The sequence below is a fragment of the Lonchura striata genome, chromosome 1A, assembly GCF_050655825.1.
Source record: "Lonchura striata isolate lonStrDom1 chromosome 1A, ASM5065582v1, whole genome shotgun sequence".
Classification (NCBI taxonomy): Eukaryota; Metazoa; Chordata; class Aves; order Passeriformes; family Estrildidae; genus Lonchura; species Lonchura striata.
In genome coordinates this window covers 60,235,692-60,377,071 of record NC_140741.1, presented here as the reverse complement: position 1 = coordinate 60,377,071, position 141,380 = coordinate 60,235,692, and the positions used below count along the sequence as shown (strand labels likewise).

Below are 141,380 nucleotides of genomic sequence, written 5' to 3'. Positions count from 1 at the left end.
AGAGCTAATGGAAGCACAGAAGTGTTCCTCTGCACCTCCAGAGGTGAGATGCAGAGCATTCTCACCCCTCAGAGCACTGGGTGGTCCCTCGGTGGTTAATTAGACGCCTGAGCTGCTGGCAGGAGTTCCAGCAAGATACTGAGATACAAGAGAAACATTTGTGGGAGGACTGACAGTCTCGGCGTTGATGTGTTGTGTGTGGGGCTGTGCATCTGCAGCTCTGTGTGGCTCCCTCTGTGAATGGGAGTGTGCATCTGTGGGTTCCCTGTGAACTCTGTGTGTGTGTGTGCACAGCTTCTTTATGGGTGCACGGATTATTTACCTGTGCCACACTGGCAGCGCCCACGTGGGAGAAACTATCTGACAGCTCTGACAGGAAAGCTCAGGTTACAGAGTGGTATGAGAAAAAGTACACAGATCACTTCTGGTGGGACTTCCTGCTTTTCCTCTTTGCAACAGCCTGTAGATAAAGGTTGAAGGACTGTGAAGCCCCTATCAGCTGTGCTTTTGGCTTCATTCTTGGATTTTAACTGCAGTCCTATGATTTGCACAGAGAGTTTTGTGTAGATTTTCATTTTTTTTCTGTTCCAAAGGAGGATAACTCTAAAAAAGAGGTTGTATTTTACAGTGTATCTGTCTCTCAAAACTGCAAAACCTCTGAACATGCAAGTACAGCATATTAGACACTGAGAAAGTGTGACTCAGGCATCTAAAGGGTCTGAGCTACAAAATGCTCAGAGCCTGGAGCTGGTCAGTGCTCTGTACAGGGTGGGATAAAGGTGGTCATGGTGTAAAATACCTCATCTGGCTTTCAGAGGGCTCTTTACACCTGTGATCAGTACGGTATAAGCTGGTTCATGTTACATGTGGCTTTGGAGACATCAAGAGCTCCCCTGCTGAGGGCACACCACGCCGCTGGAGGCCAGCTCACAGGCAGGCTGGCTCAGCTGCCTGAGCTGTCACAGCCAGTGGATGTGCCCAGCTCTCCTTCAGCAGTGGCCCACATTCCCGGAGCTGGTCTTCAGCAATTCTCTGACCAGCCTGCTCCAGGCTCTGAGTATTTTGTAGCTCTCCCCTCTTGCTCCCATGGCTCTCACTATCCTTCCCAGAGGCTTGCTGGAGCCAATACAGGGAAGATATCTCTCTGGAATGAGAAGAATGTGGACAATGGACCCAGTCGTGGAGGTTGCTTTCACAACTCCCCTTGTTCAGCAGACTCTGCCCTGCGAGGGCAAAAGGACAACAAAGGTCCTCACCCTTGGATTTCCTCAAATACAAAAATATATTGCCAGGTGGCCTCACATCACAAAAGCTAACTCTTCATCGTGAGTCACTGTTCACCTGTGTCAGCCACTCCAGTGCTCAGAGTTCAGTGCATTTCCTGCAGGACTGGGGATGACCCAGCCCAGATCTATCCCTGGGCTGTTGTCATGGATGTCTCCCCATGCCTCTTACAGACTTGTTTTCACAGGGTAAAGGGGATAGATCTCAATTAAGATCTTGGCAAACTTGTCACTCCCTTGGGCAATGTGGGTTTTGGAGCTGCGTTGTCCTAACCTGTCCCTCCCTTCTATGACAAGGCATAGGCTATATTTGGTCTTACCAAGAGCCCAGCTTCCATATACTCTCTGTCCTCCTGAAAACAGTTCAGGAGGAGCAGGATGCGTGAAGCTGCAAATCTGGCCAGAGTTTCCTTTGTTCACTGTCAAGCTGTTCTAGCTAAAGAGGTACTTTCCAAAACTCTCCCAGCAGGGTTTGAAGAAATTACACTCCAGATGGCAGCCCCAAGATGTGCTGCTTTGCTGCTCTCCCTGCAGTGTCATGGCAGAAAACAGCTTAAGAGACACTCCAGATTTCCCTCTGGGCAGTTTATAAGGGGAACTGCTGCTTCACCCTGTGTCATACTGTGGGATGATTGGGTGTGGACTGGTCCTGACAGAGGATCAATACAGGCATAATTGAGATGTGCTTCAGCACATTTGTTCACTGCCACTGTTACAGCACTGTAGCTATGAGTTATTTATCAATCCTGGCAGGGCCATGGAGAAGAGCCTCCTTTTCTGTGAATGCTGCTTTGCCTCAGCAGAAAAGACCAATGAAGTATTAAGCATCCATCTTCAGATGTGAAGATTGGAAATCCCATTCCTCGCCCTCCCTTTTAGAGGATTAGAAGAGCGGCTCCCTGCCTTGAAGGAAGGGTAAACAAATCTCGTTATTTAGTTTTATCTCATTAACTTTTTGTTGGAAAACAGAAGGAAGGAAAAAAATTAGGAGTGTCATGATGCGGTGGTGTGTTTTTCTTTCATTTGATATTTGTTTAATATCTGTTTCCCCCCCCCCCATCTCCAAGTGGTCAATCCTCCCTTTCCCTGCCCCTTTCCCTAGAACCTTCCCTGTCATTCATTCTAGCCCCCTCCTCAGCTTCCAGATGTTAGTTCTGCCCTAAACTCCTCCCCTGCTATTCCCTCATTGGTTGCTGTTCCTACACACCTCCTCCTGAGTTCTGTATAAAACCTTTGCCCCCCCGCCCGCCGGGGTCTTGGGGCTCATGGAATAAAACCATCCCGTTCACCCCCCAAGTCCCGTGTCGCCTTCGTCTGTCCCCGCGCGCCACGAACTGAACTGCAGAGCTTGCAGGGGGAAAGCGGCCGCCCGTTCTCTTCCCTCACCGCCCAGCCTGGCACGGCTCGGAGTGCCGCAGCGAGGAGCGCGTACCGCGCCACAACAGTGTCATGCCTTGCAGCCTGCCTTATGCTGTGCTGGGTGACAGTGCTGTCACTTCCCTATTGAAAGGTACAACAAGCACAGGAACTTGTTGAAATCGAAGGGGGCTAGTTGTGCTATTTCTTGCTTTACAGGGCACTTGAGCATCTGAGGGCAAATTCCAGCCCAGCATCAGGTGGGCTGGAACTTGGTCAGGTCTCCTCCTTTGCCATCCATGCAGCACTCAGTGAAGGGAGCACTAAGAGACCCGGGGGGTGAGCAAGGGGAAACACGCCATGGGAGGAGTAACCCAGCAGTCAGCTGGGATTATGGGGCCCGTGAATCCCCATGGGAGTGGGCAGGACTGTGGCAGCAGCTCTCTCCCGCTTTTGCTTGCTCTGTGGAAACAGAAGCATGCACAGGCTGAGTGCTCTGTATGAGCCTTGTGGCTGGGAGAGTGACGAAGAGAGAGAAGGATTAGTGCTTGCAGCAAATCTCCCCAATCTCATTATAAGCAAGGCCCTGAGGTGGCTTTTTTACCAAAAATATACTGGCTATTATCAGCAAATCTCCCAGAACTGTTTCAAAATACAACCTCTGCTCCACCCCAGAGCACCAAACAGTAATTCCTGAGTGCACTTGCATCGCTCCCACACTGCAAACCTGAAAGACCACCGCCTAGGCTAGAAGGGCCGGTTTTCCATGCCCAGGACTCTGTGTCCTCAGCAGGGTCTCTCTCACTGGGGGAGCACCAGCAGCCCTGCAGCTAAGGCACCCACTCCAAAACTTGGCGCTTCTCCGCAAGATCCCACGTCACTCCTGCATGAATGTGTCCTTGGGTGTGGCTCGACTCCCTAGCTGTCAGAGGTGTCCCTGGGGACGGCGTGTGCCCAGTGGAGATCCCCGCTCTCACGCGTAGCCGGGATGAATGGCTCAGACCGTGTGTCACATGTTTGGGCGGTTAGTCACAGCTGGGGGAGCTTCCACAGCCTACTGACAGGAATTCCTCAGTGTGGGCGGGTGTGCAGAGCATCCCACCAAGGTGCTGCATTTCAAGGGGCACTTCCAGGCACTACAGTGTTAGTAAGGTACCTCCATTTTGATCCTTTTCTGATACTAATCCCCACAGGAACAAATAGATATACGCTGCCTTCAAGCCCTCACTCTCTCAGTGATCACAGTCCCCAGGTGGACTGGGTGGAGGCACTCGGCTGGCTTAAACCCCTGTTATCACAGAAGAGTAGCTAATAGGCTCCAAGTTTTCATACTCTTCATGCCCACCTCCCTCGAGTGTTTGATCAGAAAAGAATCCCACTACGTCCAGAAATGTCAAGTGGGCAACTCCTGGGCAAATCTGCTCTCAGAGGTGCCTTGAGGAATTCAAAACTGCTAAGTGAAAGTTGTTCTGTGGCCACAGCTTTTTTTTTTTTTATTTATTTGTATCAATATTATTTAATTTTTAATTGTATGAAATGATAACTTCCAAAAATGCTTTCTTCCCATTCCAGTTTCTGATGCCCTGGAAACGCTGCCTCAGTCAGTTTCCCCACCACTCCAACACATTTATTTCTTAGTCAGGAGGCACCACTGCATGACTGAGCTACAAGCAGCACAGCCAAAGGGGAGTTAAAAATTCACAAATTTTATCCCTTTTCCAAAAAGTTACAGTCAGCTCAGCTTCTTGTTCATTCATATTGTAATTATCCATAGTCCCAGACTGAGCCCCACCCCTTCCTGGTCGTATTGGGCTAAATACTGTTCAGACTCTTTCAGACCCTTGGAACTGTGCAGGGGAGGGCCGAGTTCCTGCCACAGGAACCCGTTCGGTGCCAACAAACTGGCTTTGCTGCACTCCCTTTCACAGACCTCAGAAATAGTTCAGATTTGACCACAGGATGCAAACCACAGCAGACAGATGAAACAAGAGAAATGGTGAAGAAAAGGAGGGAAAGAAAGAGGGGGTGGTTGCATAGAAAAAGGCAGGTGAAGAGAGAGAATTGCCAGTCTCTGCAATCTTACACTTCCCATCAGTGAATCTAACTCCTTGACACACCCTACTAGCAGACCATTGTGCTCCTAGAAATTCCACCGCTCCCCCACTTTGCCTCGCAGCGCTCCCCACTCCAGTGTCTGTGCTGCCAAAGAAGGCGTAACACGGATTTCTGCCCTTCACGTGGCTTTGCTCAGAACTGGGGCTTGGCTTCAGCCTCAGAAGCCAGAACCCCTAAAAAACAGAGATTGTCTCCATTGTACCCCAGAGTCTGCACCTCTGGGGCCTCTCAGTCTTCACTTGGAATGATTGCTATTGTTTTAAATTAGAGCTTGGCAAACTAATTATGGAGGGGAGAGAGACAAGCAGAAGTATTTGAGCGCCAGAAAAACTGAGCCTGCAGCCCTAATTCCAAGCAGGCATTTTCCACATTTGTCAACAATGCTACTCCAAAAGCACACAGCAGCTCCTGAGCGTGAGTTGGCCCAGGTTGGGCACCCTGTGCCTGCACCTGGCTGCACATGTCCTGGAGGTGAAAATAACATTGTTGGTGCCAGCACTCTGAGGCTGCAACCAGGGAGTCTTGCAGTGCCCCTCTGCCTCGTAACGCAGCTGGATTTTAAAGCAAAAGATGAAAATTAAGGTGCCATAGCCAGCTCGAGTGCCAAGATGGAAAGAAGTGAAGGGGCAGAGGAGAAAGGCAGACTGGTGCTGTTCGGAGAGGGGAGCAGCCACTGAGGGAGAAGAGTTGGCGAGGATTTTCAAGAACAGCTCTTACCTTGTGGGCTGGGGCTGGTGCTGGCACCTGTGGAAGAAGGAGCGTGCTGGGCTGCAGTGCCGGTGTCTCGGAGAGCAGAGCTGGAGTGAAGGGGAGTGACCTGGTGGTGGTTTAAGTTTCCTCCGGTGGTGTGGGAGGGTGGTGTCTTTCCACTCTGTTTTAAAGGAGTTACTATGAATCAGACTGCCTTTAAAGAGAAGGAAAAAAAAAAATAAAATTAATGAGCTACGCCCTGTTTTGTTGGCAGGGTGTCAAGAGTCTCTGGGAGGAAACCAACGATTCAAAGAAATCTGTGCAGGGCTGGCTCTGACTCAGTGTGCAGCACACAGACCGCAGCCTGGAAAAACGGCTGACGCTGATCCAGCTGAGTAAGAGAGGCCCACAACAACATCTGTTTATAAAACTGAACTTCTGGTTGTCATAAAAAAAAAATATGTATAGTTACAAATGTGGCAACGGGGCTTCAACAATAAAATCACTCAAACAAACAGTGGGTTGGCAGGGGGGATCCCGAGGCTGGGTGAGTCACCACATCCCCTCCCATGCTGCATGGAGACAGGTTGTTGAGGCTGACAGCACGGGGGAATTCAAATCGAACCTGTGAGGTTGGCATGGACAAGAGATTTGGGAATATATTAAGGAGTAGAGATGCTCAAAATGCAGCTCTGGCCTGGTGGTGACTCTGGAGTGATTGGACCAGATAGTAGTAGTTTGCTTCCACAGAGAGAGCAGGCAGGGAAGAAGAAATAAGGAGCTTGTTATTCACAGTTTTCTGAAGTCAGCATTTCTTGCCATCTTAAAGACTTCTAAAAATAGATCCTTTACGTTTGCTGAGAATTGGCTGGTGGAGTTGTCTCGTAGATGCTACAGGCAAGATTGAATAGGGATGTGCTTGAGATGTGGGTGAAAGGGGAAGAAGTTTGTCAGAAAGCATCCGTGTTAAAATACGATCCTTACTGCGATAGATTTGGCAGTCTGCTACTTCAAGGAATCAATCCTACCTTTGCAAGGCCCAGCAAAAGATAAGCAGATATTGACAAAATACCTGACAAAGGCCTTTCCCACTTTAATGAGGATGACACTGGATTGCCTTTATTTGAAAAACAAAGCTGGTTCTCTTTGAAATCTACACAGATTAAAAAATTTTACTGGTTTTCAGATTATTCCTTCTGTCTGGTGTTATTGATATGTGTCTGGTCTAATTTTAGACTATAGCAACCTGATTAAAACAAGAGCTGTGGATAAAACAGCAGCAAAAATGATACATGGTTGGCAAAGACAATCCATGGGAATTTTTCCACTGATGGAAAGTAAAGACAGTCTTTTTTCCCCAAGGATAAAATAAGCCCAACTGTGTTTAATACCTGTGAATTAGGACGTGTTTCTTGATATATATGAATACAATATTCAGGGAAAGGAAAGTTTATTTGCTTTCCTTGCAGTAGAACCTGGCTTTTGTGTTGAGCTGCACCATCCATTTCTCCTGCTCTGTTCTCCTGGCAGAGTTTATTGGCGTGAGGGATGCCCAGCTCCATACAAAAATACTAGAGTACATGATCTCAAAACAAACTCTCTTGACCAGAATTCAGCTGTGGTGAAGTATCCTCTGCCCCAGATGTGTTCACAGGTGACTGCCCATCTGTCAGGGACCAGCTGCCTGCAATCACAGAACTGCTTACTGGCACCTAGCAGACAGAACACCTGCATCAAAAAGACACTCACATAGGGCAATAACAGTGGAGCCCCCTAAGAGGCTGGGTATGAAGTGAGCCTTGACTGGCAAAGCATTATTTGTCCTGAGAGAGTAAACTAGTTTTGTACAAACTGCTCTCTAACCTGGGAGGCCGTGACAGGCAATGGCCAACATCAGCGGCTTCATGGCTTCAGAGGGAGGTGGAGGTGTTCTGCAGCATCAGCATGAGCTTCCCCACAGGAGCATCGCTTCCTAGCTCTCCATCTGGAAGTGTTGGTGCCCAGCCAGCAGAGAGAGAAGAGTAACCAGACAGGCCACACAGGCTGTGACCGTGGCCCTGGAGGAGCACTGGTACACTGCCAACCATTGGCTTCATCCCTGCTGCTAGACCTGTCAAGGGCATGAGGGAGCGTAACAGCACGTGTCAAGTGAACAAGAGTGCAGATAGATGCTCCTGTTCGGGAGCGATGCTGCACGTCAGCAAGATGATGGTTTAACGAAGAGAGGGTATGCATCTCACACCAAGCTACAATGAGGTCAGGGGGAGTTCAGCTTCTATTGAGCAGATTGGTAGCTCGCTGCAATATTTCCACCTTTCATCTGGATACAGAGAAAGGGTAGAAGTGAGAGAACTCCTACCAGTAGCTTAAGGAAGGAGAAAGTTTCAAGTTGAGAAGATTGATCACATTTTATGTATCTGTTTCTGTGGATGAAGGGTTAGCCCAATAGGTCTTGTGTGTGTGTGATAGAGAACCAGCTCTATCTGCTCATCCAGAGAAGCTGGTCTTTCTGTGTGTCTGCAGCATTTTCTTCCTTTTTGGTGCATGGTTTCCGTAAGGCAGGTTGCAATAGAAAACCCATGACATGAGAAGCCTCAACATGAGATCAAAAGTCTTAGGTATTCTGCAGGTTTGACACACTAGGGTTGAATTGCCTAAGAACCCCATGCCATACTTCATAGTGTCCCTTGGCTTAAGCATCACTCATTTCACAGGCTTTTCTGAATGCCTCCAGTTTGTTAATTGGAGGTGGTCAGGTCAAAGCATGAGAATTTAAGATGTGAGAATCTGGATTAGCATTTCCACAGGCAATGAGAGGGTGAAGCTTTCCCACACATGCCATGCCTTTGCTGAAGTTCTTCCCAAGCAAGCAGCTTGCAGCTGCTGTAACTCTGCTTGTTTTGCCATGCCCCACACATTTGCAGGCATTACTACTGTCTGTGAGCAGTAACCCTTGGCATTAAAGGTGAGTGTCCACAGTGACAATAGATAAGCGCTAAGCCTCTGCAAGCCCAGATCAAAGGAGGATTGGAGGATATGACTGGGAAATGGGGCGTAGAGTTATGAGTGGGGGGGGCATGGTCAGACTTGGCTGGGAACATCCAGAACAGATTGTTTTTAGAGACTGGGGGCACCAGGAGAAACCATATGTGATGTCTCTGCGCATTTTGCAGATGCAACAATCTATGCTTGAAAAAGTTCTGTAACTGAATTCCCATGCTCTCTGGGATGCTCTCAACAGGAATTTCACTATATGGTATTTGGATGTGCCTTTCTGGCTAAGTATCTGCAACCACATATTGCATATTAAACCCCCCTCAGTCTAAATAGCATGTCTTTCCACCTAAAGAGTTTCTCTCTCTTATATGTGCTATTTACTCTGTATATTATCTTGCTGGCTGGTTGCAGGACAAATGGAAGTGATATGATATTCATTACTTCTACACTTGTCATGACATGGAGAAGGCGGGATTGAGCCTCTGCTGGTGTGTGGGTTTAAAGAAATAGAAACCAGCAAGTTTCATACTGCTCTGTAGTGGTGTAACTGATGTGTTTGTGTGTGTTGTGGGGTTATCCACGTGATACAGTAATTTGCAGAGATATAGGATAAATCTCAGAGCTGTATGATAAACTGCATTTGTCACGCCTGACTGTGCAGGGCTTCAAATGTGAGCAGTCACCCACTGGAGAGGAAAGGGCGGTGGTTCCCTTATTTATAGCTTCACTCAGTTTTGAGGAAGCAGATATTGGAAGTCCCACCTCTGTGGTTTTGGTAATTTCTCTAATGTGTCTGGTCATGTTCCTGTCCCTCCAAGGACTGCTAGATGTCCAGTACTTTGGGTGGCTGACTTTGCAAGCTCAATGGTACAAGAAAGGGTGGATTACAGCCAAGACTGAACAGATGTAGCTCTTCCTGTTCACAGTTTAGTTTTTGGGTTGGGTTGTTGTTTTGAGTTTTATGGGGTTTTATTTTTTTGTTTTGTTTTGTTTTTTGTTTTTGGTTTTTTTTTGTTTTTTTTTTTTTTTTTTTTTTTTTATGTCAGGGATTTTTTCTGTCCTAAGTACTCTGGTATGATGAACAAAACCCACAGAGACATCTACATATGATTTTTCCAAAATCACTGTGGGTTGCCAGACTGCTGAAAGTGCAAGATAGGTATTGAATAGAAAATGCACTGAGTTTATAGCATTTGTGTAGGCATGGTTTGTCACAAAGCTTTAACAGGTAAAAACTGGAATAGTTCCCTCCAGGACTTTAGCAATATGAGTGGGATCTGTGATAGAATACATTCCCCACACCTCACTTATCACATCTGGGAAGACCCAAAAGTTCCCTTGTTTCTTAACAGGAATAAAAAAATTGATATGGACATGAGATAAGGAGATCATTCCTACCATAGTTTCATAGTGATTGGAATTTAGTTTTGTCCTCCATTTGGAAAGGATCATAACTTTGTTCTTATGTCAGAGAGGGAGGTATGATTCTGCTGTGCAATAGGTAGACTTGCTTCTGAGACTGCCTGACAATCACACTGTGGTCACTGTAGAAGATTCTGTGGGCTTGGGTTCATGGCAAACCATTTGAAACTGGTGGAGGGGTTTGAACTTGTTTTCAGGGGATGGGTAGCCCAAAGGTGCCTTGGCTTCCTAGGTGCTGTTGGATGGGATGAAGATGATCCTCAGACTGAGCTTCTGAACACATGGAGGAAGCAGCATGAGCTGGCTGGAGCTAGGAACAGAGACCTAAACCTGAAAAAATTAACTTTTTTTTTTTTTTTTCTGTGCTCTGGTGTAAAAGAAGGCATGATGAGAGCCATCTGAAATGTGGTGGTCTTCCCCTGCTTTTATAAGCGCAGGAGAACTGCAGTCCCCATCTCATTTTCCCTTACTTTAATCTCCTTCTTAGTCTGTTCTTTTTTCCATTAGTAACAGCTCAGCTGAAGGTATTTGCTTATAATGTGCAAATGGTACCTCTGCTCTGAGCTGTCACTTTCCACAAGAACCTCTCCCGCTCCACATCAAAAGGTTAGTGGTTGGTGGTGTTCTCCACCTGCACATGAAGGTCTTTCTGATGCATTCTGGCAACCAAAGAGGTTTTCTTTATTGCTTTCTCCTGCTTCTGGGTAATTTCTAACTCTGTCTTCTGTGACTGTTGTAGTGTGCACTGCACAGTACTGATTGCTTCACCAACAGATTTTACCATCTTAGTAGAGGAAAAAAAATCCTAAAAGCATCAAGAAATGGCATAAGTTGACAGTGTCTTTCTGTTCTTCTTTCATTCAGTGACAACAAAGTGAATTAGCTGCTTGACTGTCCTACATCCTAGACTGCAACTGTGTTGTTTGTCCATAGAAATGGACCTTGGCTAAGAGGCCAAGGCAAGGGCAAGGTGCCATTTGCGCTGTAGTTAAGGTTTGATAATGGAATGTATATCTATTTATCTGCTGCTCCCATGTGCTGTATGCATGTGTTAGCTCTACCCAAGGTTTTCTGGACTTTCTTCTCAGAGCAGGTGTTGGTGTTCTGAGGAAGTTGTAGAATTTCCTTTTGCAGCCAGGGGTAAGATTTGGAAGGGACATAAAGGCTTCTGTACTTGCTTCTGACTCTCCATAGTATCTTGCTTTTTTGAATCTCAGCATGCATTTATTTAAATAATGTTATAGTGTCACAGGATCTACAGATATGCAGGAAGAGTGCTAGCCTGGGAATATAGATGGCAGAGACTGAAAGGGACCTGGCATATTAACAAACCAAGCATGAGGATCACTTTCACAGCTAAATGGAAAGAAAAGCCCAGGGAGGGCTTCCTAATGGTTACCTATATTGGTCTCCCATTGAGGAGAAGGGTTGATGGGAGAGGGGAAAGCACCAAGCTTGATGCATATTAAGAAGAAGAAGAAAAAAAAGCACAGTGTCTCTGGGATGGAAAGACAGCTAGACATTGACAAGGTCAGGGCAGGACAGAGAGGGCTGAACGCCTCTGAGCTCCAAATTCCTGAAGAAAGTGCAGACAGCTGGCAGGAGGCTGGGAAGTCCTCACCCTTCTGTTGCCATTGCATGGAAGAGGGAGGGGGAAGTCTCTAGGTTTGCTTTTTCATCCCCTGACAGAGAGGGAAATTATTCCTGTGACTGTGGAGCAATGGTTCCCTTATGAAAGAGGAAACATCTACTTGTGTCACACTACAGGCCAGCTTCTGAGGTCATTTCCAGCAGGACACAGCCAGAACAACTTGAACCGACTTCATGGCAGTTTTTCTGATTAGTGAATCAGGGATTGAAGCAGTGCCACCATGTCAAGAAACTGGTGGTAAAGAGAGAATTTGTGAGGGGGAAAACCTCTCACCACAGCACAAAGACTGAATATTTAACTAAGCTCTCTCTCTTTCCTTGCTCCCTTCCCTCTTCTTGACAGCTCTAGATTAGACTTTTGAGAAGAAATATAAATTATACTTTGCTTCCCTTCATGCATACCTACTCCTTCTCTGTGTCTTACACGTTCTCAAACATGAAAATTTTCATGACTCCGTTCCTTCTGCTTTTGTAATGTACAGTCACCGCTTGTGTGGCTCCCTTGTGCTTGAGGCAGGATATGGGCAGGAAATAATAGCACAAGATTCAAACTGGAAAAATGCAAACCTATTATCTGGGGAAAAATAAATTCAAAGTTAGTTATTCAGAGGGTGTGAGCCTTTGGAACTTGCAAGAGAAATAAAGCTGGAAGCAACTTAACAGGGACAGACAGAGAGCTGGAGAAAAGCTTGAAACATGATAGCACAGAAGAACATAAATCATGTCATTTAGAGCTCTTCAGATGTTGATGTCCCACTGACATTCACAGCTCTCACGGTCATATTTCACCCCCAGATATACCCTACCAGTGGTAATGACAGTGAAAGCTAAAAGTTTTCATTTCTGAGAGGATTTAACTTAAATCCTGCAACAAGGGATCTTTCTCTATTGTAATCACAAATGGTGCTGTGGGACTAAGGAATTGCCTGGATGGTCTGTGATACTTACATACCAGTCAGAGGCATCATGTCCCTGTGCAGCTGCGTACTGAGAATATGGGAGAGGAAATGAGCTGGCAAGAGGAGAGAGAAAGGGAGCACTCACCACATTGTCAGGCTCTGAGGGTGATTAGAAAGCACAAAGTATTAAAAGCCTGGGCTTTTGGATTTCAAGTGTACTTATTAAGGATGATGTTTCGTGAGTGTGAACAAAATTCAGCAAAACATCTCAAGGTCACAAAATGATTGTTTGGATTTGATAGATGTCACAAAGTGATTGCTTGGATTTGATAGGTGAGTCTGAACACCTCCATCTCTGTGAGATATATGACAAAAAGTGAGAATTAGTGAATTGAAGCCAAGGACATGATACAAGTAAAGAGTCCTCACAGGTGAAGAATAAAGACTTACAGTAGTGAACTGGAAAAATGCAGATTTTTCAACCTTGGACTGAAGCTTAAATGTTGCCCTAGAGCTGTAGGTATTGCCTTGATGAGAAAAAATGTTACATCTCCTGTGATATGCAAGAGAATGGGTCTACTTTATAGTAATCATCAAAACTGGATGAGAGAGTCAGATTGAGCAAATGAGGCACAGGCTGAAAAACCTGCAACAACAGTTTTGTGGTAGTCAGGTTTGGTATGAATGATGAGTTTTTTGGGTCAGGTGAAGCACAGAGGAACAAGAGACACCATCATCTTCATCAGTTCCAGAAGAACAGTGCAAAAGTCTTTTGAGTGCAGGGTCTGGTCCTCCTCACAGTGCTGCTGTGAGTGTGTTGGGGTGGGCAGTGTGCAGGCAGCTGATAGGGCACTCCAGTGTCCTATTTCTGTTATTGTAGCTAAAGAGGCAGAGAGACATGTGTTAGGACTTCTGTGTGGTACTTGTGTTACATCTCTTATAGCTGGTTATACTGCTTAAAATGACAGTGTTTTCTACAATGGTGGGGAAAGAGGGCCTTCTGTCTCATGGACCACTTGCAGGACAGCTATTCCTGCCAGATCACCACCAACTCCATCTAGCTGGCTGCTGAATCCTTTTGTCTATAGGAGAAGTGCTCAGGGCGGAGGAGAAGGAAGGTATTAATGGCCTTTGAAGTCTCCAAATGTTACAGCAAGGATGGACTCATTGTGTGTCAGGAGCAGTAGTGTGGCAGGGCAGACCAACTCTGATCAGGCAATGAACATTTATGGGCTGCACAGCTTATGGAGGTTCCTTGTGCTGCCTCCTATCCTTTTGTTCCAGTCCTATGCTGCACCTTCACGGCTCCATGCAGAGCTGATATCTGTGCCATGGGACAAAGAATGGTCATGGTGAAGTGTGGTATGGTAAGTTAAGAGAGATCTCTGCATGACACAGCCACCAAAATAAGTGATTGCAGAGTGAAAGCAGGATGGAAACAGCAATGACAAATGGAAGCTGCAAAGTCTTTGGTAGCTGATGTACATCTTAATTTCTCAGAGAGGTTTTATTTTTGTCTGTCCTGTCCCCGTTTGGGGGAACAGGATATGTGGCCATGATGGAGACATGAATTCCAGCCTTTCTCTTTGCTGGAAACTGCTGCCACCCAGTAGTCATACAAGTGGCCACTGATGGTTCTCCACTGCACTCTGTCCCAGCAGCAGCTGATGCTGCTTGCCAGTGTGGCTCACTGGTAAGCACTGTATCCCTCCCAAAATGCCTGGAGAGGGTTGCCAAGCTGAGAGGTTCTGAGTCAGAGATCTGTGGAGGTTTTTCTTCCCAGGAGAGCAGTCTCTGAAGGCAGACTGTTGCCCAGCCTGTGACTTGCTGGGTACCATGCAAGCTGAGTTCTTAATACAAGAAAGGCCAGATTGTCGCTGTAATTAAAAAATCCTTTTGCCATCTAGGGAAATGTCAGCAGGCAGAAACAAGTAATGGGAGGGCTTGACCCAGACACAAAGAAGCTTCTGTTTTTTGCTGTCCTGGCTGTCAGTGGTGTTAGGTTGCTCAGTGCTGCTCAGAAAGCAGCTCTGGAAATTCTCTGCCTTCCATGAAGGCTGAAGACATGTAAAGTGAAATACCTCTGCCTGAATAAACACCTGTCATGGGAAGAGCTGTGTGATTCTGAAGTACAGCAGGGTGAGAACTGGCAGTAGGCCCAATGTGGGAGCTGAGGAGAATCCTCTGGCAAAGCTGACACTTTGTTTTTGATTGCTTGTTTTCCACCTTCAGTTGTAATCGATACCCAGGTGCTGGGGTGACTGAACTTACCTGCTGTTGCTGCTGCTGGTTCAGCAACTGCACAAAGCAGTGCAGGAATAGAGGGAGGGGATGGGTGTGAAAGAAATTCCTGTCTTGAGAACCACAGAGCATTTTCATGCCTGGGATGCTTTCCTATTTGCTTTCCCCCAAGGTGGCCCCTCTCACCTTGGAGACAGTGTGGCACCTGAAACCATGGGGCACATGACCATGAGGTTTTTGGCAGCTGCAGAGTCAGGAGCAGAAGGCATATTCTGCATTTTGGAATCCTGACTGGGAGATTCTGAGGGGCTGAATGTTGAGAAGCTGAGGTATTTCAGAAGAGGATATCAGGGTGACATCCTGGCTGAGCCTGTGGTTTGGCAGAGAGTGGGGGGGGGTGCTGTGCTCGCACTTGGTCCACTGATCTGTTTCTAAGCCATCCTATCCTTGGTAGAAGGTGGCAAGGAGTTGCAGTGGAATGGTGCAGATCTGCACCCTATCTTCCACCTCTGTGAAAAGCCTCAACCTTCCTTGTGCAATAACCCTGGTTTTCCTATGCAGCCCTCAGATGCCCTGAAACTCAGTGTCACAGACACCAGCAAACATCTGCATTCAGTTTCTTGCATCCCTGGATTTTTTTGATTTAAGATCCATGCCATTAAAGCAACTAGGTCTACTTATCACCCAACATAGAGTGGCCTCACATACCTGTTGTCTGAGCACATTGCATCTGTAAGGGCTGGTGCCAGGCACTCGCTTGCACTGGACCAGTCTCAGAGGCAAGCCCTGGCTGTGGAGAGCTCTGTAAATGGGATCATAAGTAAGAAAATAAGCGTCAACCTGAGCACTTCAAATGGTCAGTCTCGACAAAGAGCTCATCAGAAGGATCTCACAGGGCTCTGTGGTAGCACTAGTGTTATTCAACACACTTGTAATAGTCTGGACAGGAACATGAGCAGCAAGTTTACTTGAATCCCACAGTTATTCCAGAGAGGCAACATAAAGCAGGCTGCAAAGAGTTGCAGAAAATCTCCTGGCAGTGAGTGCCTAGGCTCGCCTTGGTAGACAAAATTCAGTGGTGGCAAATGCAAGGGAATTCCACTAGGAAGAAAACAATCTGGCTGTACAGATATATTGAATGTCTCTAAGTCAGCTGCTACCAGCAGAGAAGGAAATTCTTGGATTCATTGCAGACAGGCTGCTGAAAACAGTCTCTCAGGGCTCTGTTGAGGTCAAAAAACCGAAAAGAAATGTTAGGAATGAGTACAGAAGAAACAAAGAATATGATTATGCTTCTGTGTACTTCAAGGTCTGCTGAAAGTCTGAAAGTTGCGAGTGCTTCTGGTTACTACACTGAAGAGCATAAAGAAACACTAGTAAGAGAAGAGAAGACATCAACAATGATCAGAAGTAAGAGAAGTTTCTGCGTAAACACAGATTGCTAATCTTGAAGAAGAGATGCCTGAAAGGGAATCTCAAATGGTATGGAGAATGTCAACAAAGAAGTAACATTCATGCAGTTCCATATCACAAAAACTAATGGCACCTGATAAACTGGTTAGGCAACAGGTTTAAAATAAACAAGCTATGGACTTTTCCATGTAGACACCAAGGAATAATGGAACTCTGCCACAGACCGTTGGTGGAAGACAACCCATGAAGGGGTTGGGCACATCTGTGCAGCGCATTTCCTTTGGAGACTGTGAAATGCATCAGCAGATGTGACCTCTGTACCAGAAGCGTCCTAAACAACAGGCTGTTGGGAGCTCAGAAGGCAGACTGGGATACACAGTTTGTATTTCCTCTGTTTCTTATACTTGTTTTATAAGTGAGGTGATTGTGAGAGAACAGATACTGCTTGTTCAGTCTGGGCTAGCACAGGTCATCTTACATTTCTAGTAAAGCTGTTTTTTGGGGTTTTTGTTCTACAGTAATTTCCATATTATTATCTGACCACTGGTGACATATTGCAGAAGTGGAAAGTGAACTGATGAGCTGGAAAAGAGAACAAACTTCCATATAAAGAGCTGACCTCTCTTAAGGACATTCCTAATGTTCTTTGCACTGGTGTGCTAGAACATGCCATAATCCAGAAATAGGAACTTTTGAGTGAAAGTAAGCAAAGATTGTGGTAATGATCTTAAAATGAGGAAAACGTTTTCCCTATAAGCTTACCTTCCTTAGATATCCTTAGACATTTAGAAGATACAAGAGACATAGTCTTCCCTTGCAGTAAATGTGCTCTGGCTGTCTGATCCAAACAGTTGCACCTGTCCAAGCAGGCAATACCAAATTTTGTATCAGCAATTAAATTTGGATTCTGTGTATTTGCAGTAGTGAGTAGTACATTTGCAGAAATAACTGAGAGTAAAATTTGTCTCCAGGGATGTTGGCCTTTCCGGCTTGCACATATTCATTGCTTGGAGACAAATTTCAATTAAGGAGAATAATTTTGCATGAATAAGCTGAGAGGAGGTATAAGCTGTCCATAGACAATCTTTGCAGAAGAAATTATAACTAGATACAAGTCCAGGACTGTGGGGTGCTGGTAAGAGAAGCATGTGGTTTGTGGCTTAGCACAGTTTCACCCAGAAGCCATCTTAGACACAGTCTCCCTGGAGGTGTTTCACAGTTTAAGATCCTGTCACAGCTCTGGGGAAGGAACGAATATTCTCTCTGCAAAGAAAGCTATGTTTTGGTTTATTTGGCCTTTTCCATTTCAAATGCCTCGATTGCTGATGCCTGCCATATTGTTTAATGACCCGTGCCTCCTCAGAGAATACAGCTTTTAGGATGATACACATCCTGAACTATTTCAGCTGTGGTCCTGCTTTATTTTCCTATTCTGTTCTGCCCAGTTTCTGACTCCACCTTCTCTGCTGCTCAGCCTCCTCAGTAGACAATGTTTTTCCATTTAATTTTATGAGACTGATGAAAGGCATTTTCATCCCCTCCCCCAGGACTGGAGAAGAAAAGCCCACATCTGGAGGCTATTCACAGCTGGAAGAGCTCTTCTGACCTTCCCTGCTTTGAAATCAAATCCATGTAACCTTCTGTCTAAATAGTCTGTTGCAGACATGGTAGAAGGAGGCTTTGTGAGAGGTTTCTGTGGAGAAACCAGTGATTCTGACATCCTTTTACAAGTGCATGCCTTCAAGACTTTCTTCGCTACAAGGGAATTTTTATTTGGGTTTGTGGGTTTCCTTCTTTCAAGGTCTCCAAATACACATTTTGGAAGCAATTAGAAAAGGGAGCCTTATTCTTCTGAGATGTTAAATGTACCCAGCAACAGTTAAAATGAGCTGTCTTAAACATTGCATAGGTTCCAACATCCACAATTGACTTTGTCCAAATGGTCCAGCCAGTGGCCTGTGGGCTGCATTTTGTCTGTAGGACAGCTCACTCAGGCTTCTAGTGACTTCCACCACTGAAGAGCAAAATTTCATATTTCTTGAATCCTCCTTGCCTCCTTAGAGTAAATTGCTGCAATCTGACCCCTGCCAGACAGGAAGTTGGATAATTTGTAACTCAATTTTAAATACCTCAGAACAGAAATGTACTTGTTATCACTGGCTTTGCTTAGCCTGTATAGACTTTCTTCTAGGACTACATCATGGAGTGCTTTAAAATGCTTACAACCACACTCATCATTGTCATAAATGCCACTGACATGACTAACAGGACAAAGATCATTGAAATGGTGGTCTGGAATTTAAGACCTGGCACAGAGGACACAGGTGTATCTTTTCCCTAAAGTAATTAAAAAAAAAAAGAAAACCGTGAGGGGGGTGTCCCGTTTGTTCCCCAGTGGGAGTATGTCTGTTTTTATGTCCTGAGAATGGCCAGCAGCTCCCTGTGCCTTTGCTGTGGGAGTTCACTGTTTTTCACCATTAGCCTCAGGTGTTTCACCCTGCACTGGATCTCTGGGACCTGAATAGGTCCAGTTACCTAACTTCTAATACCACTGCTTGCTTCCTTGCCTGGAAACATCTGCCTTGGTGTTCCTTCTTGTATTGCAAATCTGAACAGACTAGAGAGGCTGTATTCTTCTGTGTTAGTATAATTTGGGAACCATTTGTTGAATTTTTACTCTTGAAGTAAGTGAGCCCTATTCTGAAAAGAATAGATGTATTGTGTATGTACATGCACTCAAGAGCTGGAATAATATATTATAATAGATCTGTCTCAATTTTCTAGTGCTCAGTCTAGTGCTCAGAGACTAAAGGCATCCATTCACCTTTTGGTAAGTTAACTTTTGCAGGATGTGATTTATGCTGTTCTATTTCACGTCATATCACTATAGGCACTCCTCAGCTCATGTGTCATAGCTCAGAGGATAGCAATAAACCGCTGAACAAGAGTGGCTTAAACCATGACAGATTTTATATGTACTTGTCTGACTCAATTTAGCTTTCCAGGCCGCCCCACAAATGTAATTTAATGGTCTGCATATTTGGGCCATATTCAGCCTATGTGCTACCTCAGTTTGACTCACATATTGCAGCTGTATCCCTGGTAGGCCTGCTGAAGGAACAATGGGTTAATAGCTCTGGAGAATAAGTGACTACTTTTTTTCCTTTGTCAATCTTGAGTTATTCTTGTAGTGAGGCAGAACATCTGGAATAAATATGTATTTTGGGGAATATGGCTGCTTGTGCCTAGAGCTAGTGTCTCTATATCCTCATAGAGACAGTTGAATACCTTTGGAGCACTGGAATTAAATTTGCACTGACATGAAAGGCAAGCACAATGCTCACTACTCTTACTGACAACTTATTCTAACAGTCTGAGGAAACAAACTCAACCATGTTATTACTAATGATTATTACTGTTATCTGCTCTATGGCAATGCTGAGAAGCCAGGCCCCAGAGTGCCAGATGCTTGTCAGAAATACTGCCCTTGGAAATCCATGTGATGCTGAAAGGCAGTAGTCATCACCAGCATGGTTATCACAGAGATCTGTGTTCCTGTTTCAGAGTGCAATGATTGGCCTGAAAGAAAACAATTTTCTTTTCAAATTCTCTTTAGTTTTGATACTTTGAGGGGTATTTCTATACATGTGATGCTGACCTTTGCACCTCAGTTATTGTGTTTCTGGTGATCACAAGGCTGTCATCAGGAGCAGCAAGACCTGCTTCTGGATATAATCAGTCCTGTCCCACTGGGATTGTAGCCCCTTTGCCTATTGTGGCAGCTGGACATGGTCACTGCTACAGCTCCCACAGACTGCTCTGGGACTGTGGTTCCTTAATAATTCTAAAAATCTGAGTCTTGCTCCCAACATTGCAAGTGCTGTGCTTCCTTTGGACAGGATGGTGAACCAAAGCAGGGCAGGGCTGGACAGGCAGTTCTGCTGAAGAACTGGGTTTGCATACACAGTGATGAAACTTTGTCTTGGAAGGACAGAGGCAAGTGAAATATACTGCTTAAGGGAGAAGATCCAGAAGAAAATATCTGGTGTGATGGAAAGAAAGGAAATTTTTAGTTGAATATCAGGACTGACTTTTATTGGTGTGTGGAGTAGCTTCCCAAGGAAAACCCAGTAATGGAAGCCTATCAGTTCTGGTCCCCAATGCTGGACTGAACACAGCAGGACATACTGCAGGCCAGGAAATTAACTTGCTTTGTCTGGGATTAAGGCTATGGGTGTAATCCTGCACCACAAAAAACCAATGTGAGTGTTTCCAGTGACCTCAGAGAACACTGGTTTCTTCTAACCAGAAGGTGCCAGTGCTGATTTTCCATGTCTTCTCTGCACTCTAAAGTGTTTCTTTATCAGTTCGGCTGTGCCATGCCCTTCCATTCAATTCTGCTGCTTACTCCCTTCAGGCAACTGTTAGGGAATGGTCCTGAGAGTTTCAGATGCACAGAGCATTAGAAGAAGAGAGCCAGATATACTTCTCACCTGCAGGGATGGGAGGGAATACATCTCTGTTGTGCATGAGGCTTGCTAGACTGTGTTCATTTCACAGAATCACAAAATGGTTAAAGCTGGAGAAGACCTCTAAGATCACCAAGTCCAGCTGTCCAGCTAGCACCACCACCACGTTCACCACTAAACCATGTCCTCAAGTGCTGTTGATTAACTGAAATTCACCATGGCCTCTGATGTGGCAGAGACAGGGAAAGGCAAAAGCAAAGGAATTGATGCCTTTCTGCCAGGCTTGGTCTCACTTCCCTTCACTTGTGCCCCCTGCTGCCCTGGGGCTACTCTGCCCAGTAGCTCTTACAGCAGAGGTAGGTGGCTATTTTTGCTCTTTTGTGCTAATGACTGGTCCCAGTGGACATCTGTCTCTTGCCAGGTGCATCCCAGCAAAGCTGTACTCCTAGCTCTTCCCAGTGCTCCCAAATGCTAAGGTGTGTTAGTACTGGGGTACACAGGGCAGTGGTGAGAAGGGTGGAGGCAAATAACTGTGGTTTTAAAAGTAAATAATTTATGCAACAATAACCTCTCCACCCAGGTAATCACCTCGAACAAACATTCTGCATGTCAAAGGTGTTTCTGGAGATAAGAGTTAGCACAATGAGACTCCTGCTTTCTTGGCTTTATCTAGTTCTCAGCACTTAATGCCACCTTGCTCTCTGCTGAATGCCTCTGAGTGCCCCTGCAGAGGCTACCAGTCAGGGGCAAAACTTCAGGGGGAAGTCTTTGCACTGACAGTAAAGACACACTAAGCTTCCATATGCTATGTGTGCATTTTCCAAGAGGGCTGAACATAGCCCCTAAAACTTTGCCCATGATACGGAAAGTGAAGTAATTGCCTTGGGGAGAAAATGGACAGATATGGAGAAAAATACACTCCGATGGCTGGGAAATTAGGCTCACAGCTGCAAATTGTACTTGTGCTCACAAAACAAGTTGAGGCTTTTTTTTCCTTTTTTATTTTTTCTTTCTTTTCCTTTCTTTTCCTTTTTTATTACTTATACAAATATTGGTTGATGGAGATAATCTCTTTCTCCTGGACTACCTGACCATGGAGAGCTCAAAAAAAGAAATCCTGGAGTTTGCTTCTGAAGGTTCAAGACTCAGGCTTGTGACCTTCCTGTGGTATATTGACAGGCCATTACCATGTTGTGATGGTTGCCTAGCAAGGTAGTGACACTTGTGCTGAGGAGCAGTGACAGCTGTGTCACACCTGCGGGCTGGTGAGGCTGAAACTCCCTAGTATTTGTTTTGCAACAGCGCAAAGCTTGCACCACTGCATCCCTAAGTCAGTAGGAGCTGGTGTAGTGACAGGGTGACACTGTCTACGTGCTCACCTAACTTGTAGCACAGAGTGCCCTGCAGTGGCTCCCTGGCTTGGCATTGCCAGCAGCCCTGTGAACAGAAATGACAGAGCCTTGCTGTGGTCATAGAGGCACAGACTGTGCAGGAGGGTTTTTTTTGTTGTGATGGAGTGAGCAAGACCATGGTGTGTAAGAGTCCCTAGGCTGTGATGCAGAAACGTTCTTGTGAGTGGCAGGGTTAGAGGCAAATAACCAACACCAATGCTGCTGCACGGCTGGAAAGCGTGTCAATGGTTAGACCCCAGAAGTGCCTGCCAGGGGAGATCCTCTTACTAGCAAGTGCTTCTAGGGGGGTTCCTATGGATGTCAGCTTTTATCATCTCCTAAACTCATTTAGCAGGAAAATTTAATTTCTGCCATATTTGTGTATCACATAAATGACAGGGAGGAGGACAAGAACAGTAAGGTCAGCTCAAACTGCACAGATGGATCTCTTAAGTGCATTTGAACAACAAAATGCTATGGCTACCTTCTTGTAGCAAAGTGTGTATGGGGATGTGACAGGGAGATTGGAGACAGTATCCTGTCTCACAGTGCCACTATAGAGGATGTGGGAATCAAGAGTAAATAGTCCCCAGGCTAAAAACCTCAACAGATTAGGAAAGACATCACTCTGAAATGTATGAGGGGAATAGTGAGTGGAACAATTTTTTCATTGTTTCAGTCCCACTAACTTCTGTGTCCAGGTTGACCAGTGGAAGTATAACTTGGCACCTTCTAAAGTCTTGATCCCCTGAGAAGTCATATGAGGAACAAGATTAGTGTATTCTCCAGCTGGCACAAATCTGTAGGATCCCCGACCCTGGAAATGAGATACAGGAGGTGAGGACAGGAGGACTTGTGCCTTGTGCTATGTCCCTAAGAAGAAGGCAACCTGGGAAGACCCTGCAGTGCAGGCCTGGTGAGACCATGGAGTACTGTCTTCTATTTCCCTGTTTGAAGTTCTCAAAGGATACTAAAAACTGGAAAGGACTCAAAATGTAGTTTATGTAAAAGAAAGTTAGGAATTGACTTAATCAAAGTCCACAAATATTTCACTTGAGAGATAGATTTCTAGTAGTAAACAGTGCTGGAAGAAAAGGTCTTGTTGAAATCTAGGTTACACCTATACTGGTAAATAAAGTGATCCAGGGTTAGTTATCTGAACCTGAGGGCAAGTGGCCCAGCATTCATTTCAATAAAACTTCTTTTCCCGCAAAGAAGGTAGCCTTGCCCAAATAATCTATTAGGAATTATGGCCTGACCCATGTTGTCTCCTAGCTCTCTCTGCTGTTAGGAGAATACCCTCCTGCTGTTCAGACAACATTTGCTTCCACAAGCCAAAACTTGCCATGAAGCATCTGAACAACATGGAAAATTGCCTGTCAGGGCTTGTGCATGTTTTGAACTGCTTAGGTTGCTAATAGAGAAGTCACCTCACTGGTTGGCAGTGAAGACCATCTAGAAATAGGGTGTGCACTCTGAACTGTAAGGTTGGTTAGCTAGTGGGACGGTTTAAGAATAGTAAATTCCTTGCCATTTGAAGTTTTTCAGTCTAGCTTGGACATCACCCTAAAAAGATGGAGATTTAAGAGAAACCATGGCCACAATATGGGCAGGAGAAACCCCAAGGGTGAATGCTGTGCATGGGGTCAGAGCAGGTATCTGCTGTGTCCAGCTGTGTCCCTGAAAGGTGTGACCACTGCAGGGAAAGTGTGAGAACCTCCAAACAGTTGTAAAGAGACTAATTCTCCATCATCACTGCTAGGAGCCCTAAGCTCTGTGGAAAGCACTCGATTAAATCTGCCTCCGGGATAGGAGATTGAAGTGGCACTCCCTGCATTCCCTGCTGCTCTCTTCTGTGGGAAGTCTGAGCGCCTACACATAACCTAGTAGTTTAGAGAGGCTCTGGGCTCAGAAAGAGAAGATTTTTGGGGGTGGACATAGACATCCCAAGCCATGACTATTTTCCAAGCAGTGGTAGAATAAGCTGGCTAAGATCCTGCAGACATCAGGTCACTTTCCCTGCCTGTACATTTTGGTTATGGGCTAGTGAGCAGCGTGTCTGACTCAGGGCACCAGTGAACACCTGGGAAGGTGGAGAAGGAATAGTACAGGAATCTTCCCATTAGGAAATACAGTAAACAAAGCCAGATTGGATGTATGGCTCCTCCAACACCCCTGCCTACGCCTTCCTGAATACATCCCCAAGGCAGCAATTGGTGCTGTCTGGGACAACCTGTACCTTGCCATGTTTGATCTGCGACCCACAGGTTTTTTCTTTAGCAACAATGAGAAGACATCAGTAGCTCTTCTGTTCTAGAGAATCTTAAACCTTCTTGAGGACCTCAGAAGAGCTTTTGAAACAACAGTCTCTAGATATTCAGTGTAGAGTTTAAGGCAGCTGTAAAAATGGCTAAGAAGGTATGTGGGAAAGTTCACTATAGATTTTAATTTTCATTTAATAAGAAAAAAAATGCTTTTTAATCTATGAAGAGAGGGGAACAGCAGATCCGCTCCAACAAAGCCATGAAGCTTACGTTCAAGGTCTGTAATAGACTGGGTGGAAAGAAACACCAGTAAGCTCAGCAATGGTTTCATTTGGAATCTTAGCAATATTGTGCTTCCCACATCACCTTTGTACCAAACCTGGAGCATGATGATTGCAGAGGGAGCTGTTTTCCTGGTCTGCTGTGTTAGCCCTAGAGGTGTTTCAAGGCTGGAATAATAAATGTGGCACGGTAGGATTGACTGAACTCTCCTAGGGCCGATTGGGAAATGCTCAATAAGGTTGGACTTCAGGTGTCCCTTAGCAGAGCCCAAAGGCATCCTTGCAATTGCAACACAGACAAATTTACCAGACACGGTAAAGGGCCCCAGCACAGGCCAGTGGCCTGCTTTGAAAGGGGCGTGGCTGACCTGTGACTGCATCCAGTCATGAACTGAAATGCTAGGGATGTTGAAAGTCAGGATTATATTGGTAAAGCTGTGTGTGAAGCTTCACGACTGATGGGAGTAATTGACAATATTTATTTTCCAGCACTGGATTGGAGTGAAATATCAGCTCTTCAATCCCTTGCTTTAATCCAACCCTCTGAAATCTAAGTTCAAACCAAAGCAAAACAGAAAATTCTTGTTTTAAAGGTGAGAGTGGGAGAGAAGCCTCTAATCAAACTGTCCTGATAATTGAAGAATCTGCTGGTAAAAACTAATATTGGAGAGTCATGCAGAGAGCAGGAGCTGAACCTTCCCACTTCTTACCCAGAGCTGAAGACTGACCATGAGTGACGGCAGCATGCTTAGGCAGTATCACTGCTCTCTCAAAGCCATCCTCTTTACCACTGACCTAGCCCCTAAATCTTCACCATGGTGTCCTCAGTGTATTGCACCCATATTTCAGCCTGGTGGGAGCAGTCGCTCCGAGCTGTGTTCTCTCCTTTTCTCTCCAGCCAGTCTCCTAATTTCATAGCCTATTCAAGGCTGAAGACTTCTTTTTTTTTTCTCTTTTGTATCATCCAGGAAACACACCCACCTCTCTTGCTCCAGCCTCATATTCTGCCTCACTCAGAGATTCTGTAGCTCATGTGAAGGAATTTCAAGCAATGCTAACTGTGGCAATTTTTTAAACCATGGAAATTCGAGATTGGAAAATCTTGCTTGCTCATCCAGTCCATTATTTTACATTCTAGCCTAGCCCAATTCCTGTAAGATTCTTGCCTGCAATACATTTTCCAGTGCATTATCCAGCCTGCATCCTTTTCTTACCATGAGAAACTGTACCACAGAGGACTACTTTTCACTGTTTGGAAGAAGTTTCTAAAGTTTTCTTTCCATTCTTCCTGATCTAATTTCTTTAAGTTCTGCCTGTGTTAACATGCTAGCTGGGCTCTTCTGCCTTCATGCTTACCTTGTTCAGGTGATGGCAAATAATTCTTGTTCAGTCAAACTGTTTAACCACAATGCTTAATGCTTAGTTGTAAAGCTCAGCAATAATAGTCCTTGGCTACCTGGAAAAGACTAACATTGAGATTAGCATGTTAATGGGTACACAGAACACAGCAGACATTGCTGGTAGTGCTGCCTCTTTATTATAGCAGTCACTTGACACACTCCATCACAAGGTCTGGCTTTGGTTACTTTTGCCTTTGCCAAACTTGACACAAACATCATCTAGCTCATGTCTGCTTCAGTAGTTTTATAGGGTTCTTTTTGGTTTTGTTTTTAATTTCAGTCATGACCACTTTTCTATTTCTTGAGAACAAGGCTGGCAGGGGAATATTCTGTTTTATCGACATTTTAAAAATCACAATTACTTTTTCTTTAAAAAACCCAACAACCCACATTTTGAGCAATGTGTTGCATTAAAGTAAATCACACTTTTTCTGTCAGAATCAGATCTTTTGTCATCTATGACAAAGGCCCCTGCAAATTTGGCTAAATAATGAGCTTTTGAGATATTGCAGCTTGGGCCTGCTCAGAAAAAAGTAATGGGGAGTAGGAAGGACAGTTGTTTATCTTTCTTTTAAAACTGTGAGCCTGAGTTTAAGACCTAAGTTATAATGTATTTGTACAAAGACCCCTGGCAGTGGCTGCAGGGTCACCTCATTCTGGCCTCCCTTGGGCCAGGATGCTGTTGCTGTGCCTGGCCCCTTCTTTCTGTGGCTGGCTCACCCTTGGGAACTGATGTCCTTGGCCCATGCATGGAACTGGGGTTACCTGGGCATGCGGAAACCTGGCTATGAGGAAACAGGGAGGTGTGGATAGAGGAGGAGAGAGAAAACAAAACAAAACAAAACAAAAAACCCTAACTGAAAGAAAGCCAAACAACAACAACAAAAAAAAAAAAAAAAAAACAAACAAACAAAAAAAAAAAAAACAACAAGAAAAAGAAAAACAAAACAAAACACCAACACAAAAAAAAAAAACAAAAAACAAAAAAACCAGCAGAAGAGAGGCAGACGCCCAATTTCTCTGCTGGCTGTCTCCAAAATATTTTGTGTTTTTGTTTTCAACCACTGGGGCACGCCTTTCCCTCAGGACTTGTAGGGAAGCCTGGGTGCCCTGAAACTCCCCTGGCACAGCATACACGTGCTGTATCCACCCCATGCCCATGGCAGTGACACCATCTGGTTCTGGCATTCCTTGCTCCCACTGGGCCTCCAAGGCACAGGGCCAGGGCCCCAGATCGGCGTCACTGCTGCCCTGTCCTGACCTGTCTCCTCCCTGGTGCACAGGTGGCTTCAGTGTGCTGCCCACCACAGCACGGAGGCCATGGGACACGTGAGCCATGGAGACTGGATTTGACAGCAGGACTGTCTGTGAAGCCACGGCTCCAAAATGCCATAAAGGAATGGAAAGGAATCCCAAATCCTCATCAAATCTGAGGAAAAAAGGAGATGCCCTCAATCCTGGGTAACTATCAGGATATCCAGAAAGATTAAAGGTGCAATTGTAATATCTAGCATGATTGTTTTCAAAGCACCCACTGTAAAAAATCACCTCTACTCAGCACTGTAAGGAAAGCTGGTCTCATTTTTCTCTTCAGACACCATATTAGACCTTGACTCCTCTGACCTGTGCTTGCTAGCACCCTTGCTCTGTCAGGAAACCCAGCCTGAGAAACTCGCTCGTGCCTTCTAACCACCATGCTTACTGCATTACTTGCCATGCTGCCTCTTTATTCATTAATCCTTCCCCTCCCAGTTTTCTCTTCCTCCCATTTTTTTTTTTCTTGTCAAAGCAAGGAGTTTTTAATAGCTAAAGAACGAAAACACCTCCCACGCCTTGCCTTAAAAAAGCTAACTCTCTGTCTTACTCACTCTTTTAGATTTCCAAACCTTTCCTGCTAGCTTAGATGTTTCATTTGAGGCACTGGTTCCTCAAATACTAGCATGTGAGTAGAACTTTAATGAACTATGTAGCTCCAATGGCCTTGAGAGGATAATCCATGTAAATAAATAAATCAGATGTGGAATGGACACCATGGCCTTTTGCAGGGAGGGAAAAGTTTTCTGATTTACATTGTGATTTGATTGGAAAAATGAGATATTATGAAGGACTTTATTCCAGATGGAGAGTATCTCCCTTGCAAAAAATTTTAACAGTAGTCTTGAAGTTTTTCAGGGTGCTAAGGTCAATACAGATGGATTGATTAAATAATCTTTGGAGGCTTCCTCTAACTCTGCTTATTCTGATTCCCTATGGTGAAATGGAGCAAAAGATAAATTGAAGCAAGGAACAATTGCTTTTTCTTTCAAATTTCCATGAGTGAAACCAAAGTGCAATGTGGTTTAACTGTATTGTTTCAAATAATTTTGTTTTTTGCTTTAAAACATACTAAACGTATCTTTGACTCCAAGATCACCGGAATCTGTGTGAAGTACTCTTTGCACAGATTAATTTTAGGGCCTCTAATTTTTTCATTACCAAAACAGAATGTCTCCTGCTGTCTTTGTGCTGATTCCAGTAACAAGGATCCCCTGTGCTGTAGATTGGCATCTGTGACAATGACTCCAAAGACCCAACCTTACAGTGTGTGGAAACAAGGGCTATTTTGAACTATCAATCCAGCCATGGGTATGTGGAGCTTAGCACAGTTTACTCTGTTCCTGGACTTAGGTTTGTACACTGCATTGTGTTCCATTCTGCTGGAGTGAAATTCCTAGCAACACCCAATTAAAACAAGCACTGAATATTTACTCCCCATCACTGCCACTGCTTTGACTGCAGTGTAAACGCACCACTAATGACTTGGCTGATGGGAGGGGAAAATGATGTGTCAGAGCCAAGTACAGAACTAGGAATTTGGGCCACCAGCCAGCTGGTTAGATCACAGTGTGTGCCTCTAATGAAACACATTGATTTGTGACTCTTACAATAACATTTTTAGGAAATCACTTCACTGGGTATTTATTTGTGTGTTGGAACAGCCTGGTCAGGTTGGAAAACTAAAGCAGACAACACTGTTTACAGAACAAGAGTAAAATTTTAAGAATGAGATTAATTAATAATTGGAATAACTTTTCTAAGGATGTGATGGATTCTCCATCATATTCTACTGCACAGTCAATACCAGATTGTTGTATAAAATATGTGCTATAACTCTGGTAGGAGTTCTGTGTATCACTAGAAGTGATTATCCAAAGTTATTTGGGTTCTGTTACACCTGAGAGGAGATTATGTTGTTGCAATTGTTCCTCTTGATGATAAAAAACACCAGGAGCCTGTGGTAGTCATTGAGTCTGGGTGTTTGTGATTCTGAGTAGTAACAGACTGAGATCTTGTCAGTGGTAGATTTAAAAGTAGCAACAATTTTCATGGAGGGGACTACCAAATTACAAAGGCTCATTCTGCAGAAGTGGGTGCTCTGCCAATCTAGTGGCTGATATAATGTGCTGTGATGATTTAGCAAGCTCAGAAAGAATTAAACCATCAATAAAATTACAGACTTGGTACATTTCAAAGCATCTGCTCAGATCTCATGGAATTTCTTGGCTAGTACATGTTCAGTCAGACAGAAAGCCATGGGAGTGAATTCATGATCACCTTGTATCCCACTGGATGCCTCAGAAGCGCAGATGGGAATAGAGAGCAGTGGATAAGGTAAGCATTTATCTGCTTGGAGTTTTGTACAAACCTTTTCTGGACTGGCACCTCTTTAATATCCTTATAGATTTGTGCATAAATTTGTGGTTCTCTTGTCTGCTTGCAGTTTATGGTTAGCTAAATTACACAAATACTATTTTTTTTTTCTGTGTGCTCTTCTGAACACATCCTAGAGTTTAAGTCCTCTGTGAAAAGCAACGCCCTTACCTTATATATAATATATAGTCTTATATTTCCTATCCAGAAATTAAGACACCTAGAATCTCCAGTGAGTCCTCAAAGTCTTTGTTGCTGCATCTGATTTTTCCCTTTTCATGTCTGCTTTCTGTGTGGATTTTGAGAGTCTGATAACCATAAAGATTAGGAAAAAAATCCAGCCAACTAAGACTTGTTTCAAGAAAAACAAAAAAAATAGTTAGGTCCAAACTGACTGGTTTGTCCATCTTTAAGATGCATTTACTTATCCAGTTCAATCTTTATTTATGCCACAGTCTCAGTGTCTAGCAATGTAAGCTGATCATCTTAAAAACAGAATTCACCTTTAAATGTGCTTAGATTAGAAAAAAATATGCCTGGTGAGGTCATTTTCAGAGCAAGAGTTAATGCATCATGCAAACAGCTAAATAAAGGTTACAATCTGAGTGGAATTATTCAGAGCTCAGGGAGAAATCTGGCATTTGCAGTCTGTCACTGGGTTTGAGAAGTCTGGCTCTCTCCATGTCACTGTCACTCGGGAGACATCCTGCTTTCTGTGCAGCAGTGAGGGAGGGGACTGCGGCTCCGAGTGATCTCCCTGTAAAAACAGCAAAAACAGGAGCGGTGGGAAGTGTCATGTGCAAGGAATGTGTGGAATGAGGGGTGAGTATGAGCCTGTCTTTGTCCAGTTTTCACAGAGCAACTCTAAGGGTGTAAATAGCAACCCTTCCTCCTCTCCTTTCCTCTTCGGGTCAGCTGAAGAGCCAGTGTCAGGACTGCAAATGGTCCCTGATATCCCTGGAGCATTGCTGCATGGGGGGCTATGGGGAGTCATGTGCCTCTTGAGACCCACCAGATAAATATTGCAAGTCTTGGGGCCTATCTGGCAAGGTCTCCTTGATCTTCTTTTCCACCAACATCTCTGGGAGTTGAATTTGTCACTTTGGGGCAGGATACACCCAAGCCAGGATATAGATGGTGATAGAGCCATGATAAAAATGCATCACTTGTCAACGCCCAGGATATTTTAGAGTTGGCAATCTCCACAGTGGTGCTGTGCGACAATTTTGGGGGGGTTTGCATTTTGTTTCCTTGTTTTGTTTCTATAAGTCAAGCATTTGGCTGATTGCACAGGAAATCAACTGCTCTGGGCATTCACTTCAATGGACGAATTTTAAACGAGACACCAGGGACTGGCTGCTGCTGAGTTCAAAGAAAAAGAGACATCCAAAAACTCTAGCCAGAGCCAAATTATGGTGGGAAATATCAGATACAAAGAGCAGAAAACTGAAGGCACAGCAGGGTGAAAGACTGATACAGCTTGATTTTCCTGTCTATAATAGGTCAGACTGAGGTGAGGTTAACATGGAAAATTAAAAAAAAAAAAAAAACAAAAAACAACCAACCAACCAACCAAGATCTAAACCAAAACCAGATAAAATCCCCATAATTTTGCAAAAGGGAGTTTGTTGAACATCAGGAAAGATTCTCAGGAAACAGGATGTTGGTGTTCTATGAGTTGTATGCAATAATCTGGGGAAATTTAATGTGATACTTGACAAAATATTGTGAAAAGTGTTAGAAAGAATAGTTTCATGCAGGGCAGAAGGTGAGCAAAAGCTCAGCTTCTGCAATTATCCCTCTTTTTTTTCTTTTTCCAGTGATTTCAAGTGTTCCCAGGCTCAGATAATTCCAAGAGACGGACCTACACCCCATTTAAGAATAAAGGTAAAGAGTTTGTGCTCACAAAAATGTTAAAAAAAAAAAAAAAAAAAAGAAGGCTATGGGGGGGGAAGGATTTTCAAGGGAAGGAATAGAAGTCTAAACTTCAGTGTCGCTTCCCCCAGCATACACGTGAGCAGCAGAGACTCCTGAGAAGACTAGACAAAGATTGCCATCTTCTGGAAGGATAAATATCTGCCATTATTCAGAATACTAAATCTGCTATAAGCATGTTTTTTAAACCATAGCATATTTCTGATAACTTTATTTTCCAACATGAATTATTATCCATATTAAACTAATTCAGTTTAATTTCATTGATATATATGACCAGCTTTAGAAACTGATAGAGAATCTTGAGTTTTAATGATAGTCTAACCAAACTTAAAATTAGGAAGGTGTTAAGGATTATCAGTAGAGCTGGACTTTATCTATTCTTGAGTTTGTAAACCAGACTTTTATTTATTTATTTATTTTAACTGAGCATTTAGAAGTTAAATTTAAGGTGTCCAGATGCGGAAAGACTAAAAAAAAAAAAAGAAAGAAAAAATCAATCACTCTCTTTTTAAATGGCATCAGCTGTTGTTCTACCTACTTGAGTAAATTAAGTACATCTGTTTCAAACAGAACCTTTTTATTAATCAAAATCCTTCAGGAAGTCCATGGAGTACAAGGACATTTAGCATTGCTTTCAGTTAGTCCGTCTTAGAAACGCTTATATATATTAGAGGAGTTTATGCAGTGATGGGGATTAAAATAACCACAGAGCTACTGCCCATTCTGCTCAGGGCAGGAAGGGTCAGGAGCCCAGGATAGCACAGCCCATGTGCTGGACCGTGAATTTCTCCTTCTGCTGTCGTGCTGTGTGGGGCTGTCACAGGCTGTACCGTCACCCAGAGCTATTCCAGCAACTGCCTCCAGCCTCTTGGCTCTGCTGTTGGACACGGGGGATAAGGATGGATGTACCACTCGTTTCCTCTGTCTTGGCAGAGCAGCATGCAGGGAATCTGCCTTGTTCCCTCCCAGTGGTGGTGCAAGCTTCACCCACTTGGCACTGGGCAAAGTGCTTGTGGGGAAGACAGGATGTGTCTTCCTTTGGGATGTTCCCCTGCCATGCAGTTTGATTCAGTGAAGCACTGCTCCATGGCATCTAGTACATTCTCATGAGAGGTAATGTTGTTCTTACTTTTCATACGTTTGATACCACACAGGTATTTTGAGAACCTTTAAACTTTCAGGACAGGAGCTCAGAGGTGACTCTGTGTGAATGTGAATCTCTGTCTCTTCTTACTAGGTTCGCAAATTCACCAATGTGAACCAGCTGGGATTCCCAGTGACCTTCACATTTTGGTAAAAGCTGCCACTACAAGTGACACTGACAATCTATTTTATTCTTCTATGCTTTGACTATTGGCTTGACTTGCTGCTGTTTCAAATACCTCCTTAGTGGAAGTGATGTCATGATGTCTGCCTGCCACTCAGCAGCTCTTCTTTTGGCATCAAAATTTCCAGTGCCCATGGGAAGAGCTGTATTGGTATCCCTTCAGGGACTGAAATCCCCAGTCCTCAGAGCAGATGCAGTTGCATAAACTTTCCTCCCCCCCATTATTTTTTTTTATTCTGCCCTTTCTGCAACTATCAGGTGTGGCCAGGAAGACATCCTAGGGCTAGGATGCTTTTAGTCTTTGCCATTCTGCTGAGACAGTGCACAGTGCAAGGGGTGACCTGACACCAAAGGTGCTGGCAGTTTCCCAGCTAAGGTCACTCCTCCCCTGTAGTACTGGCCAAAGCTGCCATCTTCCTCCATACAAGCTCCCAGATAGCTACCACATGGGGGTGGCTGGAATCTTTTGGTGTTTTAAAGAAACTTTCTACTCAGTTAATACAGGTCACTCTTCTGCACTTAATCCCAGCCTGCCGCACCAATCGCTTCCCATATAATCTCCCAGAACAGCTGTGCTGTGATTGCATTGTGGATTACAAAATGACCATTTTCCACAAAACAGCTGCTGATCAGAAGGATAGCATTTAATAATCACTGGCGAGGACAAGGAGGAGAGGACCAGACAAAGGAGGAAGGGATTTTGCTGCAGTTGAGTTTCTTGGAGGATACAGAGATGAACAAAACAGCAGACAAAGCGTGAGTTCCACTTCTGTGCTGTTCATCCAAATTAACAGGACTTCAAAGACTTGCTACTAAGGTAAATTCAGCTATCATTCCTTTTGGAGCTATCTAGATATTATGCTAGGTTGCTATCAGTGAGTGCTTGGCTTTTGTGAAGGGGAGCTTTTCTAACAATGTTTTCAGGAAGTAGTTCAGATTTGCTTCTCATTCCGTATGTCTTCTGCATCCTTGATCCACTTCCTACTTCTGACTCATTTGTTTCTTATATTTTTTATGTCTTTTCCTTAACACTCTTCCTGAAATTATACGGCCTTTCAACTACTGTCATAAATCAACTGGAGAGAATATTTTTCCCACTACTGAAGATTTAAATTAGAAAGATGATTTTTGTAAATATTGTGAGTGGATTTTTTTGTTAAATAAAAGCCTTAGCAACCCAAAACCTGATGACAGAAAATCTTATAATTAAGCATTGATGAAAAACTGAAAAACTTTTTGTGCTGAAGGTTTCAATTTTCAGGTAAAAAGCTGTGGTTTTGAGAAGAGCAATTTTGTCTGCAACTTCCTTTCCAGTCATAAGCCAAATTTTCCACCAAAAAAACCTTTCAGTGAGAAGTTTGCCACTAATCTTAGCCAGAAACTCTTCCTAGTACGTGTCTTTTCTGCGAAAATGATGATATTGAACATGCCTTCAAATCACAAAAGCCATGAATTATGGCATCACTGAGACATTACCATCTCCAGGGTGCAGAAAGAAATGTCCTGGTAAAGAGACAAAAGAAGCCAGAGTATGAAACAACACAAGAAAATTTCACGACCCAAGTATTTTCTTGCTTTTAGTGAGGGTTTTCAGGGTCAGCACTGCTTTCTCAGTGTTGGTTTTCAAGAGGAGCTTCTGCACTCTCTTTGTTGACCTTGTTTCCAAGCTTGCTGGGTAGCAAAAAAAAAATGATTCTAACTGCACCACTTTTATCTGTGGTGCAGTCACAGACAATGCAAAGCTGGGTCTTGTATTGTTTATTTATAATGATGTCCACAGAATGGTCTTTCTCACTCGTTCAGCATTGGGTGAGTCAGCTGAAGTAAGTGAAGAGGACCCACAGCAGGCAGCGTCTGTGCAAACTGAATCTATTCATGGGTAAATAGATTTTCAGAGTCATAAATAGGAAAGGGTGGGAGTATCTGGATGAAGTTGTGCCAAACATAGGGAGTGCCACGTAGGAAGAGACATGCATTGATTGCATGAAAGTTGATGTGTGGGTAAATGACATCTAATCAATCTATGGAGTGATATTTTGGGGTTCTCAGGAGTCAGTGCAGGGTTTTGCAGGAACCCTAAAGTCTTCATCTTCCATCTGAGTGAGAAAGTCCCTGGTTCACAAACTGCTTTCTGAATTACTTTAAATGATGAGGTGAAATCAGTAAGAATGTTTGTTGCAACATTCACCCTTATAGGGAAAAAAACTTTGGTACTTTGTGTGAAAGCAAAGATACTGCCATCCCACCACCCTACCGAATTTCTGATGTGCAGATGAGCGCTCAGGAGGAAAGTGCTGCTCTGTGGCTCGTACTTAAGCTATCAGGTCTGGATAGCTGGGTGCTCTCCCTGAGCCGGTCACTGCTTTGATGTGTGACCTTCAGCGATATGGGAACATTTTCCTGCCTTGTCCTACTGAGAAATCACTATACTCTCTGCCTCTCTAGGTACAGTAATGAGCTGCTTGAAAAGTGTTTTGGGACACTTGGCAGCAAGATTTCTCATTTAGTTGGAGAGAGCATCCATTGTATCTCATGTAAAGGCAACACATGATATTCAGGGAAGTTGGTTAACAGTTTTTCCCTGTCATCCCTGAGATGGATTAATGTGATGTTCCTTGTGTTTTGCTCATGTGCTCACACACCTCAATGCACTAAGTTCTGCTGTGTCACCCTCTCTTCCACAGTACAGATATTCAGCACACTTTGTAATGTTAAAGCTGAACAGGTCCAGTGCCCTGAGTGCCAGAGTGTTCATAACCCCTCCCCAGAGCTGCATGCTGGGAAAAGGTGGGATTCATAAGGCTATGTGGGACAAGTGGCTGGTGTGATGGTCTCTCCTATTTGTGTGTTGTAGATGGAGCTGCTGAAGGGACTGCCATTGCACCGCACTTTCCTGGCTGTCATCCTGAACCTGCTGGCTCTCACCCTCTCCACCACAGCCTTGCTGGGCAGCTACTGGTGCACTGGGACCCAAAAAGTACCCAAGCCTTTGTGTGGGAAGAGCAAAGCCTCCCAGTGCGTGGGTGTCCCCATGCCATCTGATGCAGATGCGAGCAATGTTTCATCTGAGGACACAGTGCATTACAGCTGGGAGACTGGAGATGATCGCTTTGCCTTCAGATACTTCCACACAGGGATGTGGCTTTCCTGTGAAGAGAGCATGGAAGGGCCAGGTAGTGTGTTGCTCAGGCAGCCACAACATATTGCCTCGTATTTCAAACTCCACAGAAGTTTGAAACTGAAAGGTAGAATGCTGAGAACATGTGGAAGAAAATTATTCTTCCTTTTCCTAGATGGTATCAGCCCTGTGCACTGGTGTGGTTATTATATTTCTGTCTTTCACTGGAATGTTCACAGAGCAGGGAAATGGAGAGTGGTTGTCTCCAGTGTGCCCTTTGATCTGCAATAGGGCCTGTGGAGTGCAAGTGATGATGATGGCGGCAGTGACTTTATGATGGCACTGTTCATCCTGTTGGGAATTTCCATGAGCCTCCTTTCCCTTTCCCCATATCTCCATTCCTATACACAGTTTACTTCATGCTCTTCAGGGTAAATTTGTGCATATTCTCTCAGAAATTTAAGTGCAGTGATTTTATGCAGATGTTAATTTTTAGCTATTGATGTGAGGACTACAATAGTTGGTGTTCTCAAATCATCAAACTGAGTAGTTTTGTGTTATTATACAGAGACTGGGCTTTTCTTAAAAAAAACCCCAAATAAATAAAATAGAGAAAGGGAATTACTACCTTATAGATACAAAGAAAACCTGGAGGATCTGAACCCAAATGAAACTAAAGCTAGGAGGTGAATTGACCTAAGGATTAGAGCTGCAATATTGTACTTCCTTTTAGTTTTTGTGATACTGTGACAGGTTCATTAGTGATTTTTGACCATGTGGGACTAGCACTGTAAATCCTGAAATGCCAGGACTGGTTGTGCAACCTTTACAAGAATCCTTTGGTGCTTCCCTTCACCCTTGACATGTTCCTGCCCAGACCTGCTCAAGTCCTTTTGCTGAAACCTGTGCCATGCCAGCACAGGTGGGTGCTCTGCAGTGCTCAGATGCCCTTTACTGCCTGGCACACACATCAAGGATCAGAACTAATCCAGAAGGTGGCCAACACAGAGATCTGTACCTAAAAATAGAGTGATGAAAGTCACTTTCATCAGGGCCATTCCCCTGAGCCCACCACCCTCCCTTCAGCTCTGCCCAAGTACAAACATCTCAACTTCTTTAACCAAGCCATGCTTCCAGTATAGTATTTTTCCTCTCTGTTTCTGTAAGTTTGAAAATAAATAACTGGTGAAGAAAAGAAGACAGAAGGAGGGGTTGGAGCAGAAGGGAATGTACTTGAAATTCACATGTCCTAACAAGTGGGCTGCTTTTTGTTATGAACATTTTCAGAAGGGCTGTGGAAGGAGATTAGTTTATTTAGGACTAGTTTGGATTGGATTGTGTTTCCATGATGCTTGTGGGAATGAAACTACATCCCTCGACTGATTTCTCTAAACAACTTTTCTGTCCACTGGGCAGTCCTGGAATAACCCCAGTGCCTGAAGGAACAGAGAAAGTATGTAACATCTGGATCGCAGCAGAACACGGGATAGAGCACGGGATAGAAGCACAGTCAGTCTCATTCTCCTGCTTCCTGTAAATCAAGCACAACCCACCCACTACTGTGCATCTTTGAAACAACTGTGTAGACAATAAAAACAACAAAGAAGGGACTACTCTGAACAAGAGGAGTTTGAGTTGAGCTGGAGAAAGGATTTAATTTTCAGGCTAATCGCAGGATCAGTTTAGATGAGCCATTACTGAATATTCTCATTAAAGTTCTAGGTGAAGTAGCAAATTGCAAGTTAATGAGAACTGCAGATGGCACTAAACCGGGTAGCATCCTGAGAGCCATGGATGACAGAAGTAGCACAGGAGATTTGGAAAGATTAGAACTGAGGATAGAAATTAAGAAAATTAGATTCTTACATGAAGCGAAAAAGTCTGGGAGAAAATACTGTGCCAAGTGGAGGAGAGGACCCTCAAATGCAGTAATGCAGTATGCAGGGACAGAGACTGACAGATAATAATGATGGACCCTCAGCTGAGACAGTAGTTTGCCAAAGCAAATATTAACAAAATTTGTTGAAATAGCATGCCTAAAATGTGAGGACCAAGGACCATATTTTTGTATGAGTTTGCCATAGAAGGGGAACTTGCATCTCTGTCACAAAATATTTCACTTGGGAAGTTCTTTTTTTTTTTTTTTTTTTTTTTGCTTTCTTTGAGAAGCAGTGCTAGAAATGGTCTTCTGAGATGAGAGTGTGTGGGAATTCAGCAGAAGTGATGGATCTGCAGTCTGTTACAAGCTACACCCTTAATAGACCTGATCATCATTAATGTTGTGAATGAATAGCAACAGATCTTTTATATTCAGCAGAGGCTAGTAAGATTTACAAATTGCTGAAGCTTTTTTTTTCCTGAAAAGGTAATTTCTAGTTTTGCAGGCAAATCTTGCCTTCCCATCCTTTGCCTCAGTGAAGGTCTGGAAAGATAGAAAAAGATTGGAAGTGAGATGGTCTGATGGGTAGATTCAAGGATGTCTGGAAGAGAGTGAGATGAAGAGATTTTCTTTTCCCCTATGTTCCCTGCATTGTTTTATAAACTACAAGCTTTGGTTTTGTGTTTCAGAAGAGAAATGCCGCAGCTTCATTGAGCTTTCACCACCAGCAGAGAGAGGTAAGAGCAAATCCCTGTATTTCACTGTAGCTGTACAGTGCACCTTCTAGGGACAGGGGACCTGCAGAATTTTGCCTGTGTGGGGACAGCAGGTTGGGTCCTCAAAGAGCCAGGTATGAAATCCTGTCCTCGTGGCTGCTAAAAGACAAAAGATTTCCTCCCAGATGTTCGCATAAACTTCTGCCATTTGTGAAGTCAGTGCTAGAAACCTCATATTTCCTCTAGTATGAAGTGGGATTTGTCTCATGTAAATTGCCTGGTCTGGGGTTGTCATCTTGCTGTAGTAAAGGGGAAGAGGATGGATGCAGCCTCTGGGCAGTTCCTCCCACACAGGCTACCTGTTAACTCAGTGCTTCAGTTTTGGGGTCTAATATGATTCCAGAAGATGAACCACCTCTTACTTTGTGGTAAGTGAGCAGGACATCTGAAAGTTATGCTTTTGAGGTGAAGTCCCTGCCTCATTAAATACAAAACTGGGTAGGAGAGATCACCCCTCCCGTCATTGTGACATGTCTCAAATCACCCTCTGGATAGCTTCAGTATACTTTGATGTAAGTGTACATATGCTATGGAGATTCTACTTAATGAAGGCTTTTCAGTTGCTGTGGGCTTGCTAAGTATTCCCTGAGATGAAGGCTGGAGGCAAGTCATTTCAGATGTTCATATATGAAGGGAAAGGCCTGGGGTGCAGAGCCTGTGACAGCATTCAAACCCTGAAAGCAAGGGTGTAATAAATTCTGGGAATTTGAAAGTGCCATTTTCACCCCTTCCTGCACAAAGTATCATCTTAACATGACTGGTGCAGATGTCATGGTATGGTGGGTTAGCACTGCACATGGGGGTGTGACTGCTGACTGTGGGATGGGCTGAATGAGCTGGGTGTGTGCAGAGCAGCTCCACAATACACAGGCGACATTATAAAACCAAATTACACATCATCAGCCTGGCCTCTCAAGGAAAATGATGCAGAGGTCTCTGTGTATGTGTGGTCCCTGTTACCTCCAGAATAATTTTGACAGGCTGACCTTTAATGAAATATTCTCCTTGATGGTGCTGCAGCAAGTAAGCCAGCTCCTTTAAACAGGGAATGCAGCTCATCTATTTCTGCTAAAGAGCTGAGTGACTCTATGGCACTAATGATGTTGAGTATTCAAGTCAGTGCCACATTAATTAGGGTTTTCTTCACACTCCTTTTCCCTAGCTGAATGTCTCCTCTACAGCCATTAATAGCTGCTAACAGTGGTGTTCACAGTGCTGCTTCATTTGTCAGATTAATGTTTCTTCCTCAGTGAATCCTTTGCTTTTCCGCAGCCCAGCATTACAGAGTGCCTTTCTTCATTCTCCTTCAGTTCTTACTGCGCAGCTGTAGAACTCAGCTCAGCTGTGGACTGTGGTATCACTTAAATCCCACTCGAAATCCCAGCATGAAAGTACCTGCACCCTGTTCAAGAAGCAGGGTGAGCAGTCAGTGTTACTGCCCTGGATGGATATCAACCCCAAGGAACGTACTTTCATTGTAATTGGGGTTTCAGTGAGAAATACAGGCTTGCAAGAGGCTTCCTGAATTCCAGAGGTCATGTCCCAGACAGTCATGGATGCACCATATAGTTCTTAAATAGCTGAGTCCCATTTAAAAAGTTGTTTGCTTTCATTGTTGTCATTAGAGCTTGGATGTGTCTGTGGCTAATTCATGACCATTAGATTTTATGCTAATAGTCAACAGCTTCCCCTGTCTTTTTCTCTTTGCTTTTCTCCTTGCTGTTTATGAATAATGCTGGCTTGTTTACAGAGGGCATTTTAGATCCCCCCAGCTCTGCCATGCTAGAGGAGCCAAGTCCTCCTCTGTGACATGCACTCTGTCCTCTATAGGATCCATTGATCCCTTGCTCATAGGCTGGGGAGATTGCTTTGGGTGTTTATTGTTTTCCTTCATTCCCTTTTATCCAAAGGACTTTCTTTCGGGATTGGGTTGAGAGAAGGGAGTACTCTTGAACATGGTTTAATCCTGTGTTCCTGGCAGGAATCCTGTGGCTGTCACTGGGATCAGAGATGCTGTACATCAGCTTGCTGCTCATCAGCTTCATCCTCCTGATGGTGGAAATTCTGCATACTGGAAATCCTGTCTGTGGGATGAAACTCAATGCCTTTGCTGCCGTATCCTCAGTGCTGTCAGGTAAGTGTATTACTGTAATCTTGGAATCTCAGCACTGGAGAGCCTGCTTTTCCACTCAAGGCTGAAGTATGCTGCTCTGGCTCCTGCTGTAACTTCTTTGCTTTGTCCTTTGTGTCCAGGTCTCCTTGGGATGGTGGCACACATGATGTACACTCAAGTCTTCCAGGCAACAGTTAATCTGGGACCAGAGGACTGGAGACCTCACACATGGGACTATGGCTGGGCATTCTAGTATGTGAGCTCTGAAGCCATCTTCATCCCCCCCAGCCTTTAGAGCTTCACCCATGCCACCCACTTCCTCCTCCTTTCTTGACCTTCTGTGTGTTCCAAAGACAGGTGTACCATGGTTCTCCTACTACTAATCTCCTGTCTTTGCCTCACCCTCTTTTAATAAATGGTGGATGAGGTACTTAAATTAATAGCTACCAAAGGACTGGGAAAACAATGGGGTCACACCTAAACAATTGCCTTCAGCCTTGCTGACTAATTAGGCTTGCCCCTCTGCTGGTTTGCCCTGTTTGGTCTCAACTCTTCCCTGTGTGCAGAGGTCAGTGTCACATTTGTAATGATGCTCTCAAACACACCTTGTTTTTCTGCAATTTTAATAATTGCATGCTGGTTTGGCATCTTCATTAACCAATATTGGGCCAAAAGGCCTATTCCTGCAACACCAAGCCTAGACATGTGCCTAAAGATGTGGGCACAGCTAAGCCCCCAACCAGCAGTCACACTATCTTCTCCAGCACTGGCTCAGCCATATAATGGCAGCTGCACTGGAGGCCAAGGTCACCTTAAGATCGTACTACATGCAGGAAGGAGGGAAAGCAGGGAATAAACCACAGGGTCACTTGTGAGCCAGGAAGAGGAGCTGTGAAAAGCAAGTGGCTCACTGTGCCTTTCTCTAAAGGATTAAGCAGCCAAGCACAGTGGACATGACATACCTGACCTGAAAAACAGTTGGATGAGCCTTGCAGGTGCCCATGGAAAGCACAGGTTCCATTTGCAATGCTGTATTGATGATGACCATGTCGATTCTCAAACACACCAGTGCTGTGTGCCACCCGTGGACATCAAATGCCAGGATGGCAATTTGGTTATGCTCATGTAGACAAGCCTGATGTGCAGTAAGATACTGAGCAGCCCAGCAGCACAGAACTTGCTTCCAAGCTGTGCTCTCCTGCTCTGACCAGTTACAGATGTTCCTTCTGCCTTTTCCCATGTCACTCCCTACCCTGTCATGGGGATGACCAATATTTATCCCACTAAGAACTGTAAAGCTATGAGCCTTAGTCACTCTAGTTCATGTCTGTGCCCAATGGGTTCTGCCTGGCAAATCAGGGAGAATTGGGGTGTGTCATGGTGTTCCTTACCCTACATGGCTTTTCACAGCATGTGCTTCTTCTGTGTGTCTCTGGCAGCATGGCCTGGGCCTCCTTTACCTGCTGCATGGCCTCTGCTGTCACCACTCTCAATACCTACACCAAGACAATACTGGAGTTCAAAAGGAATCACATCAAGGGATATGATGGGACCCTCAAGGATCACCCTCAGCATCATCAGTGCTTCATACAGCAAATAAGCAGCTACTATGAGCCCAAAGGCAAGGCCTTCCATTCAGTGTCTGAGGGAGTCAACTTCTACACTGATCTGCAGCAGAAAATACTACAGCGGGAACCAGAGCTGGACCTGGATGAAGTCTTGGGCCAGACAATCGGGGAGGATTGCTGTTAGGGATGAGTGTACAGGGATAGAGCTCTTGTTCCTCCCAAACCCCACAGCTCTGGCACCACTATTAGCAGGTTTTGGGGAACTCTTCCAGTCTCTACAGGGAGTGAGGAGGCAGGCATTGGGTCAGGACAACTAGAGTAGGAGTTTGGGGGTTCTCCCTGGTTATATACAGTGTGATGGGTGCCCTCATCTGACAAGGGTGAAACTGGAGGGACATGCTGGTGCCAGCTGTCTCCAAGCACTTTCAGAGTTGATTCAGATGTCCTAATCCCAGTATTGCACTGGGGAACAGATAGTCAGCACCACCCAGGTGGCAAACTGCACTGCTGGGTGGTGTCACATTGACCTTCCACCAACACCTCCACTTCACTGCTATGGTGAAGGCCATCAGTGTTCATATTGATCAGCTGTCACCCTCTCTGAACATCCTTAATTTCCAGGCCCAAACTCTCCTCTCTGCCCCCAGATTGAATGTCCTGCTGCAGTAGGAATAGGGGGTAGCTTTCAGACAATTCTCTCCTCCTCTTTCCTATCTGTAATAACTCCCACATGTTCTCTCCATTCTGAGGTACTTTGCTGTCTGTGTCTTTTTACTGTTTCTTTGCAACCTTTAAGAATTTGGCAGGACTTTTGTTTCTTATGTTAATTCTATTCATCTGCTCCTTTTTTTCCATTGTAAAAATATTGCAAACAACCCCTAAATCAAAACCCCAAGCAAACTCATCATCTTTCAAAGGTGAAACACTGGTTTACATGACACACGATGCTGTACACAGTATTTATTTTGTTTCACTGCAGTTCAAATACATTTTTCCAACAATATACAGACAGACTCTTTATTCACAGTGGGGGTGGGGTGGGGGTGTGGGCAGGGTGAATTCACATTAGGGAGGAGCTAACACCACTGCTCTTGAATATCAGTTCTCTCAGGAAGAATCTCAGAAGAGTAACTACTTAGGTAACAGCCGATGCACCTTTCCCAGCAAGGTGGTGGCTGGACAGGAGGGAAGAAGCGCTCCTGTTTAATCCCTCATACGTTACTGGTCCTCACACTTTCAGTCCTATTATGCAGCTCTATTAACTGACATTAGCTCTATTATAAACACTAAACCCTGTCTGGAGGAAAATGCCAGGCCTACAGCCATTGCTACAGTTGTGCTAATATATACAAAGCTATTTACACAAAAATACCATTAAACATATACAAACTGTTCACAGCTCTGACATTAGGAGATCAGGGCCCAAAGACCAGCCTTGGGGCTTGCAGCTAAACCTGAAGGGCTATCCTGGAAGCTTTATATAGAAATGTGGGATGATGGAAAGGGTAATACAGCAAAGAGAGGTGTCAAGGGCCCAGGAGACCAAACCTATGGCTAATATGCCCATCTGGAAGGAGGGTCAAAGTCTGCTGTCACCTCATAACTCATGGGGAAATGTGGGGAGGCTGGAAGGGCACATGCTAGATAGAAAAGTCCTTTGCAATCCTCATCTCAACCTGGCTCTGTTTAATGTCAAAGGCCAGGCTTAGAATGGCATACTAGGAAAGGAGTTCCTATATTGTTGCCCTAAACTGTGGGGAACTACCGAGGCACCAAAGTGGTTCCCTTCTATATGGTGTTTATTACTACAAGAAAATTCATACAGATGCTCCTCAAATGCAACAGAGCATGATGTCATGCTCTGGGACACAGAGTGGGACACTCCTAACACACTGTGAACAAATGTGTCCCAGGGGTAGCTTGCTCCTCCTGGAGCTGCACATAGGCCTGGACTGGCACGGGAATGGCAATATTGAGCTCAGAACAGGGTTAAAATGCACAGAAAAGCTTTCTAGTTCTGTCTCTGTCTAAACCTCTAAACCCTGGAGCAGCAGCATAAGAATTAGCTTTTCTGTGACAAGACTGAGTAACCTTTACAGTGGCAGCCAGGATCTGCTGGACCTCTTATCACAAGGGTGCTAAAAGGGGCCTCTACCCATTGGACTGCAGTGTGATGTTACAGTGACAATGTGGGTTCATACAAACCTTAAGGATGGAGAGAAATAAGCTGTGAACGCTTCACTTCTACATCACCCACATATGCCTGAACTTGGTGTCCTGAACTTGGAACTGGGAAAGAAAGACACAAGTGCAAGGGACTGGCAAATGCTGTGGAGACCATCTTTCTCTAGATCAATAATTCAGCCAGAGAACTATCTCTGTAGTTTGTTTGTGAGTCTGGCAACAGCATGGAAAAGAGAGCTGAGAGCACAGGAGAAGTCATAGATAAGACTAAACCTGCAGGAGCCAGAGGCTTCTCTTCAAAAATAAACAGATTAAGGGTGTCCTTTAGCCACAGCACTTGCTTTGACTCATCATGGCCCACTCCAGGCACAGAGCTTGTTAGACTGCTTGGGAACACTGTTTGGACATAAAAAGGTGTGTCCTAAATCTCATTCATAAATTAAACATACAAAAAATATACATACATTGTATAAATTAACACACATATATATAAAGCATGATTTTATATATATATGTATATAAACTCTAAATTCACATTTCTGTGTTACCTGCAAGGAAGCATGCAAGAACAGCATACAGAGAGGGAGCTGCTGAACAAGGTTTCTCTGGTACAGAACAGGTCTGTCTAGGACAAACCTGCCTCCAGCAGCATTCCCCAGACAGCTGAAGAAAGGGGAAGTGCCTTTAGACATTCCCTCTATACAGCCGTTTTCCTCAAGATACACAGAGCAGCTTCCTGTATTCCCAATACAGGCCACAGGTCCAACCAACATCTGAGGAACCACCAGGTTACAACTGAAGAAGGAAAGGCAAACAAATGTTAAAGCCAAAATCCATTATCATCCAGTCTGGTAAAATAGTAGTTTGCAAGTCAGCAACAGAATCTGGGCACCACTATATGGAGAACCCCTGCTTGCCCATGTCAAAACAAATTATTCAGTCCCCACTCTCTGATCCCTCTGCAAGTCTCTCAGTCTCTTATGATCATCATTCCTGCTTCTTTCTAAGATCCTGTGTTGTGTTCAACTGCCTAAGTATATCTTTGCTTCACAATCTGTTCATCTTATGCCCAAAGGGGCAGCCAGTCATCTTGCAGTCATTTTGCCTCCCACCAGTCTCTTTCCATCCCAAAGAGCACCTTAACCGTGTCTGTAGGGAAGAGATCTGATGTTTTCAAAGGCCTGGATTTCATGAGGGATTCCTGCACGATCTCACCTTCTGAGGAAAGTCGGCAAACTTCATCCGGGCAAGAAATCGTCTCACTTCTCCGCGGCTGATTTTTGGAGTCCTGCTGTCCTTTAACCACACCATTCGACCTTGACTCATCATGGCCCACTTCAGGCTCAGCTTGCTGACTGAGAGAAATCCTGGCTGTTTTTCAGATGTTGCAGTTGTTGTCACAGTGATGTGAAATGCATCCTTTTGGAGATCATTAATTCCAACTGGTCCATCAGAAAAAGGCAAGAAAACAGTGGTGAGGAGTGAATGATTACGTTTCTTCCAAAAGAAATCTTATAGCCCTTACTCAGTCAAAACATCCACTAGACTGATAGTGTATTCAGTCTGACTTTACAATTCCATGTACCTTAGTTGATAAGGGAAAATTATTTTAACATTTTTCCATGGAAAGAAACTGAAATATATATCAGAAATGGAAGTGTTTGGTTCCAGGTTATGCTTCTGGGCTTGATATAGGATATGAACATATTTCAAGAATACAGCTGGCTCTCAGCTTTCCTTCCCACACCTGTTAATAGCTACTCTTTACCTCTATAACACGAGAAATTTGTAAAGCAATGGCAAGTTGGGTGACTCCAGTCACTGCAGAACGATCTGTACAGTCCTCAGAAATCCTGGTTCCTTAAAAAAACCCTGTAACAATAGTATTCTATTTGTTCTTGCCTGAACTGTGTTTTTGATACAAGTCCAATTAGATGTTATTACTATGCAGCAGTTTTTCTATGCTTCCTGGCCTACTTCCCTTAGCTCTGGATGAACGGATCTTTTATCCCACACTCCCAGGCACAAGAGGCTGGTTATTTGCTGAACTGCTTTAGAAAGAGCACGGAAATTGAACAGAGACTGTGCAATCTTGTATAGATGTTAAATCCAGATTTACTTTTCCCTGAAAACACACTTATATATTTTGGATTCCCCCTTACTAAAAGAAGGAGGGAGAAGTACAACAGCTCCTATCCCAAAGAGCAAGAGATGGCCAACAAAAGCAGAAGTGTATCTGAGGTGACAGAGAAAAGTTTTTATAGTGATTTTTTTATGCGCTTCATTGAATTAAAAATAGCTCCATGGAAAGCAACACAACTTGTCTGGTGTAAAACATGCATTAAATCAAACTGAAACCTTTCATTGATTAAAGATGTAAGAAACTTTTATTTGCTTTTATTTGGATCTTTTATTTGCAAAGTAGGGGGTGGACAGGATGTTTCTTAAGAAGGAAGATGAATCTTATTTCCTATTGTTGTGCTATGTGTGGTGGACCTTAAGTGCTACCTTTAAAGGCACAACTACAGCCCATTGTTTCTCACAGCTACTTCTCTCTCTGTATTTCTAGCCTAGGTAGTTTTTCCTCCATTTTTACTCACCTGCTGAAGCAATGACTTTGTCTGTTGCATTGGTGAGGTCCAAAAGGACTGTAGGAAAAACAGGATGGAGGAGATAGAGGTGGTGCAGCCCTGGGCGCTCAGGTCTGGGACCAGGTTGCTGTTGGAATGAAAGACACAAAAACATAACAACTGCTAGCAAAGGGGAGTCTTTCTGTAAAAAAAAAAAAAAATTAAAGTTTTCTCACACTGTGTGTTTTTACATGGATCAAAGAATGAAAAACTGTGGTTTTACAAAGATTAAATCCTGAAATCCTTTTTTCCCTAAAACAGAATTTGCTCTACAACTTCTCTTTGGTAAGGTTGAAATCTAGCTCTGTCATATGCAGCTACATGGGCAAAGCTACAGTCTGGCATGTAGCTGTACAATCTGGCAGTCTGACATTTTAGTCTCCATGCCAAACTGTGTGCCTGTATGGACAGAAGGTGCACCCTGGGCTGGGAACAAATCTGCAGTTACAACTCCTCAGTGCTGCATGAAAAAATGAAATTCACAAATTTTGGGGTTTGTGGACGCAAAATTTCTGTCAACAAAGCTTTACAATTAAGAATTTGCACATAAAAACTCCTCTGTGTTCAGGCTCAGAGAAGTCAGAATGTCAGAGATGACAGCCTTCTTATATGTTAGGTTCAAGTTCAATGACAAAAGGAGTAAGAGACAGAGACTGCATGTGCTTCACAGAGAAACCTCAAAGTGAGGAAAAGATGTGTGCTCACCAGACTTCGTAACACAGGCTGCGTTTCATCAGCCCAGAAGAGAAAAACAGACTTCTTGTCCAAAGTCATGACTGAGAGTGCATCGAGTTGTTGCCTTTGCCATGGAAGTTCCTGGTTCCAAACAGGGAGGCCAGATTTGCCATCTACCACCACCACCTCAAGGCAGGGAGAGATTAAGCATTAATGTATGTCAAAGAGTGGGTATGCAGAGCCCCCTTGCAGAGGTATGGCCTGTGCTGTTCCCTTTCATGTCTGTGGCCACACTCTAATGAGTGGTCGCCAAAGAGATGGGAAAAGCAAAAGGACCAGAGAATGTTTGTCTCTTTTTACCCAACCTTCCCCACTCCTGTGCTGCCACTGCCGTCCCTGCCTTCACCTGTTTTACCTTTTTGTTCCCATCTCCAGTCTGTGCTTGCAGCATGAAGTCCAGAGTTTGGTCAGCACCAAAGTAACCTGGTACAGGCTGGCTGTAAATTTGGAAAAAGAAACACTCAGCCCCATGATAGAAAAAAACCTCATTTCATATGGAGGAAGAACAGATGCCTTTATCCTCCATTCTGCCTCTTAAACTGGCAGGATTTATCATGCTAAATAAGGTCTTTCATTTACTCAGACATATTCTGACTGTTAGGAATCATTTGTTGGTGGATCAGAAAAGTGAAAAATGGTAAAGCGGCCCATAGTGCTTGTCAGCCATTCTTCAGAATAGTCTGTGTGGGGGGCATCACTTGATGGGCTGTGCAGACATCTGTTTATCTCTCTGTTCACTACTCTATCATTCTTTCCTTTGCATGAGAACCTCTACTATTGTTGCTATAATTATATGAAAATACCCAGCCCTTCCAAAATGCATTGGCACATTTGGCCTCCTGCAGAAAGTGGATTTCCTAGGCTGCCTTAGCTGTGTGAAATGGATTTTAACAAACTCAACATTAATGTCAGCCCATGATTCCTTGTGTTCTTACTGCTGGCAGGTTTACAAGCCTTTTTATGACCTTAAGCAGGTTAAATGAAGTCCCTTCTCGTCCTCTCACTCCTGGGTGACATAACACATTAATATCTCTCATTATAAATGTTTTCTAACCATATTCCTTGCTTTTCGCTTTCTGAGCCTTGCTTCTTGTCTTCCTTCAATTCACCACAGCTAGATGCACAATTCTAAATAAGCACAATTGAGTCCACAAAATTCACAGAACAAGAGATTTTATGGCAAGGCAGGATCAGAGTATATCCCCTCTCCTCTTATTTATGACAGATTTCTGTATTTCACCCAATTAACCAAGTATCAGAAGGCTGGCTTTGCCTCATCTTTAATGAGATGAATTCATCACTTCTCATGACAGTCAGTTCTAATGATTAATTTCACCCAAAGAAACATTCTGCATCTTCATTTTCCTGAACATAAATGGCTTTTGCTCCAAGGCACTTGTTCTTGCTATGCCTGTTAGCTTCTATTTCTTACACATGCTTATGAACTCACCTCTCAGGCTTCTCTTTGATCATATAAACTCAATAATTTATATCTTCCATGCCAAAGCATTTTTTCCAGACCTTCTCCCAGTTTATTTCCATCTTCCCCTTTAAAACATGCATGACAGAATGGTTCCTGAACAGTAATACCGCAGCACCACAGTGCCTTGACTTTATACTTACAACATCAAACATCATCATTTCCTTTACACCTTTGGCAACCAGGTGCTGCTTTCAAGGCAGTATCGTGAGGCACTCCTATAGCTCAAAAGCTCTCCAGTAGCAAAAGGAAATAGCAGGCAATTCTATCCTATGACCGCAAACTCAAAACATCTCCTAAGGTGCCTCTTCTCATGGTCCCTTATGGGTTACAGTCAGTGGCAGATCCCACAAACTGAATGCACACAAGTTTAAGTACATCGGATGCTACCAATCAAGCGAAAAATCCCCTGGGCACTTTCTCAAATGAACCAGAAGGCTAGTAATTATTCTGCCCAACAGTAATCCCCCCAGCAACCTGCCATTAATCCTCTCTCATCTGAAACATCCATTTACAACACAATTTGCAACTGCTTACTCAATTTCATGGTCCCTGAACTTCACCCTTGTTTTATGACTACTGATTCTCCTTTATGGTTTTCCAGGGATCTTATCAAAAGCTATCTGGAAATGCAGCACATCTGCAGCAGCTATGTTGGATTTCTCAGAAATTATTCCCACAGGTCTGGACTCAGTCTGACTGGATGAAGTGGTGTGCTTGGAGCAGGTTTACCCAGGAAAAGGGGTGCTCACAGCTGGCTTTGTAAGCTTTTTCTAACAAGGAATTGAGTCTGTTAGACTCTGTGGCAACATCCCTGACCTGAATTTGTCCCCAAGCCTGTGATGCTTAAGTAGAACTTAAGTTTTAAAAAAATCCCAATAAATCTCTTAATTAAATGCTTGTCCACTATACATTCAGTGTAGTAAATTTTGTCTTTCTTAACTCTGAGAAAACAGACAGTCCAGGATTTGAACACAGTGGCCTAGAACAAGAATTGCTTTCATTATTTTTCAATTATTATCCTCTACATTTATTGTACTCTGCCCCTTGGGAGGTCAGGGAATGGGAAAAAGCAGCAGTTTTGAATACTAGCTGCCCAGAGATGTTGTGAAGTCTCCGTCCTTGGAGATATTTAAAACCTGACAGCACACAGCCCTGAATAATTTGCTCTAGCTTGTCTAGAGTCTGCTTGAGCAGTTAGGTGGGATTAGGAAATACTCAGAGGTGCATTCCAACCTCAACCATACTGGTAAAGAAGTTTTCAACCCTTCTTGATCTGTGTATTCCAATTTATTACTGCATCCATTTAGAAATTTCTTGTGTATAACTGATTCTACAGCACCTGTGGAGTGGCTTTGCTTAGTCAGTACACACCCTTTAAACTCGATGCCAGACACATTCAGAAGTCTGCAGACTGTGGACTCAAAACACTTCTAGTCCATTTCCTTTCCCTATAGCATGATCAACTAGCCATAACTCATTCCTAAAGTCATGGCTTATGTCACCCATCAGTTCTCAAGAATGTGGACATAACCTGAATATCAAAGATAGCTGAACACATTTTTTTTTTTTTATCCCTTAATGAGGTTCCAATGCCTTCTTCCTGTTTATGCTCTTGACAGCTGGGTAACACAGAGCTGAGAGATGCTCTCTTTATTCTCAATATTAGAGCAAGCAATTGTTTCCCATGTAATTTCCCTCAATTGTGCCCAAATGCCCTTTGCAAATATTTAATACTGGGCAAGCTGAAATTGCTGGTTATTACCAACCCACAAGATCTGGAAAATTACTTAAGTTCAATGTGTGAAATTAGAGGATGAGCAGTATTATTTTAAGGTTTACATTTAGTATAGATGGTGTGCTGACTGTCATCATAATGTAATTTTCAACTTTCAAGGAACATTAAGGTTTCTGGGCCATAGTCATTCACCTGCTGTAAATTCTTAACATTGCTAATGTAACTCATCCTCTCCACTGAAGCCCTGGACAGCAAGTGGGCTTAATGACACATCAGCAATCCACTGAATTCCAATGTCTCATCCTTCCCACTACTTCAATGTTGGGTATCTGAATCAAGCCCCTTATTTGTGATCACTCATAAGCACACCGCTCAAATTCCCAGTCTTCTGTTCCTTGCTCCCCATGCCCTTCTCACTTGGCTCAACAACATGCACCTCCAGTACTTAGATTCCTCTTCAGACTTGGAGAATTACTGTCAATTGCTTTCTAAGGAACACATGTGCTTAGAACTGAAAGTTGGGAAATGGAACAGGAAGAAATAGTACAGAAAAATGTTCCCAGCAAGTAACCTGCTGATATTCTGCAGCTCCAGGGTCCAGCGGCGCTCCAGGTCCTGTCCCCTCAGCAGAATCAAGCTCTCTTTGGTTGTGATGAGCAGGTTGCTGCAGTTTGTGTCAGGTGTCTTCACTGTCTGCAGAAAGTCAACACCCCCACTGGGACAAATGGAAAACAGAGAAGATCAAAGTTTGTATCTGTAAATCTCAGCACTAGCTGCCTGTCCACATGGCAATTCCTACAAAAGATGTGAACTATACTTGGCGAAGTCCATTTTTTCCCCAGTGATGTGGGTTCCTCAGTTAAGTAAGCTAAATTCAAATGTGGAGTCTTCTGAATATCATGAGTTACTATAAAAAGCATGAAGTTTGCGAGTTCACATTTGCTCCCTCCCTTTATTCCTATCAAGGCCTGTCCCACAGTTTGGCAGTAAAGAATGAGCTGAGAAATCCAGGCCCACACAGACCGAGCTCCCCAAAGAGACTCCATTAGCTGGGAACACCTCTATTTTTCCCTTCAGCAGTGCATACAGGGCTGAAGAAAGGAACAAGGAGAATCTAAGGACTCCCTTTTATTATACTCTGCACTTCTATGGCTAGGACAACCAGAGGACAGGGAGGAAATTACAGGTTCCCCACAGTATTCCCCAGTTATTAACTGGACAATAAAGAGAAGGACAGTATTGAAGTAGAAGCAACCACTTCTAGGAGCACTAATAAGTGCCTACCCTTCCCTTCCTCTCCCAGAAGGAGCAAGTCCATCTTCTACCTGTAAATGTCAATGAGCTCTGACAGGTTGACAGATCTGCGCTTTTCCCACTCTGGCTCCTCCTGCTGCAGCATTGCAGGAAAGTTGTCCCGGTTTCTAGCTTGGGTAAAGATATCCCTCAGGGCAACTGCTTGAATATTACCTGCCAGGAAGAGTAAAGATGAAGAGTCCTGACTGCAAAAGATAACCCAGTAGAACAGAGGGTAATTGGGACCACTGCAGTTGTGGTAGAAGGCAATGAAATGCTCAGAGCTGGAACTTCCCTGGCATGATGTGCCTTTGGGAAACTCCAAAGTATTTGAGTCTAGCAGCTATTGGTGCTCCTGTACTTTTCCACACCATGGCAGTGAGATTTATGCTTTTGCCCTCTTAGATTTTACAGCAGAAGGCATGGCACAAGTATCCAGGGACATTCTGGACCATTTTAGGTAAAACAAATGCTTTCTTAGGAAGGTGAAGTGCTGCAGAGGCTAGGTACATCTTACCAAAACCAAACAGGATGTAGATGGCTCCCCGGCTGGTGATGTGGACTTGGGGGCCAATCACTTTCCCTTCTCCATTGGTGCTGTACCTGACAGGCCCACCCAAAGCAGTTCCAGTCTTTCCTGATACCAAGATGAAAACCACATCAGGCTGCAAGGAGAAAGAAGCAGGGATTTTTATCAGTGCTTTCAAGCACCTCTGCACTCAGAATCTTCTCCCAATCCCACAGCATGAAGCTGCATTGATAATTTCTCCCTCAGCAAGGTCTAGATAGTGCTTGCTTTCTCCTTGCTCAGTCTGGCTTCCTGGACATCTTACATTCATGTTTTTCTCTTGACACAAATACATCAAATATGAAAAGGAATTCAAAAATCTGAGCTCCTCTAACAAAATCTATGTTAGAATTGTGGAGAGGGATGAGCATAAAGGAAATCTGCATCACAATTAATCACACAGTTAATCTGAATTAATTAATAAAATAAAGTATTTATTTCTTTTGGATAAGCTAAATGCTCCTTTCTCCAGAGATCCATCTCTACACTGTTGCTAAACATTCACTTCAAGCCACACATTCACTGAACAGAAACAGATAATTCTCAAGTCTCAGTCAGGTGCAAATAATGACCCTTCTGTTCATTCCCAGCTGTCAAGAATGCAGGTAGTGTCATTATTGTTTGATCTCACTGCTCTGAGCTACTGGAATTAAAAAGGTGCTTTTCAGAAAATACAAGGGAATGAAAATCAGGGGCTCTTGCAGCTCTGGTTACAGTCCTTCCACATCAATCTGTTTTTATCTCTACACAAATAGTAAAGGTCCTTCCAAACCTTGACTGGGGATGTGCTGTGTACCTGTGTCACTTTGAGAGCCAGAACAACAATATCCCTAATCCCATCTCCATCTACATCTGGAAGAGTTGCAGCTGGTGCAGCCAGGATCCCACTTGAAAGATGAATGGAGTTCAGTGTCCAGATGGTCTTGCCTGTGGAAAGAACAGGATAAAAGAGACACGTACTTGGGGAACCAGAGGGCATCCCCAGAGGGCTCCAAAAAACCTTCTTGAAAAGGGAGCAAGAGAAATTATTTCTCCCATTCTGTGTGAAGGGGACAGACATATCTACAAACTGAGACAAACTGCAGTGGGAAGCAAAATTCTTCTCCCAGCATTTCTCTAGATTGCCTTTGAGTCAGGCCTCAAGTCCTGTTGTGCTTCCTTCTTAGCATCTCTTTAAAAGACCTAAGCCCTAAATAATTTCTGAAGTAGCAGAGAATATTTAAGATTCACTTTACAAAGGAGAATCCAAACGAGAGTGCTGCTCTGCAGGACAGCAGTTGTTTGCCTCAGCCAGCAGTAAAGGCTAGGTAGATGTGAGGAAACAGATGGACAGTTCTGATATTCAGAGTGCAAATCTGTATCTCAGTTGAATTCCCAGCAGCAAATTACCACTCCAGCATGACATGTTCACTCCACCTCAGGGGGAAAGTATGTTAACAGACGTGATGTCAAATGGTTCAGCAGTCCAGCACGGACCCAGCTAGAAACACAGTAAAACCAGACTTGCAAACTTGCAAATAAACAGCAAAAAAAAGACAACAATTAAATTTGATACTTCTACTTTTTCATCATTATTTTGCCAACACTTCTGCTTTTTCAATCTTTAAAAATTGCTGCTCCTCTGTAGGATAAGGTTTGCCCCTGAATGACAAAGTAAACCAAGAGCCAAACTTGTACATTGCTATTGCTGGTAAAGGAGGCAGCTCACAGCCCTGACTATGCAAATACTGTGCAAGTAACCAGGCCCCTAAAAGCATTTGAAAAGTGAGGGAAGACAGCTGGGGGTAAAATTAGAGGAAACTTGAGAAGTTATATTCCCATCCTAACAGAAGTTCTAATCGTATGGAAGTTATAGGGTAAAATACAGTTGCTGCTCCCTGGATGGAATGTGATTGGCATGCCCAAAACCTATTCCACCATGACTCCACACACCCACAATCTACAACCATAGCACCTGCTAAAGGGGATGGAACAAAGGCGTGGGAATGCCACGGTGGGACGGTAGAAATCCTTGCCGGGAGGGGAACTAAATGGTCCTTTACAGCTGATAAACGGCACAGCACCTGTCAGCCAGGGGAGATAGGAGAAGGTGTCTTGCTGCTGAGCCAGCAACTGTGGTGAAATTGTTGGATGAACTGGGTTAATTAAAACCTAACTATATTAACACACACCTCCATCCCAAAGTTACCTGCCGTCAAGGTACCTTTTGGTTGATTCCAAAAGAAACTCTATACCTGCCTATGACTATTTCTGCCAATGAATTAATGTGGGAGAACAAATAGCAACCAGAGAATGAAGGTGCATATGATCAAGTGATTAAAAATGCAATCACATCTAATCAATTCAACTATGGGCCTAACTTCTCTGCAAGGTTTCCCGGATGTTGTGTGTATATCCTTATGTAACTTCTCCAAGAATGCTGTTCAGCTTTTCTGTGCTGTTAGGTAGGTCCTGAGTTGTACCAGCAGCTCAATGCTAATAAGAACAGACTTTACATATTCTTTATGACATGGGGATGCTACAGGATAAGATTAACACTTTGAAATATTCTAAGATGTAGAACAAAGATGCTGCCACAGAGATGAAATGTTTTGGATTCTCTTATCCTATGTAACTAGAAATGCATTACTGTTTTGACTCCATTTCACGTGTCATGAAGTAATAGCCACCATTATGTGCCAGAACCAAATTATTCATGCTTATTAGTCCTTTAAAGTAAACAAAAAAGCAACAGCATATTTCTAATGTGCCGGTAGTTGACTTTACCTGTGGAGGCACTGAGAAGACTGAGGAATTTTGATGTTCCTGTAACAAGGCAGACAGGCCCTGCAGCTGCCCCCAGTGACAGCCCATTGCACTGCACACTTTGCGTCTCCTCTGGAAGCTGGATGGACCACAAGGTGCTGCCATTCATACCAGAAAGTGCCACCACAGTTACGGAGGGTCTAGAGACACCTAGAAGAAGCAGGAAAGAGAGAATGTAATCCCTTGGTTTCAGAGGGATTACTATGACCACATTGCCTTGGGTCCTTGTGCTGGAAATCCAGCTCTAACTCCTGGAGCTGAGCAGTTCAAGAGACAAATCCGCACTGCCTGAAAGCAAAGGTCAAATATCACCTCATGGCTGAATTTCTCCACTGCAGAGCTTAGCAGTGATCTCCAAACAAGATCAGCTGAAAATCAACAGCCCAGAAAATCATGAAAACCTGAGCTCATAGCAAGAAATATGGCCAGCTAGGCAGAGAGAAACAAGTTCCTGGGGACAATGTGCTAACTTGTGGTGTCTTCCCCCTGTGAAATTTACTGTTGTCAAATCAGGCTGATTATTCTGAACCCCTCTCCCTTAACAAAACAGCTAGCACCAAGGGGAAATCTTAACTGACTCCCAAGGAAGATGTCACCTCACATAAAAGTCCTGGTTTGTAATTCTGGAGAACAGAAAGTGATTGGTGGTCTGAGAGCTCTTTCCTTTGTTTTCCAAAGGAGTTTCATTATTGTGAAAAACAGACTGAATGCAACCAATTGGTGGAACTTGGCATTCTTTCTCCAATTCACTAGTTAGCATAAAATAATTGTAAAACGAAGTAGTCTATTCTGTTTCAATTGACTGTTGGTTCTGATTCCAAATGTGATAAACTTTTAGCTCAGCCTGCCCTCAGACTTCAGTGTGGTTATTGTAATTAATCTCCACCTAGTATCGTCATATCACAACTTAAGATGAATTCTCACACATTTCAAACTAACAACAGACCCAGCCAACTTCTGTCTTACTAGCAACACATACAACTGTGACCTGATAACACAAAGGGCATATAGGGGCCACTGGCTAAACACAAGGCTGAGTCCAGTCTCTAAATCAAACTCACTCTCTTCTCAAACTGAAAATCATGTGGCTTATGCTAAGGGGCTGCCCCAGATCATTATCTTTGTCACATTGATAGGGACAAAGAACAACGACTGAATGCAGCTCACAGCTATTCTATGTACAAGCTGGAGAAACAGTTAACAATGTCGCAGATTACTCCACTGGGTGCCTATTCCAAGCTTACCTCTACTTGGCACAGTGTGAATGCTCCAAGCACAAGCTACAGGTAGGCTGATATCCAGCTATGTGAGTTTTGGATTGTGATCTGCTTACACCTGTTTTAGTGTCTGGCTTTTGCCTTCCAGCACAGCTATAGCCCATGATGCAACTAGGTATGATTAGTTTCATTCAGAGCATGCTGCCTATATGTGTATCTGGGTAACAATTAAAAGCAATGTAATGGCAAAAATATAGAGAGCAAGTACAACTGATATAAATGGAATACAACCTTTATGTCAACTGTATCTTCCTCTCTCACTTATTTTTTAAGTTTCTTTACAGTTTTCTCTGTCTTCATAGGTTTCTTTTTATAGGACTTGCTGTGAAATACCACAGGCCTTGCTTGGGTCATGGAGAAAGCCACCTTCCCTATCCTCTAGCAGTATCTATTACCTCTTTGAAGAGCCAAGGCATTTTGCTCCAAGAATTTTCTTCAGCTTGTACAAAGTATGCTTGCTCCCTGAATACATCTCTGAGGTGGAACAGATTTACCTGGTACCAGGCAATGCCAAGATAGGCAGATGCAGTACAGCAGGCAGCTGGGAACCTCCAGCTCAGTGCAACAGGATGCCACCGGATTTGGCAGCCCCTGTGTAATGGTGGCCAGCATCAGCAGGTTCTGCTATGCTACCTGAAGGGCGTGAGGACTAACAAAGAAAGCAAAGCAGCCAGGAGGAGGAAGCAGGGCAATACCTGCTAAACAGCCAAGCACAGTATCTTCCCCATCATCAGCCCATTATTTCTGAATTAACAGTGATTTAGAGCCTGGCAAGTATATGGAATGACCTGGAGAAAAAGGCAGTGAAGTGAGGGTGTTTCTAAAAACAAAGTGAAGTGTGTACAAATGCAGGACAAAGAGATGGAGTTACCTCAAAATAAGGTAAGGGCAAACAGATGATGCTGACCAAAAGGTATAGGAGCACAGGCTTGTAATGAAAATTTTAAGCATGACCAACCACAGGCACAGTACACCAGCCTCTGAAAAGAGCAATGCAGTGGATTTGCTGTGGCAGGGACTCTTCCTGTGTGTAAGACAAACATACAAAGGTCCATACTGACACATTAAGAGGAATGGAAAGGAGCTGCAGTGCTTACCCATGACACTGGCATTCATCAAGGCAGTGAAAACAATGAGGATGTCAGGGAGGCCATCACCGTTCACATCACACAGCTCCAGTGGGGATAACACACCACCTGCAAAAAATCAGAGTCCCTGCATGTCAAAAAGGCCACCCAGCTCATTTTTCACACTGGGAGAGGAGGGCTGGCCCAGAAATGAGACTTGTGCGTAGAAAAGCCTCACAAAGTCTGCTAAAGAACCACCAAGGGCAGGCAGCTCACACCATGGTATGATCTTTCATTGCATGAAAAGGCAGAAATGTAGCATCTGGGTCAAGGAAAGAGAAAGGAAAAATGGAGGAGCTAACAGAGAAAGATTCATGTTTCCCACTTCAATTTCTGAGGCAATGTGGAGCTATGTATCTTATGAAAAGCTTGGATTTGGAAGCCAGGGGCAGCAAGCAAGGAGGGCGAGACATATGGCAGACCTGACAGAAATTATTTCACAAAACAGTGTTACTTTATTACAAAAACCAAAATGGGAGATAGCAGTGACCCATACAGGATAACAAAAGACCTCAAATATTGATTTATGGATTCAAGCAGGACTAAAAGACAATGGAATAAGGTTAGTTAAGCTAGTTAGAAGACACAAAGACTTCTATGACTCTCCTGTCAAACACAACCACATACTTCAGCATGGAGGTACTGGTAAAGTCCAGGCTGTAGAAAGGGAGCATTTTAAAGTGGGTTGGGCCATCTCCATCTGGAACAGAGCACAACATCCAGACAAAAAGGAAGCGTGAAAGAGTCAAAATAATTTTTGATGTTGGGCAGAAACAAAATTTTGTGGCACTTTTGTAGAACAATTTTGTAATGTGCGGATGCCAGATTTCACATGTCTCAGCTTCAAGAGTGAGCAGGACACAACCACCTGTCTATTATTTTTGAGCATCTGTAGTGGAGAGGAAGGGTCTCTGCTCTGACCTGGCTCTCCCAGGTACATCTCTCCCATTGATGCCCAGCCTGGGAGCTGCCACCTCCCCCATGCCAGATGCTGTTCCTGAGGTTTCTCACCTGCTCCCTGACCTAGGTTGCGGTTCCAGGTGTTATGCAAGTCTCTAGGGGGACAGGGAATTAGAAATGCGCACACCAGCACAAGAATCATCGAGATCACCACAGTGAGCAAAAAGATCGCAGTGCGCAGGTATGGCATGAGGGAGGGAGCAGCCTTCTGCTCCAAACTCCCAGCCGTCTCTGCAGGATAACCCTCGGGTGCACTCTCTGACGTGTGCTGCTTTGTCATCCCAACCTCCACATCCGAATCAGGGTCCTGTATCTCTTCAGGGGGGCTCTTCCCATTCTTGACCCCCCCATTCTTCTGGATGTTGAGTACAAGGTCATCTTCACTTTCATCACTGTCAGCCTGAGTGAGGGGATCATATTCCCCAAGGTCTGGGCTCTTCTTTCCTGAGAAAAAAGATGGAGACAATAAAGCATGAGTTTTTGCAGGATCTCAGTGGAGAAAAAGCTGCAGTGGAGAGTGATATAGAAGGGACGACTGAGTAGTCTGCATTTTGCATGGTTCCAAGTGAGAAGTCTGAGAGAAATGACAGGGTCTCTCTCTCCATGTTTCACAGTAGCATTTGTGGGAGAAAAGATGCTGACAGTTTATTTTCCTCAGGTAAATGTGTGTGTGTGTGTGTGTGTGTGTGCACGTGTGTATACATGTATGTGCATGCTTATGACTACATGGAATTAATGGCTGATTTAATTCTTAATACTTTCTTGATTAGTAATGAAACATGAAGTCTCCCTGAAGATGAGGGAAAAGTAATTTTGCCCCTTTGGGCCAGTAACATGCTGGAAGAATCAGGCTGTTCCTCCAAGACACCACCTTCTCTGCATGGCTCAGTTCTGCGAGAGGGAATGCTCCAACCCCTGCCCGAGGCAACCACAGTGCACCTGCTCTGTTCCTGCTCCCACCAGAGCCAACAGTCTGTGTTTAGCCTGGCCAAGATAGATAACTTGGTACTGATCCCCTCAGATGGTGGTGCAGGAAAGTAGCTTAGCTTTCGGTGTCTCCTGCACAAGTGCCCAACACACACGACCTCTCCCCCAAGCCCTAGACAGCCTCAGGGAGTGTGGCAGGGGCAGGTGTAGAGGCTGGTCACATACCCTGGCCTGAGCCCAGCACCATCTGTTTATGGGCACAGAAAAGATCACGCAGACTCACTGCCCCGAGCTACGAGTGGAGGGTCACGTCTCAGGGAGCTGCCCCGTGCCACAAGGCTGGGCATGGAGCCATGGCCAATGCTCTGATGATTCCAGAGTCTCAGTCTAGTTCTCTCTCTCTCTCTGATTACAAGGTGGGACTTCACTATCCCAGGTATCTGTCTCATTTCCTTTTGTTTAAGGCTGATCTGAAACAGGAACTAGCTTGTGCCTGAAGATTCCTAAAGGTACATGTAAGGCATAAGTAATAAGCAAAAATATGCAAACTGTAACCCCTCTCAACACTAAAATGATGGAAAGGCTTTACAAAGCAGAAATTTCAGGGCTTTCATGATTATTCTTCCTGACTAAGATAGTATACCTTACTTCTGGTTTTCCTGTTAAAGACACTCGAGTTACAGATGTACTGTGGTACCTAGTTAGTGCAACACATCTATTTTGCATAATCTAGAGTGTACTTTGCAGCACATGTTACTTCTTCCTCATTTTTCACCCCACAAAAGGACCTTCACTTTCCCTTCATCTACCACTTACAAGTCGTACTGAGCTTCATTTTTAGGATTTAAGAAAAACTTACAATCCCACTAAAAATCAAATGCCCCCCACTAAGTGGAACAGCCAGGACAACTCATTTGCATTGAGAAGGAAATAAAAATAACCAACCCATTCACATATTTAAGACAGACTCTTCCTTTTTGAATTAGGGGCTTCTAGAAAAGACTCAAAAATCTGGTGCACATATACACTCCAAAAAGCAGTTCCTTGTGAAGGCAGGAACCAAGAGATACTGCATTCCTATGGTTCAGTCTGGTGTATCCCTGTGACACACTGCATTGTTTCACATAGGTCTGCTCTAAACATACGCTCAAAGTGTGGGTTTTTGAGGAAGTCTTGGTAACCTTGGCTCCATCCTGTAAGTGCACAGAAGGCCACTGACCCTGGTGGCACACAACTCTCTGCTCAGAGGTTGCAATGTAATTTCACAGGTGTGTAATTCTGTAGGTTGTGCTAAAAAGTGACTGAAAGACTACTGAGTTGAAACAGAAAATTCCAGAGAGGTCTTGCTGCCAAGGTACTTGCAGCTTCTCTCAACAGATCCAGATGTGCCAGTTCAAGCCAGGTCAGAATGGCATGAAAAATAAACATGGCTGGCCCAAGAGTAAATGGCATTAAGCCTGGGAAGTCAAAGTCAGACAGCTGTGTTAACTAGACTGCTGCTGATTTTGGAAACTGGTGGCCTTTGAGTAAAACCACTCAAAGAATAATAATGCTTCACATATACTATGTTTTATTTAATTATTTTAATTCCAGTCAACCAAAAGACTGGAACCTGCTGTTCATCCCTGATGCAGCTGAAAGAATTGGTATCAATTAAATTTATCTGGAAGTTTTGTTCTGGATCCCTTTCTGGAGACAGAAAGGACCTTGAAAATATGGCTCACCCACTCCTTGAACTTGCAGGGACTGAGATGCCGGCAACATCAGCAGTGGTATCAACCACAACCTGTAACAGGAACACTTGTCCTACTGAGAACCACTGATCAGCGGCTAGAAAACAGCTACTACACAGTAGTGACAGCTTCTCATGATCTACATAGTTAAGAATCTGGAGAAGTATAGGAGAGCTATAAGACAAAGAGCTGCTCAGTCTTAATTCATGCCTAAGCCAGAGCAGGAATCAGAAGCCAGCACTCCTTTGACCTATCTTTCCCCAAAAGGTTATCCAACAAACCCACAAAGCACAGCCATTCAGTAAACTCAGGCATAAAGTGCCCTGCAGTGGTTTTGTGTTTTTTTTTTTTAAAGCCAAAAGGAGGGAAGATATTGTCCTTTAAGAAGGGCTGTTGGAGCACTCATCTAGCACATTGGGTAAAACCCAATTATATAGCTCACCTCAGAGGATTCAAACACTTATCTCCAACTGTTCAGAGAGAACCTTAACCAATCTGTAGGTGTTTTGGGAATGAGTTTGGAATGCTGGCAAGCATGTGCTCAGCTCAGTCTCCCAAGACTGTTCTGTGGCACAGAGAACATGTAACTCATGATTCAGCTGGCTGGAAAGAGAGCAGAAGGACCATGACTCCTCATCCACTTGCTGTGGATGGAAGGATAATACACCCAGCTTTCACTAATCACTCCCAGATGATTTTTCAGCAGAAAAGCACAAACAAACATAAAAAGCAGTACAGAATGTGTGAAAACACAGGCAGTCTTACACCTTTTAGAGAATGATGATTTATTTTTAAGTGCTTCAGAAGCCAAATTCTTTCCTTTATGGTCAACAACAAGGCTCAGGCTGGAGGAAAACAGTTTGTCCATCAACAGAAAGCTAAAACTGCCTCTGTAGCAAGCAATCAGCTGTCACGGAATACACACAGCTTTCAGTTTTCTATCATGGAAGTAGAAATGGTAAGATCTGAGCTGACCTCTTGGTGAAACTCTCACCATATATCCTGAAAGGATAACCACTGTGTAGCCTTCATGAGAAATTAGTCTCTGTGCTAAAGCAAGCTGCAGTTCTGTGGCCTTATGCAGGTAACAGGTCTGTACTCACACTTTGTTATCTGTCTTCCAAAGAGACTCCAAGTGTATATAAACCTTGCATCCACTTCACAGGAGTTAGTATCAGCAAAGTCAGTTTCCTTATAGCTCTGTGTTCCCTCCTTCCTACAGGTAAAGTCAACAAAGCATCTTCTGATCTGACCTAATCTAAATCATATTCCATTTTTTCCATGGCATCAGTGATAAAACAGAGGTTCCCATTCAGTGGCCTGAATGGTTACAATCAGAGTAAGTTATTGGTCACATCACCCTGGTTTTTCTTTCTCTTTTTGCAGCCACTGGAAGAAAAAGCAAATACTGATGATAGAGGCTTTCAAAGACAGAACTGAAGGAAAAGACCCCAACTTATTGACTTTCAAGGGCAGCAGGTCTCTAAATCACACTTTATGACTTTAAAAATCCCCCATGTGTTTGTCAAATGCTATTTTCACACAGGCAACTATTGCAGTAGAAGAATGTGACCTCTCAGTGAAGAACAGACAATCATCGTGAGACCACAATCTGGAAAGAAGGTGCCCATTAGGTGATCTGTGTTGAAATGAGGTCCCAGTGGCAATAAAATATTAATTTATTGTGATGACGGCTTCAAAGATATTAATTGCAATCTTATTTTTCCTGGTTTCGACTGACGGGGAAGGCTTTTCTTTGCACTCACTTTGGAGTGATAAGAGCAGATTCTGGACTTTGGAAGAATGCAGTTTTCAGTTAATTATTCCAATGATGGCATGCTGGTTCCAGTACCTGTTATACTAATTTCATGTTCTGTTTATTTTTCTGGCAGTTGGCAGGCACCAGTCACTGGGTACTGCAGACATATCTCTAAGCCCATGAGGAGACAAGTCACCGCATATTGATTTTTAGTTAATTTAATGAGATGCAGCAAGAAAAACAGATACACCAGTAGCCTTTCTGCTTTCTCACTGCTGTTGGAAGCTGCATTTCTCAATAATTAAACACACAAGAAAGGTATGATCTCTGCAATTTAACCTGAGGATTGATGCAAGAACTGTTCTCCTAAACGCAGCTGCAAGGCCTGTTACAATCCTTTTCCAAATCAGTGTTTCCCAACAGCAAATACCAAATAGATCATGCTGGTTCCAAAGATCCCAGAAGAGATCTGCACTTCTTATTGCAGTTCCCCAGTGGTCACACCCTAATGCACACACCTACACCTACCAGTGTGCACTCATCCTAAACTGACTTCATGGTAATGTATTCCTTCCCATTTAGACAGACATATATATGTATGCATAAAACAAGGAAGAAACCAACCTGCAAACAAAATTTCTTTCAATGCGACTCAACAGACACCACATAAACTAAAAGTAATGACTCCTGGTAAGGGTTACAAAACGATGGCAGGAAGGACCTTGAAGACATTACTGTGACCTTCAGGGACTGACAGGGGAAGAAAGGATGATCAGTGCAGCCTCACAGGCTGGGGCCATGCAGGATCACTGTGGTGTGTAGTGCTAAGGAGAAGCTCACCCCAGCAGCACACAGCTGGGCCCTGTCTTTGTCCAAGGGTGTCCCAAAGGCAAAGCAGGTTAGGAAGAGCAATGAGCTCTTCCCATTGAAGTTAATGCAGTCAGGTGCATCCAACAGTACATCCAACAGCAACTAGTGTGCTCCCAAGATCTGGTCTGGCAAGGTATTTTAATTCTCTTTTAATCTCCTTACTGAAGAGAATGGCTGTTTGACTGCTGCTCACTGCACACAATAGCCCCTTATGCTTGAATATCCTTTCATCTCGCTGAAGATCTCTGACTGGAAGGTGCAGAGGCGGCAGGCAGGCTTTAAACATTTACCTGGGTAATTGCATTGGCACTTACAGAACTCCTGGCCTGCCTTCTGTGGGCAAAACTCGGCAGGAGCGGATCGGAGGGGTCTGCGCTCCCTTTGCTCCCACGCCGACCCGTCACAGGCCCGCGGCCCAGGCCCCCTCTGCCACACACGACGCCCTCCGAGCCCCCAGACGCCGCCGCGGCCCCCGCGTCCCTCGCACGGAGCCCGCCGGCCGCCCCTCACCGCCCGCACCCCGGGGCCTCTCCCCACACCGCCGCATCACTATGGCAACGCGCCCCGCAGCCCTCAGGCAGCGGCACCGCGCCTCCCGCCATCAGGGCTGCCCTGGCCGCGGCTGCGCCTGCACGGCCCGGCCTGGCCCGGCCCGGCCCGGCGCGGCGCGGCGGTCGGTCCGTCCCGCGGGCGCGCAGCCCTTACCCGGCAGCTTCAGCGCCCGGGACAGCACCGTAGCCATGCTGGACGCGGCAGTGCGCTCGCGCGCCGCCCCGCGCCCCGCGCCGCCCCGCGGCCTGCTGGGAATTGTAGTTCCCCGGCGGGAGAGGAGCGGGCCCTTCGTGCCGCTGGGGAGCGGGAGCCGCAGAGACCGCGGGGCCGGCCGGGCCGGGCCGGTGGCAGCGAGCCGTGACCGAGGGCAGCCCGATCTCCGCAGCCTGCGCGACTGTATGGGCGCAGACAGATGGAAAATAGGCTTGCCATCCTAAGTGGTTTGCACAGAAAGTGTCACTCCCTTAAATTGTTGTTGCTATAAATATATGCCTTCATTCTTGGACAGTTTTGGTTAGAAAAAATCTGGTTTATTTTATTTTATTTTATTTTATTTTATTTTATTTTATTTTATTTTATTTTATTTTATTTTATTTTATTTTATTTTATTTTATTTCATTTTATTTCATTTCATTTTATTTCATTTTATTTCATTTTATTTCATTTTATTGTTGTCATTGATTAATTGCAGAAGATGGCCAGGTTGTTTTTCAAAGCTATCCTCAGTCGTCACCACAGCCTTCCGAGGTGAGTGAATACGTGAACTCTCCCTTTCCCACAAGGGGGGGAAGTTGAGCAAGGAGGGTTTTGTGGCTTCCCCAAAGCCACAAGGCTTCCTGATTCCACATGGACCCTGGAACACCACCACTTCTTCAAATCACGATTTGTGTGAGAACGCACAAGGCAACGTTCTCCATCACTGAATGAGAGGAAGGAGTACTGGCCAAATGCATCAAAAGAGACTCCGCTTGGCTAATGAACACGTCACATTTCCTCAGCATCTGCTGCTGCTCTTGCTTTCCCTGTTTCAGGTGCTGTTTCTGCAAATAATATACTCACTCTTTCATGTCCTGCTCTGTTCTGGAACACCTTGAATTGTAACAGTAAGGAGCAGAAGAGAGACACCAAGTGGTCTAGTTGATGAAGAGAGGTCTTTTTTATTTTTCAGATATGAACAGGAAAAAGAATAGTTCTGATCCAAAGTCTTTGGTACCAGAGGGCTTTTTTCCACTGATGTCATCAGGCTTCAGAAAGAGATCTTCCTGAGAGCACAGCACTTGTGGGGGCAGTCCCAGGTGGCAAACTCTGGAAAAGCCATCACAGTTGTTGTTATTCTTTCCCTTCCAGGTCTTTCTGAACAAAAAGTCTTTCTGTTCCATATGCCATTTCCTGTCTTCCAGGCTTTGATTTAAGAGCAATGACAGTCCTGTATCTATGTAAATATTTACAGGATATATCCTGGATCCTTTTCAAGTCTCAGTTAGCAAAGCCTGTGATAGACAGGGCAAGAGCTGTCCAGCAAAGTGACTCCTTCTAAGAAAATGCTTCTGGTACCAATTAGAGCTGGGAGCAAAGGAATGGTAGAAAACAGCCAGAAACAGGAACTGGGATGTCTGCTGTCCTCATTTGTGATCTTCTAACATCTGGCACACACACATACACTGCAAAAGCCCATAGTTTGCTATGATTTTACATTTGTGGTGCAGCATAGCCCACTCTTAATTCCATGTGTCCCCACAAAAATGGCTTGTTCCCCAAGCCCAGAGTTCTCTGTGAGGCTAATGGATTGCAAGGACAAGTGAATTGTGGTTAAACTGATGCTTTTGAGGAACATATGACTAAGCAATATGTTCAGAGGATTTAATGATTTGCAAAGCATGAGAAATTAAGTTTTCCTTCTTTACGCTGTGAATATAAGCTGATTTGCATATAAATTGGACCTGCCAAGTGTTTGAATATCAATCAAAAAGTTGCAAATAGTTCATTAATTTATGTGACTGTCACTGTTCATTTTATTTATCTTTTTTTCCAAAGCAGTTTGAAAATGCCAGATGCTGAAAAGTTACATACTTGGGGTTAGGCTTAGGAGCTTTGTGTAGACAATGTGGTCATTTAGAAAAACGTTTCAAGCCAAAAAGCGTGAAAACACACAGCCACCAGCCCCTAATCAGTGTTAAGCCTGTGTCACCCCTTGCTTCTTCCTGCCTGTCTGTCATAGACTACAGCCTTTTCCAGCCTGCCCATGCTGAAACCTCTGATTGCTCCTTGACCCTGAAAGGAGCTGCATGGAACGCTGCTATTGAAGGTTCTCAAGCTGGAGAAGGTCACTCGTGCAGAGCTGCACAATGGAGTGGTTTCACACACAGCTCTGGTGAAAGCTCAGAGGGCAGTTGCCTCCTGACTAGCTGCTGGGCCAGGAGCTGTTCCCAGCTGTACCTTTTCCCAGATGTCCAGAGGGAAGAAATAACCTGTATCTTTGCATTCCTACTAGTGTTAAGCCAATGTTTTCACCCGTTTTGTTCATCCCATCCTTCTAGTCTGCATGGCTACATGGCAAGGCCAGGAACACCATCCTCTTTCCTCCTGTGCCTGGCTGAGTCCTTCCGTGACAGAGCTGTCACACAGGAGTAGACATTGCAATAAACAGGAAATGCTTGTTCAAACAACAAAATAAATATAATCAAGCAGTGAAGGATAACAGTAAGAAAAAATAAAGGCAAGTAAACCCAGGAAAAGTGATAATAACATTTCTAGCAGGTGCAAAACGGCACACTTCAGGAAGTTTTAAATAATGCAGACGACCATGGAGTTTCTAATGGACCCATGCAGTAAAGCCAAGACCAGTTCACCCTAGCATGAGAAAGATGGTCAGAACTGTGCAAAAATGTCAGCTGTGCAGCACCTGAGATTGCAGGATGTGCCCACATGCTGCCTTTATGGGGTGTGTTAGTTGAGGGAGTTATTGCAGAGAGTTGCCCCAGCCAAACTCCTGATGGGTCTATTTCTAGTCTCAGCATTGTTCTGCCAACGCTGGGCACCCTGTGGCTGAGACCCCAGAGGGAAGTGCCCAGTCCTTTATGAACTGGAAACACAATAAAGAGAAGGAGAGGGTAGGTAATAAGGTGCTGCCTTCCTTTTTATACAAAAAGGAAGGCAGCACCTGCTGCAAAATCCCACAAACTGCCCAGCAGCAAGTATACATCTTGATGTACCACTGGGAGCTGCCCTCTGAGCAGTTGGGTCTGCCGGCACCGGGTCGATGCATGCTGTGAAGTGCCATCAGGTTTGCTCACCCAAACTCTGTGTTATGCCCCCTTGGAGGGGTTCTTGCTTGGAGCATTCAAGCTGGTGTCCCCGTCTCACACTGACCATCAGCAGTTTGCTTCCTCTTGGCAGGCAGATGCAAAGGCGTAACAGGACGGTGTTTGCCACATGCTGAATGGGGAACAGCTGGAGGCAGATGATTGTTTGGGTTATTTGCCTGTTGCCTGGACATTTTGTTTGCTTGTTTGAGCCCTGAAAAAATATGTTTCCAGTTCCTCTGGAGGCTGGTCTGTGTTAAGCCTGTATATTGTGCATTGATTTTAAAAACTGGTGTTTTATAACTTTGCAAAAAAGTGTCCTGCTGTTTCAGTGGCGAGGCTCCATGAATAAGTCAGTCTTCTCAGAAATTTCCCTGCCACAGAGCCAGTGGGACTGGGGGAGCAGGAGCAGTCAAAACAACATGCTTCTGGTGTCAGAGAAGCAGATATCCCTGAGTCTAGTTCCAGTGGAACCTCTCTCTTCTTGAGTAGATTTAAGTGGCTGACTAAAAGATAATCCTGGCTGATGTTTGGCTGATGTTTATGGTCTGTGCTTAGAAGCCACTCAGCTTCCCTCACAATCAACTCCTCAGCTGGTTTACACCAGCATCTGTTGCAATCACAATACTGCATTTTTAACTGCTCTGTCCATATCACTTGCACATATCCTCTGGTATCCACATATCCTTTTATTCTGAGTGGCTGGGCAGTCCTTTGCCCTGTGAGAAAAGTGTCTTTTTTCTCACTGTATAGTGCAGCGTCTTGGCTGTGGAAAACTGAATGAAGTAAGAATAGGCTGGTCAGGAAACAGAGAGGGTGTTCTTGCCAGTTGATACTGGAGAAGTAATACTGAGAAGAATGCAGATTTGGCCAAGGCACTTGCAAGCAGTGCCATGGGTCTAGTCATGAGTGATGTGTGCAACAATTCTGCAGCTTTGGGCTGTGGCAGCTGCACATCTCAAATCACAACAGAATACCAGTTTGACATGGACATGGGACCAGAGTCAGGGGTTCGCTCCCTGCTTCACAAAATTCATCCTGTCAACACCTTGCATTTGTTCAGAAATCTTTTTATTAAGTAGTGACCAGACCAAAGCCTGTTTGATTTGGCAAATGCAGACCTGGGGGAGGGGATCAAGGGAAAAAAAAAACAACACTGCAGCCGATTCACCCCTCCTTGTTTATTCCACTGGAAATAGATTTGGCAGAATGCATCAGGAATGAACTAATCAGCAGGGAATTAATTGGCGTGTTAGTTAAAAGGCAGGAAGAACGCGGCGAACAAATTCACGACTGGATGGCTGGAGGGTTCAAGCAGCCAGAGAGAAGCACTGCGTAGTGGAAACTGTGACTAGTAGGAGAAGTCATACAGATGTGCCAGAGAGCCAGCGACTGAGAGCTGCCCAAAAGAACCGGGGACAAAGATAACACGAGTGTCCTTGGAGACAGAGCTGTTTTTGAGAAGGGCTCCATCGCCCAGGCTTCCCATAAGGCTCCCATGTGTGGGGAGAGATGGCCAGTTTGCAGGAGTGGGAGGGAGGGCTAAGAGAGGTACAGCTGGAGGAGGCTCCACGGAAAGACTGTGGAAATGTGGAAAGCAGGGAAATGAAGAGGGACACGTCACTCGCAAACTGAAATGCAGAGGGGGTGGTAAGGGGAAGAAAGGAGCAGGGAGGCAGAGATTTGGAAGCTTCATCACGGAAGAACTGGCCTCAAGAGCAAAGGTAATGCTTGTATACAATTCTCTGCCTTCTTTCCCAGGAATGTTTTGTTTCTTCCTCTGGAGGAAACAGATCCATACACCTCAGAAAGAAGTTGTTGCTTTGAGGGACTCTAAAGGCTCCTGTGGGAAGAGCCAGGAGAGGAAGGAATATTTACAGACTGGTGGAGGTTGGAGGATTGCTACCTACAGTTTCTACAGAGAACAGGGGTTTGCAGAGTGAGAGAAATAGGGAGAAAGAAAGAGAAAGCAAATCCTTAGTCAGGCAGACTGTCAGACAGGCAGACATGGAGAGTGCAAGATCTGTGGGTGACTATCTAAGGAGAGAGAAAAAACTTCCTAAGAGGAAGGACCACGTACTAAAATGAGAGAGAGTTGAAGATAAGACATATCCTGAAAAAGCAGGCACTCCTGGAGGAGAGGCAGAAGGTGAATATTACAACTGTACTTTACAGATGTATTGCAGCAGATGGTTGCTTTGCACCTGGATGGCTTTTTTTTCTTCTTCTTTATCTCCACTATGGCTGCTTGCTGGCAACAGCATCACCATAGCTGTCTGTCATCAGGGCTGTCAATCAGATCTCCTTGTTTGGCATGGGGGTCAGGCTGTATTAGGGATTCAGATGCTCTTCACTTTCACACAACATCCAGGTAGAAAATGAGCACTGTAACTCTTAGTTATAGGAAAAAGCACTATTTAACTCAAATTTGTAGCCAAACTTGAAAAATTCAGGAGGATATTGTTATTCCTACATATTGTTATTCTGACCTCAAACTGAGTGTGTGTGTGCACCAACTTACAGCATTGTACCCACACACGTAAATTGAAGAATATTACATTACAATGGATTTATAATAAAGACTTCTGAAACAGGTGATATTCTAGCTGTACTACTGTGGCTGGCTTAATATTGTAGGATCCAATTTTTTAAATTATTTTTGGCCTTTTTCACGATCTTTCCACCATTACATAATTCTACAAGCATATGCTAATGTTTCTTGTTTGCTCGGAGAGCTAAGAAATGCCATCCGCTTTGCAAGTAGAGCTTGCAAATACTTTGATTGTTCTGGACTCACAGGCTTGGCAGCCTTCTCCTCTAAAAGCTTAGAGACCTTTCAAGATCCCAGGCTGGGAGTCTCAAAGAACTGGCATTAGAAATTGTATGCAGCTACAATATGTTTTTGGTTTTTTGTTTTTTTTTTAATAAGAAACTGTTTGGTTTATATAACTTAAACCTCTTGAACCTAATACATAAAACAGAACCTTTCAGTTGGGTGTGTGTAAGTAATTTGGCCTTAAAATATTGCAATGCAAATAAAAGAGATAGAAGGAAAAAAAGAGAGAGATTCCAACAGTGTGCAAAAATAGCTTTATTATCTATTGAGATCCTTTACAAAATTGAGAATCTTAAACATACTTTGATGTTTAAATATCCATTATCATTAGGGTGAGAGATACATTTTATGTATTTATGATTTACCTGAGATCAAGCTCCCTGATTCACTTAGAAGTATATTTTATTTCCCTGCAAACAACACAAAATCCAGAATCACTCTTGAGCTTCAGTCTGAAAGTAGCTCAAAAGGAACTTGAAAAAGTTATGAGAGGAGAACAGACCTCAAATGAAAAGCACTAATGTAATTCGCTTGCATTTCAATGTTCAAATGCAGAAAAAAAATCCTTAATTTTAGGTATCACTGCAGGGATTGATAACTGTAATCAACAATCTCAAAGCAAGCATGGGTGTAAGCTAACCCACTGGGATGCTGCTGCACTCAGGAGAGGGCATGTGTTTAGAGCAGTCAGAAGTACAGGGGAAGGCTTGAAGCCCTCTTTGTACAAGGGGCAGGCAAGCTCTACATCGTGAAGAAGCAACTCACAAGTCTGCAATAGGATGTGTGTTCTCCTCAGGCTTCAGGGGAGAGAGAGCTCTCTGAAATGAAGCTGTGTTTGGTACTAGAAGAAGGTAACCTGGACAAGTCCCCCATATCCTGGCAGGCAGCACACCCACAAGCAGTGGTGTACTTCAGTCATCACACTTGACCCCAGCTGCCAACGTCTGAGGCAGATACCAAGGAAATCTCATGGCTCTGTTGTGATTACCCACTACATTGTGAGGAGGGATGAGCACTGGAAATAGAGCAACAAGAAACCAAAGGGGTTAATGGGAGAGGGACAGTGATGGGAGTTCAAATACTGGCAGTACTCCTTTGCTTTGGGGCAGGGATTTTGGCTGTGCTCAGGGTATTAAACTAGCTGAGCTCTTTTATCATGCTGAAGTAAGGAATCAAAAAGTAAAAGGATGAAAAAAAAAAGTGTAATAATGAGACAAATATGTTGGTCTTCACTGCCTGAAGATGAAGGGCCTGTCTAGTGAATCACTGAGCCTACTCTGCTCCAAGGGCAGAATGTGATGTAATTTTCTGAGAGCACTTCATATTATTGTAATTAAGAGTAACAATGACAAAACTAATATGTTGATATTGTTATTCTCTGCATTTAGGAAAGAGTTTCCATCCAAGGATGTGAGAGAGCTGTCCCTGCTTGTCCATCTGTGTTCTACCCTGAGAGTACTTTCCAGTGCAATTCTGCAAAACGGCAGAAGACATATTTGAATTGGCTGGGCATCTGGTTCCTGTTACAGATGACTCCACAGACTTTTTCAGCTAGGAATTTGTTAGTGAATATCCATTTGCTGTCTACAATTCCACCTAAGAGAGGGAAGATTGCTCATTTTCTGTGTGCCTGAGGTATGAGAATCTACTTCAAAGATGATTATAACCTGATGTTTACTGTGATAATAAATTATAGTAGACCCTCAGGAATGCAGGGAGCAAAGCTACAAAGAAACTGGTCTGTGAAGGGTCCTGCAAATAGAACATGTGTGTATTGTGATTCATTTGGACACCTGATGTTTTAAAAAGTTGGAGCTCAAGTAGCGTGGATTTTCAATATAAGATGTAGGTGGAATTTTTTTCCACCCTACTTTTAACAAATAGAGAAAGATCAAAGTATCCCAGCTGTGGGGTATTGAAACAAGTGGGAGCTGGAAAGGATAAGGAATGGACAATCTCTTCAGGAAATTTTCCAATTAGCTTGGAAGCCACAAGCTTGTCTCCTTGGTGTTGGCAGCATTTTCAAATCATTTGCAATTAGACACATGGGTGTCTGGTAAGTCCTTTCCCATCAGGAAAGATTAAAAAGGCATATGCAGGGCATAATCATTCAAAGAAAGGGAGAAAAAAAAAAGCTGTAAAAGCTGGCGCATTTATCTGGAAAAGCTGAAAGGTGGAGGAGGCATGGTGTCAATGCAAATAGTTTCAAGAAGGTCCATGAAGACCTTTTCATTATGAGCCTTGGTGATATCGTCAGACCTTCTTAAAGGTCTTTATTTTGGCAGGTCTGAGTTAGCAGGAAGAAAAGGTGTATGCATGTGTGAGATAGGAAGAAGGTAATTTATTTTTCCTTTAAATGAATACTGCAATTAGATGAAGAATACTAAATACAAATTGCATCCTGACAGATGGAAAGTAATGTTTTTAAAGTATCATGACATTTTCCATTACTATGCCTATATTCATACTGATACTTTAAATAGTGGAAAAATAAATGCAGTTGCAATTAAAATACCCTAGTGATCAAATGTAAGAAAGGCACAAAGTGAAAGGAATTACTTATTTACTGCTTTATCTGTACAGCTTCTGGTAAGTTTTAGGTGTCTAAATTCTCCCAGATGGTTATATTATATTAAAAAAGAAATTTAATGTTCTCATATTTTGCAGTGAGATCTTAGGCTTTTGATGCATGTACCTGAACAGGAGAATAATTCAGATTTTCTGGATGTGCCTGCTTCTCACATGAGCCCCTCCATCACTGTGACTACAGATGACCAAAATCATCACTAAACCCCATGAACTTGGCAATACATTTTTTCTGTTTGCTATGTGCAATATGTGCATAATGGATATTTTCAGCCAATTTCTAGCAGAACAGCTGTTCATGACATTTTTTTTTTAATTAAAGTACCAGATTCAACACTGAGGGACTAATTTATCAGGAAAGAATAAAAAATCAGCATGAGTAAGCTGTGCAGAGACTTTTCTATCCCCTTATGTTTAGAGATGGTACTAGCCCAGGAGGGCATGTAGGTAGGGCTGGCTTGGGAATGATGGTAAACTTTAAAGAAAACAAGGAGTTAGGTAAGTGCTCACATCAGTTCATATACATGTCCTGTGGACTCTGCAGCTTTGCTCAGGAGGAACTGACCCTGTAGCACCATGGCAAGGTAGAGATGGTACATGGGAGTGGGGTTACCTTTGAGGCTCCATCACTGGGCAGCATCTAAGATATTGCCACTGGTTAGTGGATCAGACCAAAAAGAACATTTTTTTTTATTATTCTGGCCACCATGAGACACTTGATAAATTGTTTAATGGTTGTTTATCTTGTTTCTCCCAAATACAAAGTAGGGATGCAGTGATTTTCACACTTTATAGCACCTCCTCCTGATGCTGCCAGAACAATTGTAGTCATAAGGAGCTATCCCAACATGGCTACATAGGAAGCAAAGCTACTTCCCCAGCTGCTGCTGGCTGATGAAGCATCTCAGTACCACTGCTGATTGAAAAGGAAGTAAAGTTCATACTTGAAGAAGAAATGTCCCTGTGCTTCTGTAAAACCTATTCTGAGCAACTTGAACATTTTAAATAAAAACATCACCAAAGAGAAATTTGGTGTTATGAAAACAGATGGGCAGTGGAGAAAGAGAAGAAAAAAGAAATTAAGCACTTAGCAAGACTTTTGTCTCCACAGAGACAGGGATAAGTCAAGATCCTACAACAGCCATCATGGTGACTCTTCCTCTTTTCCTCCTCTTCATCCTTTTGCCCTGCAGTAAATCTCAGGACTTCCTGGACCAGCACCAGAAATGGAACTACAGAGAAGGCGGTAGGAGATCACAATGGTGGTTCAGCATGGGAGGTGTTCAGTAACTCATTATTTTGTCCTTGGAATGAGATAGACAGTGCTCATTCATGACTGCTCTTTCTTGATTCCTGGGTAGCTGCTGGAGACTTCTGGAGAAAAAAATACTTTTAGAAATAATCAGCTGGGGTATCCAGTGACATCAGAAAACCTGGGCACATGGAGGCAGAGAATTACACTGTGAGGGAGAGTTGCCCGCTTTTTAATTTATATCCTTCATGTGCTTAGTATTTGGCATTTCATTGTGACTGAGTTTGTGATGGGGAATGGAATCAAACTTGGAGCACTGGCTTGTATTTCCTTGTGCTGACACATTTGTTTTCCTCTCTTCCATGAATATCCTGCTAACCTAGCTGACAAGGTTAACATAGAAGGTGTTTACAGCATTACTCAAACCCTCGAGAAATGGGGAAATGACATCTTCTGGCAAATGAAGCATACCCTGCTGAACAATCCAAATGCTCTCCTGCCTGAGTTCTCCAGGTAATTCATTACATCTGGAAGTGGGATTCAGTCCTCTCCTGTGTGTCCTTCCCTGAGCAGGATTCATGTTCTAAAAGATGAATTTTTGTATTTCTCAGTTGAGAGGAGATAAAACACACTATCTCATGCCTGTTGTGCTACCAGCTCTGATTAGTAAACTGAATACTCTGCTAACTATTTATTGTGAAACACTCTCAACTACCATCACTGTATTACAAGAACCTCCCTAAAGAAAATGCCCTTGGCAGCTTACACTTGTGAGAACAGGCTGGAAAAAATGAATTTTTCTACAAATCCACACATGGACTTGGCCACAGATCAGGGAAAAGAAGCTGATTTGGTCTGGGATGTTTTTTTATTTCAGTCTCTAACATCTAGAATTGCGAAAGCTATTCACTAGTTCATGTCATCATATCCCCCCTTTGCATTGCTGGAGATATTAAGTGTTGAACAAACTCACAAAATTTACTTCGATCTTGTATTTTCAGAAAGAGTGAAAGAAAGAGAGGAAAAGGAAATACTGGGAATTACTAGAAACCTAATATCACTTAAAACAGAATTGTTCCTAAAGCAAGTAAAGTGGCTGTCTTCCATAAGTAGTTTTTCTTTTCAGGAACAAGAAAAAAATGTTTGCAAATGTTACACATTGAGTCAGTTGAAGAGGAAAGTCTAGAATAATAAAAAAGACAGGTGATCACATGGTATCTGTACAAATCAGGGTTTCAGGAGGATACGTCATAGAATATACATTGGCCTTTGGCATCAAGTGGATTTCTCCCTGGCTGCATGGTGGCTGTTGTTACTAGCACAGAATTCATCACAACTTTCCCACTGTCAGTGCTGAAATTCATTGGTGCCCCAGATTACCAAGGGCGATATTAAGTCTTGTATTTGGAAAGTTCAATCTTTAGTTCAAGAAGATGTGATGAGAGTATCCAGCCATACATCCTGTACTGGGCTTTGAATTACTAGTTTGCTGACAAGGACACAGACTGGTCCATTAGAAATGCTGAGGACTAGCAGTACTCCATGGGAACCACTGGCCTAGTCTCCAGGTATATTCCTAGTTAATTATTACTAATTAAAATAAGGTGGTGGAAAGACCATGTTGTTCGTGCTGGTCCTGAATCTTGTGTTTTCCAGGGTTCCAGGGTTCAGATGGGGCCCCTCAGATGAACTCCCATCACCGAAGAGCAGGGTAGCTTTGAAGCATCTTTTAATGGTTGCTTGCAAGTCTTTCATCATCAAGGGCCCTTACCCAGCAAGAAACAAAGGTCATGGTAAATTACTTTACATGCTCAGAAACACTCCCTAAATGGAGTTATTCTTCTGTATTACTCTCGTTGTAGCCTCCGCCCTGTTTCTGCAGCTGTGGACAACCTTGTGAGGGAAGTCCAGTCGATAAGGAAAAGGCTGGAAGAACTGAATGAACGCCTCAATGTCATCAGCAAAACTGTCCTTCCCCTTCGACTGAATGCTCTGCAGAGCCAGAGGCGTGGAAATACTCAGCTGCGAAGACTCCCAACACATAGAAGAAGGCTATATGCTCGCAGAAGAGCTCAGAGCACTTAATTCTCTACCAGAAAAAAAAAAAAAAGAAGGCAAAATCTTTAATTTTTTTCATCTACTTAAGCCTTTCTTAATGGGACATTGCTGGAGAGAAAAAAAAGTAAAGTGCACACACACAGTTCAGCTTTGCTAAGGAGACCGGAACTCCTGCATTTTGTTGCTGCCTTCCAAACCTAGGTCAGTAGGCGAAACCTGACCCTGTTCTTTAGTGATAGCTGTTTTGTGCCCCAAGCAAAAAAAAAGTTGACAAGCTCAGTCTACTTGAGCATGAACACCTTTATTCTATACAGGCATTCTTTCTGCTTACCAGAGGAAGGTCTTTCTATAAAGATCAGGTGAATTTCTCTCCCTGCCCTATTTTTAAAGCACTCCATCTGAAATAGCTGGGGAATTTGAGCTTCAAAAGTGCTGAACAACTGATGAATGCAGAAAGATGGATTAGTGCTTGGCACTTCCAGCTGAGCAGGGAGAGGGAGAGGAAGTTATATTTCAAAATATTGCCTTAACCTATTGTCCATGTTCATATGTTCAGAGGGTGAGTAGGGCTGGATAATCTTGGTCTATATGTCATGCTTCAACACTGAAGATATATCAATTGCTAGGGACCAAATACGAACATCCGCCTTCTGTCAAGTGTGTTTTTCTAGCTACCTGGAACTCTGCACTCAGAATGGTGTTATTCAGTAGATATATTTAGAATTTCCAGCACTCTGAAACACACTGAACTGATTTTTGCCAAGACCCATGGAAACCAGGGGATTTTTTATCCCTAAACTATTTAGATACCTAATGACAAAGTTAGGCGTCTGGAAGGATTTTCCAAAATAGCTTAAGAGACTCTTCCGTCCCCAAAATCACAGATAATAATTCAATTGGTGTCTGGTTCACTCAGTATTTTCTCCACATGCCAGCACTGACCTCCAGACATTTCCAAACATCCTTTAGCACAATTAATATCTGTAGAAAATTAACAACCACCCTCTCCAAAGACTTTGCTCCCTCAGGGATTACCCAGAATACCCTGCCTTCAGCTTGTCTTTGCCTGTGTCTTCCTGACAATAAAGCTGGTGATAAAAAAAGAGTGCATGAATCAAATTATGCACTGAATGGAGGATAGAGTGGGCTTGCCCTTCAGGTCTCTAAAGATAAATCCAATACAGAGATTTCCATTCAACTGTGTATATGAAATGTGTTGAAACATAAGAAAGAGAGTCAGAGAGGAAAAGAAACAGGAAAACATCCAGTCTTTAAGGTCTGGATAAAGCAATTTATGAGAACAAAAATAAATAATGGATTATGTCTAAATGATTGTGGGGGCGTCTGGCATGTCAGCTGTTTTGAAAACATTCTCCAGTAACAGTGAGGATACAGACTAGCTATTTAAGGATTTCCAAAGCCTGAGTTTATGGAAAGAAATTCAGTGACAGTACAATAACCTCCAAAAGGAAAGGGGTAAAAACTAGTTTCATATGAAATCTTTCAGAATGGACCAGAAGAATTAACACAGTAAGAATTTTAGCTGCAACCTGGGAGTTAGTTGAGTGGGGGAGGTATGAGCAGTGTATGAGACAATCTGATAAATAACTCCCGGATATAAGTTCTCTGAGTTCAGGTTTTCAGAAAATAACAAAACTCTAACTTGGGTCTCTTTGGCTTTTGCTTGGGAATTTGAAGTACTGCTTAGCTAGAGAAGGGAAAAATTAAGATTGTGAAAAGGTTGATTAAAGGGTACAGTTGTGCCTTTGTTGTTGTCATCATAATTTCTCAAGCAATGTAGAGCATTTTGATCCCAGAATATATTTGCATAAATTACAAGGAATAACAGGTGAGAAAGGCCCCTAACTTCTTGTAATTCTGCATTCAGAGTTTCTAGGCTGCGCTGTAACAGCAGCTGCATCCTTGCACAGACTGTGGATCCCTCCAAGGGATGCTTTGCTTGGGGCTGTGGGGACTGCTGGTTATTTTGGCCTATCTGGAGGAAGAGTACAACATAGATGTTAACTTTCATGGTTGTATTTTAGACACAAGCATTTTATCAGGCAACCTGAAGTTGTACAAATTGAGTACTACTTGAAACACAAAGATAGACTTCCTTAAGTCATTCATGTTACAGATAGCTGGTGGTGGGAGGCCAGAACACATCATTGCATACTTTTACTTTATACCTAGATGTCCACCACTAACTTCTGCCAGAGACGGAGGACAGGGCAAGATGGACACCCAGTCTAACCCAGTCTACATATTCCTATGCTGATATGTGCAAGTTTGTAGTCTTGGCAAAATCTCCTCACCACAATAGAGAAAATCACCATTTACTTTTAAGAAGAACAAATAAGCTGCAGCATGCAATGTGTATTACAATCCTCCAATTTCTTGCATAATGGTGAATAAATCAAGTAATATAAATGGTTAATAAATTACTAGTCTGTGACCTTGTCACCAGTGATAGCAGCCCTTGTCATTCACTCTGTGAAAGCCTATGCCAGGCTCCAGCCCAGCTCCCTGAATGCAGCCTGTTTGATCAGATGATAACAGCCAGCTTCTTTAACCTCTTTGTATGACCCTCTCTCTAGATGGAAAAGTTTTAGTGTCCTATTTATCTTATAATTTTATTCTTTGCTCTTTAAAGAGTGTAGGAAGGTTATGTGCCAGCCTACTTCTGCACTGTTCACCTTCTATTTGAGGAGGCAGCAGTCCAGCTGAGCAACTTGAGATGCCTCTATCCTATCTGCCTGGGGAAGCTGGCCTGACCCATGCGATTGATTCCCAGGGACTGGTATTTGATTTCTGCTTCTGCTAACCTCTTCTTAAAAAATCCTGCGTAAGGCACTTCCTCTAGCTGGCACTTGTCCTTAGACATGGCTTATACAACCAAAAAACAGTTGTCACAAGGTTCAAAGTCTTCTGTGCATATAAATGTATCCAGCTACAAAAGCCATCTAAGCTCTCTGCTGAGTTCATTTACAAGTATTTCTGGGAAAGGATCTGGACAGAACTTTTAAACAGAGGTGATCAGTTGGGTGGTCAGTGGAGGGAGATCAAGTATCATTAGGAACTTCTAAAATCCACCCTTCACCTAAAGCTTACAATAACCAATGACACTGACTACCTCCTTAAAAAAACAACTATGCTCCCCTTTAGTTCTGTTTATTAAAACAAAACAAAACAAAACAAAAAACCACAAAAGACCGAAAAAACAAGAGGTTATGATTTTGCAATGCTAGGACCATGGTGCCCTTCCAAACTATGCATGGCACACTCTGCCAGTACTTCCCCTTTCCTGTATTTCATTCCTTTCATATCCCCTCTCATTTTTCCTGTCTCCCAGAGATGAGTACCATCTCGTCCCGCACTTCATGACTCCTCACACTTCTCGGCGCCCTCTGCACTTCACCCTCCGGGACCGCCGCTCCCATCCCGCGCTCCCGCCGCTCCCATCCCGCGCTCCCGCCGCTCCCATCCCGCGCTCCCGCCGCTCCCATCCCGCGCTCCCGCCGCTCCCGGCGCCCCCGCACGGCCCCGGCCCCGCGGCGCCGGCGGCTGGGGCGCGCCCCGGGCGCTGGGGCCGCGCTGCGGGCGGGGCGGCTCCGGCCCTCCCCCTCCCCGAGCGGGGCCGAGCCGAGCCGACGGGGGCAGAGCCGAGCCCGGCGGGGCAGAGCTGAGCCGCGGCATCATGCTGGGCATGGTGAAGAACTCGCTGCTCAGCAGGGTGGAGGCATGGCCCTACCGCCTGCTGAGCAAGGGCGAGAAGGTCTGTGCCGGGGCGGGCGGTTCTGCGCTAAGGCGCTGCGAGGGCAAGCGGGGATCGCCGCCGGGCAGCGCGTTCCTCCTGGCAGCGCCTCCATCCCCATCTCCTTCCCCAGGACCAGGTCAGCTACGAGGAGAGGGCGTGCGAGGGCGGGAAGTTCGCGGTGGTGGAGCTGGTGGGGAAGCCGTTCGATGAAGCCACGAAGGAAGGGGCGGTCAAGCTGCTCAAGTACGTCGGAGGAAGCAACGACAAGGGTGAGAGATGCTGCCTGCCCCGCGGGGCTCGGCGCGTGTTTGTGGTTCAGGCTTGGTGAAAGCAGGCTGGATGGAGGCAATGACACTGCAGGCCGCCTGGCTTGTGGCTCCTGGCGCTGGAGATCTTTGATGGGGATGGCCCCTCACTGGTAAAAGTAAATTTGCAACAGGTTAAGTTGTGCCAAGCCAACTCATGCTATGAGTCCACTTATAACCTGTCTCTGTTTTTGGATGAAATGTCAAAAATTATTTGTTTAAACAGGAATGAGTTACCTTGCACCTGGGATAACATGAGGACAGGCAGACATGTATCTATCACAGCTCCCTGGGTCAGCAGTAGCTGATGAAATCCAGGGTATCTGGGACACTTCAGTTCTGTTATGTGCCCTTGTGGGCAGTGAAATAACAGTTACGACCTTGATATTTTATCTGGCTATTTTTATTCATGAAAGGGTAATGAACAGTAAGCTTCCTTTTTAATGGTATATTTTAATGTTTTATGGCAGTGCTTCCAGGTGATTGCTTCTTATTCTTATCTTACTAAAGTGTGCGCATTTTAACCATTCATAGCAGGAGAAGACTACAGAGTAGGTCTGAGGCATATACATTATATTGAACATCTTTCTCCAGCATCTAGTAAAGGGACTAGTGTAGTCTCTATAGGAGTAGGAGGTGGATGCAGTAGGAAATGGTATTTGCAGTAACATTTTTGGAAAGATGTTGAATGCTGTTGCTGTAGTAGAAAGGGTGCCTTCTATAATATGTGACACAAACACAGGTATGACATCAAAGGAAAATAAATGAGAAAGATGACTTGTTCTTAACTGTTTTTATGCTCCTGATCATGAGGCTTAGAGGTTCCCTACTGCTGCAAGAAGAGTAAAGAAAACTGGTCTTGATTGCTATATGGTACTTTGTGGTGATAATGAGTAGAAAAAAAACATGCTGTTCCTGGAGTGTGGAAAACATGGATAATGCTACTGAAAGCCATAACAGCACTGAGATTTGAGGCACTGGAAATTGTAGGATGTCTGGAAGCTTTTGGAAGGTTTTAAGAGAAAGCTCCTGTCACCCAGTATTGGCTGTGGGCTCATGACTAGGTGCAGATAGTATTGATTTAAATGCTGATGAAGATTTATATGTTCTGCTGGCCTGCCCTGGAGCTACAGACCCTGCTGTCCTGCAGCTGATTTGTCAGAAGAAGAGAGTGTCTAATAGAACCACAAAAGCAGCACCATTAGTAAAAAAATATTCCAGAGGTCAGTTGGGACACTTATTTCCCAGGCTTCTGGTGTGGAGAAAGAGCTTGGCCCAAGCAGAAGCCTGATGGCTGTTCTGCTTCCCCAGAGGAGCTCTCTCCTGACAAGGACTTCGTTCATATGAGGAGATTTCCAAAACTAAAACTAGCTTTTGTAAATTCCCTGTTAATTTTTTGAGTTCCTGAGACCCTAGACTTCTTTAGTAATGTCTGTGTGTCTGTTTCAGGGGTTGGAATGGGCATGACTGCTCCTGTCTCCATCACTGCTTTTCCTGCTGAAGATGGCTCCTTTCAGCAGAAGGTGAAAGTCTCTCTGCGGATCCCAAGCCAGTTTCAAGACAGCCCTCCATGTCCTACCGATGAAAGCATTAAGATAGAAGAAAGACAGGGGATAACCATTTATTCCACGTAAGGAATGCATCCGGGGATCTCCAATCTCAAGTGATGGGGTCTTTAAGGTGCTCTGATAAGCAGTATTTGTTTTACCAGGTGACTTGCTGTACAAGGGGTGTATGTGGCTGAAGGAGATGGAGGAGTATGTCTAGACTGAAGACAGGTTTTATGTCACTTCTTACCCCTGGTCATGCTGCACTGATGTGGACTATGGATTTTTTCCACTGGGTAAACAAGCGTGGAAGCTAGCTTTAAAAGATACAGTGCCATTTCTATTGTATGACTCCATTGTTTTTCCCACTCTCTGGGTTCCAAATTGTTCATAGTAATTAAGAATGTTCTGTGGTGCAATTCACAAACTGTCCACTGAAGCCTCATTCAGATGGACTCATACCAGACTCCACCATAGAAACAAGCAGCCTCTGCATTGCTTCAAGTCCCCTTTGAATGTCTTGGGGTGTTGACCTACAGCCTGGACTCAAACTAGCATCACAATAGCAATAAGCTCTTCACCTTGTCTTTACCCTTTGGAGGTTCCTCTGGTTACTTGCTTGGACTATTTTGGCTGACTCTAACAGACTTCTTTCTTGCCTCCAGCTGCTGTTTGGCCTTTACTCTGGGTGTGGGCCATTTCTGCAATATCAGCCTGTTTTGTCTCAAATATCAGCCCTAAGGGAGAATGGTGAGGTGCAGGCTGATGTGGAAACAATTCCTGTTTGTGGGAGGTTGACATAAACCAGACCCAATTCAGTCCACTGCTTTTAAATGGCATTGTGTTCTGTAATTGCCAATTGTGTGTTCCTACCTCCCCTTTTTCTTGGGCTAGCTAGAGCTTGGCTTTCCTAAATGATCTTTCCAGCAGACGGTTGTTCACACCACAGTGAACATGGTTGTTAACAGCATTGGTGGGGACTGTGGGCCGAGCTGACTTGGAGATAACCTTGTATTTTAGAAAGTTGTTTTTCTGATATGGTGCTGATTCACAGGGCAGGGCCATTCTGCTGGCTGACATACATAGGGCTGTTTGGGGGGATCCCTTTGGGGCCTCCCAGTGGATGACTGCACCTTGGCTGTGCCACCCATTAGACTTCAGCTGTCCCAGATGAAGCGTGCTGCTTCACAATGAACACTGCACGCATCAGTGCATGTTGGCAGGGCCTGGATCAAAATGCATGTCTAAATATACTATGGCTATTTATTGTTCTTGCTTTTTTCCTTCTTTGCTTTTCAGGACTGCTCAACACCTTTCTGGTTTCTTTGCAGGCAGTTTGGTGGCTATGCCAAAGAGGCAGATTATGTGAGCTATGCTGCCAAGCTGAAGGCTGCTCTGGGGAGTGATGCTGCATACCGCAAGGATTTCTACCTGTGCAATGGTTATGACCCCCCTATGAAGCCTTACGGACGCCGCAATGAGGTCTGGTTTGTGAAGGAGTGAACATCTGGCTCCTCGTGGTGCTGCCTCGCTCTGATAACCTCCCCACACTATGTCCCTGTCCTCTTTAAAATAAACTAAGAATTCGACAGAGGCAAAAAACCTTTTTCCATGCCTATGCCTTAGTCTTTTATGGACCATAAAAGTAATTTTAGAAGAACACTTGCTGACCCTCCTGATGGTCCCACTCCTTCATTCCAGACCATGTCCTCAGCTACACAGACTCTCCTGGTCTCTCTGTGGCTTGTTTTTATCTCATTTGTGCTTCCAGAGTTCAGCGCTGAGAAAGCCAAAAGTACTTAATTGACTGGTGCCTGACAGGAGACACATCCAAGTGTAGGCAGACTATTAGTCTCACCTGAGATGGGCAAAAGAACATGACAAAAGTGCATGCAGAGACTTTTTTATCTCCTTCAGTTTGCTGTAACTGTAAAATGCTGCTTTTATCTTTGCCATTCCACAAACTATCTAAAGAGACACGGGCATTACTGCTAACACAGCATAGAGAAAATAAACATCCTTTACATTGATACAGAGTGTGCAGAAGATCAACGCTTCTGTTGTCTGTCTGAGAAATGCCATTCAGAGAAAGATCCAGATTCTGTTTGCAGCTTTCTTTTGTTTGAGGAGAGATGTTTTGCTTTGTGCTGTGTCTTCATCTCAGCTAGCAGCTGGACAATGTGACCTGGAGACCTGAAGATTGTTTCCTCACCTATTACTTTTGTGTTAACATTTTTTCAAAACTAGCCTATGCAAGGGCCAAAGCAGAAATATGTGTGGTTATCTAACTGAATTAGAGAAATGCATGGCTGGGAAGAAAGCAGATGCTTATTACTTGTGATCTGAGGGTGCATCTGAAGAATGATGAAAATATGGTGAAACTACCATGGGTGCCAATCTAAAAGACTTCCCTTAAAAGGTGTCAGTTTTTGAAGGGCTACTGAGACCAGCTGTTTTCTTTAGAGGAGTAAAAGGAAAATATGTCTGTTCTGGAAAACAGGGACTTGGGTCAAATAATGACTAGCCTTTTGGAAACTTCAAATACAATACCAAGTGTGGGTCATGTTTCAGGAAGAGTGGCAATGTTGAAATGTCAGTCATCAAACCAGCATTTTAGCTGTTGGCTCTGTCAAGGACACAGCAGAATGCCCCCAGTAGGAACACTCACATACCTTGCTACTGGGTGTGTATAAAGCGTTACCTGCACTAAAAGAGGTGTGCTCCTCTGGTCGTTAAGAGCCCCATAGTTCAGGTGCTTTCCAAAAGCCATTTTCCCCTGGAGCTGAAAGAGACATTTGTCAGATGGCATTGTGGCTTCTGGCTCTCAAGCTGTTGCACGTGTGCCTGCTTTCTGAGAACAAATCTCAGCAGGAAAAGGAGAAAACCTGAGGTTTTGATATGCTTTCTTTTTTTGTCTTGCTGAGCCAAATAAGAGCTTTGCTGTGAAATTCATGAGAGTTTCAGTCACCTGTGTGCAAGAGCAGCTAGTTCAGGATGGGTAAAAAGAGCAGATATCATTCAATTAAAGCAAAAAACCAAACAACGACAGGGAAAAGCTATTGGCTGTGGTTAGTGATTGCAGTGCAGGGGAAGAAGAATAAAAAGAAAAATCAGGACAAACAAAAAATTAGGCATTTGAAGGAATTTTTGAAGCAGCAAATGCCCTTTTAAGCTTGTACTTGAATCCAAAGGGACCATTCATGTCCATATTATTTTAGCCTGTTGGGAGAGGAATGGAGGAGCACAGTATTGTACAGTTTTATGCCTTCCCAGGTTCGTTTTGGAGCTTGTGTGGATACAGTCTGGCAACCTGTGGTGAATGTCCTTCAATGATCAAAACCTTGAAATTTCTCAAAATTTATGTTGTGAAATCTCAGATGTTAGGGATACCAGTAATAAACGTGGTATAAACAGAGCTGCACAGCTCAGCAGCACAGTGGGGTTCTTTTATAAAGTGCATACCCTCTGAACAGAGAGTGAGAGCTTCAGACCCAACAGTGAGAGTAAACATCTGTAGGCTCTGCCTGTGCAGCCCTGCTACTGGCCTTTTGTGCCAGGCAGGCAGGATAGAATTTCATAAACATTGTTTAATAATGTCAAAGCCTTAAGCAAACTGAATTGCCTTTTCTGTACACACAAAGATGCCTGTGTTTTGTCTGCATTTTCTACAGTTTTGAAATAAATAAATAAATAAATAAATAATAATATTTTGATTTACAACTTCTGTTCTGATCGCTGACTTTGTGAGCTCAGTGGGAGTAGTTGATTTGCTAGACCGTAGGTTGCTAGTTTATCTTTCTGTTTGGAGTACTAATTGTGTCACAGCATTTATAAATAGTCATAATGCTTTTTCCAATAAATCACTATTTTGGGTATCCTGGTGTGGCCCTGCATTATCTGTGAGAGACAGGAGCTGATTAAATAATCTCCTTCATTTGTTCCAGCCATTGAGAGGCTTTAAGTGATGTATTTGTGTTAATGTAGAAACAAGGGGCCCACTTACCTGAGGAAAATTATGTGTTCCTGTGGCTGGGGTTCACAGGCAGTGAACACATTAATGTTCAGATAAATACTGGTGACTGATTTTCAACATGATCTATGATCCAGAAATGTTTGACATTTTGTCCTATTGAAGTCCATCTAGCTTGGTGCCCTGTCCCTGTGATGGACAGTAGTGGACACCTGAGACAAGATTACAGGAACAGTGCAACTGTGGTCTCAGACCTCCTCTAAATATTTCCCTATCTCTAGTACAATGTGGCCCAGGGATTTTTGTTACTGTGCTTGGTGGACCCAGGTAGATTTTTATCTCATGCATTTGTCAGGTTGCTTTCTAGAAATAATGTAAAGTTAGTATCCATGGCAACCTTTTGTCCTTGTTTATGGAAAGATAGAAACATCTTTGAGGGTTTCCAGCAGGCTGTCTCTGCTCCTTAGGCAGCTTTTTGATATGCCTCTGTCACTGGAAGTGAATGTTTTTTTGGACAGCCAGAGTCGTTGTTGACATTGGAAGATTTCCAGCCACCTCTTTGTGCTGGGGCCAGAAGTCAGAGGTGCATTCTGGATTTTGAACCAAGGCCAGCATGGCCACAGACACTGTTACATGCAATTGACTCCTGAATTGATGTTAAAACAAAGAAATTTTTCTCCATCCCCTGCAGTATCTCTGAGAGATTAGAGTGCAGCAGATTGCCTAGACACCTCCTTGCTTCTCTTCTGTGCCTGTGCAAGGTCTTTTTCTTTCTCCAGTGAATGATGGAATTGAGATATTTTGGTGCTTTTCAGTTGTTTGGCAGGGCACCATGACATTGCCTCTTGTGTGTTGGTTTAAGAAGACAGTGTTGGGAAACTGAAAGGTGAATATTTCTCCGTGCTGAGGCCCCTCAGCGCTGCTGGAGGTCGCCTTGCTGGGTTGTTTGGACGTGGTGGATTTGTGCACCACCTGCATTGCTGGTCGAGGCTCCTTTCCCAGTGCCTCCCTTGTCAGGGCCGTGGAACAGCCCCACAGTGGCCTGTGCCGCCTGCTGGGCTGGCAGGCTCAGCAGGCAAGTGGGAATTATCTCTGCCTCCCAGAGACAGGAGTGCCCTTGCTGCTTATTAGCAGCAGCTGGGTAGGTCCCTCTCTGTGCTAGGCGAAGCAGTGGTATGGTGGCGATAGGACTGGCCAATGGATAGAGCTGCGTTTAAACAGAACCAAATTTTAAAACATAATTTGTCTGGGAATTATACACGTGCCATGTAGGTTTAGCTGTGCTGGATATACCTTCCTAAGCTACTCCACTTGTGAGTAAGGAATTTTCCTGCTGATAGTAACTGTAGCAAACCCTATATATTTATATATATATATATATATGTAGGTGCATATGGGTATAAATGTATGTATATGTAGTGTGCATGTAGACCAGCTACTTTGATCTATTGTTTGGCTTCTGTAGTCACTGAATAACTCACTAGAGCAAATGAAGCCACAGGGGTGAACATTTGCAGACTCAAGTTTTAAGACTGCTAGAATGAGAACTTTGTTACCTTCAGAAAAGAATAATTTACTGTGTAGACACATGCCTTAATATATCTAACACTGCATTAAGAAGGTGACAGCCTTTGTAAAAGAGCTAATTGGTTAAGTTGTCCATATACATCTTGCCAGACTTATAATACTCCAGTCACTTTGAGGGGATGGGTGATCTATGGTGAATGAGGAAGTAACATTATTATTTCCCCATTTTCATCAATCCCCATGGCAAAGAGTGTGTGAGCAGCTATTGTGCTTATGGTCACCAATTTTCGGTTTTGCAATGCTGCCCCAAGGCGATGGGTCAGAGGAGGAAGATTGTGGCTCCTAGCTCACGTCGTCCCTCCCTATTTAATTACAATAATACTTCTTTTAGAATAGCACTCTGAGCAGCAGCTCTCTTTCTTCTGTGACAGCATTTCAGCCACCCTGAGCTAAAAAAGAAATGCATCTCTTTTAACAGGACCATAAGTAGCTTTGGATGTATAACGCCTCTATAAAACTGCTTGGCAACATGATTTATTAGAGCGGGATCAGTGGTAAAAGTGACTTCTCTGACAGTAATGGATGAAACACTTCCAGCATAGCTACTCTGTCTCTGCTTGGTGCCTATGCCAACAGCAGGCTGGTTTTGTCAGCTCATTCATAATCTCTGCTTTGCTCTCAGCAGAATCGGTTGCACAAGACAAGTTTCAGCCACGGCAGATGCTTTTTTTCTAGTCCTCTGTGGGAGTTGCTGCAGAAGATGGGTCAGTGCAAATGCTGCTTCATTCCTGAGACTCTGTCTGCTTAATTCTACATCCAGACCCTATACCTTGGTGGGAGTTGGGTGCATGCCATTCCCATACCCCTCACTGCTGCCCACCCCCAGGAAGAGAAATTTGAGTAACTGGGATGAAAGGAGCTGCACTGTTCTTAGACTAAGTGTGAAGTCTGACTGATCAGTGGCCCAAGGTCCCAAGAAGTCTCAGAAGTATCTCCTGTGCAGTCCCTATGAGAAGACTGGGTTGAGAAGCCTGAATCTAAAGTGTAGATTTTCAAAGTGCCAGTGGAAGTGAAAGATCCCAGAAACCACATCCTGCAATATACCACGTGCTGCAGCACCCTGATCTGCATTGTGACTTGAATTACCTTAGATGTGCAATGTGACCCTGGCAGTGGGACCCAGCTCTGGGACTCCTTGTGGTGGGGCAGCAGAGCCCAGCCTGAGCCATGTGGGCAATGGCACCACCCACCCTGCCCATGCCTGGGCTTGGAAATTAGTTGGGTTCTGAGAGATGCTTGTGTTTGGGACGTGTCTTCTGCAGCACATGAAAGCAGAGAAGGATTGCTATGGCAACTGTTCTTGAGTATTTTTTCCAGTGTTTTCCAATCTTATTCATTTTTTTCTTATATCCCTAGTGTTTAATTTAAGGCCTTTCCTAATTGGAGTCCAAAAAAACCAATTGAAGTGAATTCTCTGATTAGACAAAAAGTTCAGACACCTTCCCACACAACTTGTGAAGTACAAGATCGACAGAATTGAATGTTGCTGTGAGTAAGAGGAGATCTGAAATTTGAAATGCATTGTACCCAGACAAATGAAATAAATGAAGCCTTTTACTTAAAGCAAACATTGAAATAAAAGATAGTGTACAGCATGAAAATTTTGGGCACTCCCTTGCTGGTAGATCTTTCTAGGCTATTTAAACACTGATTATAATCCTTCTCAGTCTTCTTTATGACTCAGCTTTGTGAAGGAACTTCTTTCAAAATCAACATGTGCTGGCTCATTGAATTATCTTTCATGAACTGAAGTATTATTTAGTCTGGGTACTTTGAAGGGAATGGTTACTGCAGTGGTGTTTCTTTGGGGTAATTACCCCAGATGATTGCCTCTCCGTTTCCGGTACCTTGCTTCCACTTTGTGTCTGTTTTGGCTGGAATACAGTTAATTTTCTTCATAGTAGCTGGTGTGGGGCTGTGCTTTGGATTTGTGCTGAAAACAGTGTTTATATTACAAGATGTTTTTGCTATTGCTGAGCAGTACTTACACAGAGCCAAGGCCTCTTCTTTTTCTTGTTGCAAGTAGGCTAGGAGTGCACAAGGATCTGGGAGGGGTGAGAGCTGGGACAACTAACCCCAGCTGATATTCCATTCCATATGGGGCCACACAGCATATAAAGTGAGGAGAAGAAGGCAGGGGGGATGTTCAGAGTGGTGTCATTTTTCTTGCCGAGGAACTGTTCCATGCGATGGGGCCCTGGTGTCCTGGTGTCCTGAAACTCCTACTTGCCCATGGCAAGTGGTGAACTAATTCCTTGGTTTGCTTTATTTGCATACAAGGCTTTTGCTTTACCTATTAAACTGTCTCTATCTCAACCCACGAGTTTTCTCACTTTTGTTCTTCTGCTTCTGTTGCCGATCCCTCAAGGGTGGGCGAATCAGCGAGCAGCCGTGCGGTGCTTCACTGCTGGCTGGGGTTAAACCATGAGGCACCTGCACGCCGATCCCTGTGTGTGGGAAACCCAGGCTGGAGGGGAAGAAGAAATCCTGTGGAGGTGTAGGAAGGAGAAGGTTGGTGCCTTGGCTGTGCTGCCTGAGGGGAGGGCGGTGTGAGGGTGGGTTGGTTGAACGCAGTGTCTCTGGTGCCCCGTGCCTCCTGCACCAGCCCTTTGCCTTGCTGGCAGGGAGACTGACAAGTCCCCAGAGATTCCTCCCAGCTTCTCCAGCCCTGCCTTGAGACAAACTACATCTCCTCCCTACAGCAGCACCTAGGGAGCAAAGATGTCCCTGGAAATTCCCTGCCCGACTCCCCTCCTGCTGTGTTACCATCTGCTTTGCACAAGATTTGGGTGTATGCCTTTGTGGAAAGCAATGCTTTTCCTCTGAGGACATCTTTGGCACTCCTTCCCTGGAGGGGCAAAATCCTGAGGCACAAAGTGCAGCTGAGACTGTTCTGAGCATTCCTCCCTGTCCCAAGGCAGGGAGGGAAACAGAAATGACAATTTTATTACATACTGCGTCTTGGGAACCTGGTCTAAAACACCTTCCAGTTGGAAACCTGCCCAGCTGATTTCAAAATGATAAAAGCAGTCCTGCAGGTTTTGATCCAAATGGGGTAACAGGTCCTGGAGCAAATAGAGGTGGGAAAAATGGGTGCAGTTTCAAGCACACAGGGTGCCCAGGTGTGGTTTTGCTCCTCGCAGGTGTATTTATTAATCTGCCCATGTGTTGACCCCTGTGTAGCTTCATGCCACACCTCTCCCATCTCACTGGGCATGGCAGTGGCACTGCTCACACGTGGGGTAGGCAGTGCCCTCTTCCCCACTTGGCCTCTCAGGGGCAGGTGTGGTTTTTATCAGCTTCTGAATAACTGCACAGGACACCTCTCTGAATCCAGGAATAAAGGCCAGATCTTGAGCCAGGGGAGTCATTTGGCTGGAGACAGCACTCCACAGAGCTGGTTTGTTCACAGGCAACAGGAGATCATCTATTTTTCATCATGATGATGCTATTTCTGAATAAGAGAGAAAAATGCAGGCTTATTTCTGAAGCATATGATTTATTTTTTGGCCTTTAAAATTTTGTTTATTTTGAATGGAAGCCCAGAATGCACATAATGTAGCAAAAAAACTGCAGATACAGACAGGGATTTTTGTTTCACCTTTCAAGTTACTCCCACTCCTGGTGCTAGGGCAGTAACATTTGAAAAGGCTTTGGATGTTTTCCCTTTCCTTGAAAAGAAACAAATGAAAATAATGATCCTGAAGCAATACTGAAGACACCTGCTTCCAGATAATTCTGCTAAAAGCAGCAAGGTACAACCAAGCACCCCTGGGAGATGAAGAAAATATCCTGAGAACTGCCACCCTCACAGTTTCCCTGGGACTGCAGTTCCTGTGCTCCTGGAGATGTAGCAAGGGGATGAATACGAGCTCCCCAGACAGTCCTGATGTGAAGGTAAGCACAATTGTTTTCTGAAATGTTTGATCCCATAATCCACAAATTCGTTTATCATAAATAGTGTTTTAAATTGTTGTGGCAAACTCTTCTGGACTGATTCCAGCTCCTGAATTATGAGAAGCTAAAAATGGTGTCTATTCCCATGGTTATAGACAGAGAGATGCTACTCAGCAACAAATGCACCACCAAGTGCCTTAAAAATAGCCCCTGTGGAATTATTCAGTGTTTGGGACTTGTCATTTCATAGGGGTAAAAATGGATTCATTTTGGCACAAAATATGCATAATATGTATCCACAGCTTTATAAATAGCATTTATAAAATTATGTGTATAATTTTATATTAAATCGATGCTGAGCAAAGAGACAAAACAATCAACAGGAACTTAACACAAGTTTTGTTCTTAGGTAATTGTGTTTTTCTTAAAAATGCAGGTGTCAACAGAGACCTTCCTCCCTTCACCCCTACATTCTTCCTTTCTTTAAGACAGCTTTAGGGAAAAAACTTGAAATTGCTGCCATTATGAAAAATGTAATAGCTATAAACCAAAGAAGAAGCTTGGCCCAAAGTTGTCACCCCACATAAATTAATTCCATGGCTTTAGCTATTCTGGTTTTCAAAATGTAGGCCTTCATATCTCTTGGGGTTCCAGGTTTTGCAAGTGGAGTCACAAATATGGTACAAATTCAGTTGATGAGATGGTGCTCTGAGAAATAACTGGGTCAACAGCTGGAACATAACTTGAATTGACTCTTAGAGGAGCATTTGGGGACCATGCTCTTGGTCTTCCTCTCTTGTTATTCTGCTTCCTTTCAACTCACTTGCCCTTGCAGTACTCAGGCAGGGCTGATGCATTGGACCTGGTGGGTGGGGAGGATACGGCTTTGTTGGAGGGTCCTGGTCATCTTTCCTTTTCCAATTTCAGGCTCTGCTGAAAGGGAGCAAGTACAAATATGAAGGCTTTGTTGCTGCCCTGCTCCAGGCTTTCCTGCCCATTCTCTCCTCTGGAGAGCCTAGCTGCAGGCTGAATGTCCTTGCCTCTAAAGGTGCTCAGTAACAATCTGTAGCAGCCTAAGCCCTAGGAAAGAGTGAAAGGTAGGGCAGGTAAACCAATATCCTGGGAAAACATTTTGCAAAATTGGAGCAATAATACAGAAGAACAAAATGTGAGGCCTTACAGGCATGGACAACAATTTTGTTAGGGAACAGAGTGGTTTCGTTCACTCACACTTGCACACCTGTAGTCAGTGGATGCCAGCAACCAAGTGGTGGCTCACTCTGGGTCAGATTGCCACTGACAGTCCTAAGTGGACACTGACCCCCAGAGGAGTGACCCATGGGCTGCCAGGAAGGGCAGGATGGAGGGCTGGGCCTGTGAGCAGGAGGATGTCACCCCATACAACATCGTGCCTCCGAGCTGTGTTTGGGAAGTCTCAGCATGTAACGTATGAGCAGACTTGGCTGTCCTGTCCTGATCGGGGAGATGAGATAGATTAAAAAAGGGATTTGACAATTGAGAGAAAAGAATAAAACAGGCTTCCCAGAACAGTGCAATGGCACAAGGCAGCAACTTCACCTGAAAGAGATCCTTCAAATTGTAATGCTTTTCCTTAGAAATTGGCATTTAAAAAGCCTTTTAAATGAAGTGCTTAATTTTTTATTTGAAAAAACTCTTAGAATAGTATACTTTTAATAAAGGGGTTTTTTATATGATTTCACAAAAGTCAGTAATATTTTCTGCTTAAAACTACATCCCTCTTACCATTTTACTGAAATTATTAAATGGTTTCTAGGGCAACTTACCAATAGCATTAGAGTTCACTTTACTGTTTCTTGAGGGGTCATGGAGGTCTTCATCAGAGAAATCAAGGGATAGACAAAAATGTCAGAACTGTGCTTTGATGTTTTCCCACCTCTTGCTGAAGCAAAAAAAATTTGCCTGTTAATGTGATAAAAATGAGTGAGGCTAGCTGGAGATTTATGCCCTCCTGGAGACATAGTGTGTCAGTTCTCCTCCAAGTTCTCTCATGCTATTTCCATGGCAACTCCATATAATGATAACTCCCACAGATTTTCTCCTTTTATCTGCTATTTTGGTCTCAGATAGTGATGGAGTTGAGGCATATATTTCTTTCACACCATTTGATGCCCATCGACAACCAAAGTAAATAATGTCCTCATTCTTCAGGTCTTTAGAAAGCACAGTTAGTTCACAGCCCTTTCAGGAATTCACCTGCAGAGCTGGATGGAGCCGAGACAGGAAAAGCGGTGCTACAGATGCTCAGAGGAAGCTGCAAAGGATGAATGCTCACTGTCAGCACAACGTGACAGGATTACATTCCACTCCTGCTTTTCTCGTCCCCTTCTTGGCCAGGGTAACAGATGGACACTAGGGAGTAGGCCACGGTGTAATGGGAGGATGGATGGTTTGGGTGCAGAGAGCTGCATCTCAGCTGTTCTGCCCAGGGAGACAGGAGGTCATTCTGCCTGACTGGGAGATGCTCCCATTCCCCCTGATGTCAGCTCATGATTGCAAATCTGGTCCAGCTCATGAGACAAGGATCAGGAGTTTCAGCCAGGCATAGCTGCAGCCAGAAAAGCCCTTGACCCAGTGCCACTAACCCATGACTTCCTCCCTCTTATGAAATCTCTGCAGCAAGATGCTGCTGGCTGATATTACACAGCAGAAGTGGCAGGCATACAGCTTGTTCTAGGAAACTGCACTTGCTTCATCTAACTAGTAGGGCAGGATAGGCCAAATATCAGTGCTGGAGTGGAGGGTCAACAGAGATCCTAGAGGCCAGCTGCCAGTGTGGGCTGAACTGAACTTCTGTGCTTGGTTTGCAATTGAATGCCAGGGACAACAGGACAGTCTGAATGTGAAGACCTATACCAAACATCCTCTTACTCTGTGCCCTGAGAGCATCCAGATATTTTGACCCTCCTCATTTCTTCCTACAGAGGCTTCCGTTTAAGCAGATGAGCAGTGCTAGGTGAAAGGACATCCTCCTCCAGGAAAGGATCTTAAACCTTATACTTGATAGTAGTATCCCCTCTGAGTAAGGCTGCTGCTCAGAAGAGCTTTCCTACCTGTTTGGTTCCCTCTGCCCTGTAAACCAGAAGTTGGTGGGAGCATTTCTCCATTATAGGGAGAGGAAGGAGGGCACAGTATCATAGAGTGATATAGCTTGGAAAAGACCTCTGAGATCATCAAGTCCAACCTTCATTTGAATGCCACCATACCCACTAAGCCATATAATTAAATTCCATCTCTACTTGTTTTTAACACTTCCAGGCATGGTGACTCCACCACTTCCTGTAGTTTGAGTCCCTGCCTGGAAGCAGCCTGGGTTTGATTCTCTTTTCTGAATGACACAGAGAAATTCACCTGGGCGTGTGGGTGAGCAATCAGCTAGGTATGGTAAAAATTTCACCTTCTGCCCTGAATGTAGGAATCATCATTTCCCTATCATTCTAGCATGATGGAAAGATAAACATGGGGAAGACCTTTTGAAGGACTCTTAGCAACTCAAAAGACATATAAAAAACAAGACAGCAGAATTTCTGAATAGCAGATCTAAGGTCACCTATGCAAATTGGTGACCAGCACCTTGTCCAAGTGTATTGTGATGATTACATCAAACACAAGTAATTCTCTGTTCCCCAGGGGAAGACTGAGGTTGAGACAGTGCAATTAAACTCAGTAACAGATCTCTGTTAAAAGGGAGACATGTTTTTAAAATCCTTATATTTCCAAGTTCATGTCTTTTTTTATTTTTTAGGATTATGCTGACACATATAGCCATAAAAATGATTCCTCATGTACTTAGACTCATAAGTGTCTCTAAGGTGAGAGCTAAAGGCAAAGAAACTTTTCCCTTTGATTGTACCTGTAAGAATTTAACTTTATTCCCCCAATGTTCTCACTTCAAATGTACCATTATGCTTCTATTAATTTCAGTATGAGCATTGTGTGCACAGTTGGAGGCAGAGCATGCTCCAAAAGCTGACTGCATTTGAAGAGTGCACTGTGAAAGAGAAATGAGGCAAAACACTAGCAAGAGTTTCATCTCTGGGATCCTGTAAAGGAGCATGCAGTTTCTTTCAGCATTTCCTCATTCATTCCATAAAATTGATTCCACTTTAAGAGAGTATTGCCAGACGATAAAGACAAATTATATTAAAAGAAAAAGAAAAAAATCCTAATTAAACTTGCAGAGAGAGGACTTTGCCCTCCTCCCACCCCACTTGTCCGAGGATTTGGAAAAAAGCTCTTGTAGGCAGAACCAGGGCTAGACATCCCGGTAAATCTGGATTTAGAACTACGGTCTGATGTCGGATGAAAAATGTGATCACCACCAAGAAACGAGCGACTGATCTGGTGTGAACTCGCCTGAAGGCTTTGAATAGGTTAAAAGTGGTCCATGGGGTATGTTGGTGGCCCTGGGCGGCTCGGCGGCACGGAGCCGTGTGCCCGCGGTGGATGCAGATACCGCAGTGCCCCCGCCTGGCTGCTGAGGATCCCATGTCAGGTGAAACGCGGCTCCAGATTTCGTGTCCTCGCACGGACAGGCTTTTGCTCGGCTTTCAGAGAGTTCCCTAAAGCACAGCGGGCAGTAGAGCCGATGTCCTCCTAGGACAGGAGCAGGGTAGCAGAGAGGGGGACAGTGGCACTGCAATGCTGCAAAAACTGAGTAGACAGTTCTCAGGTCATTTGAAGCAGTGGTACTACTGTCCCACAGTTCTTCCATCAGCCTCTGCTCTGAAGAATTGAGCATGCCTTGGCTCAGCACACACGTCCTTGCATCAGTGAATCTATCTGCTTGGGAGCTGACTTGTGCTTAAGAACTGGGCATTTAATCTTGGCCCTGTAGATGTCTCATCTCACACAAATAATTTGCTGATTTTGACCCAAAAATCTGCATGTAACAAAGGAGAACCACAACACAGTCTCTGTACCTAGTAGTGATGGTGGTGATGGGTGAGGAGGAGAAAGGACAAAAGACCTGATTATTCTTTGTGTAATAGATTTGTCCATGTCGTTGCCAGACACCACAGGCTTTGACACTTGGGGTCTCCTGGCTTTCTGACTGGATAGTCCCACCTAAGCAAGCCCAGGAGCTGGTGGCCTCCATTTGGGAGGCTGCACAGAATGGGGAGCAGAGCTGGTGATCTGTACTCTGCCTGGACAGTCAGTCTGACAGAAGCATACCCACTTGCTGCCCAGAAATTGCCCATGTCCTGGAGCCTTGTGAAGCGCCAGGAATATGCACTGTGGGCTCTGGGTGCTGACTGATCTTCCTTGACCACAGACACCTGAGCAAAGATGGGCAGCAGCCTCTCCAGGCAACCATTTCTCTCCAGTAGCTGAAGTGCAGTCAGGAAGAGGCTAGTTGAAATCAAACTAAACTGTGCTTAAAATAAAACCAGTTCAGAGACAAGCTCTTTGTGCTACTATATAAAACAAGCAGAACATCATAGTGGATAAGCTTCCTTTTCAGCTGGAAAGTTATAGTTGCCTGTGGGGTTTTGTTTGTTTGTTTGGTGTTTTGTTTTGGTTTTTTGGGGTTTTTTTGTGGTTTTTCTTTTTGTGTGGTTTTTTGTTTTTTTTTTTTTTTTAGCTGGAACTGAGTCAAAGAAATCATTTAATAGTGGCAAAACCGCAAATTTTACAGAAGTTCCATGTAAGGCCATGAAATAACATTATTGTTGTGGTTGTTATTATTATTGTTAGCAACATATAATAATAATAATAATAATAATAATAATAATAATAATAATAATAATAATAATAATAATAATAATAATAAATCGTTTTAATGCCAAAGCTGGGCTGGGAGGCGGGTTTTCCAGTCTGGGGTGGGGTTTTTGTCAGAGCCGAGCGCGCTCCCCCCGCTCAGGACCAGCCCCTCCCCCGCGGGCGCTCCGCGGGCCAAGGGCGCCGCCCGGCGGCCGCTGGCGGAATGCCAGGAGGAGCCGCCCGCGGGCTGCCAGCGCGGCCGCCGGCTCCGCTCCTCGCACCCGCCCTCCCGGCGCTGCCTCCGCTCCCTTGGGGGAACCAGAGCCCTCAACACAGCCGCTTCCCTGTTTTCGAGGCGGCTGCTTTCTGTCTTGCAAGAGTTAGCGCGGTGGGACCAGGCCCACTGCTCTGGAGAGCACCGTGGGTACCAGGTGGGTGCTGGAGTCTCTCTCGGACCCTGCGTGCCTCATTCATTTCGGCCTTGGCACCAGTGTCAGGTGGCTCCGGTAGGGGCTGAGGATGTGACAAACAGTGAGAGAGGCGGTTCAGCGCTGCTAACAAGAGAATGCCTGCAGGAACAGCCTGCTTTGTGGATTACAGGGGCGCCCTGGGATGATCAAGTGACACCGAGCAGCACCTCGGTGCCCAACCTCCGAGATTCTAGTGTGCTTCTTCACACTGGCAAAACCAGGAAAGAGATGATTTGCAGGAAAACACTGTTTTTTACAGCATTGAGCAAGGAGCAGTACCAGAGGATATTGAAGTCCTTTTCTGTCCATGATTAGAGATCTCATCAAAAATTTTCAGCATTTCTCTATCCTCAAGCATATGATCCTCACTACAGACTGTTCTGAGAGAGAAACAGCAGACAGCGACGTATGTTGGAAACACAGCCTTCTATTTCAGCTCTTGACTAATTACTTAGAGAGCAAGATGCCCATTTTGTAAGCCACAGCCTTTGCTTTCTCCTCAAATGCACCTGTTAGCAGTTTGATGGGAGAAACCGCCCAGCGAGGCAGAGCCCTGGCTGTCTCTGGAGATAAAATCAGCCTGGTCAGACAGGAGGGCAGCTCCTGCTCCATGCCTGGCACTTCAGAAAGTCTTGTAGAAAATGGCACTTGCATCTAGCAGAGTGCTTCACTCGTCACCATAGCAAAAGCAAAGCAAACACCAGTTTCCTTAGAAACTGCATGTGGCAGCACATGTTGACTTTTAGGGAGGGAAAGAATCCTAAATAGAAAAGTACTGGGTGACTGTGCTGCAGGTCTGGAGAGGGGACAAGACATGACCCAGGCCCAAAGGAACCAAGATGGCTGGAGTGGGGCAGGGACCCCCAGCAGAGACTCTCGTGGCCATTGTCCCTCACTGCTCAGTGCAGTGTCAGAGGCTGCCTTGGGGCAGAGGCAGCTGAGTCCCCATGGCTGGCTGCCCCCGAGAGCACAGCTCCACTGAGTGCAGCCACTCACCAACAGCTCACCAGCCCCAGCCTGGGTGCGGTGACACAGACCAGGTGGCACTCAAGGGTTAGGCTTGCTGCCACTGAGGCACACCTCTACTTTGCATTCAGAGCCCCAGGAAGCAGGCAAATTTGAGCAGGGGTTCTTGTGTTTCCTTCTCCAGCACTTCCTCCTGGGAGAGGCAGCTGCCACTGCAGCCCTCAGCTCAGTGGCCTTAGGTGCTATTTCTGGTTCCTGTCAAAAACCACCTGCCTTACAGAGGGAAGCTCAGGACTGTTCAGTCACTTCTATTTATAACTCACACAAGCTCCTCCAGGGCAAAGGGAGTAACTGGTGCTAGGGAAAATAAGTCTGAAGAAGGCATTGTCCAGTGATGCACACTTATGGCAATGTACACCAACCACATACCATTACTGTCTGAGTAAGGGTGAAGTCAGCAAGGTGAAGGAATTATTTCCTTCTTTTAGTGCTCAGGAGGCTCTATCTGGAATACTGTGTCCAGTTTGGGTTTTTCACTGCTACAGAGCAGTGAGAAGGGGAACAAATCTGGCAGGGGAGCCATTGACACCGTTGGGAGCTGCTTGGACCATGTCACCAGGGGGAAAGACTGAGGGACCTTCTTGGTCATCAGAGGAAAGGCTAAGGGAGATTCAGGTGCTCTTGTCTATTAACTAAATGGGTGCTATAGAGATGGGACCAGACTTCTCTCAGACATGCACAGAGAAGTTGCAAGAAGGGAAATTCTGATTAGACACAAGTTTAAAAAAAGTCCCAATGAGAGCAGTCAGACACCAGCATAGGGACCCCAAAAAGCTGTGTGATCTCTATCTTTGGAGACATTCAGAGCTTACCTCAAACTGGTCTTGGAAATTAGCTTTGTTCAAGGCAGAAGTTGGAGTGGACCATCTGACCAAAGCCTTTGAGTTACTCCGTAGTACTGCTAAACCTACTAAAATATAGGAAACAGCTGGAAACAAGGAACAACTCTGTGGCTTCTCAGAACCACCAGCTCCCTGCATGTTCTGTCAGCTTACACTTTAAAGGCAGCAGAATATCCTGCTTGGGGCAGGATAGAGCAAGAGGCATCCCACAATGGCAGATTTCGATCTCATGTTTGTCATTAAGAAGCTGCAAAATCAGTCCCTCCCTGGGTAGTGTGTGTGTGTGTGTGTGTGTGTGTGTGTGTGTGTGTGTGTGTGTGTGTGTGTAAGGGCAGAGTGTAAGTGGAAATGTAGGGTGAGCTGAATGTTGTCTCTTGCTCCCGAGTGTTGTTGCCCTCTAGGTGCTGCTCACAGGCTGTAGTGCAGCTGCCAGGGATGGCTGAAGGAGACTGCTCCCCGCTGTCCACTTTGCCTCTGCCAGGGACAGGAAAATGGGAGGCATTTCTCCTCTTCAGCTACCTCTGGTTCTGGTCCAGTGCGATGAGACACACTGAAACCTACAAGGTAAGGTTTGTAGGGGAGAAGGTGACTGCTGGGCACTGGCCACACCACTTGTACTGTCAGTCCTGCTGCGAGACAGTCAGTCACCCTCAGCAAAGGAGCAACATGCACACTTGGACCAAAAGTTGTCACAAGTTGTGGCCCTGTGATTCTGTTCCTTGGGGAGCAGATCTGATTAAAGTGGTCACCTGGTCCTGTAAGCCTGGAGAAAGCCCCCAGCTGAGTAAGAGGGACTCATGACCCCTGTGCCACAGCAAGGGCTACAGGACTGGAAGGAAGAGGGTGAATCCCTCTCAAAGAAAAATCTTGTTTAGGGAGGGTGGCACACACCAGCTGCCAGAAGGGACAGGGAGTACTTGGGAGGTGACCCCAGCAAGGTTCCTCCCCATTCCAAGTTGTGTCACCACTGACATGGATCTGTGCTCCAAGGGTTTACTGCACCCTCCATGTCACTCCTGCCCAAGCACGTGGAGCCCTACAGCCCTGGCAAGGCCATGGGATGGTGACCCTGAAGGTCCTGGGACTGAACAGTGTTTTTGTTCTTCTTTGCTCTTTTCCCATGACACTCCTGACCTGAAGTTCAGCAGTTTATCCTGCCTCCTGATAATCCTGGCTGCTTTCATAACCCAGGTGTGCTCTGTGCCAACCCTTCTCTGGTGTGTACATTTCTAGCTCTCTGGTCTCCTTGAACAGGAAGAGGAGGGACTGGAAACCAGAGGGCCCTGAAGGCAGAGCACCTGCAACCACCACCACCAAGGGAGCCCTGTGCAGGAGAGAGGGTAGGGATGAGCTTTACTGGGTTTACAGGCCTTCCAGTGAGCAGGTTTTCAGAAGATACAGCACAAGGATCCTGCCTCCTCAACTCACTTGTTCCTCTTTGGTCTAGTCTGTCTGGCCCAACCAGTCTAGGATTTCCCTGGGAGGTGTGTTTGGGATTAAGTGGCCAGCTGCTTTGGATAAAGCTCAATTATAAGGAGAGAGGAAACTGCTGCTTTTCCAAAAGTCTCTCCTGAGGTGTGAGAAACTTGCAGCGCTGCAGCACCCCTTAGCCAGCAGTGCAAAGTTCCACAGAAACTTGTGTTTATTTTGGCATTTAAATGAGCTCTCACACAAAGCTGCCTTCATATCAAACATGTGCAAAATAACTCTGGGCGGATTAGTATTTGTGTCATTACAGAGGTTTCAAAAATTACTCTAAAAGGCACTCTTAAATCCTTGGAAGGAGATTTTCATTCTCTGCCAAGCAGCATGCACAGTAACAACAAAATAATCAAGAAAATCGCCATGCCCTGAATCAATGGGAGTGCATATGATGGCTCTCATCCCTCCTAGTCTGCTGCCTCTGGGGCCAAGGCACATTGGGAGGTACTTTCTGTGACAGAGTGTAAGGAATTGGTAAGTGTGTGGGATATAGAAAACACAAGGTAAAAGCACACTTCACTTCTATTTCTCCTGTTAGCCTGCTCCTTTGCTCCACCAGACTCCACTGAAGAAGAGGAGCTGGCTCTCTTTCAACATATTTTTGAATCATCCTGGGACATATTATAGTTATCAATGACACCACATCTGCTTGAAAAGCTAATTTCTTGAATGTTAGGTACTGTTTCAAGCATATGCCTCTTACCTTCAGTCTACAAGTTAATAAGTTTCATCACGGCTTCACAAACCCTTTTCTCAGCCTACTCTCCAATATTATACTAGGATCCTTGAGTTTTCTCCCTCATCCTGTGTTACACCTGTGGACTGTATAGGTAGAAGAAAGAAGAAGAGGGATGGTTAAAATAATTTCCACCTCAAATTTACTAAAATAACCACAAGTTGTCCTGTGATACATTTCAAAATCAATCCTTAGGAGGGATCTTTCTCATGCCAAGGGATTCAGAAGCCTCAGATGTCCTTGTGTTGCCCTTCAGTGCTGGTAAGCAGAGTGCGGAAGACCCAGGCTGCCTGATTCACTGTGCCTGAGGAAGGGGTTTATTTGCCAGGCATAAGAGTATGTGGTAGCACAACACACCATGTAGAATCTCATTGGAGAGTATTCTCTAAAAAGGGAAATTATAGCCTCGTACTATCAGGAGGTTTAAAAATTATTATCACCATCATCATCTTCATTGATATGATTTTGTTTCTACTTGCAAATAAAAACATTACATGTGTTCAGAACATCAGAAAGACATCTTTTTACAAACTGAATTACATATCTACAAGCTCATTTCCTATTCTTGATCATGCAAGTACCCAACAAGAGGCAAGCAAATAAATACAGAAGTATTGATCCAGCAAATACAGACCCATGCAGTGATAAAAAGTTCACATCTTTCCTCTGGCATTTGTGTGCTGTGGCTTGGATTTATATTTCCTCATTTCTCACTCCTAACATCAAATCAGCTTTATTCAAGAAAAGTAGCATGGAGAAGCTACTATCCCTTCTTCTGTACCCTCAAGCAGCTGACCTTTGGTCCACAATGACAGCTTTAAAGAAGCATCTCTCTGCCATTTTTCCCCAAGTGCAACCTCACAGGGGGCCCACTCCAACCAATGGAGAGCTACCACCCCACCAGCCATTACAGGAATCACATTCCCAAGGAAGAACACCAGTTTCTCATAGACAGGCTGTTTGGGTTTTTATTAATTAAACAGTCCATATACAAAGTACTAAATAAATATACAGCTGTGTCAGACGCCAGTGTACCACACACACCCACTTGGAGAGCTCTCTGTAGTTACATATGAAATACCATGGAAAGCTATTTATCAAATGCAAAGCAGGTTACAGAATGATTCAGCCCTGCAGACTCATAGCTCATCACCAGGCTCCAGTCCACACACCACACACACAGTTGTGCTCACTCATGCCTGGGAAGAAGGGTGTCTGCCCTCTGTAACCTGGCTGCTTGGGAAATGTTTGTGTTAATGGCACAGACACACTCAGGGTGAGGCCAAGATCCAGGGTTCACAGGATTATATCCCACCACGGTATTACAAGGAGCCACATGGAAGAGGCTTTGTCTTTGGGGATCCACAGCCTGAAATGGCTATGGTGGGGAGGGAGAGTTTACAGAGGGGCAGGCACCTTGGGCAGCTCAGCTGAGGCACATGGGTAGGAGCCAGAGATGGAAAGGAAGCTCTTAGAACATGAATTGGAACATGTGTCAGGGGAAATTGGTATAGATGGTTTTATGTCTTTAAGTTTTCTTCCTCATCTCCAGCATGGCCCCTAGATGATGAGGAAGGTGCTGGGAGCAAATATGAAGATGAAAAATGGAGTATTCTTTCTCTCTCTGTCTCTTCTTCACTGATCTCTGGAGGACAGCCAGGCAGGGCTGGGAGTGGGCACAAAAGTAACAGGAGATACATAAAGATGTTCTCAGTAGTACCTGAGATGTCTTTGTGGGTGAGCAGGAGGAAGGAATGGGGCTGATGTTCCTGCTCCTTCCTCTTCTCCCATCAGATGAGGGGTGCAGGGACTCCCATGAGTTGATTAAAGCAGGTCCTGTCTGGGGCAAAGCCAGTCACAGACCCAGCTGATGATCTTCCTGCTTCTCTAGCATTCCTGATGGAAATAGGCCATAATGCTCTTCCATCAGAAGAGAGAAGCTCCATTCCACGGAGACAGAGTGAGCAGGGACAGGATGGCCAGGGCTGAAAGCTATGTCTGAAGAATAACAGGGAGCTACAAAGATGCCTGTGTGGGGGAAAGAGGATCTCTTTCCTTTTTTGCTGGTGTGGGTTGACTCTTCTGCAGGATCATCTCCCTTGTCACCATGTGGCCCATTCCCCGTGCCTCTGCTGAGGGGCACTTAGTCTCTGCTCACTGTGGAGCTGCTACATGGGGCTTTTTCCACCAGTGTAGTCATGGTATGGGCTTGTCCGGGCCTTGGGGCGAGGGATGGAGAAATCATTCTGGGGTTCAATAGCCTGAAAAGGAAGCACAGAAGTTTTTACCTCTGAAAACTGGACAGAAGTAATAAAACAAGGCTCATAAAGAAAACAGAGGAAGGAAGGGAGAAACATCCTGAGAATGTGACATGTAAGGCTGTGGAAGAGGATCCTGGCAGAACAAATTTGTTATGGAGACAGGTCACCAGAGGGACCACGTGGGAACACGATGTGAGCTACTAGACCTGGCTAGGCGGCGGTCTGAAGGAGGACTGGTGAATGGACAGGTGGACATGCAGACTGCCTGCTCTGGAGCTGCACTGCAATTTCCAGTGTCTGCTGGTGGGAATACATTCAGGGTATAGGCTGAGGAAATAAGCACACTCTCCTGAGGAAAGGGGCACAGTCTACTGTAGGAACTGTGCTTGAAGAGACTTCGTATGTGGTACCAAATCCCAAAGTATTGAAAACCTCTTTACATGGGGCCCCTTTTGCCTTCCTATGTCCCTGGACATGTCATAGCCTTTCTTTCCTCCCATCCACAGGCACCTCCAAGAACATGTCACAGAATCATTTGGCTCCATACAAAGCACAAGCCTGCCTTCACAGGATCTGCTCTAGGCCCTTCTGTGTTTGCCCCTTCTTCTTCCCTTCCTTTCATCACCTGAACAGTAGCCTAGAGCCTGCATGTGGTGAAAGGGGTGATGGTGGCATGAACTTACCTTCATCTGAAAGTGAGAAGCATACGGGGAGTAGTTGGCATTTCCTGTGTCACAAGACAAAAGCAGAGGAAAGTTAGTGCATTAGCATTATACAGCAGCTCAGAAATACCACATCAAGGGACACTCAGAGGGTCTGTGGCTACATGAGCAGCTGCTTTTAGACTTGTCTAACTGTGCAATGTGCAGTCAGGAATGGGCTATAATATCCATAGGTGGAGGACATTAAATATTTCCTTCTGAAAGCAGGAATGAATGGTATTGCAAATAACAGGACACAGATGGCCTTGGAGTTTAGACACCTCCTGTTGACTCACAATTATTATCACCATCACCAGCCAAATCCCTCCCACTTGTATGCACAAGACCCCCTTCACAGTATTCCCTGGGAGAGCCTTTCTTGTCTACTCTCTCACAAACCTGGGGGTCTGACTCCAGGTGATGAACATAACACCAGTAGCAAATCCACACTCAGAGGAACCACATCTCCTACCCAAAGGTTTGGGAAACCTCAATTGATAGAAATGTTTTGCTTTGTCCAAGTAGGCAAAAGACACACAGAAAAGAGAGACTTCTTTGCCTCCTTTTTGGATGATGGATTCATTCTTACATGGGTATGGGAACCTGATCAGAAATGGAATAAATGACCTTCAAGGTATAACCTATATAGGCCTGAAGAGCTGATGCACCACTAAGAGACAAAAGAACCTCCTGATTTTTTACAAGGACTTCCCAGACGTAGCAGGATCATAAAGAGTTATATTTCAGCCCTGACATGCAGCAAGTCTCCTACTCAGTCACTCCTCCTACACATCTTTAGCTTTCGCATTGGTCCTCACTCATTTCCCTCATGTCTGGAGATTAATTTTCATATGCATTTTCAAAGTTTCATGAGTCTGAAACTTCTTCCTAGCCTCTCATTTAACTATAATCTTCAAATATTTTCTTGTAGCTCTCCCATCTCTTTTAGGTCATGAGTGGTGCTTGTGTGCTTAGGGCTGGAGGGGCAGTGGAGTCATTAATTTCACCATACCTTGTACAAGTTCATCTTGGGTGTAGGCACGGTTGTCCACTCCAGTTGTCTGCTTTATGAACTTGGGTTGGCAGAAGTCATTTTCTGGGGGGTAGTCTTCTAGCTTCAGAGGAGCAGTGAGGAAACAAATTTCAGGGACAATATACATTATCAGGAAAATCCAGCCATTGGACACCAGAGCAATGGCCACAACAGGATCATCCCACGCTTTTCTGTCTAAAACCGTGTTGCCTTTTATGAGCATAGTGATCCACACTACCCAAATGGCAATGGAAAACAGGACAGTGACAAAGATATGTGCCCCATGCCTCTTCCAGCTTTTATATGGCCCACAGAATGTGAATATGGAAACCAAGAAGGTCAGAGCCATCAGGAAGAGCACGTAGATCAGAAGCATGACAAAGTCCTTGTTGGTATTCTCCCGAGCCATATTCAGGAATTCTTCTCTCTGGTTTACAAACATGGTGACTAAGTACTCAATGCTGATCACAACTTGTACCAGGGCAAAGGAGACAATGAAGAGCAGTAGCACCCGCCAGGAGAAGGGCTTTCTTCCTCTCACTAATTTGTTGAGGTTGCAGGCATGGGTGAGGAGGCACGAGAAGCAGAGAGCAAAGATGACTCCAAACAGGAAGAAGCGAGTGGGACGAGTCCTGTCATTGAGTTTTATGATGAAGGCAAAAGTGAGACCAAAAACACCAAGCATGCCTAAAAGAAAGAAAAAATAGACGGAGATCATGTGCCGCTTGCTGTTGTCTTGGACTTTGCAGATGAGGAAGAAGAGCGAGCAGATGAGGAAAATGGTGATGAGGATGCCTGCTGCAGCCAGCGACTCCAGGACAATCCCCCAGGCATTCTCTGTGTCACAGAGCAGGTAGTAGTCAGCACCAATGCTGCCGCAGCCTGGGGGAGGTGACGTTGTCATCCTCTTGCCTTCTTGAACAACCTCTCCAAAGCTGTAGAAAAAGAGAAAGCACAGGTTGTCAAGTCAATGATCTGGGTACTGTCAACAGTGGGGAAGGAGAGGCAGGACAGACCTGTATCCCCACCTCACTGGGCAAGGACACCACAGTGCTAAGGACATGGGGCAATAGCAGCAGAGTCATCTCAAAGTTTGGCACTGGTTCTCCATCAAGTGCAAGCCAAGCCCCTCAGGAGGAGGTAATTTACCTTGCATGTCCTCTGCACTGTGCCTGATGTTGTGCAATGTTTTAGGAGTGTGGGAAGCAGGGAGAAGGTGAGGCACTGCAGTGGGCACCTGCTTGGTGCCCTGCAGTGCAGAGACTGAGCTGTCTTGTCAGTTCTGTGATACAAGAGCATAGTAGTCATAACCCAGTTTACACTCTTCTGACAAGTTCAAACAACATCGGTACCTTGTACCAGGGAGATTCAGAGATGAACAATGCAGAACAAGAAACTCGTTCTCTTTTACATTAATTTCCCCCCTTTTACCTTCTCTGAGCCACTTTTGGCTTTGGTTTATTGTTATGAATGAAGGGGAACTTTACCTTGCAGATAAGTAATCCAGATGCCTTCATCATAGCTCTTCTCACTCCAAATTCAACACTAAATACAGGCCACCGATCACCAGCCCTGAACTCGTATTTCTCCTTCTTCACGGCAGTGTAGCAATAAGGAGTGTCTCAAAGACCTCGCTCTCCTCCCCAAGATACTGCCTTGCACTGACTAGAGGCCTGACATGTCACAGCCAATGCTGCTCATTGCATGAGAAGTAACCACCAGGTTACTGTGTGAGGAGTCCACAAGCCAATGATGTCAATGATATCAAGGTCCCTAAAACATTCCTGCTGCCTCATCATAAGGACTTCAGTGCTGAGGAAGCCTGTCTCCCAGGGGACAAGAGAGCTTAAGTGGGCTGTTAAGGGGAATTAAGTTCCCTACTTTCTTGGGAACTAGAAGCATATGGAGAATCCACAGCATGAGGGCCTTTGGCACATCATGGCCCATTATGCATGTTCCAGAGTTCAGACCCTAGGGGCCAGGTACTGATTTCTAAATACTAAATTCCTCAGCTAGCCTTGAGTCTCTAAAACTGATCAAAAGAGGAGTTTAGATACAATATCACAATGCAACGTGAACAAACCTGTCCTTAATGGTGACTCACAATGGAAAAACAGGGGCTTTCTAATAGACAGGAAAAAAAAAAAAATCAACTTTGCAAAATTTAGACTTTAGTGCTCACTATGCCATTTGCCTTTATTTTTTTTCCTGCTCCAGAATAACATCCTGCACTCATTAAGTTGGTTCTCAAACCCTTCCAGCAGATTTCAGTGAGTGCAGATTGTGTTTTTAATAATTGGCAATTGATCTAACCAAGGAATGAACAAAGGGTGAAAACACCACCAACTCGCTCCCAGCCCCACATATGCTTCAATGAGCCTACTTCTAACTGAATTGGGGAAATATTTTTCCAGCTTCTAACCTCACTGTGCAAAAGATGTGCAGCTCTTCAAAAGGCTGGCTACAATAAAATGCAAATTATTCAAATATGCAGGAAATTTGGACTGCCATGGGGAGAATGGAATAAGTGGATAACACATGAAGGACTTTTCACAATCGACGTACACAAAATTTTGGAGATTTATGATCTCTAGCACAGATAGCTGTGTTAGCTGGACAATTTGGAGTAATAAATAATGAACCTTTCTGAAAATCTAGAGAGAAAATTCTAAAATTTTATCCACAGACATTTACTGTTGATTAGATTAGCTTATCTGTTCACAGCTCTGGCAGACACAGACCGGCGCTCGCTGTTGAGGCATGTGGAGAGCCCAGAGAACCAGCGCGAGTGACCCCATGACAGCACGGCTTTGGCTCCTGATGGCAAGCGGCGCTTGCCACCACGGCCAGTGGAACAAATGGGATGGAAATAACCTTCCTGACTTGGAGAACTGGGCCACTTGCAACCATTTTTACTGCCTTCTTTTTCCAGGGTAGATGTCCTGCGAGGCATGATGAGCCTCTGCCCTGTCTCCTGGGCGAGTGGTGCTCCCCAGAAGCTAAGTCTGCTCCTCCAGCCCCTGCAGCAGTGTCTGGGAATTCCAAGGGGCTCTGCAGGGGCTCTACGCAAAGACGTCTGTGCTGTGGTAGCTTATACAGCACACCACAAATCATAGTTCTCGCGTGAGTCTTCTTCCTCCAGCTTGACCCTCCTTTCTCACTGTATTTGTACACAAAATACACCCATTCACCCAGACATCTGAAGTCGTTTCCCGGGAGCGTGTCCCCAGCTCCAGCTGGCAGTCCCATCCTAGAGTCAGGCCGGGAGGCACTCTCAGCTCACTGTGGCACCCCATGCCCCGCGCAGCCACGGTCCTGCGCGCCATCCCAGCCCAGCTGCAGAAGGCAGGCCCAACCTGGATCCTGTAGAACACTGCCTTGAATTACCTTTCTGGGTGCTGCCCGGTGAAGGCAGCAGGGAGGCTCCGTCTAGGAGAGGCACTTTTCCAGCGCAGCAGGACCCAGCACCCCCGCTCCTGCAGCGCCGGCCGAGCAGCAGCTCCGCGCCCGCCGCTCCGGGAGCTTTAACAGCTGGAGGGCCGAGAGGTGGGGCTGAGCACGCCCACTCCAGTTCCACCGCCTCGCCTCTCCCACAGGACACGGCTGTGAAAATTCGGCCCCAGTGCCAGGAAATGAAGTAAGGCCTCCTGACGTCAGCGGGGCACTCACCCCTGCGTCGGGGTGGAGATGGAGCCCTGGGACAGCGCTGAATGCGGCTCCGTCGGGCACCTGATAAGGTGCTCCCCTGTCTGGCTCCTGGCACCCAGGGTGGGGACCGCCACTGTGAATAGCAGTGCGTATCTCCCTGCTCCGAGCCCTTTGTGTCTTTGCCCGCTTTCTCGCCAGATAAACTGCAAAGCAGGCGATGAGGAGCTGCGGTGTGTGAGCGGCCCGCAGTGCCAAGCCTGGATCCGGAGATGGGCTCCCGGCAGGTGCTGCGTCTGCTCTGCTCGTCCCTTCCACCCGCTTCTTTCCTGAAAAGGGCAGCTTGGCTTTCCTTGTGTCTCGCTCAGACCAGCCTTAATTTCTGAAGGCTCAGTTCTGCCTGCTCATGAGCTCTGAGTCACTTTGTCCAAATTGCTGGCCCAAACAGTTAATGAGCAAAGGCAATGACAAATTCCCCCTTGCTCTACATTTTATGCCTCTGGTCCGACACACCTATCAGCACAACCCCATGTAAATCCTCGAGTATATCCAATTTGTTTGTGACTTCATTTGTTAATTTAAACATTACTCACTGGGAGTATTTCATTATCCTGATTAAGGAATTGACATCAAGGCCTATTCACATGAAGTACTCAGTCCCTACACACACAGCCCAAAACCTAAAAATCCTCCTCACCTCATGAAGTTTGTGCTCCTTCCCAAAACCAGGGGTGGGGTAGAGCAGCTGCACATGCCTGTGCTGAGGTCTAAGTACCCACAGGTGTCTCATTTGCTTGTTAATTTTGTTTGGTTTAGGGCTTCTGGCTTATTTCTGGTGCTGATCCTTTTTGAATCTCACATGTGGAGACTGCCAAAAAACTCATACAAGAGAGTCCTCTCTTCCACACCCCACAGAAGTACATGAGGACCTGCAGGGATGAGTGGTTCATCCAGTGAAAGGCAACACTCAGTGCAGTCACTGTGGGGTGAGCCATGCTGAGCCCTGAGACAGTTCTTTGTATCCTTCCTACTTTTATTTCAAATAAAATTCTGTGTAAAATCCTGAGGCTTCTTAGGAAAGGACATATCACGTTTCTCTCCATGAAATTAATCTAAACTTTAAAGCAGGTCCTGGGCTTAGTGAGGTAGCCAAGAAGGAGGCAGTTATGAAAAGTGAGAATAGAAAATAAGTAGAAATGGAGAAGAGCTTAGCACCATCTCAGTGGGACCCAACTTGTCTTAGGAAACCATCTCAAGAAGCTTTCAAAGGTCACTGGTCACTATCAGCCTATTTGCATCTTGTCAGAGCACATTATAGACTGCCACCTACTTCCATACATTAGCACAGACACAAAAAACCTCCTGGAATAGACCATGTCAAATTATATCAGGGGAAGAAAAGATAAAAGTAACACAGACGTTTTTCAGTATGCCTGAGAAATCCATGAGAGTCAGTCATCAAACATAACCTGTACTTTCAGAAGGCTAATGGGGCTACATTTAAAAATCATCCCAAGTGATTTTGGAGCCTGAGGGCTGCTGACTCACTGTAGAGTGAGACATGGTGTCCTTGGCTCTCATGAGGTGCCAAGGAGGGTGGAGAGGCACCACTGGTCTACAGGTGTGAGTACAAATGGCACAGTGATCACACCAGAAAGGTGAGATGGCTGTCACCTCCCTTTAGGGATAGGATGTAACCTGCAGATAGAGGCACCTAAATTTAGATGTCTGATGGTTATTACCTAAATGTGAACTGAATGTCTCAGCTCCCAAACAGCCATAAGGTCAGAAGGACTGTCCCAGCTGATTGGATGCAGGTGCCTATTTCTGTGTACACTGAAATGCTCCCAGGTGTGGTTACCTGGGGCTTCACTTTAGTTGCTTGCACACCAGCACAGCATCATTTGAGATGCCCCAGTGTCTCCTGCTCAACCTCCAGTGACCACTGCAGGAGCACATAAATTTCCCATACTTCCTCTATCAGACCTGGCAGATGTTTTGGATACCCTTAGGCATCTCAAATCACCTTTGTAAGAGCAAATGGATCAAGTGCTCAGTCTCCCTGGCTGTTTCAGATTTGAGATGGCCAGCTGATATGTAAGTACTTAGTCCACTATAAGGACTTAATTCTGATACACCAGCATAGATAGTTAATTGAAGATGCTGTAGCTCTGTTACCTGTTACTCAGTGAACAGCATAAGGATGGCATATAAGATACAAGAGCTGTGGGAATCAATCCTTCTGGAGCATTAATTCACTCTAACAACACAGATCCCAAATGACCCTATGCAGCAGAGTATAGGCAATCAAATTGACTCCTAGGTGTCTACAGAGCAGACTTCTTCATTGGAGGCAGTCATGTGGATTCCCACTATAGCTGGCGGAGAGAAAGGGGCACTTCCAGGATAGTTGCAATTGATCTGCTTCAAGACAAACCAAATCACACCTCAGAACTACCTATTTTTTTCCAATAGAGATGGAGACAAGAGAATGTTATAGATCTTTACACTTGACAGCTGAATTGCATAGCAAATTTCCAAAATAATTTAAATACAATCCAGTAACAAAATGCTGGCAATGTTGGAAGTTCCTTTAGGTGGGAGGATGTTGGTAGCAAAACTGCTTTCTTTGGCCATATTTCAGCCCTGGACAAGCAAGCTGGCTTGTGGGAAGGATAGCTGACAAGGAGAATCAGGGACAGCAGCAGGGTCTGACCCTTTTGGGCAACAGGCACCCACAACTCCAGTTCTCAAGCAGCAGGATGAGGGCTGGGCTCTGCCCCTAAGTCAGCTCTGCTCCCTGCCCCTTCTTGCTGCTGGCATTGCTTGGCTCTGCTCCCTCCTGCGGGGTGGGAGTGCCCAGTGCTGCTCAGTGCCAGCCATTCTCCACTGGCTTCAGTGTCACAGCAAATGGCAGAATGCTGCAGCCCCCTCAGCTCAGCCAGGCATGGGGAAGGAAGCATGTCTGGGAGGTGCAGGGACTGAGATATCATCTTTTATTAAGACAAGTAATAAGGCAAGCAGATGCCTGGGGAGAGATGGTGCATGGCGCTCTGGAATGTGTCTAAATAACATGTTTATGTTTGGCCAGTGATATTGGCTGCTTTGTGAATAGGTTTGTGGCATTCCTTCTGCTTAGCTACCTGTGCACAACAGATAACTTAATAACATAAGAACAGCCTTTCTCCCTGAAAAACATCCCCCTGCCAGTACTTATCACAGTCATCCTGAGCTAACATTACAGCAAGCTCCATCCATTTTCTTAATCTTTAGATCAATTCAGGTATAAACATTATGGCATCCTTGGAAAGAGCCTGGCACAGGGATGATGGGTCTTCAGCCAGCCAGCTCAGGGCACCATTGCTTTAGACAGGAGACAAGACAAGGGAGGGAGTGTAATTTCTGGAAAGGGACATGTGGGATTTTTGCATAATACTGGACTTTCTCCTGGGTGTCCTGTCCTTGAATCCCTCATGTTCTGGCTTTGAAAGCATGTATTCAAGGATTATCAAAAACTCTAAGACTCTAAGAGTTGAATAGTTTTCCTTTGGAAATTAAAAGCGTTGAACCAAAAAGTAAATATTATGCAAAATAATTGCAAAAGAAACACATTCTGGTGTCGTTCACAGCCTTTACTTTTCTCTGCAGCTATCAGTTATTCCAAACTGCATGCTGTGCTCTGTGCCACTTTCAGTCTTAGGAAAAATAGAAACATTTCTGGTATGTAACAATGCTTTGCTTTCTGTGATGATTGCTGCCTCCTCTTAAAGAGGTTCCCTTCTTTAAATGAGCAGGTTTTGGCCAACTCCTTTCTCTTCCTGCCTCCTAAATGCCCTAGTTCCTGGTACAGAACTTTCATTTACTGGGAAAGGGATAGATTTGGTCAAGGAAAGGACAAGGAAACTTATTAAAATATTGAAATAAATGTTAGTGAGTATATCCTATATACAGAAGCTTTCAAACCTGTGAATTAACTGTTACAGCATTCCTAATTGGTGCAGCATTCCTGTGAATCAGGCTGCATACAAAAACGACCCTGCTCAATAATATGGAAAATTCTTCTTTACTGCTTCTGGATCAAACACCTCCACAATAGCACAAAGAAAAGCTGAGATCCAACATATATCACTCCTCTCTTCTAGACTTCATCAGAAAAGAAAAAAACAAAAACATTGATAGGTATTGGATTATTTTTTATCAACAAGCTTCTTCATGCAAGTACAGATCTGTGTCCCCCTGCAGCCAGCATAAAAGCTGGCATAAACTCAATATTGTCTCTCCTGGATAAATTATCAAAGATATAGTGGTGTTTATATGTTTAATTAGACACATCTGGTTGGACTTGATGATCTTGTAGATTTTTTCCAACCTTATTGATTCTATGAAATGGATATGTACAAGTCTGCTACTGACTGCAGAACCATGGCCTGGGTAGAAGCCAGCAGTTATGGTCAGTGTGTGTGCAGACTAACCTTTAATCAATGCTATGATTTTTCTTGACAGAAATAAGTATCAGGGGAGAAAAATGCAAGGAACAATTATAAGTTAAGGTAAAGTAATTGAATTCACAGCCTATTGATCCCAAATATTTTCTTACAGTTTAGAGCAGGTCCCCAGGGCAGGCAGTTCTTGTTCTGAGTGTCAAAAATCCCAGTGTCATCTCCTGGAGCTGGAGAGTTGCTGAGGAGCCATGTGAAGAACCACAGTGGGAATCTTAGTCAGGCTTCAGGAAAATGTAAGCCAAGAACATAACACACAGTGCTCTGGTGCCAGCTCTACTGAGGGATGTCTTGCTGCAGTCCTGGGAGAAAGAGCTTCTCATCTGTACAGTTTCTTCTGGGGTGCTAGGGGCTTGGCAGCAAAGCTCAGGGAACTCCATCTGCCTGCTCTGTTCCACAGACACAGCCATCTCCCAGGAGCCATGGGCATTAGAATCTGTGGGTGCTCGTGATTTGAGGGGAGATGGTTTGTATTCCTGTGGGTTAGAGCTGGAGACTGTTAGAAGTGCCAGGACAGTGCTTACCTGACAGAAATGCCAGTGAGTAATAGTTACCAGATTATATATAAATGACTTATAAATCCAATGCCTCACTTCTGCTTGATGGTTCACTCAAGATAAAGTTTGTTGCTTGGCCCTGATTATAGATGACCATAAAACTTGTCAGATATCTTGAAGGGCTGCTCAAGGCCTCACTCAGATGTCAGCATCCATCAGGAGAGTACTAGCTTGATCCATGCTCAAATCCTTCCCTAGCTCAGTGTGCGTATGCCAAAAAGACCACTACAGCCTCGCAAATGCTGAGATAAGAGAAAAGCAAGGATGCGTGCTTTTATCAGGCTAGGGCTAGGGCCATGTTTTCAGCATGCACAGAATGCCTTTTCACTCAGATCCTGAGGACTTCCCTCCCTGTGGCAACCCAGGAGCCTGGGGAAACACTTGGTTTCTGGCACAGGTAGATGGTTTGCCCAGGAAGCCTGGACATCTCATGCACAGATGGCAGTGGATCCAACCACTGCTGGGGAAGCCCAGATGATTGCTTAGGACGCTCATCCTGGGTAGGGGATGAAGCTGGCTGGGCAACAGAGCTCAGTATCCTCCATTTAAAAGGCCAGCATATTGCTGGCCACCCTCTTTTCACTTGGCACAAGATTATGCATGCAGGTCTCCTTCCACTGTTTTCTCTATCACAGTGTGTATTGAGGCAAGTGAGTTGCTCTTCCAGTTTTGATGACAACACAGACACAGTATCCCCAGATACTGCCTCACTGGAGGGCCAGGACTGCATTTCAGTTCTTTACTCCTCCCACCAAAACTCTTTTCTTAAATGATTCTCTTAATGCAGTTTTGCCAGAAGTGACCAGTTGTTGCATCAGTATTAAGGTCTCTCAAGTTTCTTTCCACCCTACTTGCTAATCACAACTGATGCTTTATGAAATCTCTATCTCCCAAGCATCACCAGAGACACTGAGCTCCCTAAGGGACATACCAACAACATGGGTGTGTTTCAGAGGCCTGATAGCATTCCTGTTGGCTTCTGTGAAATGAGGCCTCTTTCTGCAGTTTCTGCCTCATTTTGGCAGGCACACACCCAGACAAACACACACATACCTGTGCGCAAGCACACACACCCTGCCGGCAGCCACACCCAGCCTCGCACTGCCTGCCATGCTTTGGCCTCTGTGGCTGCAGTCTACTAAAACTAGATAAAAATGCAGGAATTGCAAGGTGTGAGGGTGCTGTTGGTGGAAGTGGTAGCTAAGAGAGGGAAGAGCAAGAGAAGGCAATGACAGGCCAGGAGTGGAAGTGGCAGTCAGGCAGGTTGAGAAAGAGAACGGGCAATCGCAAGCCAGAAGCATCACTGAAAATGGTTTTCCATAGAAAATTCACTGCAGGATATGCAGCACATCTATCTATTGTTCCTCTGCAATAGGTCTCCTTTGCTTTGGGACACCAGATCCAAAAGATGTGCACTCTTTAAATGCTATCTAGTTCACTAGCTCCACTTTTTAAAGATAGAGCACTTGGGGCCATAGATTTGTATTCTAGCCAGAGAGATTAAGTACCTGAGAACTGAAGTGGAGGCCTAATGTAATCCATTTAATTATTCTCCCTTTAAATATTTCACAATAAAGAGTGGAAATCTCAAAGAGATAAGTTAACTGAAAAACGCAATCTGTGCACAAAATTCCTTCTATTATTAAGTTTTCTGATTCATGCAAAGAAAAAAACAATCCCTTAAATATATAGTCTTAAACACTCACACACAGATACTCCTCCTCACTCATTTGACCAAAATTTCATTATTCTACTGAAAGTTCAGGTGGAAATTTCCACTGACAATTCAAACCAGCTGTCAGAACTCAGAAGTGTCTCTTCATCTGCTGATGGGATAGTTTCCTTGTCTCACCTCACAGCTTCATTTAGCTCCTCTCCTGATTTCAGATAGGCCTGTGGAAATATTTGCTATCGCACATTAGCTATGGTCACTAAAGATATTGTAAACTTGACATGTTTACAATGACAAGCAGCAATATTGGATTAGAAAAGAGCATTAAACTGTTAAATGTAAACTTTCCAACTTGATGTTGTGCCCAGGACTAGGAGAAGGCGAGATCTGAACTAGACAAAAAATACAACTGATTGCCATGTCCCTGACATTAATTATTTTTCTTCCAAACTTCTTGACAATCCAGGAGCTCCCCTAAGCTAGAGGGAAGAACATCAGTGTGCAGTCATTATTAATAGCCAAATGCAGAGGACTGGGCTGAAATAGAGAAGGCTTACAAACCTTATCTAAATGGCTTGCAGTATGAAGAGAAAGAGGTCCTGTGCAACCATTTGGACCAGTACTGCCAACCAAAGGAGCCCCTTTCTGGCTGTGCTATGCTTCTTTCCTGGGCCACTTAGCTGGCTACTGGGTCTGATGGACAAGCCTCCCATGGGAGCCCCTGGACTCCCTGTTGTTCTCCAGACCCAGCAGCCCTGGCTATTTTGCTTGGCAAACAAAAGCGACGCTGTAAGTGACAGCCATACCCCAGGGAAGGGTTGAGTGGAGATTTAATTGCCAATTAACATCTTCAGAAATGCAACCACAGCTTCAGCTAATGGTATGAGAAATCCAGGAAAGCATCAAAGATGAGGAATACTTCTTGGTGCGTGCATGATAAGCCAAAGAGAAGCTTTGCCTCTGCAGCAGGTTCTTCTCTTCCAAAGTTGTTGCATTGCCCGATAATCCCTTCCTTTTTCATTATGAACAAACTGCTATAACAGACACTTGTTTTCAGTCATGAAATACCAACTGGAACACAAGTAGTTCTCTATAAAAGGCTATATATTGCTTTTTCCAGGAATCCCTGGCTGCAGACTGGACCTCAGCAAGGATAAGACCCATCAGCTTTTGGGCACCAGGTAGTGTTACAAATTTTAGCACAGACCTTCTGCTTAGCACACAACATATCCCACTATGTGGCATGAACTAATTTGAAAGAAAAAAGCCTGTGCTATATGTGAATGATGGGATCACACCCACATATGCTATGGATTTGAGCAATATCATTGCTCCAAGGGCTTTATCTAATTACAGAGCTGTGATACACATGGGATTCCTGTTATCATGAGATTTTACAGTACATGAGATTTTCCCTCAGTCAGAACTGAACACAGACAGTAGATCTGAAGCTGTGTTGAACCAGAACTGAACCAAACCAACTTCAGTTCTACTTAACAACTCAAATAAGAACTAAATCCAGGCTCTGATGATTCACCTGTCTGATCAGCAGTGTGCTCTCACTAGAGGTAAAGGCAAAGAAAAGTAGCAATTCACATGCATGATTCTGCCAAACAAAGCATACATTCTGGATGTATTACATGGCAATCTGGTTTCTTTATCAGCATCTGTTAACAGTCCTGTTCAAATTTAAAAAAAAAATTCTGCTATTTTGTAACAGTTGATAATCCCCAGTCTCCAGAGTGGTTAATCTAGATGTGTGCATGGTTAAAACTTCTGCTGGCCAATTTAAATGTGACTTTCTTAACTACTAATTTGTAATTATGGAGGAGAACAATGACACTGTTGAAACTACTACTGCTTAGAATGTATCCTAACCTTGCAGGACAGCACAAAATTTTGATTGTTTTGCCCTAAATCTAACCATCCCTCTTGTAATTTATCAAAGAGTTGACTACTACAATTAATGAGTTGAAACAAGTTGTTGAATATAAATAAACCATCTTTTCCTAACAAACAGTATTAATTAATTAACAAAATTAACATTAATTAACAAGAGACTTGCCTAGAGAGCCCAACAGAATCTCTGTTACTTTCTATCATTCTTGTTATAGATAAACACAAGTATCTGGTATAAAGATGCTTGTTTGGTATCTTCTAGAGCAACTGGAAACAGAGATTCCAGCCAGTTCCTTAACAATTGAGGTGGGATATGCCTGCAGGTGTGCAATGGAGGAACCTCTACCTGCACAGAGGTTGTAGTAGCTTCCTCTGGCAAGAGGCTTCAAGGCACAGAAGTGTTTCCTGAACTACCATTAAGATGGGGAGAGCCACGTTGGAACGACTGAGGCAGCTCACATCTTTCCTACGCTCTGGAAAACAGAAGCAGAACAGAACTGAATGCAAACAGCTTGGGCAGACACCTGTTAAACAGACAGGAGGAGAGTTTGCAGGACCATATTGCAATGCAGAATGAACAGCAAAGCACAGAAACAGCCCTGTTGAGGGGGCTTGGCTGCAGGCTACTTGGGGGGGGCAAGGCTGGGGACAAGCCAGGAGTGCAGAAGGTGCTTAGAAAAGGGGAAGCATACATGAGACTTTCATGGTGAAGGAAGGGATTTAAACATGTAGAAGAGAATAAAAGCTGGTGTGAGAAGATTGGAGGTCCCAAAAAAACACCGAATAGTGGAAGCTTACTAATACAACACATTCTGGGACATGCTGAGCAAGAGGAAATCTTGCCTGAGAAGAATCTCAGCAGAACTCAGCAGGTCGGTGCTAGCTGAAGAAACAAAGCACATCATTATCAGTTAATTATGTGAAGGGAAGCCTTGGTCAATGCTTCCAAAGAAACAAGTCAGTCCATGTGGAAAAGCCTGAAGGCAGGGAGGGTAGCTGCACTCAGGCACTTGTGGGCAGAGAGGCTTCCTTACTCCAGCCAGTGCAGGGAGATTCCCTGTCCCTCAGTCACAGGAGAGGTGGTTCCCCAACTTCATGTACCTGCAAGCATCACTGTCCCAAGATACCAGTCACTGAATGCTTCCAAAGCTTAGTGGAATCCCTTGGTAAGCCTTATCTAATCAAATGATGGGAGCAGACTGGGTAATGATGCAATCTGGCAAGACAATTCAGGAGAGCAGAAAGATGCAAAGTATGTCTCTGGGATTCTGCCAACTGCAGAGCAGGCAGGGTCACCTGCTCTGGTGTACCAGCACCTTGTGTGTCAGGCAGTTCTGGTTTCTGCCGCGAGGCTCAGCCCATCGCCCACACCAGGCACAGAGAAAAGCCTTCCAGCCGAAGCAGAACCCAGGGCAGCACAGAAGCTCACAAGCTGTTTCCCTCTATACAGAATTCATTTTACGGCTCACAGCTTCTAGTTTTAAGGCTCATGGCTCTACTTTGGCACAGCAAGCAGAAATGTACATATTTGTCTGCCATCATGAGAGCAGAGGAAATGAGTATCCAGATCACAGAAGTCACTTCAAAGCAAGGTCACTCAACCATGGCTGGCTTCAGGTCTCTATCTGTCAAAAGTCTTTTCCCACCAAGAGAGATAACAACTTCATCCAAACTCACTATCCTGCTGGAAAAGAGGGCTTCTCCACCCATCAGTCCTCCTCTTTATCCCTGTATTTTCATGTGTCAATAACTTACAGCACTATCTTTTCCACAGACTTCAGCATATTTTTGGACATTAACCCACAAGCCATTTGAGGCACAAAAGTATCCCCACCTGCACATTTTTGTGCTGTCCATATAACTTGATAATACACAGTCCTGTAGATCTCAGGTGGTCAGAGAAATAAAGGGCTAACAAAGCTGGACACTTCCAGCTGAGGCTGCCCTGGCCTCAGTAGTGGGGCAAAAGTAGTGGAAACTAAAGAACATGACAAAGGAGGAGAGTTCTCAAAGGTTTTAATATGTTTATTCTGACTGGCAGAGGACAGGCCCCGGTTCAGGGGCTCCACCTTCCTTTTCAAGAAAGAACAGAGCAATCAGCTTTCCAAAGGGCTACTTATGGAAAAAAGAAAAAAAGGAAGCCTTATGGGCTGTATCTGTAAGATACAAAGACATTCACCAAAGATTTAATTGATACCATGCCCTCCAGCAAGCTCCCTTGCAAAACAGATTCGTCAGCAACAGAAAGTTAACAGGGCACTTGCAGTAGTCAAGTCTTCCCCTACATTTGCTGCTTTTACTAAATCTGCAAGCCACAATTTTCTGCTATAGGATTTTCAGAGGACACAGCAGTCACATAATCACAAACAGTCCTTGCAAATAGAAGAGCAAGACTAGTGAGAGTGATTCCCCCCACATCAGCTTAATGCAACCCTGATGGGGAGGGAATTTCCACACTAATGATAAACTCTTCATCAGACTGACCGGTGGCAGCATTTGAAAGAGGAGGGAATAGCCTGGTATACAGAGAATGGATCTTCAAGAAGTCATCCTCTGAACTAGACAGAAACAGTACAATTGGAGTATAGAAGTCATATCTGAGCGGCAGCTTTGGAAGAACCAAAGGGTCACAGAACACTAGCAGGTTTTTTGCAATGAAGAGCTTTCTAACAAACTTATCCAAGATGAGAAGGCCCGGCTACAGCCAGCCAGATAACCTCACATCTGTCTGTGCTTATGTCTCAATTTGATCTTAGAGAGAACATTGTAAACAATCTTTTTCTGACATTTCTTCCGCTGATCTTTTATAACCATTCCTCACTATGTTGTCCATTTTGGACAGAACAGCCTTTTTCATTTTTAAAAGTTTGCATTTTTAACTAAACTCTTTTTGAAAATTGAGAAGGCGACTCCAAGATTCCTAGATGATACTGAGGAAATTCTCACCAATGGGTGAAGGAAGACTAAACTAAGATACAAGTATATCCCTTGAGTGTATCCAGTGGAAAATAGCTCAAAGCTCTGCTTCGTGTTGTTGATTGTGTTTGGAGAAGACTAATCCTTAATGACCAAAGACAGCCTTTGGCAGGCACCAGGGTAAAGGCTTAAGAAGCCTGTAAGCATGCACATGAGCAGCAGTAATAGGATATCACTCACTTGTGGCAAATCTATCATTCTGAATACATATTGAAGGATAAGAAGCATTACTTCCCTGCTGATGATATACCAAGCACAGAAGCTGTCAAGGATGGATCAGGCTGGGTATTTCCTGTTATAAATTTCCTTCAACTGAGCTACAGTTAAGACAGAAGACCAAGTATATGCAATTACATGGATGACTCTGGGGTACCTTAATTTCTGTTGCTTTAAATAAAACTGAATGATCCTTCACACATTCTTTCCTAGGCTTGCTCCATGGATCCTTACATTGCTGCTGAAGGAAAGGAGGTACTTTTGTGACTCCAGCTCTTATTTGCAAAAGACTTTCTCCTACATTGAAGCGAATAAATTTCATGCTTTAGGCTTATTAATGGGATGGAGCAAATGTTGAAAAACACACAAAGGAGTCCTTTTTTCTGGAAGCCTGCATAACCAAAGCAGTTCACCCTTATCATACAGTCCTCCATCTATATCACACAGATAACCTGCAGAGCAAGTTCTGCTATTTGCTTTCCTTTACACAGAGGCATGTTTGTGAGTGAAAAATTTGAGCAGGATTAAGGGGGGAACTTAAGTCCAAATGGGAATAAATGCCAAAAAACTTGCCTTCCTTGAAAATATCAAAAAGGGAGGAGGAAGTGATGGACAGAAGCAATGGTGTCTGTGAGACACAAGAAAAAACTTTTCCCACTTTTTGCATAGGAAGCCCACATTACATTTCCCTTTCCTCAGGAACCTTTACAAGCACTAAGCCCAAAGGAAGGCAGAAGCCTTTTACATGAGTTCTATCCCAACTTTATTGTAGAGAGAGGCAACAGACCACCACACACATTTCTGCAGTGATGAGTATCTTCCTGAAGAGAAGGCAAAGTTAAAGAGCTCTCTTACCTTTGGGCATGCAAAATTACCCTGTGTTAAACTCTATGAAACACAGCTTCAGGCTTGTAGGTGCTTCCATGAAAAAGTGTTGAACAAGCTCCAAAGGCATCCACCCTTCCCTGAGGACCTACAATATCAACACCTAAAAACTGCACAGTGCCACTGTCTTCTATTGCACAACTAGGCATGACCTTGGCACAGTCCAACACATCCTACCACAAGGCATGATGGATACTCGATTACCATGTTCAGGAAGGCAAACACTGGTGCCCCAGGGGGGCTTTGGAAGCAGAGAGAAAGTATTATTGTCATCACCCTAAGTTTCTGTATTTGAAAGGTCCTCGGGAAGAGATAGAGCACTGGAGGCATGGCTGTATTCATCCTTGGACCAGAGATCAAGTAACCATTTCCATTTCTTAGGTGCCAGAGGAACAAAACTTCCTTAGTTCTCCCTTTTAAATGTTGTTATTCAAAAGGAGCTTTCCTAGTCAGACCATGAGAAAACGCCATCTGAAAACTAAGAAAGTATCTTTTAACCTTTTATTTTTAAAGTTCAGGAGTTAACTCCAAATCTTGGGATTCTGTCAGAAACTCATATTCCCATTCTCTGTGTTTACAATTGTTGGGGGCTCCCCCCCTCAAAAAAAAAAAATCTACTAAGAACATAAAGAAGAGGAGCAAGAATTCAGAATGACTACATGAACTACATCTGGCACCAAAGCTGGATTTTTACAGCACTTACTCTGCAACATTTACAATAATTAATTTCTCACTTGAATGTTTACAGAAGCTCCTTACATGTCATTGCAGGCAAACAACAACTTCACATTTTTACATCACCAGAATGGTTGGTGCATGCCTGTGTCTTTCACGGGTCATGCAATGAATTCCATTCTTTTTTAGGTATGTCAAGAGCTTTTAAGTATCTTTATTATTTTCCTTCTTCTGTGCTTGGTTAAACTGTGAATTTTTACTAACTTCGGTCCTGATTTGTAAACTAAGGCCTTCCAGATTGCCAATAACTTCTGTGAGCTCCTCCTAAACCGAGACTTCTCAGCACAAGTTAGTGGTGCTGCTAGAAAGTCATGGCATTCAGCTCTCCCTCTTTAGTTATCTCTACCTTTCTGGGGGCAGGGGGACAGGTGGGCTGTCAGGCCCTTGAATGAGTTAATGCATGCCTCATTATTTTTAGAAGATTTAGGCTCAAGCTGCTGCCACAGAAAAAGGCCCTGGATTACCCACTTTGGTTCCTAGCTGTGCTTTCTGGCCCATGCCTTCCCTTGCAGCACCTGGGCAGGAGGTGCCTGGCACTGGGGAAAGGATATGGCCAAATCCTTTTCAGATTGGTCAGTTCAATGAGGTTCTGTACTGGACCACTTGGGTGATTGCAGGGACTGCTACTATTTTGCAGCTATTGTCACTTATATTGAAGTTAGTTAGCCACACTAAAATCCATGTTTAATTTTACTTCTCCCCTCACAAGAGTTGACCCACTTCTGTTAGCTCTAGAACATTTAATGAAAGACACTCTATCCCTACTTGTTATTGCCCCAAGTACTCAACTACACAGTACTAAAAATCAAAACCATAAAACATAATTTAAAACATGTATTACATATAGAAATAGTCACTTTCTCATTATGGACTTTGGAAGTGCAGAACTGTTTCAACCTGCAAACATCCCCATTGAATGTTTTTTGAGAACACAGCTTTCATTGAAACTTTACCTGAGTTTCAACCATAAAAATATGACAAATTGTGTTAGCACAATCCTACCTTACATCATGCTAAGGTTAATCCTCCACTCAGCTCCCTGCTGTGTGAAACTCCAGAGGGTGCAGGGGTGTGCTTCAGAACTGCCCCTCAAAAGCCCTCCTGACTGAACAAACACACTGGCAGCAGTTGTTGTATGAAAGTATGCAGCCACGTGCATACCAACACGGGTCTTTTCTGAACATTTATTCAGAGAGAGACAGGTCTCACTTCATTCTTTTCCTCATGTTTCATTAGATCAGCTAGAGATTTTGCTTTAGACTGGCTGCAAATTCTGTTTTGCCCAAATACATCTCCGGACACTCCCTATTCCACTTCAGTTATAAAAACACCCTCAGACCCAGCCCCCCTGGAGTAGCCACAATAAAGAAACCATTTCCTGCCCCTCCAACCTGTTGAGATATTTTTAGTTGAAACTGAATGCACATACCTGTGGCAGGTGAGGCACCAGTAAGAATGGGTGTGGTGAGACCTTTGCTTTTCTAATGTCAAGTGCTTCTACAGCTTGTCATTCCAAATCCAGGGAGGTGGCCAGCTGTCTAGTCACTCCTCTCAATCAGGCTCTGTACTCTTTCACAAGGAGCAGCTCTCTTTCTCTCCACCAATATTCTTGCTACTACAAGAGGGATAATCTTTGACTCCATCAAAGGACAAGACATCCCCTCTGCTCTTGCAGGCCTCCAAATAGGAAGAACACAGTGAGATGCTACAGACTCAAACAACCTGAAAGGAATTCTGAAAGGAATGACTCTGCCCTACCTCCACCAGCAGCCTACCTCCTCCTGCAAAGTGCCCTTCACTTCACTTTACAAGATTGGTTCAGGACTGACTCTGCATCCCATCCATTACAGAGCTGGGAATAACACTCGATACCTTTTCCAAGGAGCCAGGACTCTCAGAGAGATTTAAGCTTCCTTTGCTTATACTGGAACCAACCCTATCCTGCCTGCAAAGAATAAGAGATTTTGTTCAAGCACCCAGCAGGACAGCTGGGAGTGCGCCCTTGCTCCATGGGGAACAAGCACTTTCATCTCCACCCATATTATCACTCATTTTGTTCTCTCTCTGGTGCATTGTAGGCTGTTTCCTCTTATCTGTGTAGTTTGCTACCAAAGGGCCTGTAAAATGAACATGTTCTCACTTATGGGCTTTTACCCCTGCCCCTCTGTGCTAGGACCTGGAGAAGATAAACACTTTCTCCTTTACACAAAGGCTCTTAGCAGTGAACATACCCAAGATTTGTACACTTACAATCTGCCACTGACTCAAGACCATTTTAGAGCTATCAGGCTTGAAGATATTAGGGTGATTTAAGTAAACTGCTACAACATAAATAGAGTGAGAACGCTGGCACTCTTTTTGCTCCAAACAGTATCTCGGCTCCCCATGAAAAAAGACCTGTTTTCTGGCATTTCTTTGCAAAATGTGCTGCCTGTAACAAAAGTGTAAAAGCATTCTGACTAGCATACATGTGGATTCTAGATTTATGCTGACAGTGTGAAATAACCACTGTGCTCATCTTGACTACTGCAATAGTTTCTGCTTTCCATTTAGATCTAAAAAGGACTATTTTGAATATTGTTTTTCACATAGCACAAAATCCAGTTTATGAATGCTTCTACTGGACATTAATTTTTCATGTTTTCAGTAAATTTACATATGCAGGAGCTTCTCACTCTTCTCTGCCTACCAGCAAGGAACATCCTGTGTGAAAAATTTTATTGTCAATGAGAACGAGCAGTAACCTTCTGGTTTTATATGAAGTACATTTATCTCATCCTTGCTAAAGTCTACTTATCTGGCATGGAACACTGCCTAAGAGTAACAAAATTCCCTGCCTAGGGAAACAAAGAGCATTCCAGGATACCTGTTTTTCTGCATCTCCCAGCTTGCGAGTTGCTATCCCATGTAAACACCCCCATCTTGTGTTCACTTTTAAGTACTACGAGAATCGACCACAAAAACCCCACCCAAAACCCAGACCTATCCTTGATGGTGTCAATCATTAGCAGGTATCGGATCGAACTCCAGGCAGTGAATGTTTCATCCTGCTGAAGCTTGTTCTCTCTGTGCTGGACTGCTCTTCAGCTGACAAATCTACACTACTGATGTCACATCTGAATTGCCAGGATTGACCCAAGAAGAAAAACTTCTGGCAAAGCTGATAGACAAAGTGAACAGAAGAGGTCAGTGACAAGACAAGGAAAAACAGGTAGTGTTAAAATTAAGCAAAATATATTTTGAGTTCTCAATGTAACACATCACCAAGGCAAGGCCATCACAGCTGTGCTGTGAAAATTCAGTCACTTCTTTTTAACTATTTTCTCTTTCTTCTGACAGATCTGACTCCAGATACGCTCAGTGAGATTGGACAGTAGGACGGGCTGCAGCAGCGCAAAAGATGCACTCACACTGCACTTCATAGTGAATGAGCAGGGCCAGACCACAGCTGCTTCTAGGCCAGACGTGATGGTCTGATGGTGTCTCTGAAAGGAAAACTGGTACCATGGTACCAACATTGGCCAAGCTCAGTCTGTAGCTGGTGAAGAAGAAAAGTGGGTTTTTTCCTCAGGGATTGCCAAATTTCATATGTAGTTCTGAAAAAAAATCCACTGGCGATGGCTTGGTAGACTGTTTTTGATAGCTCAGATAGCCATCAAGAGGGAAAATAAAAAGGTCTGTTCAAATACCAAACTAGAAGGCTTTCCTTTTCTTCTTTTTCCCTCCTGCCACCTTATTCCTGACACCAATAGCCTCTTCTGTGTCATCATCATCGTTCCGAGATCGCTTCTTCTCTCCCTGCTCCCGCAGCTCCTGCAATGCAAGCAACAGTTTGACCCAGAGTCTGGCACCTGAAGAAATTTAGACTACAACAGCAAGGACAGGGTCAAAAAGCCAGCACCCACCATTCGAGCAAGCCTCTGGGCCTCAGCTACACGCTCTGTCAGCATCATAACTTCTTCCTCTTGCATGGGGAATGCTGGCAGCTTCTTGCCAATCAGGTGTTCAATGCGCTGGAACAGCTCTACATCATACCTGAGGAAAGATAAGACACCAGCTTGAATCAGCCCTCCTGAGAAGGGCTCAGCTGTCACCACTCACAGACTTCAGTCCTTACCTCCAGCCCACAGATACTGTTAGTTTGAGCTGATGGTCTCACAAGCCATTTGGCATGGCTTCTCCGATTTATTCAGCTCATCTCAGTTCAGAAGTATTTGGTACAGATTTTCTTTTTAGGCAGATACTTCAGTGTTTATAAAACACCCTCAAAGTTACTTAAACCTGCATTATATATTTTAAAAATATATAAATATATTGTATAGTCTGGTTATAAACTGCTCTGCTCAATGAATGCCTGCTTCTAGAATTTTTCTAGACTTTCCTCCCTCCCCACCCTGGACTTTGAATTCTCTCCCCTTTAACTAAATAAAACCAACTGGCACTTCAAAATGAAAAGCAGTATTTTATTCTCACCCAGGATAAGGTCAGATATTTTCTGCTCTGAAACACAGCTGGAAAGAGTAAGTCTGTTATGTTTTATCACTTACTGTGTGACAAAGGTGATAGATTTGCCAGATCTCCCAGCTCGAGCTGTTCTCCCAACACGATGAATGTAATCCTGGAAAGAATTTTCGTGATAAGCAATAATATATTTTCTCCAAACATGGAACGGATCTTATGGCAAATCAGCCTATATATTTGCTATTCAGGAAAGAACAAGAGAAGGTCAAGAACATACTGCCAGCATTAAATGCTCAGGAGGGTGTGCAGCACCAGATTTTGAGAAGAGGCCTAAGTGGAGGCACAGCTTCAGTTTTAACATTTGAATTCTCTCTTTCTAAATAGGAAGACCAAATCCAATTATTCCAGACTGCAGGATAAAAGTTGCAATACATGACCCTTGCCAAGAATTCACTCTCACTTCCTTGGAAAGCTAATATTCACAGTGACCCCATGCCTGCATTTTGAGTCTTGGGCTCTAGTGCTCTGCATAGTGCATCTTCCAGAGAAACTCTCTGACAAGCAGACTTAAACCTGGCAAGCAGGATGAAAGAGAGGATGATTGAGAATAATTTATTTAGAAGAGTCTGATCTATCAAACATCTTTGGTCAATATGGTTCTAGGCTGTTCTCCAGGTTTCATACTACATTATGGAATTAAAATACTCCCTTCTTCATAGAGGATTTGCAGAGAGAGGATTGTAAGAAAGGATATGTTCTATGGGTTAGATGAGAGAGAAAAGCACAAAGACCACAATAACACCATTCAAGCTGCTGCCCCCACCATTTTTTTTTTCTTACTTTCGTGCCATTACAAAAGGAATGTCTTCAAAAGACCTACCACACTTTCTGCTGTTTGCAAGGCACAGTATTTTAATCACTGTAAGCAACAATAGCAATTCCTGAAGTGCAGGTTAATGGTATGCTTTCTGGAACTAAGCTGGCAACACTGTCATATAACTGAGATAGTCCCATACTTTCCATACATAGAGTTGGTAACTTACTTCCTTTTCCTTTTGCGGTACTTTTGTGATATGAAGACGAGACATATTAAGGACACCTTTTTTAACTAAATGCTTGCTGAATGTCATAATCAGAGAATCTTTTCTTTTTTAAACATAAAATATGAAGGCAGACCTGCATCATGGACACGGAAATGACTACATGAAACTAGTAATACATTAAAATTATTTTCAAAGCTCTTTAATATAAAAAGGCAAAACATACAGCCTGAGCAGAAATGCAAACACACAGAGCGTTCCTTACTTCCCCTCTTCACTTACAGGATCACTTCTACAACCCAGGCCGTGAGACCATACAAACAGAGATACCAACTCAATAGCAGAGGCTGAACTACACCTTTCAGTGTACAGAATCATGAATCAGGCTTCCAGCCAGCAGAACAGAGGAAAGATTCTCCGTTCCTTTGTCTATCTGCTCCCAGTGACCAGAAGCTCTCAGCTGGGACACAGACAGGCTTACCTTAGAGTGTGTAGGAATATCGAAGTTTATCACCACATCCACATGTGGGATGTCCAGACCTCTGCTCGCAACATCAGTAGCCAGCAGAATAGAACGTGCCTTTGCCTTGAACTTGTTTAGAGAGCCCAAACGTTTATTCTGGAAAAAGGATGAAAAGGGAATGAGAGAATAACATTCATTCTAGTTAGCTCTTGTTAAAATACTGGCACAAAAGAACTGGTGAGAAACTAGTCAAAAAATTTCACTTCTCTAATTTATTTTTTCAAGTATTACAGAATCAGTGGCAGCATTCATGTTAGGCAAATTTGTATGATCAGTCCAGTCCACTAACTGTGAATACTCCTCCTGCAAGGCAGGTGCAACTCTGTGTGGTGCAGCCCATTTCCCAAGCCCCAGGCCCCTTGCCTACTCTGTTCTGTGGGTTCATGCCCATACCTGACTCATCTGCCCGTGCAGGGGAATGGCAGTGAACCCCAGGTTGCGGAGCAGTAAAGCAGTCCTCTGAGTATTGTTACATGTACTACAGAATATCATGAAAGAGTTACCAGCCAGTTCATTCAAGATATAAACCAGGTAGCTGTCCTGTAAAGAAACAAGAGAGAGAATTAAAAAAAAAAAAAAGCCAGAGATAATCACATGTGCAACATTAAGTCTAGGACTTAGAAAATGACAAAATATTGGACAGATGTGGGAACAAGAAAAGACAATAAGAGAGAAGAGACAGAAGTGCCATTACCTTGAATTTGGAGGGGATGAAAATGTAGTACTGCTGTAGTTTTTCAACTGTCTGATACTTGGAAGAAACAGCACATTTAACAGGATTCTTCAGAGCAGCACGCTGGAGTTTTTGAACCTGGTAAGATCAATGAAATTTATCTGGACAGAGATCTTGTCAGAAAGTTGTATTAATACAGTCTAGTCAAGAGGCTAGCCTGATGGAAGGAGAGCTAAAACAGATTAGTCTGCTCCCACCTTCTTGGTCATGGTGGCAGAAAAGAGGAATGTCTTCCTGTCTCGAGGAATCACTTTTAATATCTTATCCACCTGTAAAAAAATAAGGAAATGGAAATACTAAATACTACAAGCAAGCAGGACACAAGCCTCCACAAATATAAAGATCATCCACATGAGGAATAATGCATGTGTAAGCATACAGTAGGAACAAATTTTTTATCTTCTAAAGGGAAGGTGTAGGCTGGTATCTTGTTGACAATTAGGCAGTGTGAACTTCAAAAGTCCAACAGTGCAAATATCAGGCAACATTTCTGCAGGAATGTGTGATTGTTTTCTACACTAACTACATTCTACATCAGGCACTCCAGAGACACCAGTGGATTTCAGAGACAAAGTGCCTCCTACTTTCTTGGCAGTGCTCTGCAGAGCTCTGCCATGTTCTAATCCCACCACAGACTTTTGTGTAATTATTAGATCTTAGTTACAATTTGCTACTAATTTCTGCAGAACAGCTCAGTGTTTACTATGTGCCTGTATGAAACGATTTTAAAGGGACTCATCTGGCCTTCCAAACTCGTCTTTCAGCAGATCCCTACCTCTGTCTCAAAATCCATGTTAAGAATCCGGTCAGCCTCATCCATCACTAGGAACTTCAGAGCTCGTAAGTTGAAGCCCTTTGTGTTCTCCAGATGATCAACTAGACGGCCAGGGGTTGCTACCAACAGCATAAGGAGAGCAAATTTAGAACAAAAGGAAAAGATCCAAACAGGCAAGACAGCTGTCCATTACAGAAATGGGATTCTTTGCCCAAGAAAAGTAAAGATTACTTTGTGGGAATAACTCTTTTACAGGGTATCTTCAGAGAGTGTTTTGAAATAAGGCTAATGGAGTCAGACTCTTTGAAGAATGTTCTAAAAATAAGTGACACTAAAAAGACTGTAGACAAGCTGTACTGAGAAGGATGAGACCAGCATTTTAAATACTTGAGGAGAATGAAAAAAGCCAAAAACACTCTAGGTCTAGCAAGAATGTTTTGGAATGAGCTTATAACAACAGTTACTGGTGGATACTTTAGAAAATTTAACAAGCCAGTACTCAGAGCTTGGGACAAAAAACAAATTAAAGATGTACTCTCCTTTCTTTGGTTAGCTGCAGTTTCATAATATTCAAACTCCACATCCTCAGCACATCAACTTACCAATTATAACATGTGGTTTCTTGGCTAAGGCCAGAGACTGAGACATCGTGTCAATTCCACCCACAATAACCGCTGCAGGACAAAGAGAGAGGAGTGAATCCCTCAGTGTAGCACCAGCCCTCCCCTGGCACTGCAGTGTCTACTCCAACTGCCCACCACCTACAGCAATTCTGTACAAATGAAAAGCTACTTATTTTTATGAGAATTTACTTTATTTTAGCCTATCTGAACTTCCTAGGCTTCTTAAGCCATGCAATTAATTCCTTACTGGCCACAAGTATTTTATTTTCACAGCTGCAGAGCTACAGGCAGAACCTATTCCTCGCAGTTTAACTTGGCTGTAAAAAATCTAGGAATTCTAAAAATACCCACAAAGCTTTTTTTGAGAGATTACCTAAAGAATCAATACCGACAGTCTGAAAGGAAGATTAAACTACATCACACCATAGGAGGGAGCTCTACGTAATTTCACTGGACACAAACCCACTACTGAGAACATCCTCTTCTACTTCCACCTTTAACTATTTAGACATAGAATGCAGAAGAGCTGCAGACCACTCCATAAGGAAAGATCATATGGTCCTTTTTTCTCAAACCTGATATCAGATCTCTGTCTTCCAGCAGCATAAGCTTTCTTTACATTTTGTTCAACCCCTCATTCAAATCCTCTATTTTCATCTTTGCAATCTCAAGCTGACAAACTTGTCTTCAGAAAAGCTGGTCCAATACCATGAGAGCTACTTACTGGTTTGAACACCGATGGAGGACCCAAGAGCTTCAAACTGCTCTGAGATTTGAAAGGCCAGCTCCCTTGTTGGTGTGAGGACAAGAGCAAATAATCGCTGAGGTGTTTCCAGCAGTGCTTGAAGAATTGGCAAAGCAAAGGCTCCTGTTTTTCCAGAGCCAGTTTCTGCCAGTCCAATGACGTCTCTGCCTGCGAGGAGCAAGGGGACAAAAAACTATTATACATTCAGAACAAAAAAAGAAGACTTTAAAGCACTGTGCAACTAAACACAAGAATTCCCTAAAGACAGAAAAAAAGGCAGATACACAGAAGGCAAAAAAAAACAAAAACCAAAAAACCCCCACAAAGGGCCAAACCAAAGAATTTCAGAATCTCTCTGAAGCATTTTTAGACTGTGATTTTATTTTTACAACTATTACAGTCTCAATAGTCAATTTTCTAGTTAAACTTCTGTTAATATACAGGGTTTCATACAATACTTAGGTTCAAAATAAGTTGTACTTTATAAAGTCTCAAATCTGACATCAGTTTACAGCTTAATGACTCTATCTCACTATTCTAGTCCAAATGTTGTCTGTTTACTGGCTTATAAGGAAACAGACTGTGGTGTTTGCAACTTCAGTTACACAAACTATAGACAACAGCACTACCAAGCTCACATTTCACATGGCACAATTGTGCTATTGATTAACAGAGTAATATAAACCAGTTCCTTCAGTAGGAAAGGTAGGACAGAAAGTTTTTTGTCCCAAAACAATGCAGGCAACAGGGTGAAATTCATCAATAGAATCCATTATGACCTCCTAAGCTCATGCAGCCGAGAAGAACATGGTGTCAACATACCTTACACTGGAAACAATTTCTCAGGCATGCAGTCTTACCTCTGTGGTTTTTTCCCCCCCAGGAGAATCTTATATGTGTAGTAAAAGAGTCTGACAAAAGTTAAATGCTAGGACAGAGCAGAAACTGAAAGTTTGTTCCCATTCTGACACTATGTTGTTCCTTTCCTCCTTGAGGCTGTTTTGGTGGGGGCTGTTTGTTTATAAAAATTCTAGAGGCAGAAATGTCTGCTGAATTCAGTAATTAATTTTTTTTCTGTAATTCCAGAATGCTTACAGAAAGTCACTGTGGTTTGGTTTATTACTCACTTGAGAAATGTACTTTCAAAGAGTTGCCTGCTCACGCAAAGCAAATTATACACACTAAGGAGTCAGTCAAGGCATCTTCACTTTCAGTCACACACACACAAACACACTCTGTAGATCTCTATCGGAAGCAGCACAGTCCAAAATCTATTGGAAGCTTCCTGTGTATCCCTGAGTATTTCAGGAACAAAATGATCAATGTGGACTAGCAGTCAAATGATTAATAAGAATTCTATTTAATATGGAGTGTCAGAACTACACAACAGGAGTGAGCACTCAAGGAACAGTGCTTGTACTCAATTGAAAGTTGTGACTGCAGACAGTGTTATAGGATAAACTACTATTCCAAGCTCCACCTGGGAAGGGCAGAGAATGAATATGGAAACTACTTCTAGACAGAGATAATCAACAATGAAAAAGTTGGGACACACTCATCCTGATCCTTCTCACTCTGGAAAATTCATTCACATAGAGCTCCTGGAGCAGGCCCCAGTTCAGGATCAAAGAAGTACAGTGCTCACCTTGGAGAGCCACTGGAATAGCTTCAATTTGGATCTTCGTTGGCACCTTCCATCCTAACTGGTCACAAGCTTCACACAGGACATCTGTCACTCCCTGGACATTAGTGACGAGAGAAAAGGGAAACACACATCACCAAAAACACGTAAATTAAATCAGAGTTAGATTAAATACATGATGCAACAGAGCCAATTTGTCTCTAGCATAGACAAACCCCACGAAGACCCCAGTGCATCTCTGAAAGGGCAGGCTGCTCACAGCGATGCCCACTTCTATCAGTAATTTCATCGGATTTGTTCAAAATCTATTAGAGATGACTGTCACAGGAAGAATATGGTCGGTTGTACCCTTATTTACACAAGCAACTTCCCTCCTCACACACATCTATCTCCTCACCTCAGGGGTGACCATATGAACATAGAAAACAAAAAACACCATGTCAAGTTAAGACAACTTGAAGACAGCGGCGGCCGGGTGCGGAGCGGCGAAGGGAGCAGCAATGCCAACCCCGGCGGGGCAGCGGCCGAGTGCCCGCAGCTCCCGCCCGGCCCGGCACGGCCGCCGAGCGCCGCACGTGTCTGCCCCGCGGGCAGGCCGGCAGCTCCCGGCCTCATCCGCGCGCGGCGAGCGGGACGCTGCTTCTCGGGACAGGGCAGCGAGCACCGGGGGCAGAAGCGGCTCCGGCCCAGCCTCACCAAGTCCTTGAAGCTCCGCGGCTGCTCCTCCGCCGCCGGCTCCTGCTCCGGCTCCGCCGCCGACCCTTCCTCCTCTCCCGCCGCCATCTTGGCCGTCCCCTCCCGGCGCGGCGCAGAGCACGCTGGGAGCTGTAGTTCTCCCTGGGCGCGACGGGATTTGTAGTTCCGGAGGGAGCCGAGGGGGGCGGCGGGCTCTCCCTCAGCCCCGAGAGGTGTCCGGGGAAGGGAGCTGCGGGTCTCCAGCCGCCTGTCCCGGGACAAGGGCACCCTGGACTGGCTGTGGGAGAGCCTGCCCGTCTGCCCGCCCGGCGGTACCCCGAGCGGCCGCGCCTCAGGCCTGCTCTCGGCGCTGCGCCGCGTAGGCAGTGCTTGATGCTGCTCCCCGTTCGTACCTTCTATAGCTGTGAAAGAACAGGCAAAACGAGCTGGCTAGGCACAAAAAGGCAAAATGTGTATCAACTTACATCCACAATGTGTATAAAGAACAAATTAAGTGCTTCGGATATGTTGGTATGACACATATTGAAGCAATAGTGATGGGAAGAGAGAAAAGAGCTGTCATTGTTGCACATAGTTTCCTGTTTATAATTGTTAGTATGAATTTTTGAAGTATGAATTATTAAATTTTTTACCATCTCTCTCTGGGAAGTCTGTCTGGGCGTGCTCTCAGTGGAAATGCTGATACACTTCAGCATCTGTCCCTGGATTCCAAGCGTGGCATTTCCTCTGCGCCCAGAACAATGAGGAAAGTGAGAGAAATACAAATGAACTCTCTGCGTGACAGGGAAAGAAGAGGAAACCTGAAACAATTCATGGGCAGGAGGAAAAATGAAACCACTGCATCCCACTGTGCTCAGGAGCAATGATAAAAAAAAACAAACAAACAAAAAAAACCACCCCAAAATAAAAAAAACCCTACCCTGTGTAGATGATCGTTGTTACCATGTTTCAAAAATTATAGCAGTCTGAGCCATCAGCTTGCTGTTTATCATGATTGCTAAAGGTTAAGCCTGTCCAGCACGTAGACATGAACCCCTGTATGGGTCACTAGGATGCCTCAGGAAATGGAGTCAGGGATGTGACAGGAAGTCACTGCTTGTGATTCTTTACTGAATTCCTTGCCCACATAATATGGTGCTGTTTTAGTGGGGAGCAGGGTGGAGCAACTCTATTCTGGTGAAATCCCAGTTTGTGTAATTCCCTATTGTCAATAGATGTATTTGAATTAAAGTTTTCTCCTGTCCTAAACTGCTGTAGGGAGCATTCATGCATGATAAAATAAATATACATCTTCTAGGTAGTAATTACTTTTTTGTGCTTTTCAGCACAGGACACTGCAGATTATACTCGATTTCGAAATTGTCACTCCAAGGCTTTTAAACCTGGCTTTAAACAAATATGCTCCTAGCACTACTGCATGTTACAGTCTTTAGCAGGGGCAGGGTGACAGCATCCCCAGCAGATGAATTTTAGTGCAGATATAACAGCTATTTCATAAAGGGTACATAATGAGATGAGATGGACAATGTGTTCAATCACACCACCTCCAGGAGTGCAGAGACACTGACACAAAAGTGCTTCATATTCATTTATTCAAATCAGCAGTGTACTTGTTCATTTCTGTTCAAACAGACATGGATATCAAAAGCATTTGAGTCCCACTCTGGAGAACCAGAGCTTTTATTGTTCCTACAACATATTAAAACAAATATTGATATCATGAAAAGAAGAGACAAAAAGGACAAGGATTCAAGCTTTGTGACATGGAGTACTGCCCTCCCTAAGAATTTGGTCAGTGTTGCAGAATTACAGAGTAGGTTTTTCTGATCATTTGGATTTGTGCCTGCACAGGGAAGTTTCCCTTATCCACTGGGGCATGCTTGTGGAGGGAATTACCTCTGCATTAACTCTTCTAGTTGCCTCAAGCTAGTTTCAGGGTTTCTTCCTTGTACCTCTTTCAGGTACTGACATGATCCCCATCATCACCATACTTGGGCACTTCTGAGTGGGATGATCCCAGACACATTCTTGTGAGGTAGGGAAATGCTACTATCCCCATTTTTAGACAGGGAACTGAGGTACTGATGGCTCAAAATTACAAAGGGCATATTTAGCAGAACAATCACTTGAAATAGGGTCCCAGTCCTTGCTCCTGCTTTGTAGGAGTTCTGCCACTGAATCATCCTACTCCTCTCTACCCCTCCTGAATATTGGTACCCGCATGTATTTCACTAACATGAAGCCTTCTGGGGGAAGCCTTTCTAGGAGTATGTGTAGCTTTCCATGAGTGCTGCCTCACCCCTCACAGATGATCCACTGTGGGTCTCACAGGCTGCTTGACTGCATGGAGAGTGGCACCTCCACCTCTCCAGTGTGCTCCCATCACGGGGCTCCAGCTCAGACCAGTAACCAACCTACCCTTCCCAGGAGATGTAACTGCTTCCTTCCACCAATGCCCTGAGGCAGACTCAGGGTCACTCTTCTTCTCTCTGTTTTGGCTCCTAAATTCTATTGTCACTGTTTGACTGTGTTTCACCTATTTTATTACTATCAGCATTCAGGTCATGCTTTCCTTTACCTACAGGGATTTGCCCTCCCTCACAGCAAAATAACAGGTAACTTGCTCTCACATGCTACAGACTTGCTTTTACTCTAAAAAACAACAGTTTTCCTTTGGAACAGAGGCCTCCTTTAAAAATAATATATATATACACACTCTTAAATACAATATCATAAGCTTAAAATCATTCTATGTAAATAAATAGAATACAAACATCACAGGTCTCAGTCTGGAGAGGTTTCTCCAAACAGATAAATTCTGGGCCTGCTATTTCACCCTGGGATGGTGAACTATCCGTACAGTCTGTCATATCTGGAGCTGCTTCTTTCTACAGCCTTTCCAGATGTACCTTGGTAATGGGATTGTACTCTACTGGAAATTGGCAGCTGCTGGCTTTTTTAGGGTACTCCAGCCCTTGTACCACACACAGATTCGTAAGTTGTTTACAAACCAGGTTCAGTCAGCATCAGGTATTTCATCTGCCTCCTGACCTACTTATTTTTGCTGCCTTGAGGAAGCAGAGCAGTGAAGATGGCTGGGGAAAAGGGGTCTGCAGAATGTCTGCCTCACAGCATCAGCACCATGAACTGTAAAACAACAGGTAGCAGTGCTAATGGTCACAGTTAATAATGTAATGTCTCCAAACCCAGTTTTAATATGGGCCGAACGCTGTTTCAGCTGGACGGTCTCAGGATCTCGGCAGTGGTTTTAGCATCCAAGCTGAGTCTCCTCGTACATGGGGAAAGCTCTGTTCTGGACTCAAGAAGATCACAAACTTCATCCATTGCCCTGGTGCAGGTCTCCAGGTTGTCAGCCAGCTTCTGGATTTTGGCCTTCAGCACAGCCTGGCTTACTTTAGTGACCTCCTTTGTGTATTCGGGCACGAGGAAGCTCTGGGAGCCGCAGAAGACCATGAAGCAGACGGAGTTGTAGAGCGAGATGGATGCCCTCTTCTCTGACTGGCGCAGTGTAGGGTCGCCCGGGCCCTGCCCCCGGCGAAGAAACTCCAAGCAGCCGAGTATTTCCCTCATCTGTTTCCGACAAGTCATTGCAATTTCCTGCACCTTCCTCACCTCCCGGGAATTGCAGAGCACTGAGGAAAGGTCAGAAGTGATGCTGACAGCCCCCCCTGCCGTGGCCAGGCCCAGACCCACAGCCGATGCCAGCAGAGATGCTCCCAGTGTCGCCGGGCTCAGGGACAGCCCCAGGATGGCTGTGACTGCTCCGGCAGCGGTCAGGGTGCTCCCGCTGACATTGGCAATCAGGGACCTCTTGCGGAGCTTGTTGAGTTTCCGAGCTGCCTTGTGAAGGTGAGCAATTTGGCCACGCAGCCTCCGTCTCTGATCCAGCAGGGCTACGTGGAAGTGGTGCGTGGGGTCTGGTGTCGGTGGAAAGGCAGCACTGCTCCTCTCCATGGCTTCTGTCCAGAGAAAGAAAAGTCTGGGTTGGGATTTGTGTAAAAAAGCACCATGAGACATGCTTATCCTTATCCCATTTCAGGGATGGCATCCAGCCAAATTTTTGTTGCTTCAACCCAGCTACAAGAAGGTTTTTCCATCTGTACACACATACACACTCACGTACACACGCATACCTATGTGAATGTGTATATTTAATTACATATTCCATTGTAACTTTCAGACAGCAAAACTTTAAAATGTTTTTCTTAATCCCTGCAAAGACTAAAATATCCTAGGGACTGGGGTCAGAGGTGCTGCTACCATTATCTCTGTGAAGACACAAAAGGTCTTTTGAAACCCTGGGCACAGAATTCCCTTTAGATTAGGTGACTCAGCACCCAGAAGAGCAATGCTGCCAGAACTAATCTGTTGTCCCCAGAACCAATCTGTAATCTGATGGGATTCAAAAGGACATCTTTCACAAGAAAGGTCAGACTCCAAGGAGGTGAAAGCCACCATCCCAGGTTTTTGTTTAGGGGTGATTTCCTGTTAAAGGAGGACAGAGGGAAGCTGCTGAGTGGGGACTATGTCTGGATTTTCCATATAGGAGGTGAGGAGCTTATTAATGCCTTGGACGGGTATTGTGAACATCCTTCCTTTCTTTAAGCTTCAGCAACTCAAGGCCCTGCAGCATTTTTTTTCCTATTATAACCTGGTGTCAGTGTATGAATAAAGATGGGAACTATTGTTCTGTGGTGCTTAGTCCAACCTGTGGTCATAAATACCCAGTTACAGTGTCAGGGAGGCCTCTGAACCTTGTTTAAATGCATTGTGAAGAGCACATCAGAAAAGCAGGCCCATTTTTAGTGTGCACTCCCTGGCAGTTGGGGAAATGGGAAATACAGAGGCCTGTGAATAGAAAAGGCTTGAAAACTGCTGGGTCTGGAAAACCTCCCCTGGCAAAATAGCAGGAGAGGCTTTGCTTCTTGAAGATGAATCTTCAGTGTTTCTGTGCTAGACAATCTCTGTTTGCTGTCTCTGTTCATTGCCACAAGTGCAGAAGGAAATGTTCCAATAAATATTTTCAGGTTGCTGTAGGGCTGCAAAATTCTCTACAAAGGAAGCCAGCAACTTCAATCTTGCTTACAGGGAAGCTGAGACAACAGAGCCAACAGGAGTGGTGTAGCTGATTGTCTGGTGAAAGCAGAGTTTTGGTTCTTCACAATACTGCATTGTGCACACAGCTGTGCTGCCTCTGCACCTAGCAAGGTCCAGCCATGGAGCTGAGAAGCTGTTTGGAGCCCATAATGCCCTCACAGACAAAAGGAGTCTCTGTAGCAGAAAGACCCTGTCACTAAAAAAACTCTGCACTGCTGCTGTTACCTTTTCACTTCTAAGTCTTCTGTACTGTGGGAACTGAAGGTGCCTGGTCCCTCATAAAGTCACACTATGTAGTTAGGATCCCTGGGGCTTCATTCTGCAGAATCCTCATGTTGCAGAAGGAGAAAACTTTGTACCATAGTTTTTCCATCTGTAAGTGTATTAATAAATAATTCTCACTGCAATCTTTCCCCCTTTTGCTGGCTTGTCCTAATTCATCTCACACCTTTAAGATGCCCCCCATGCCCTTCAGGAAATGTCCCCAGTCTCTCTTGGTGTCCTTAGGTCATTTGAATCACTTAGTACATTGTGCTTCTCTTAACTGGAGCCTGTGTCCTATTATTTTTACACTATAATTAGAAATAAAGCTGGAAGCACAAGGACTAACACTAGTCTAAATGGATACCAGCACTGAAATGGACAATGAGCATATCACCAATAACTTAACAACAGATCAATATGATGATCATTAAATATGCTAATTCTTGTAGCCTCTTAACAATTTGTTCTGAAGATTTACTTGCTGAGAACTGTCTCAGATAATAACAGCAACTATCTCACTGAATTATTAGAACTATCATTCATTGTATAGCATAGGCCATGTAGTGATGCAAATCTTTTCACATTGATTAATGACAGCAGAAAGGAAAAAAAATCCAACTCCTGCTTTTAGAGAAAAATCTCCCCAACACTAAAGGTATACATGAGTCCAAAGCCTGCAAACAGTTTCCTAATAGAGTACTCAGAGACACTAAAAAAATTATTGGTTCAAACTTACCTTCAGTTTCCAGCCACCCTCCCAGAAGACAAATTTTGATCTGTTTCTGGAGGAGACCAATTTATAGCTCCTGTGGACCAATTGCTGCGATGGGAATGCTTTGCCTCATACTGGGAGTTTGCCATTTCCTGTTCTCCCTTGTGCAGAAGGATGTGACACACTTGAAAGTGACCTGTGGGACAGTGAGCACACATCATGTTCAGGAAATGATCCCTGCGAATGAACATTGTGTGTTCACTTTTCCTGAAGTGTAGGGTGGAAAAAAGGTTTAAAAATCGCAGCCTATTCCTGGCTCTGAGGTAGTGCAGACATTCCCTGCAGGGAACAGTTGCCTTTCCTTTCCCTGAAATAGCAACTGACTTTACTCTGTGCTGGAGCTGCCAATTGTTTGATGACTTAAGTTTCCCTCCACTATACATCTAGAGCCAGGGGAGCTATCAGCCAGCCAACTACTCCATTCAAGGCCAGTGTACTTTTAAAATCCCAGCTCTTTGGGAAAATCCATAAAAGGGAAGCAGCCCCACAGCAAGATCATTACTCTAAATTCCCATCCCTTCTCCTTCCCAGTACATAAAAACATGCTGCAAAAGGAGTGATCATCCTGTGGATTTACTCTATTTCTTAACCATAGG

At 44.3% G+C, this 141,380-nt stretch overlaps 7 protein-coding genes and 2 long non-coding RNA genes across 13 annotated transcripts in view; 4 read left to right on the top strand and 5 right to left on the bottom strand.

The window, feature by feature from the left end:
* EMP1 (epithelial membrane protein 1) overlaps nt 1-5,630 on the bottom strand; it is a 15,084-nt gene extending 9,454 nt beyond the window's left edge. The window contains exon 1 of the mRNA XM_021552774.4: nt 5,472-5,630. The gene's annotated coding sequence lies outside the window, so the exon portion shown is untranslated. The remainder of the gene's footprint in view (nt 1-5,471) is intronic.
* A 21,195-nt stretch (nt 5,631-26,825) lies between these two features.
* On the top strand, nt 26,826-43,285 carry GSG1 (germ cell associated 1). 4 transcript variants are annotated; one of them, XM_085569815.1, is made up of 8 exons: nt 29,455-29,522; nt 31,382-31,448; nt 33,449-33,643; nt 35,681-35,999; nt 38,513-38,560; nt 40,581-40,733; nt 40,853-40,964; nt 42,152-43,285. In XM_085569815.1, exons 4-8 carry the CDS (start codon nt 35,681-35,683, stop codon nt 42,462-42,464), a joined length of 945 nt encoding a protein of 314 aa, XP_085425941.1. In that variant the 5' UTR covers nt 29,455-29,522; nt 31,382-31,448; nt 33,449-33,643; the 3' UTR covers nt 42,465-43,285. The 4 variants fall into 4 exon arrangements, with proteins under 4 accessions (XP_085425939.1, XP_085425941.1, XP_085425940.1 ...); XM_031507338.3 differs by lacking the exon at nt 29,455-29,522 and adding an exon at nt 29,535-30,383; XM_085569813.1 differs by lacking the exon at nt 33,449-33,643 and having other exon boundaries at nt 26,826-29,522.
* Nucleotides 43,226-65,148, bottom strand: FAM234B (family with sequence similarity 234 member B). Of its 2 annotated transcripts, XM_021552693.4 has the most exons (13): nt 65,072-65,148; nt 59,129-59,521; nt 58,088-58,186; nt 55,675-55,863; nt 53,705-53,835; nt 52,858-53,005; nt 52,373-52,514; nt 51,619-51,762; nt 48,185-48,266; nt 47,800-47,955; nt 47,065-47,182; nt 45,680-45,906; nt 43,226-45,259 (listed from the first exon to the last, which is right to left on the bottom strand). In XM_021552693.4, exons 1-13 carry the CDS (start codon nt 65,106-65,108, stop codon nt 45,254-45,256), a joined length of 1,872 nt encoding a protein of 623 aa, XP_021408368.1. In that variant the 5' UTR covers nt 65,109-65,148; the 3' UTR covers nt 43,226-45,253. The 2 variants fall into 2 exon arrangements, with proteins under 2 accessions (XP_021408368.1, XP_085425938.1); XM_085569812.1 differs by having other exon boundaries at nt 43,226-45,906.
* Nucleotides 65,149-69,484: 4,336 nt separating this feature from the next.
* LOC110483134 (uncharacterized) lies at nt 69,485-79,914 on the top strand. The gene is made up of 5 exons (XR_002467519.4): nt 69,485-69,944; nt 72,445-72,691; nt 74,754-74,888; nt 75,278-75,407; nt 76,757-79,914. It is a non-coding gene; the product is annotated as an uncharacterized LOC110483134 (long non-coding RNA).
* A 696-nt stretch (nt 79,915-80,610) lies between these two features.
* On the top strand, nt 80,611-86,436 carry HEBP1 (heme binding protein 1). Its single transcript, XM_021552690.4, has 4 exons — nt 80,611-80,727; nt 80,840-80,978; nt 82,464-82,644; nt 83,893-86,436. Exons 1-4 carry the CDS (start codon nt 80,650-80,652, stop codon nt 84,062-84,064), a joined length of 570 nt encoding a protein of 189 aa, XP_021408365.3. The 5' UTR covers nt 80,611-80,649; the 3' UTR covers nt 84,065-86,436.
* Nucleotides 86,437-91,030: 4,594 nt separating this feature from the next.
* Nucleotides 91,031-127,864, top strand: LOC110483098 (uncharacterized). The gene is made up of 4 exons (XR_014952100.1): nt 91,031-92,015; nt 117,802-117,862; nt 118,843-126,577; nt 126,732-127,864. It is a non-coding gene; the product is annotated as an uncharacterized LOC110483098 (long non-coding RNA).
* LOC110483097 (retinoic acid-induced protein 3) lies at nt 102,764-109,805 on the bottom strand. The gene is made up of 4 exons (XM_021552745.3): nt 109,696-109,805; nt 106,288-107,243; nt 105,258-105,301; nt 102,764-104,574 (listed from the first exon to the last, which is right to left on the bottom strand). Exons 2-4 carry the CDS (start codon nt 107,210-107,212, stop codon nt 104,482-104,484), a joined length of 1,062 nt encoding a protein of 353 aa, XP_021408420.2. The 5' UTR covers nt 107,213-107,243; nt 109,696-109,805; the 3' UTR covers nt 102,764-104,481.
* Nucleotides 126,605-134,730, bottom strand: DDX47 (DEAD-box helicase 47). The gene is made up of 12 exons (XM_021552744.3): nt 134,631-134,730; nt 133,938-134,031; nt 132,272-132,460; nt 131,527-131,598; nt 130,925-131,043; nt 130,347-130,418; nt 130,111-130,227; nt 129,810-129,956; nt 129,375-129,512; nt 127,940-128,010; nt 127,298-127,427; nt 126,605-127,205 (listed from the first exon to the last, which is right to left on the bottom strand). Exons 1-12 carry the CDS (start codon nt 134,715-134,717, stop codon nt 127,086-127,088), a joined length of 1,356 nt encoding a protein of 451 aa, XP_021408419.1. The 5' UTR covers nt 134,718-134,730; the 3' UTR covers nt 126,605-127,085.
* A 1,475-nt stretch (nt 134,731-136,205) lies between these two features.
* APOLD1 (apolipoprotein L domain containing 1) lies at nt 136,206-140,926 on the bottom strand. The gene is made up of 2 exons (XM_021552705.3): nt 140,749-140,926; nt 136,206-138,610 (listed from the first exon to the last, which is right to left on the bottom strand). The coding sequence occupies exon 2, from the start codon at nt 138,603-138,605 to the stop codon at nt 137,865-137,867; it is 741 nt and encodes a 246-aa protein (XP_021408380.2). The 5' UTR covers nt 138,606-138,610; nt 140,749-140,926; the 3' UTR covers nt 136,206-137,864.
* Nucleotides 140,927-141,380: the final 454 nt, after the last annotated feature.

Excerpts from the sequence above, each read along its gene's own strand:
- GSG1 (XM_085569813.1), top strand. The coding sequence starts at position 29,422 with ATGTTCAGTCAGACAGAAAGCCATGGGAGTGAATTCATGATCACCTTG. Across the intron at positions 29,523-31,381 it reads AATAGAGAGCAGTGGATAAG|TGATTTCAAGTGTTCCCAGG; the intron begins GTAAGCATTTAT and ends TTCTTTTTCCAG. Across the intron at positions 36,000-38,512 it reads AGAGAGCATGGAAGGGCCAG|AAGAGAAATGCCGCAGCTTC; the intron begins GTAGTGTGTTGC and ends TTTGTGTTTCAG.
- FAM234B (XM_085569812.1), bottom strand. The coding sequence starts at position 65,108 with ATGGCTACGGTGCTGTCCCGGGCGCTGAAGCTGCCGG. Across the intron at positions 52,515-52,857 it reads CTACATCCTGTTTGGTTTTG|GTAATATTCAAGCAGTTGCC; the intron begins GTAAGATGTACC and ends TCTTCCTGGCAG. Across the intron at positions 47,183-47,799 it reads AGCCTGTGTTACGAAGTCTG|CAACCTGGTCCCAGACCTGA; the intron begins GTGAGCACACAT and ends TCATTCCAACAG.
- HEBP1 (XM_021552690.4), top strand. The coding sequence starts at position 80,650 with ATGCTGGGCATGGTGAAGAACTCGCTGCTCAGCAGGGTGGAGGCATGG. Across the intron at positions 80,979-82,463 it reads CGGAGGAAGCAACGACAAGG|GGGTTGGAATGGGCATGACT; the intron begins GTGAGAGATGCT and ends TGTCTGTTTCAG. Across the intron at positions 82,645-83,892 it reads GGGATAACCATTTATTCCAC|GCAGTTTGGTGGCTATGCCA; the intron begins GTAAGGAATGCA and ends GTTTCTTTGCAG.
- LOC110483097 (XM_021552745.3), bottom strand. The coding sequence starts at position 107,212 with ATGACAACGTCACCTCCCCCAGGCTGCGGCAGCATTGGTGCTGACTAC. Across the intron at positions 105,302-106,287 it reads CCAAGATGAACTTGTACAAG|GAAATGCCAACTACTCCCCG; the intron begins GTATGGTGAAAT and ends CTTGTGACACAG. Across the intron at positions 104,575-105,257 it reads CTTCTCACTTTCAGATGAAG|GCTATTGAACCCCAGAATGA; the intron begins GTAAGTTCATGC and ends CTTCCTTTTCAG.
- DDX47 (XM_021552744.3), bottom strand. The coding sequence starts at position 134,717 with ATGGCGGCGGGAGAGGAGGAAGGGTCGGCGGCGGAGCCGGAGCAGGAG. Across the intron at positions 132,461-133,937 it reads TATTCCAGTGGCTCTCCAAG|GCAGAGACGTCATTGGACTG; the intron begins GTGAGCACTGTA and ends TGCTCCTCGCAG. Across the intron at positions 127,206-127,297 it reads CCCAGAGGCTTGCTCGAATG|GAGCTGCGGGAGCAGGGAGA; the intron begins GTGGGTGCTGGC and ends CTTGCATTGCAG.
- APOLD1 (XM_021552705.3), bottom strand. The coding sequence starts at position 138,605 with ATGGAGAGGAGCAGTGCTGCCTTTCCACCGACACCAGACCCCACGCAC.